At 44.5% G+C, this 140,392-nt stretch overlaps 8 protein-coding genes across 14 annotated transcripts; 5 read left to right on the top strand and 3 right to left on the bottom strand.

Moving 5' to 3' along the window:
* Positions 1-8,489: 8,489 nt before the first annotated feature.
* SNX5 (sorting nexin 5) lies at positions 8,490-26,247 on the bottom strand. 2 transcript variants are annotated; one of them, XM_065631387.1, is made up of 13 exons: positions 26,141-26,247; positions 16,897-17,001; positions 16,259-16,369; positions 15,552-15,673; positions 15,100-15,223; positions 14,369-14,464; positions 13,404-13,509; positions 13,249-13,324; positions 12,396-12,435; positions 12,220-12,306; positions 10,944-11,103; positions 10,109-10,194; positions 8,490-9,057 (listed from the first exon to the last, which is right to left on the bottom strand). In XM_065631387.1, the coding sequence occupies exons 1-13, from the start codon at positions 26,171-26,173 to the stop codon at positions 9,010-9,012; spliced, it is 1,194 nt and encodes a 397-aa protein (XP_065487459.1). In that variant the 5' UTR covers positions 26,174-26,247; the 3' UTR covers positions 8,490-9,009. The 2 variants fall into 2 exon arrangements, with proteins under 2 accessions (XP_065487459.1, XP_065487460.1); XM_065631388.1 differs by lacking the exon at positions 8,490-9,057 and adding an exon at positions 9,799-9,892.
* A 410-nt stretch (positions 26,248-26,657) lies between these two features.
* Positions 26,658-36,102, top strand: MGME1 (mitochondrial genome maintenance exonuclease 1). 3 transcript variants are annotated; one of them, XM_065632129.1, is made up of 7 exons: positions 26,658-26,696; positions 28,175-28,357; positions 31,166-31,250; positions 31,716-32,317; positions 33,482-33,704; positions 34,320-34,452; positions 35,678-36,102. In XM_065632129.1, exons 4-7 carry the CDS (start codon positions 31,780-31,782, stop codon positions 35,810-35,812), a joined length of 1,029 nt encoding a protein of 342 aa, XP_065488201.1. In that variant the 5' UTR covers positions 26,658-26,696; positions 28,175-28,357; positions 31,166-31,250; positions 31,716-31,779; the 3' UTR covers positions 35,813-36,102. The 3 variants fall into 3 exon arrangements, with proteins under 3 accessions (XP_065488201.1, XP_065488202.1, XP_065488203.1); XM_065632130.1 differs by lacking the exon at positions 31,166-31,250; XM_065632131.1 differs by lacking the exon at positions 26,658-26,696 and having other exon boundaries at positions 28,101-28,357.
* Positions 36,103-40,418: 4,316 nt separating this feature from the next.
* OVOL2 (ovo like zinc finger 2) lies at positions 40,419-50,059 on the bottom strand. Its single transcript, XM_065632424.1, has 4 exons — positions 49,945-50,059; positions 49,051-49,241; positions 46,636-46,825; positions 40,419-40,860 (listed from the first exon to the last, which is right to left on the bottom strand). The coding sequence occupies exons 1-4, from the start codon at positions 50,042-50,044 to the stop codon at positions 40,550-40,552; spliced, it is 792 nt and encodes a 263-aa protein (XP_065488496.1). The 5' UTR covers positions 50,045-50,059; the 3' UTR covers positions 40,419-40,549.
* Positions 50,060-64,018: 13,959 nt separating this feature from the next.
* LOC135987592 (protein PET117 homolog, mitochondrial) lies at positions 64,019-69,789 on the top strand. The gene is made up of 2 exons (XM_065632596.1): positions 64,019-64,152; positions 69,631-69,789. The coding sequence occupies exons 1-2, from the start codon at positions 64,057-64,059 to the stop codon at positions 69,778-69,780; spliced, it is 246 nt and encodes an 81-aa protein (XP_065488668.1). The 5' UTR covers positions 64,019-64,056; the 3' UTR covers positions 69,781-69,789.
* Positions 69,790-69,801: 12 nt separating this feature from the next.
* KAT14 (lysine acetyltransferase 14) lies at positions 69,802-87,861 on the top strand. Of its 4 annotated transcripts, none has more exons than XM_065632595.1 (10): positions 69,802-70,308; positions 72,375-72,493; positions 74,887-75,008; positions 77,545-77,726; positions 78,256-78,672; positions 79,609-80,180; positions 80,720-80,856; positions 81,368-81,543; positions 84,723-84,913; positions 87,515-87,861. In XM_065632595.1, the coding sequence occupies exons 1-10, from the start codon at positions 70,035-70,037 to the stop codon at positions 87,686-87,688; spliced, it is 2,364 nt and encodes a 787-aa protein (XP_065488667.1). In that variant the 5' UTR covers positions 69,802-70,034; the 3' UTR covers positions 87,689-87,861. The 4 variants fall into 4 exon arrangements, with proteins under 4 accessions (XP_065488667.1, XP_065488665.1, XP_065488664.1 ...); XM_065632593.1 differs by having other exon boundaries at positions 87,458-87,861; XM_065632592.1 differs by having other exon boundaries at positions 78,253-78,672; positions 87,458-87,861.
* Positions 87,862-92,486: 4,625 nt separating this feature from the next.
* On the top strand, positions 92,487-94,612 carry BIRC5 (baculoviral IAP repeat containing 5). The gene is made up of 4 exons (XM_065631223.1): positions 92,487-92,612; positions 92,714-92,823; positions 92,997-93,114; positions 93,341-94,612. Exons 1-4 carry the CDS (start codon positions 92,487-92,489, stop codon positions 93,422-93,424), a joined length of 438 nt encoding a protein of 145 aa, XP_065487295.1. The 3' UTR covers positions 93,425-94,612.
* Positions 94,290-123,520, bottom strand: DZANK1 (double zinc ribbon and ankyrin repeat domains 1). Its single transcript, XM_065631222.1, is given in 23 exon segments — positions 94,290-94,572; positions 94,575-94,585; positions 94,844-94,915; positions 96,557-96,570; positions 97,461-97,594; positions 98,158-98,230; positions 99,452-99,537; positions 100,737-100,833; positions 101,796-101,870; positions 104,497-104,600; positions 108,177-108,405; positions 109,047-109,211; positions 110,256-110,378; positions 112,269-112,361; positions 116,248-116,361; positions 117,328-117,445; positions 118,115-118,200; positions 118,748-118,872; positions 119,624-119,720; positions 120,088-120,205; positions 121,601-121,726; positions 122,417-122,536; positions 123,475-123,520. Coding segments are annotated over 22 exon segments (2,313 nt in total). The 5' UTR covers positions 122,521-122,536; positions 123,475-123,520; the 3' UTR covers positions 94,290-94,423.
* Positions 123,521-124,315: 795 nt separating this feature from the next.
* Positions 124,316-135,115, top strand: POLR3F (RNA polymerase III subunit F). Its single transcript, XM_065632239.1, has 9 exons — positions 124,316-124,411; positions 125,592-125,709; positions 127,755-127,822; positions 128,928-128,995; positions 129,784-129,896; positions 131,831-131,974; positions 132,748-132,855; positions 133,629-133,820; positions 134,437-135,115. Exons 1-9 carry the CDS (start codon positions 124,356-124,358, stop codon positions 134,512-134,514), a joined length of 945 nt encoding a protein of 314 aa, XP_065488311.1. The 5' UTR covers positions 124,316-124,355; the 3' UTR covers positions 134,515-135,115.
* Positions 135,116-140,392: the final 5,277 nt, after the last annotated feature.

Raw genomic sequence — 140,392 nt, 5'->3', positions numbered from 1 at the left:
GAGTAGCTTCAGGGAGGATCCAGTATAACCCCCACAACCAGAGCCCTGGGATTTTGATGCTGTTCCCATCACACTGGGTGCCAAAGGTGCCTCAAATCCACAGACACCATCCCTATGAGCAACTCCCAAGAGGTATCGCTGTTGATTTCGCAGCATACAGTATTATGAACAACACAGCTCAGTTAAACACAAAGGAAGTACCACACCATGTTAAAAGCAACAACAACTGCTGTACAATGAGAAGTTGAAGAGCACAGGTCCCTTTCCTCTCCAGCCAAGACACCTTCCATAACACCATGGTCTACAGGCAGGAGTATCCTCTGTAGCCTTGAAACAGCAAGTTCAGATTCATGAGCATCTGCACAAAAACTTGGCCCAGAAAACACTGCTAAGTAGAGGTTAAAGCTCAGAGTTGGACATGGCCATCTTGGTTTCAGTTCAGCACCTAACACAACTCAGGACTGCAACAGCATGAACAGACAGGACAGCAATGAGACAGAACAGGACAACAGAAAGAGCTTCTTCAAATACATGGCAGATAAAACTAACACCAGAGGCAATGTAGGCCCACTGATGAATGAAGTAGGTGCCCTGGTGACAGAAGGTACAGAGAAGGCAGAGTTACTGAATGCCTTCTTTGTCTCTGTCTACTCTGCCGGAGGCTGTCCTGAGGAGCCCCATACCCCTGAGGCCCCAGAGGAAGGCAGGGCAATGGAGGAGTTTGCCTCAGTTGATGAGGACTGGGTTAGGGAGCATTTAAGCAATCTGGACATCCATAAATCCATGGGTCCAGATGGGATGCACCCACAGGTGCTGAGGGAGCTGGCTGAAGTCATTGCTGGACCACTCTCCATCATCTTTGCCAAGTCATGGGAAACAGGAGAGGTGCCTGAGGACTGGAGGAAAGCAAATGTCACTGCAGTCTTCAAAAAGGGCAAGGAGGAGGACTCAGGCAATTATAGACCGGTCAGCCTCACCTCCATCCCTGGGAAAGTGATGGAACACTTTATCCTTGGTGCCATCTCAAGGCATATCAAGGATAAGAGGGTCATCAGGGGCAGTCAACATGGCTTCACCAAGGGGAAGTCATGCTTGACCAACCTCATAGCCTTTTATGAAGACATAACAAGGTGGATAGATGATGGCAGAGCGGTGGATGTGGTCTACCTTGACTTCAGTAAAGCATTTGACACAGTCTCCCACAGCGTCCTCACAGCTAAACTGAGGAAGTGTGGACTGGACAATTGGGTAGTGAGGTAGACAGCAAACTGGCTGAAGGAAAGAAGCCAGAGAGTCATGGTCAATGGGGTGGAGTCTGGGTAGAGGCCTGTATCTAGTGGAGTGCCTCAAGGGTCAGTACTGGAACCAGTATTATTCAATATATTCATCAATGACATGGATGAGGGAATTGAGTGTACTATCAGCAAGTTTGCTGATGACACCAAGCTGGGAGGAGTGGCTGACACGCCAGAAAGCTGTGCTGCCATCCAGCGAGATCTGGACAGGCTGGAGAGTTGGGCAGGGAAAAATGTAGAGTCTTACATCTGGGCAGGAACAACCCCAGGTTCCAGTATAGGTTGGGGAATGACATATTAGAGAGCAGTGTAGGGGAAAGGGAGCTGGGGGTCCTGGTGGACAGCAGGATGACCATGAGCCAGCACCGTGCCCTTGCGGCCAAGAAGGCCAATGGCATCCTGGGGTGTATTAGAAGGGGGGTGGTTAGTAGGTCGAGAGAGGTTCTCCTTCCCCTCTACTCCGCCCTGGTGAGACCTCATCTGGAATATTGTGTCCAGTTCTGGGCCTCTCAGTTCAAGAAGGACAGGGACCTGCTGGAGAGAGTCCAGCGCAGAGCCACAAAGATGATTAAGGGAGTGGAGCATCTCCCTTATGAGGAAGGGCTGAAGGAGCTGGGGCTCTTTAGCTTGGAGAAGAGGAGACTGAGGGGAGACCTCATTAATATTTATAAATATAAAAAGGGTGGGTGTCACGAGGATGGAGCCAGGCTCTTCTCAGTGACAACCAACAGTAAGACAAGGGGTAATGGGTTCAAGCTGGAACAACACAAGAGGTTCCACTTAAATTTGAGAAGAAACTTCTTCTCAGTGAGGGTGATGGAACACTGGAACAGGCTGCCCAGGGAGGTTGTGGAGTCTTCTTCTCTGGAGATATTCAAAACCCACCTGGATGCCTTCCTGTGTAACCTCATCTGGGTGTTCCTGCTCTGGCAGGTGGATTGGACTAGATGATCTTTTGAGGTCCCTTCCAATCCCCAACATTCTATGATTCTGTGAGAACCAGACTTTAAGTAGATAACTGACAAATGTATCTCTGAAGGAAGAGAAAGTCCTGATCCAGTGGTCCATCTACAGGTGATCAATAACCACTGGTGTGCATCAGCAGTAATCTGCTCTTCTAGCCTCTGAAGCAAATCATAGGCAAGAAGGACAAGTACTGATGACAGATTAGGTATTCATACCAGCAGCAGCCAAGCAGTTCAACTTTAATACAACTTGATGCTGTTAACAGTGATGGTTTGACAAAGCTGATTAACCCACCACAGGCTTGTCTGGTCTCAACTCCTGAGGGAACTGGGTCTGCTTGCAGATCCTGTAGTGGAAAGATGGCATCAACACATCCTGGAAGAGCTTCCTCAAATCTCATCCTTTTCCCATCTCATAAGGATAGTCTTGCTCTAAGCGTCTAGGTGTTTGCAGGAACAGCTAACCAGCTGCTAGAGCTGCACACATAGCCTGAGCTGCTGTTCCTACCTCCAGCAATAGCAGCCACAATACATCTCAGATTGCCAGGTACAGAACGCAGACCCACCACAGCAGATATGCGCCCTGCTCTAAGAGGTCCAAGGGAAGTAAATACAGAGACCTTCCTCTGCAAACAGGACAGGGAACAGGAATAAGAGGATCTGCAGAGTTAAAAGGAGAGGCAGATACTGTAAATTTGCTAAGTACCTTACTCCCAAGTGAAAATCTCTCCTGCTTCTCACATTAATCAGGGCACTTAAAACTAGTCTTAACCAGCTGCTCCCACTTCCTTTATCCAGCTCTTCTTAAAATGCACAAGCAGCCCACTAAGAAACAGAACAAATGTGTACAAAGATAGGCAGACAAAAATCGAGACCTTCGGAAATCCCTCCATAGAAGTAAGCACCCTTCTCCCAGCACAGACGCAGCTGTGCTTTACAGTAGGACAGTTTCCAGTGTTTTTCCTTCTCTGTGCAGACAAGGGATTTCCTGTCCTCCATGGCAACAACCTCACATTTACTGAAGGAGGCTGTGCCAATAATCTCCACAGCAGAATGAAAAATTTTAAAGTGGCACTGCCTGTTAGCTCAGAGTTTCAACTTGCTGATGTTTTCCACGACCATGATCCAAAACCACTTCGCTGCCCCCCTTAAAAGGTTTGTGAGTGAGGATAAATCTCCAGTGCTGCACTGCCCACACAAGGGGAGTTATTATTTTCTTAAACACTAAGTGATAGAAATCTTTCTGAAGAAGTCACCACCACCACTTCCCAGCAAGAGCTGTCTATGCACCTTCTGAAGGACAAACTTTTTATAAAAAGTAACGGTCTCCATTTCAAAGGTGGTCCCCATCATGCAGACAGCCCTGAATTTAGACAGCCCAGGTCTTCCCACTACAGGTTTAGAAGTAACGACTGCCACTCTCTCCTGGAAGGGAAGCACTTACTGGACCAGTGCTGGCCCAACAGTTTCAAAACACAATTGGGCTAAGCTAAGCCTCCCCAGCAAGGTCTCCCTTCTCCATCCCCTTTGATTCACCCTTGCACAGGCCTGCATGCTTCTCTGCTCCAGGAACACAGATTCAGTGCACTGACTTTGGCAAAAGCCTGTTTTTGTTTTGGCCTCTCTCTATTTTGGCCCATCTCATGCCATTTTAGTGAGTTACATCAGCTTGGCACGAAGCCACACAAACATAAGGACTGGGCCAAGGGATGCAATAGGAACAAACCAGGAAGGGAAGTGAGGCCATCCCCTTTCAGTGGCATCCAGCTCTATCTCAAATTTAACTAGACAAAGTGACTTTACTAGAACATCTCTGCTAACTTGCTCATTAACCTCTTAGACCTAGCAAGGTTTTGTTTAATGAGGTCTTCAAAACCAAGGAATTCAAGAAAGAGCTGGAAGCCCCTGACTAAATTATACCAAACCTGAGGTATACTTTTGGGCTGAGCTACAGATATGATCTAAACCTGTGCTATTTTATGGAGCCAGGCTTTTATCTTTCATTTTTTTTTTCCTTTTAAACTTCCCCAGAGAGCAAGCAGAACAAACTTGATCTAAACTAAACCAGACACAAAAAAGCAGCATGTCGTTTTCAAAGCAGGTAGTAGGCAAGCATTAAACAGGAACCTTAAAATTCTTTTAATCCTTGTTTTACACTAGTGAATCAGACTCTCAGGGGCATTTTCCCCACACAGAACAGGCTTGGGAAAGTTTTAAAGTGAGAGCAAAGCAACATTATACTCAAGAAACAGAAAGGCAATGAGAATCCCTTTAATCATGGAGAAGATTTTGACAGCCTTACCTATAATAGGTTAAGGTGCTGGAAGCAGTTGAGTACACACAACCCATACACTACACTCTACATCTGAGTGCTGACAAGAAGCTAAAGTACCAGTAGACACCACTCACAATACATTTCCACCTGCCTAGAACTCCACTACCCTCTCTTGCAGAAAGTGACCCTGCAATTCCACTGCCAAGTAAAACAGACCCACAGAAGAGAGCACTAAAAGTCATTTAAACCAACACATTTCACTGCATTGGAGCACAGGCAGAACACACACACTAGCAGTTACCACATCTGCACAGAAGAGCAGTCAACTGCAGCCAAACTAAAGTCACAAGCACTCATTTGACTGCTTCCAACAGCAGCGGATCAAGACAGCAGGAGCCACAGAGTGGAATTTCAGTTCCAAGTTAAATTTCTGGCTCTGACAAAAACTCCCTGTGGAACAACAGGCAAGTCACCTTTTCCCAAATTCCCTTCCCTGAAAAATAGGCACCATCCTCGCTTGCCTGTTCAAGTTACAAAGCAGTCCTAGCTGTGATTATTTTTAGCACACAAGCACAGAACCCAGCTGAGCTGGACTTAGGTCTCATCTGGGCCTTCTCATTGGCTTCACAATATAAAAAGTAAACAAAAAGCAAGGCTGAGCCCACACCAGAGCTTGACCACTGGACAGCATTTTGATAGCAGATGAACGACAGTTTTCAGAAAACAGTGAGCTGCAGGTCCAAATCTGGAGCCAGGCAACATCTGTTCTTCCTTATGAGCAGACTGCTCACATATGTTATCTATAGGAGAAAAGAGCTGCCTAAGTCCAACTGCCTATATGCTGTACACAAAGGCAACAATCTGATGGATTAAAATGGATCACCAGTGCCTGTATTCATTCATTGGTGACCAGTGAGCTACAAACAGATTTCAAATCCATTTCAGATATTCCACTGTCACCAAGTGATAATGCAGGTGTTTAAAAACACAAGTTGAAATAACTCATTACTGCCCTCTCAGACATAGCAGCAAGTGCTGGGACAGCAGGAAAGTACTGAAAGCTACATCCAAGAATGGGAACTCTGCAGAGCTCTTTGCTTCACAGCATAAACAAGCAGCTCCTCCCAATCTTTTGGGAGAGACTGCAAGTTCCAGAAACTATTAATATCTACTGAGAAGACCTTCCCAACTCCATGTTTTGAGAAATTCATGTATGCTGCTACTAGAAGTGCAGCACAAGGCTACAAAACTGAGGTCAGGGCCTCAGCTCAGAGCTCCCCAACAGTGTGCGGTCAAGAAGAAACAGGATGGAATGGAGAAGAGCTGAATAAATTAGGAGCATGTTAAAGAAAGTCATGAATCAATCTCTAATTAAAACATCAGTAATCATCCCAAGATCAGTCAGACTGCAGCTGAATTTCTGCCCCCAGTCAGGCCAGGGTGTTTAGTGGTGTTTCTCAGGCGTGTGAAGCCAGTCATAGCTGCAGAACCACTGTGGGAAGCACAGACCCAGCAACAATTAGCACAAAGAGTCCATGCTCACAGCTCTTCCAGGCTTTCTGTATCCCAAAAGCACAGGTACTGTCCTCTGCTTGCTTTACCAGCCTTCGCATCAGCAATGTGTCTTCCTAGAACCATGAGCAATTGCACAAAGCAGAGCTAAACCAACTCTTTCTTGAAGTACACTCAACTCTTAATCATTCCCTTCCTGCGGCTACAAAACCCTGCTTTATTGCACCACCTGGAATCACAATCTTGTACAACAGGACACATTTACAAGCCTCTTGTATTGAACCAGGTTGATTTCCACCTGCAGTTTTCCAATATCCAGATGCTGCCAACTCCTTAAGTATAACCACCACCTGTTTTACCCACCCCACAGATGCTGACATGTCAATATGCCTGACTCACTGCAAACACCATACCAAGACTGCAGCATTCTGCACACAGCTGTCTTGCTGCTAGTCTCTCCTGGGTTTGCACCATGATCTAGATTCACTGCTCTATGCCCATCTTAACTGTTAGCTCTGCTTCACTGGGAACAGCCAGCCAGACACCTGCAGCACCCAAGGACTCATTTCTAGCCCACCTTGCCTGCACCATCCCAAGAGTCATTATTGCTTCTCTGCAAGCAGAGCTGTGCTACTGTTGTCCAAGGACACAAATCACCTCCTTACTCTCTAATGCTGAGCACACAGCTGGATACCTCAAGATTCATGTTTCTATTGGGAGGACAAACAACATCTGCTCATCCCCAAGATGGAAGGAAAAAAAAATAGAATCCAAACTTACTATGCAGAGAAGGCAGCCCAGCAGCTGTATGGCACTAGAAGTATTCCCCTTTGGAGGCCAGTTTCTCTATGCTGTCTCCCATAACAAACCACAAGCACGGCACCAACACACAAGGGGATGCAGCTCTGCTACCAGCTGTGTTAAAAGAACATGTCCTTAGTTCCAGGCTGGAGATTTGTACCTGCCGAGCTACTACTGGGAGAACGCCTAGTCCATTTCAGGCAAAACAAGCTGGATTAGGAGAGACCTGCTATTTAAACTCTTGGGGGGAACATAGCTTGCAGGGGTTGTGTAGAACTAACATAAGTACTTTTGCTGCAGGCCAGTGACACACTTACCTCCAGGCAGTAGCAGTATCTGCCTTAATCAACAACACTAGAGATGGATGTTTAACAAACCTTAGTAAACTTGACCAAACATTAGTTTTCCCTCTGACCTCATTCAAATGGACAGAAATGAGCTGATGTGAAAAGCCACATGCCACAGTTACCATCTCAATAAGGCTTGTGCCTGTTCTCCAAAGCCAATTTGCAACCCGTAAATGGGAGCAACAAGTTGTACAGGTAAACTGCTTTAGAGACATGATCATGACACATACACTAGAATCAATCCTTGTTTGGAACATCTATGAAACTCTGCTCTAATTCCACCTCCCAAACAGTCTTTTAAATTATGTCAGCAATATTTCTAAAAACTTATTTTCACATTGATGATAACCTGCTTTATCACACTGACTTGCCTGTGGCAATCTTTGTTCTGCTAAGGTTTTATTCAAGGTCTTGCTACAAGGAAAGTCAACTCCAGTCATACCACATTCATTAAAGAAAGATTTCTGTTCTTCCTTATGAGCAGACTGCTCACATATGTTATCTATAGGAGAAAAGAGCTGCCTAAGTCCAACTGCCAGCTAAGAAACTATGGTATGCAGCAGAATTTCCTGTACTTCCTTACAGCACAGTCTAAGGGTAAATGTCATGCAATTAGTTACCAGCAGCTGTCCCAGTCTGCCACCCACTGGTGATAAGAAGTTTTAGTCACAAGAAATTAACCAAGACTTGGATACTCTTCTTACTCAGATGCTTTTAGAAGGGCATGGCTTGCTGACCTATATCCACATACGCAAAACAACAGCCAGCCTGTAGAAAGTTGACCCTGGGATTTATAGGCTGAGTTGCATCAGCTATGAAGGTGTACACCCAGTTGGCCAAAGTTTAAAAAGGTTTCTCTTACATAAGACTGGAAATGGCTATGCTCCCAGAAGCCCTGAAGTTTTAAACAGTTCCTTTTTGCTAACAGGAGGTGTAAAGATTGACAAAATACAAAGCACTCTAACACAGTCTGAAGGAGTTCAAGCCATCTATGAAGTCAGAGGAGTTCCATCTTGGAAGAGTTCAAGCATATCAATGCTTTATGAAAGGCTTTTATTTCCTATATGCTGTACACAAAGGAAACAAAGTTTGAGTGCTACTCAAGCAACAAGACCTGAAGTTCCCACATTCCATGTTAACACCCATTCCAAGAACAATCCTGTTGAGTCAAATATTTAACCCTAGTGCTCCAAATGAAGAGCTCCACATGATCAGTAATTTGTCATAGGTCTGTGCCTGAAACCCCAGTTTGTCCTTTTACATCCCACACAAAGTCTTGCCATACAAAACCAGCTTGTTCTATCAGACATCTTTATTTGCTGTATTGCTGAAGTGTACAAATACTGAATGTAGTTATATAAATGCAAAATATATTGTAGTAGAAATCTGTCCAGGAAGTGGAATGTTAGGATATTTACTTTATAAAATTACTATACTTTTATAAGTCACTGCCACTTGCAAGTTTTAAATATATCAGGGCTCTGAAGAGACAGATTTATGATCCTGCAAGAAAAGGAGTTCTTCTCAGAAAATATTTTCTGCTAGGTGAAGTCAGTCAACAGCAAATTGATTTCTTACATTTGACTCATTTTGAGTTATCAGCCAACAGGATGTTAGCTACATCCAGACAATTCATACACAATTTGGCTCTCATTTATACCAATAGAGTCATGTATCACTATCAACATACTTAAGTACTAGTCAAACAATCTCTGTGAAAATATTTATTTTAAGCTAATGAAATCAAGCCAATAAGTTGCCCCTGGCCATTGAGTGCAATTGATGCTTTTTTCACATTTTCAGAATAAGGCTCCTTAGTTCTTGAATAAGTCAATACAGCTTTGCAGAAGAGAAACATTGTTCTGGAAAGGAAGAGAATTAGTTTCAGATCAGTATGACTGATAATTTAAACCCTGCCTTCCACAATGAAGTAGCTTCCAAAATAACAGGTCCGTCCCAGAATTTTGTAGCCTGTGACAAATTTAAAGAGCTTATACTGCAAAGACAAGCATTCAAGCAATAAAGCATCAAAACCAGATCATATGGTCTGCAATCTGCCTCTTCCTGCAGGCCTGCAACCATGACTCTGTTTGTGGGAAAGAGGGGTATGAGACAGAGAAGTAAGTTTTTAAAGTGGACCAAATCAAACTGCATTGCCAAGCCCTTTATGTGTCACATCTGATATCGGCAGTGAAGTGGCTTCCTGTGACAAAGTCCAGAACTCTCAGGGAGTGGGAAGTTAAGCTTCTCTTCTTCAAAAGAAGCTGAGGATGCACAGTTACCTCTTCCTGAGGCTCCCTGCTTTGTTCTGTACACAAAATTAGCAGACTCTAACCTGTGTGCACCTTCCTGGATTAAGCTGGCAGTATATGGTGTGGTCTCCATAGCCTACTTCAAGCATACTCAGTAAAGCTTGGCAGAGGCTGCAACAAAGCCAGTGTCCCCCTTCACTGACAAGCCAACTGAGAAAGGATGACAGCTAGATCACAAGCTGCAGAATGTGCTCTAACAGCACTCAGGAACATCTGAAGCAGCAGCTGCCTCTTGATGCAAGAGAGGTTGAACCTCACAGATGAGGCTGCCTCACGAGAAGTTAGGCAAGCGGTTGTGTACTACCTGCAAAATTGAGGCTTCACTCTTGCAGCGCAATAGGCCAGTGTCCTAGGAGTGACAAGTTGAAAACAGGAAGTTTCTCTTCTGCATGGGACAGATAAGACTGTCAGCATTTGTTCTTTGTATGCACTACACCTACAGCTTTTCACTTCCTTTCCTTTGACTCTTCAGATCTCTGTTTAAGAGCACAGATGTTCTATTTCACACTTCCTAGTTTTAAAGGGAAACCAGCAAATCCTCCAAGTTACACAGAACTCACTTCTCTCAAGCTATGCCTGTTAAACTCCAAAAAGAACACACCTTTGCATGTTTTATTTCCAGTTCTGCCATTTCAATTAGGTTTTTGCGGAATGCTGCTATTCTCTTCTGCTTGAAGCTCATCAGTTCTGTAGGGAAGAAAGAACAAAGGTAAGACAGACAGAGTGTGACATTTCAGTAATGTCCCTTATGTTTCCAGAGTTCTGTTGTACAGCTCTAGTTACAGCATTTTACTACAAAAAGGTTTGAGGTAGTCTTGCTGTTTCTATGCCAGAAGGTGCATTCATCACATGACACTGACATCTTGGTGAGGAAAGAGACAGCTTGTCTAAGATAGAAAGGTTTTGTAGGAAGACAATTGGAATAAACCAGAAGTAAGCCACATAAGCTCTGTGAGAACCCAGAACATTTAAAAGACAAGAATGTTAAAGGAGTAGTGTATATACCATGAAAGCATGTTTCCTCTGGTTTATGTTGTCCAAAGACATCCACTAAGAACTAATATTTGAAACTCTGTATGAGGCACTCAGCTGTACTGGAACAGAGCAAAAGCCTGATTGCACAGTTTTAATTGAGATAATGAGAAGCCCAAGTAGTTGCCTTCAGCAGGAGGCTGAGATCAAGAGTACAGTCTTGAAAGCAAATACTAGGGGCTTATAATTAAGGTTGGTCTAATACTGACATTGCTCTGCTTCAGACAATCATTCTTAAAGATATTTGGCTGCATTTATTTTACAGGCATCTATACTGCCCTTGGGATGTCCAGACTATTTGCTTCAGTAGACTGTTCAAAAGCCTTCAGTAGCTGAAGGTCAAATGGAGACCTGAACTGCATTAAGATCTCCCTCGAGCATAAATACAGCAAATCTTGTTTTACCTTGTTTTGCAGATTCTGAAATCTTTTCAAACTTCTGACAACAATCCTGTTGATATGCCTCAGCCAGCCTGACATCCTTGCTCTTTAGTCTGGCTTTATCTAAAGCTTTGTTTGAGTTTTCATAGTCAACAAGAGCCCTTGTACGTCTGTACAGAAGATCCTGAAAGTAGACAGGAATAGTGCAAAGCCTTATGAGGACTGCATCCCAAACTGAGGTTACAACTACCTTAGCAGCAAGAGATTTCACTTCCTTCAGCACCAGATTCTGCTTCTTCCAACAAGCCATTATAACCTGCTAAGTTCTTCACATAGTGACAGAAGCCTTTTGCCAGTGCAGTATCAAGTAATCAGAACAGCCACTTGTCCCTTAGTTGAAGGAGTCTGAGAGCTACTGTAGGCATTGCTTCTTCCCTTAAAGTAACTTTATCCTTCTGTAAGGTGGGCCTTTCCACTAAGGAGTAATAGCACTTTCTGAATTCCCTCAGTCTACTTCCAGTAAGGGGATATACTATCATCTAACTTGTTAGAGATCTGACAGTTTGAGTGAAGCACTAACTTAAACATGTGAAGCAGTACAGGTCTTTGTGCTAATTCCTTTCTAATCTAGCAGCAGCATAGTCTTGATATCTAAACAGCAGTACACCACAAACAGGGAGTCTGTAGTCAGCATTCCAGGGTACATGACATTACAGGTGTGACACTAGACAAAGATGCCCATCTGGTTATACCTAGATACCATTTCTCAGTATAGTCACACCCTTGCCAAGTCAAGTATTGATTAGAAAAGAGTTGCTGGCAAGGCTTTTGCAGCCACATCAGTTTACCAAACTCCTCTTGAAAGTCAACTCCAATAGCCTTCACATATTACTACATATTAATGATGAAGTACTTTAGTAGTTGGGATTTACTTCAGGATTTTTAATTAGTCATCATTGCTTTTACGGACAAGTCATGAGTACTCAGGCAGGGGAAGGGTTAGAATGCGGCTGCAGGCTCAAACTCAGTTCGCTCTAACTTGCTTACAGACATCTAATGAGTTCTTCCTCTCTGCATACCAAAGAAAAAAGTTGTTGGAGATCTTAAACAGTCCTTCTGTAAGTGGACTGGACTGCAGATAGCCAATATATAGTTTCTATATTCTGCTGTGGTTTAGGAGTGTCAGTTTCTTAGGCAAAACAGGAGTCCACCTTCCCATCTTCTTAAAGCACAAAAAATACCATGGGTGAGTCATGATGCCCATAATAAAACTAAGCTTCAAATAGAAGACTGTTCTCACCTTAGCAGCTTCTATATTGAGCATGTAGTATCTCAACAGTTCAGAGAGCTTTAAGTCTTCATCAGATGAAACTCTACTCTCTACCTTCTGCAGAAAAGATCAGATAGTTGGTATATAACAGGAAACAGTAACATCCAGATTCAGATATTCTTTCCCTGCTCCAAAGCTTCTCTTACCCTGAGTTTCTCAAAGAGCTCAGCAACTTTCAACAAGTACCTAAGGGAAAAAAATTGCATAAATAAGTCTTAGATACTTCCTAGTCTGATAAGTTCCAGGATCAACTGACAGGAAACCAAAAAGCTGAAGACTGGAGTTTACTCCTCCATACAGATCCAGACAACAGCTTAAACTCAGGTCTAAGCAAAGACCTGGATAAAAGATGCCAATTCCACCCTAACAGACTAGTATAGTTGAGCAGTTAGACACCATTTAAAGTAACACTGATCTCTAGACCAGAAAGATCTTGTGGAGAATTTCCCCACTGCTAGTCTCCAAGTAGGATGAACCATCTTGTTTATTCAGCTACACACTTTTAACAAGGTCTTGGTAAACTGGTAGCAAAGCTTGGAAAGGTGGAAGAATTCACCTCAGAAAGGGTAACTAGGCTTCCACAGCTTAAACTCCTACTGTTCTGGAACTGCAAAGGTCCAGAAGATAATACAGGCCTAGTGTAAGCTGCAGTTGTATTTAACAGCACATTAGAACACAAATGTGTTCCCTTCCTCCCATAATCTCTGGGAGTTTGCAACCTGAAAAAAAATTGGAGACCTCTGTTTAGAAGGAGCTTTGAAGACCAGTACGATTCAGCTCTAGGGCGTACCTTGCAAAAGATCATCTAATTAAGAGTCAGATGCAATTGATAATTTTACATCTGTCACATCAGGAGTGTCAGAGGAAAGAAAGTTTAAATGTCACCTGCTTGAAATTCAAGAAACTCAAACCAGCTATGACGCAATGCCCTGGATTTTACAGAAGGAACTTCATATTCCTAGACTCAGAATACATTTACAAACAGTTAGAATTGCTCACTTTTTGATAACTGTAGGTTCTTCTAATGCCAGGCTGTTCAAGCAAGCTGAAGTATAAATATAGTCATCTGCAACATCTGCAAGAACAAGACAAGATTTTGAGGCTGAAATCAGCAAGACTGCAAGGTCTTTAGAAAGTTCTTTGAAAAGATTCACTTTTATGAGATCTTGTCATCTTATCTGCTTTTGCACATGCATCCTTGATTCTGTTGTAGTAGTTCACAAGAAAAGTCTTCTCTTGCTCAAAAAAGTCTTCTACTTCCTGAAAGAGAGCATGACTTAAGTCAGTTACATTACAGCAGAATACAAGCTCTTCTCAACTTCGGGAAGGGCCAAAGGAATAACCACAGCCACCTGAGCATTTTGCCCATCAGTCTCTACTGAACAGCAGAGTTCAACAAGACCCTAAGCCAAGGGTTTGACAAACTAAGCTGTTTGGACAGTTTCTTCATGACTAAGTGAAGATGGGCTTGACACTAGACTATTCAACACTGCGGATTATCTGAAGCAACCAGTAAGTTGGTATCAGAGGGCTACCAACTGTTGGAATTTTATTTCCTACGTCTACTACAACACAGTAGCTCAGCAGTAAGCAGTTTACAAGGTTGCCTTATATTCACAGACATATGTACTGAAATGTTCCATGACATTGTGTTTAGGACAGCAAGTCTAATAGAAAGAGCTACCATGGCAACATGATAGAAAAGCTGGACTAGTTACAGGAGTCTTTGGTATTTGATCTCATCGAGTGCAAGCAGAAACCCATAAATCATGTTTGTTCACAGCTCCAAAGTAGAAAAAAGCCACAAGCACATTTGCTGAAGGTGCAATACCTTCCTGTCCACCAGCATCAGGTGTTAAAGCAACTCTTGTGCATCCACCAGAAACTTTAAATATACACTTAAATTAACAGCCTATAGGTTCAATGTCTTGTTTCTATAGAAGTCAAAATTAGTATAGGCTACTCCACACAACTCAGGACAGCAATAACAAGGAAGGTTAGCATCAGTAACTGAGCCTCATGCACATCAAGCCTGAAACAGACATAACTAACATTCCTGGAGCAGGAAACAAGATACAATCAAGATTAGACTAAGTAAGAGGAAAACCAACTACCTTACCTTGACACCGGAGAAGAGGACTTCATCAGCACTCTTTACCACACTTTTTAAAAAGCCACCAAACATCTCTTTTGTGTTTTTCCTCCGAACACTCAGCTGCAAAAGAGCCCAGGAGAGCTTTGAAGTCATCCCAATGGGGAAAAGAGTGACTATTTTGACACTTGCAGTGCTGTAACATCATTTATATCTAGCAGATGACAAAGAAAGCCAGTTTCCAAGCTCTCTATAATAGCCCTATGAGCTGTACAAAGATGGCCCATGTAACAAATCATTTGACTTGAACTTGTTCAGCTATACTGTGCCTCGGATTTTTCCCATTCCCAGAAACAGCTCAGTTTCTCCTTACTTATCTTGGATCAGCATCCATCACTCATAATTAAGTGTAACAAAACAGATGCAGTACTAACTTTAATACACCTCCATTCTTCCTTTGTATGACTATGCACTACACAGCATAGGTACACCTGAACCATATTTGTTCCTAAGCCATCAAGACATACCAAGCTGGCTTCCTAAACAACTTGACTAGGATTAAAAAACACTGAGATTTATAGCAGAAAGAGGTCCAAAGGTCAGGCTTTCATCCTTTAATCATCTCACAGAAGTATTGGCAATACCTGCTTGTTGACACTGCACACAGATTTACATAACATTCTGACTGGGCCCAGAGAAGTGACAGTCCTACACCTTGCCTCACTTTGAAAGGAGGGAAAAAAAAAGAGATATCTTACATCCTGGTCATACTCCAGGAAAACATGAAAATTGCGATCTTTGCTGAGCACAGGATGAGAAGAAATCCGCTGAAGGAAGATTTCATGTGACGATACAGTCTTCTTGAAGACAGCCAGGTATTCACTGAAGGAAAGAATAGACTGAGATAGTCTCTTGTACTGTCTTCTTCAATATACAAAGAATTGCTTTAAGTTTATCCAGTGCAAATATTCAGCAGCATGCTTCTGAAATAGCTAGCTAGTGATCAAGAAGCTATTTTCACTCTTTAGCTAGGAAGTTTTCCAGTTTGAGAGAAACTTCCAGCAACACCCCAGCTCCAGGATTTTAAAGATTATGCAGCAGCAGACACCCTTCAGAAGAGTCACATTCAAGATTAATTACCACTAAATATGTTTCTCTCCCAGGAGGTTTCTCCAAGTATCGCTTAAGGCAGTATGCTCATTCTACTTACGCTTCTAGCTCTTGCTTCATTTTGGCAAACTCTTCTTTTGTCATAGACACTTCTCCTTCCCCTAGCTTCTGCATCTTCTCTCTGGGACCATCAAAGTCAGGCTTCGAAGGTGCTGGAGGTATCTAGCCAAGGAATTAGTCAGTGACAGATGCTAGCAAATAGTTTTCCAAAAATCACTTCTAGCCTTCTCTGGAAGGAGGCCCTTTTGCCTGGTCATGGCAAGTGAGCAAGGCTCTGCACCCAGGAATTCTAGGGGCATGTTGATGTCTAGGTCCCTGTTGGTCCCTCCCAGCTCTGTGCTGGCCCTGCCCCAGGAGGGAAATCAATTGAGGTGAACAGCCTCTATAATCCACCCTCTAGCCAGCCATGTTATGTGGCCCACAGGGCCTCCTACAGAATCATCATAGAAAATAAAGACTATTTAACAGAGTATTTTGCTGGGTTATCTTCAGACAGATACTAATACCACCATAGAGTCAGGAACTTTCAGAGCATAAAGGTTTTTTTTGCTGCTCCAAGCTATATGGAAAGCAAACTGAGCCATACCACTCAAGTTGTTTGGGAATTAAGGCAAAAGGAAGCATACAGAATACCTGAGTCATGAAACACTAGTATGATTGGTAAAGCAGACTTCACACTCTTACTAATATGCACTTTAAATCACCATAGTCTTTCATTTAGAATTGCATTATTTAGGAAGTACTTACAATGAGTCCTGCATACTCTTCAGTTTCAGTGAGCGTATCATGCAGCCACACAAAGTCTTCATGCTGCCTTGTAACTGAAAACTCAGAGCTTTGAAAAGCAGGCAATGTAGTCTGGAAGAGAAGATATAGAAGCCCTACTGTTTTGTAAATTAGTGCTTTTAGAAACAGTTCTGTCCATTTCCAAAGGAAGCTATTTTGCCTAGTTAGAGCCTCGCCTACTCCCTTTTAGCTGAGCTGGCATTCGTTTGAGAGCCTTACTACCAAGGATACTATTTAAAGAATAGGCACTGTTGTGGAATAGCAATAATGCAGCTTACTCAGTAAAGTTTTGCAGTAGCTGGTTTCCCCACCTCTGCCCCCCAGCCTTCTGGTGTCATGCTAGGATTCCTCAGCAAAGCCAATCTAGTGTATCAGCTACCTTGTCTCTATTTAGAGAGGATTCAAGTCTTCGGAAACCTGGTTTCTGCAGAGATATATACACACATACATACACACCCCCGCCTTCAGGCCACCTTTAAGTGAAAAAGCTCCATCTAGATTTCCTTCACTGCCAAGCCCATCTTTACAGGTATATTTATTGCAAACACAGATTACTTGCATAACGTTTATCAAGGCCACTTGCTACTCCATGATCTTACCTTAGTATGCACAGTGAACTTCACTCTGTCCTTTTCACTTAGGGCATCGGGTATATCAATTTGGAGAGAAGGATCAACATTCAGGTCTACAGATACAGACCTCAGCTGCAACAGAATTCACAGTATAAGCCTTAGTCAAGCATCAAGTAGGTTTAGTGAAGAACCACATTGCACTAAATCTCTTCCTCCAACAATGGCACATTATGGACAAGCATGACAGCCTTGACACTACCTGCACATCACTGCGACAAGCCTTCCCTTCCAAACACAGGAAAAGAAAAAGGCTTGTTAGCTTAAAGTCTGAAGAAACAATTGTTAGAGTTCACACTAGAGGTATTGGGAAGTCTTCTCTTGAGAGAAGCTTCCTCCTTCCAGTACTTCTCCAGCCTGTTTACTTGAAGCACATTAAGCCAAAGTCTACTATGCCATTTCAAAGATAACAACAACCCTAGTAGTTCTCTCTTCATGACCCTGTGCCTCCACAATATGTGGCAGAACAGTTGACGCTGGAGAGAAAAAAAAAAAAGCATGAAACCTCTTTCTTTAGGCTTCCATAAAGTTTAAGAGCCAACTATTTGCTAGAAACAGGACCAAAGCCCAAGAACACTGCAGCAGTAACACTGCAGCTGTTCAATCTTATTTTCAGGATACCTTGCATCCCATTATTCATTGCTGCTAGAATGCACATTTGCTGTTAACACATTTGTGTTAAAGAGAGCCCCATTAAGCTAGTACAAGAACTAGTCTCAAAGATATCTGAATTTTCCTTTACAAAAAGCTATTTATTGCTTGTAACTGTAAGCCTCTTCCTCTCATAAATCCAGGTCTTAGGCTTTCAAGACAGATCTTTGTATCTGTCAACATTTTAATGCTATTTGTTTCCATTTAGAGCAGTTCAGAAGAGGTTTCTGAGCATGGTATGTGAGGAAATCTTTATTGAACCTGGTATGCTCTGGGGTCTCCTGTAAAGACCAGACTTACCTTCCCAGTGCTTCAGACAGTCTACACCCAGAATAAAACTTCAACCATACTTAAACTTTTATAGAGCAGTTCTCAGTTGAAGATGCTCTAGGTTACACACCACTAACATCCTCAAGTTATAGTCCTACTGAAATTCCTTACAAGGACAGTGCTTTCTGACTCAGAGTAGACAAGGCCTTGATGCTGAGGATGCCACAATGTTTGGGGAAGCGGACAAGCTGCACTCATGAGCAATAAGAGCAAGCATAACCACCAGCCCATTTCTCCCTCTGGTTTACAATTTAAAATTCCTTAATCAGGTTGTACTTCACTGATCATACTCAACCACTGAAGACAAATGGCTTCAATTCCCTACAGGACCTCAGAAGCAAGCAAAAAAAAAAGTTTAAGTTTATCAAGCATATATTACCAAGATTAATGCATACATCCAGTTCTTATATTAAGTAGAATCATGTATTTAGATACCAAGGAATTGACCTCTACAAGCTATTAGTGATCACAAGCTTCAGTCATCTGCATCCCAGAAGCATGCAGGAACCTTAGTCTATCATAGTATGGTGGTTCCTGTGCTATGAAACCCATCTTCTAAGAGGCCCTTCAGTGTTGCAGCCTAACAAATCATTCTTATTTTCTGCATAAGGGAGAAACTGCCAGAGATCAAGGTCACAATGCAGGAAGTTGGCTGAAGACTGACCGTCAGAGACAGGCTGAATCCCAAGGTTATCCTTTATAGAGATAATTCTGAATGCCTTCCCAGGAAAGCAAGTGAGAGAACTGGGCCACAACTGATGTTGTTTCACCACCCTGCGGCATATTAGTGCTCAGATCCCACAAGCCTGAAGCTTGCCCCAACCACCTGATAAGAACAACAAGCTTCAGCAGCTAAGCCCACAAGCAAACAGTGCCAGACAGCATCTGAGCAATCCCGTTGTATCACAGACAGCTTGAATGCTGCCTTAAGCTGCTGTAAAGCTGCAGAAGAACTGTTGAGAGGTTGCCTTTTATAAGGTGAAGTTTTGTTTCCAAAAGCTTTTTGAAACTCCCTCCCTCAAGTCTGGGCATCTGTGTATTGCAGACTGGGTAGATGAGAAGTCTCCATGGCTGCCTGCAGAGGACACAGCTGTCAGGCTGATGTGCATCTGCCTCCATCCAGCCTGCCCTGCCTAGACTCCCACTACCACTGGTGGTCAATATCAGCATTCATGATCAGGCTCTCAAGCCTAAGTGAGGGATACCCCAGTCACTGTACCCTCATCCTCCTAGCCATGCTAAAAAGACTTAACTGCCACACACTAGCTGTTTGCTAGAGTTAAAAGAAGGTACTTCAGCTAAGAGATACGCCTTTTTAAGGCTTATGACTATGGAAAGACCTTGTATTTGGCACACTGAGCTTCCCATTCTGACTCATGTAGGACAGAAGGCTGTATATTGCCTTGGCAGCAAGCAAGGACACAGAGCTTACAGAATATGCCCTGGAACACACAGTTCTTAGTAGTCCCAGCACTGCTCACATGCAAATGGACATGGTGGGACTTAAAAGACCACAGAGAGTCCAACAGGATGGTTGCTTCTCTCCAGCTACCTTATGGGACAGATTATTATATCCCTCTACAGGCACACTACAGTCTACATGGGACTTCCTAAGAAGGCACAGACCAAACAGCACAAACATGCATGTTTTGGAGGTTACTGGCACTGGTTTAGGCAGAAGCTGCCCCACCCAAGCACTAGCAGAAGGATAGGTAAAGACCACCTCAGATATTAGTTTCACTATGAGCACAGCTCTGTTGCCAGCTGAAAGAAAGGCAAGTTGGTCAGTGTTTCCCACCCAGATAACACCAGCAGCCGAAGCAGCAAGATGCAGACCCCAGTGTTTTGCATCCTGCTTACTTATCTTTACTGTTCAAATAGGATCGGCAGTGCTAACAATATGAATTGCTGAACTTAGAAAGTACGATAAGCCAAAGGAAACTGCTTTCTCTCACATAAACTAAGGAAAAAGATTACACAAAGTTTGCAAATTCAGGACTGGCTGATTTAAGTGTTGTGGAGAAAGTAACCCGTGACTAGATGCTGTGTGTGTACCCCTCCATGCCTGCATGAAAGGTGGCCAAGCATGGACACAGGATGGTACTGCTCTGTCAGATTAAAGCAGTTCACATGTCACAGGTGTTTCTCCCCTGTACTTGTACCATAAACTGCAGAGGCAATGGGGCAAGAACACATAACCGAGAGCTTCAACAGTCCCCAGGAATGCTACTGCAGGAGGGCTTATTGCCCCAGCAGGGCCTTATTTACACAGAAACAACTGGGAGTCAGCAGCAGTGCTCAGCTGTGCACTCCGGAGTGGTGTGTACCATGCACAGGGCCCAAAGTGTGAGACCAGCCCAGAAACAGGACAAGAGTCAACAAGATGCCTATACACAGTGATAGAATCCTGCCCCTCAGGACTACATGAAGCCACTTGCTGATAAAATCTTGTACCTTTCCTAACTAAACACCTGCTGTAAATGTACATGATCCAGCCTATACATAAAGGCCACTCTGCATGGTCAAACAAGAAGCATATCACTGTTTGGAGACAGCACAGGATTATCATCTCTAACTTTCAGGATTCAGGTCTTCAGTGAAGAACCTGGAGCCATATGAAACAGAGGTTAATAAAACCACTGGTTTGTTCTAGTCCTGTGAAGGTCACTGTGGGCTCCTAACTCTAGGTCAGAGACACTTAGGATTATACAGTCACAGCAGCAAGGCTCAGACTACAAAGAGAGCATTCACACTGCCTGACTTGAGGAGGATGAAGTGCTTTGCTTCCCTACAGAAAGTGCTGGGGCAGCATTTATCTAATGAACTGGAAGCAAGAAGCCCCTCTCGTTATCCCAGTTATATAAGGCATTAATCACAGAATGGTTGGGGTTGGAAGGGACCTCTGTAGATCATCTAGTCCAACCCACCTGCTAAAGCAGGTTCACCTAGACTAGATCACAAAGGAATGCATCCAGGTGGGTTTTGAATGTCTCCAGAGAAGGAGACTCCACAACCTCTCTGGGCAGCCTGTACCAGTGCTCTGGCACCCTCGAAGTAGTTTCTCCTCATGTTTAGATGGAACCTCCTATGCTTCAGTCTGTGCCCGTTGCCCCTCATCCTATCATTGGGCACCACTGAAAAGAGTCTGGTCCCATCCTCTTGACATCCACTCTTGAGATACTTATAAGTATAAATAAGATCCCCTCTCAGCCTTCTCCAGGTTGAACCAACCCAGCTCTCTCAGTCTTTCTTCATAAGAACAGCACTCCAGACCCCTAATCATCTTTGTAGCCCTCCACTGGAATCTCCCCAGTAATTCCTTAACCCACCGCACATCAAGCAGATGTTCCACACCAACCCTTAATCAACACAAACACCTGCCCCTGCAGCATTAGCAGCTCATCATTCAGGACCTTTCATTCCACCATCCCTCCTACAAGCAGGAATGAGGACCAACTTGCTGATGGTCACATGAAGGCTGTGCAGACCAGAGCAACTAAAACTTTTACCTCCAGGCCCCAGTCTTGTTCCCTGATCACAGCAGGCACCCAGCCTTCCCAGGAAATTACTCTTAGCTCTCTGCCATGCCTGGCAGCTCCTTTGTATCAGGAAGTTTTTCTCTGCCAGGACATCATTGCTTCCTCCATGCACTCAAGGCAGTGGGCAAGAGAACTCAAGTTTCCCTATTCCAGTTACCAGAAACAAGTCTGTCCGCCAACACCCTCAGGGGAATATAATCCAAACTCAGCAGTTGGTGACAGATTATTCCTTGCTTGCAGCACATGCCCAAAGAGCTACAGAAGATGGTGACTCCTAGAGCAGCACCATGGGGAAACAGCTGGGTTGGGCCGCAAACTGAAACACTCGCACAAACCTAGCACAGTGCCCCCACTTTCACCTCTCACTTCCCTTTGTCAGAAACAGCTTGGAGGCTTCTGGTTTGCAATGACTACAACTGCTACAGCTACTCTGATGCCTTCCACTTCTAGGCTTATGCCTCTCTAGTGACTCATATTGGGATCCTCAGGGTTTCTTGAGGGTTCAATAAGAACTGCTCCCGGTTCAGTAAAAATAGCACCCACCACAACTGTCTGACTTAGAAATTAGAGCAAGACATCAAGCAGAGCTCTCCAGAATAACAGACATCATATTGATTAATGCTTCTGGGACCAAAGACTTAACATATAAGCTTTGGTACCAATTAGGACACTATGATAATCACTTTATCTCAAAATCCAAAGAGTCAGCAGAGAGCACTACTGTGACCAATCTAGGTAGAGTTTTACAGTACTTGCTTAAAGATGTTAAAAAACAAACAACAAACCAGAGAGCTGGATAATTTAAGTACAGCCCTGTGATGACCATCAGATACCCAGGCTTCAACTTGACAGACGCAAGTTTCTGCTTAGACCTCACACAATGCAAACACATGTCCATGCTTGGAAGCATCCAGTGGGAGGAAATGCCCTCAGCAGCTGAAGCTGCTCAGTTCTGCTGAGCAGCCTGAACTGCTGCTTTTACAATTATGCCCTTTGCAGTTTTAGCATCAGTTCTAGATGACTCAATGTTACTTCTGCATTCTAACAAAAGAATCTGCCAGTGCAAGCAACTGTGTACAACATCCAATCACTAGCAAAATAAGAACCCGTATTTGCTTTAAAAGTCAGATTAATCCAATGGTTTTCCACATAGCTGGGCTCCCAGAAGGAGCAAGGAGACCTTCCACAAGGGTTTACAGGCCAGAGCTTTCTTTTTGTTGTCAGCTACCTTATAAAAAACTTCTCCTCCTACTGATCACCTCTCTGCAAGAGAGCAACAGCCACAAACAGGACTTCAGTAGTAACTACATCTGCCACTACCCAGCACCCATTACTTTTGCAGAGTAGTCTTTCTAATTAAACTAGTTGAAGTGCTCTCCAGAGAGCGCTAGAAGATCATGATGTCTTCCGGCAGTTTATACAGAGCCCTCAGTTCCAGAGGACCTTGTTTTGATACTCAGGAGTTAACCAGCAGCCTCTCAGGGTATCTGGCCAGCAGATACTAGTGGCACTAGTTGCTGGAACTATGTTTCAGTCATATTTGGCACAAGTAGCTTAACTCTCCCCTTAATCAAGGTACAAAAAATATGTCTGAAAGTACACTGTGTGCATGCAGCAGTAAAGAGCCAGTACAGACTTGCTGTTAGCTCTCTGACATTCAGCTGAAACAGTCCCAAAGTAGTCCGAGTTACATAGAACCAGGAAAATAAACCAGTCTCTTCACACACAGTCTTCATGTTGTTACTTATGCTATAGAAAATGCTTTCCCAAATTTGTGACTTGGGACTGTAGAAGTTCCATGATGCAATGGTTTAATTATTTTGCTCAAAACAAAGAAAGAGGGAATAACAGCTCTGTTTAGTCACATAGAAATGGCATTCCTCACCAACTGCAGTGCTTGCCAAGTAAGCAGAAGGCAGCCTCTGTAGCCAGAGAACCTGTTGCCACTGGCTTTGCACTGAGCTGGCCTGATCTCTTAGCCCTCCTGTCAGAGTGACCTCTGCAGAAGCCAAGTGGTCATGCACCTCCTTACAGAGGGAAGGGGCTGTGGGAAGGATATTGTCAACATTCAAAGATTCCATATCCCAAGCAAAAGCCTCTCTAGCACACCTTGCTCCACCCAGCAGTGCACAGGACACCTCCACACAACCCACTGCTTCCTCAGCTCAGGGGGTCAAGCAACAGCTTTGGCAGTGCAGGTCAAATCCTACCTGCTGCAGCAGTCTGCCTGCAGAGCACAGCCCATGGCTAAGCACTTTGAGTCCATGTGCCATCTGTAACATGAAGCACACCCAGGTAAAATGGAAATTGTGCAACAGAAGCAAAGCTCTAAGCCACAGTCAGCATCTACAAGAATGTTTTGCTGGTCTCCTACAGCAATATAGCCTCACCATGCTCTCTTTACATCCCATAGATTTAAAATTGTGACATTAGCCCAAACCGCTGGGCCAGCTTCATGGAGGCTATAAAGTCCTTGACAGTACATTATCCCTACTCAGTACCTTTCACCTTCCTAGCAGTTCATCTCCCCACATGACTTTGTGCCCAGCAGCACACAGAAGCAGTTCTCACAAGGCATAAGCAAGATCTAGTAGACCCTCATTCTTTCCAGAACATGCAGGGGTGGTCTAGCAGCAAGAACCACTGCTCAAGAGTGATAACAGCAAGTCCCAGGCTATGACATACCATTTTGTCTTCTGACTGTTCTGAGAAAGAAGGGCTACGATACTCTCAGTATTTTCATCTAGAACAGTTTGACTGAAGCCTTTAAAATACTATCGCACCACTGACATTAAAAGAAGAAATAGCAGAGTATTTGCACAAGCTTAGCTTGGCAGTCCCACTACTTGCTTCACTTTCTGAAGTGCCTTTTCCTCCCCATGACAGATTACACCATCTTTCCCACTGTGCTTCCAATCACCCTTATCCTACCCTCCCTTCCTCTTCCTACATATCCTGAGCTTCTCCTGCTTTGCCACCTCAGGGTCAGTTTTTAGTTTATACTTCCCATTCAAGGTCAATATCTAATGAAGTTCCCTTTATAGGCACAGGCTTTATCTACTGGCCACACACCAGTTTCGTGTTGCTGCTTCCTTACCTAAACAGGAACAGACAAGATAGAAGTATTTCTATCCTCCTTCCTGCTGCTGGAATCCCAAGACAGCCCTGCTACCTGAAACAAGCTAGTTGATCTTTGGCTATTTAGCATTAGAGCTTTAAGCCACTACAGCCCTCACTATGGAAATATTTTCCCTTCCCCCAATGTTCCTCTCTGTTAAGTTGGAAAGGGCACATAAACACTCAAAGTTACCAATTCCTGCAAGACAGCTGATGTTTTACCTTCCCCTCCACACATCCAGGTCCTGCAAAGCCTATAAAGACTTCCACTCAGTATTCTCAAACGGTACATATTTTAATGGTTTTACATTCAGCAGAGCAAGGTTGAAGCAGCAGCTAGTTCACAACTCAAAGCAAATAACCAGAAAACACCTGTTCAAACTTTTGCCATGTCTACTAGATCAAGATTGTTTTAAAATATTCATAAGCAAGAGAAGTAGATGAAAGGAAATTTTCTAAAAAAAAAAGTTATTCAAGGTAGGTGTATTTCTTACCTTCACGTCATGCAATATACATCTTGCAAAAGGCTAGAGAAAACATGAACTGAGAAGAGTTAAACACCTTTAACAGCTTAAAACAAATCATCTTCCTGCGAGTTAAGCTTAGTCATAATGCAAAACTACATGCAGATGCAACAGTATGAAAATCAAATAGGCAGCTTGCAGACTGTTAAAAGGCTGTCTTACATTCTATTCAAGGTGTGTGTGAGGTAGTTATTAAACCAGGTACACTAGGTAGGTTACGCCAGGCAGCTTGTCCAGTATACAAAAATTCCAAACCCTGACTACATACACACACATTAATTCAAGAAGTTCCTGTTTTAGCATTTAATTTGCATTTGCTCTGAGAAGTTGGGTATCTTAACATTAGGTAACACCCCATACTCCCTCAAAGACAAAACATAAGCCTCCTTGCACTTAAAGCTTCAACACTGCTACAAAGAAAGGAAAATCAAGTCAGCTACTGATGTGACAACTAAAGCAAAGAGGCATCACAGCTGAAGTGACAGCTCACAATCTAATTAACACATGCCACACAAGCAGGAAGGCTGGTCACACAGAGCAAGGTTGAATGCCTCTAGCAAAAGAGCCGACAGCAGTTCCCCAGTAGCACTGAGCCACAGGTCCCGGCGAGCAGGTCCAGCTCCTGCAAGGCCTTGCCTGTCACTCTGCTCCCACCTCCGACCAGGTGCTCCGCTCACACCCTGCTCTGCCTTGTGGCAGCTGCAGAGCCCCTCCCTTCTCCTCCTTCCCACCCTGTTTTTTCGACCCTTTTTGCCCCTCTTTATCTCTCCCGAGGCGCCTCTTCCTTCGGGGCAGCTCCCTGTGCTCCCCCTGACCGCCCACCCTCAGAGGACCTTGCGTGCAGGGAGCGAGCAGCAGAGAGGCCAAGAAACCTAATAATCAAAATACAAACGCTAAAGGAACACAAATAAAAACCTGCCACAGTGCTGCCGGGGGGAGGGGAGCTCCAGCACACCCCGCGAGGCCAGCCTGGGACCGAGCGCGGCCCTCAGCCCGGCGGGGCACGGCCACACCCCCACCGCTCCTCAGCCAAACCTGGACCGCCGTCCTCACCTTGTTCTGCGTGTCCTCCCGGAGCAAATCCATGTCGCCCAAGCGCGGCCAACCGCTCACCACCCTCCCCGCCGCCACCGCCGCCTCATATAGCCCGGGGCGGAGACACCGCCCCACGCCGCCGGGACACACCCCCACCGTCCCGGCGGCCCCCGCGCGGGCCTGGCTCCTGGCGGAGGCCGAGGTGCCCGTCCCTGCTCGGGGCGGCGGCCATCTTGAGTAAGGGCAGAGTGCCGCTTGCCTTCATCCAAGATGGTGGCGTAATGGGGTTTTTTTCCCTTTTTTTTTTTCCTTACTTTTAAAGCTACGGGTTATTCTCGTTAGCGGTTTTCAAATAATATTCAAAAAATCCAAAGAAAGGAGCCGGCTTCTCTCACCACCGCTCTCGGGTGCTCCAGCGCAGGGGGACGGTCCAGGGCTGAGGGCGGCGGGAGAACTACAAATCCCAGGAGGCCGCGGGGCGCGCGCGTGCGCAGCGCGCTCGTCGGCGGCAGCTGGAGTGCGCCTGCGTACAAGGGGCAGTGGCCGTGGCGTTGGCGGGAAGCGCAGAGCTGAGGTAACGGCCGCTGCTCGTTAGGGGGCCGGGCTCGGGCTCGGGCTCGGGCGAGCCTCGTTGGGCACCTGCAGCGTTTCGCAGCGTGGGGAGGGGAGAGGAGGGGAGGGGAGAGGAGAGGAGGGGAGAGGAGAGGAGAGGAGAGGAGAGGAGAGGAGAGGAGAGGAGAGGAGGGGAGAGGAGGGGAGGGGAGAGGAGAGGAGAGGAGAGGAGGGCAAGGCAAGGCAAGGCAAGGCAAGGCAAGGCAAGGCAAGGCAAGGCAAGGCAAGGCAAGGCAAGGCAAGGTGGCCTGGGGCTGTGCGGCCGCCGTTAGCTGCGGTGGTGAAGCGGAAAGGCGCTCCCTCGACTCCGGTCTCTCCACCTGGCTCGGGTCAGCTGAACGAGAGCGCAGCTGCCCTGGGCCTGCAGTTCCCTCCTGCCCCTGCACCCCGACCCGCACGCCCGGTGAACGTGTGCCCGCTCCTGCCCCCGGTCTGTGATCCGGGGCTCACGGCGGGGCTGCCTGGGGCGGGCGGGCGTGTCCGCTGGGCAGCGGGGCTGGAGCCCGGCGCGACTTCTTGTCCGGAGCGACTTATTCCTGAGGGAGTGAGGGGGGAAACCCTGCACAAGCTTAGACTGCCCAGCGCTACCCGGGATTTTCAGGCACCTGGTGCCTCCGTCTGCTGGAGGGCGCTTGCCGGTCACCGAGATCAGGCCGGTACTTTCACCCATTACTTTGCCGGAAACGCTGACTTCGTGTTACAACCCTGTTTCCCACTAATTCCCTTCATAATGCTGAAGCTTGTGGGCTTGTGCTGTAAAGTGAGTTGCTGGTTTTTTTTTTAATCTCCTTTTTCTCCCCATGTTCTTAACTTCCCAAAAGAGGGAGGTGTGTGTTTAACCTGGCTAGGTTCAATGATTTAGCTTACAAACTGTAAGGAACCAAGGAAGAGAGGCTGGCAGCAGGGAATGGGCAACTGTGCTAAGTCCTAAAATTGATAAAGCTGTCAAAACCCTGCATTATTAAGCTGTAACCAGAAAAACAAGAGAAAGGGCTCACTCTGACCAAGAAAATAGGTTGCTGTTGCCTCTCCACATTAAATAGTAATACTTCTTCACAGATAAAAAAGCCTGTGATGTTAACTTAAAATCAGCAGACTTCATCAGCAGATTTACTCTCCTCAAATTAGGGACACAGGGTAAGAGATCTGTAACTATGTTTAGTAGTGCTATCTCTGAAGTCAACTAGTGTTTTTGTTTGCTTGATGGGTGACTGTGGAAAAAAAGCTGTACTGATTATTGTCTGAAAGTTTTTATGGATGTGAACAATTTGCTAAGTAACTCTTTCTTGTTCCTCTCACTTAGGCCATTCATCATTCCTATCCTGGAAAAAATTTCTCAGTTGTGTTAGTCCAGTTGTTGGAGCTGCAAAGTCAACTGGCTTGGGAAACTTAAGACAAGTACTCTTTTTTTTTTTTCTTTTTTTTTTTTTTTTTCTCCAGGTTATTTTGTTTGTGTTCAATTCTCCAGTCTGGCTCATCATGCAATACTTGAAGCAATTTTACTAGTCTTCAAATACAAACTGTTTCAGAGAGAAGAAAGACACTTCCCTTGAGAGAAATATCGATTAGATTCTTTATGTTTGAGAGTAGATCCAGACCACTCCAACTCTATTTCTTGTAAATGTAAGTTATTTGCACAGAAATGCCACTGTGATTTATTGAAAAACATGTGATTCTTTATTCCGCTAGATACAAGTGTTCTTTATGTCTTAGCAATCCTAGAGGCGCTTCATTTGTAGAACAGCACAGCAGCTGACAAACTCTCCCTTTCTCAGTGGTTCAGTTCACAGAGTACACAAACATTTCTACAGACATTACTCAAGAACAATATATACTGTTAATTAAAAATTCCTACTAGATGTTACTGAAACACTGCATCAGTGTTATATTAAATTAGATCCAGGCCTTGTAATGTTGCATATTTTAATAGCCCTGTGATTCAAAGCACTGATCTGGTATAAATTTGTTCTTTAACAAATGTTGAGGGGGCAGCTTACAAGGAGAGAACTTCATGCTGACTCAGGTATCATCTTGCTTCCTGCAGCTGACATAAGGCCAGAATAAACGTTTTCTTTTGTGCTCTGGTTCATGTAACAAATACACAGTAATTGACCCAGCGTTTATTTCTTGTTAATACACTTGGGTAAGCATATTAATGGTCATCAAACAATAGCCCGAGAAACTACAAGCTTGGATGCTATTACATTGGAATATGAGTATTTTTTTTCATGTTTTATTTTAAATCACAGCTTCAGCAGCTCTATTTAGAGGTAAACCCTAAGAAAGGAGAGATTAATTTTTCTGCACTGCTTTTTGTGATGAAAGAATACAATAGAGCATTTTGCTTGAGGTATTAGTCTGATATTTATGTATCCCTTTGCTGCTTTTACTGTTTTTTGTTACCTGCTGCAGCAAATTGACACCTGTTGTAATATGCTACCATTGTTCATTATTTCTTTTTCAGCAAGGGGCAGATTCTGTCAGGTAACTGATCCCATTCCAAAACTGAAAAAGTCTGTTTAAAAATGTGATTATCTTCTGAGAATAATTAGTTGCTGTAAATGCTGGCGTAACAGTTTTGCAGAAATGAACCGCTTTAGGATATTCAAAAGATAAAACAGGGGCAGCTTCTTAAAAATAAATTTATTAGAACAATTGGTAGTAATAGTGAAGACACATAAAATTCACTTGCTGAAAACCCAAGGGGAACTGAAAAATCGTAACATACTTCATAAAAAGTACCTTTTTATGCTGTTACAAATTTTTGGCAAGCTGTCAAAAGAGCTTCTTGGCATCAAATGAAAAATGAGAGGTAACATAAAATTTGGTTGTGTTTCATTTAAGTTTGTAAAAGTTCCTTAGATGTCCATGAAATGAAGCAGGGTGGAACTTAAATTACAGAATACAAACAGTCCAATTTCTTGCTGCTGTGTAACCTGTCTAAAGCAGGTTGTTCTGGTTTTTGGCAAAACTTGCACACTTTTGTGGAAATAAAATTATTGAAATTGTCTGGTTTGTCCCTTTGTAACTTACCTGACTGTGCTTTTCTCATCTTAGGCGGGAGGGTAATTTTGACAGGAATCTGCAGGTCAGAGTATGCTCAGAGGGTCATGTCCATTCTTGCTGTTGAACACTGGAAAATGACAAAACAGGTGCAACTCCACCTAGCCCAGTTCTGCTGGATAAGGAAAGCAGATTTAGATTTGGTTCAATATTAAATATAGTGTAATTATTTAAAAAAGGAAGTGGCACATTCAAAGTATCTTAAATGGTAAGGTTTCCTGTGTAATGTAGCTTACTTTATCAGACTGTAAAAAGGTAGCAGAAGTAACCAATTGGTACTTTCATTATATTCCTCTATTATGGACTATGAAGCAATTCTAAATTAACTATCTATTTTGATTTATATACATTGTAACTATAGGAAACCATAACTGAAGACTGAGACCATTATACAACAGTGTAGCAAATCTGGCTGTAGGGCACCTGATACTGGGTCAGAAATGCCACTGCTACATGACACAAAGTTCTGATCCAACCTCATTGTGTTTTCCTGCTTCAGATTGGCTTTTGACAGGTTTTGTATTGGGTTACATGCCATCTGTTTGTACCCTTGATGTTTTGTGTTAGCTTTTTGTTATATCAGTTATTTGCCCAAACCATATCAAGACAGCATGAGTGTATCTGCCTACTCCTGATTAAACTTCTACAGCTGGAGGGTTTTGTCCTTCACAGATGAAGAACAATATTTATGGAACCAGAGTCCAAGGTCTCACCCTCCTGTTCCATGATGCCTGGATCCCACCAGCTGCAGCCGATACAGCCCCATTTTTGTGAACTGCTTTGTGTGACAGATGCCTGCACCCACACGTTGGTGCCACTGCAGTTCTGCAGGAGTGCAGGATCTGTCCATACAAAATAACTCCTCCTACTATGTTTGTTTTGGTGGTGGTTTTTTTTTTCTGTGGTGCCTACAGTTGGAGCAGTGTATGAAGTGCTGTGTAAGAAGTGTGGGGAAAGAAAAGAGTAATGTTAAAGTATTTTCAGGAACAAAATGCTGATGTTAGTTGGCAACGTGTGGTGTCCATGTTCTTTGCAGTGGATGGAAGGGAACTTTGTAATGGTAAGCAGATAACTTTCAGTAGGATAATAAGGCCTCAATTCTTCAAGTTTTTAGTGTTGATTTAAATGCCACTATTCAAGTGTTTACATTTTATCCATGTGCATAAACTTTCCTAGGACTTAGCACTGCAGTTACAATGTAGTCTTGAAAGCTATGCGGTGAACTTTAAACTTTCTAAGTTTCTTAGAACACAACTATGTTGGCAACTCAGTTTAGAAAAGTACTTCTATATTTTACTCTGATTTTTAAATATTTAGTTGAATCTGAAGATACTTGCAGTACATCTGTTTTCTCTTTGGCTTTCCCAGTTTAGAGATTCCCAATTTCAGCATCCATATACTGCCACCGTCTGCTAGGAATACAAAAGAAAAACATGTTTCAATTCTCCAAAAGGTAGTTTGTCGCCACAATCCTCTTAAGTTTGGCATCCACTATAAACTTGCTTGTTTTTAATACCTCATAACAATGGATTTGCTTCATTCTCTTTCTGCATAGCATTTTTTTTTTTTAATTTCTCCCCTCCCTCTTTTGGGGGGGTGTTTGTTGTGAAACAGTTTTTTGTGTCTCCTTTCATGACAGTTCTGCTACTGTTGCACTAAGAGCATCCTCTGCTACAGTATTTGCTACTTGCAACATCTTTATGCCTTTGCCCTGTTTCAGATTTTGTGGATAGCACAGATTGTTTTCAGGATCATTTCTTTTTTTCATTGCTTATTGCTTCTTTCTCTTATTGTGTTATTTATCTAAAAGAATTTTGGTGGCATAAGGTGTATGAAGGCACTTTGTTTGGCAAAGGGCAAAAATAGGTTGATGGTAGAGTTTTATGACTCTGGAAATCACAAATTTATTTTTCCACAGGGGAAAAATATGGTGACCTACAGACTGTTCCTAACAGAAGAAAGAAAACTATAACTACTTACAAATGTTTCTTGTCAGAATGAAATTCCTACAGCTACTGTCCAGGAAACCTGGGAAACTGGAAATGCTTTTCCAAATACCTTTTCGCCAAAAGCAATTCCCATGTTTGTGTCTGGCTACCTCTACTTGTCTGTATAGTAAGAAGAAAAAAGTTAACAGTTATGAACAAGTTGACCAACAAAAATACAAGAACTTGGTCTACTCTGTTACATCTTACAAAACCAGTGCCCAGACACCAGAGACAATATTTGAAGAAGACAATTTGTTATATGGGCCACCAGATAAACAGAGACCTCCAGTTAAAACTGAAACAAAAACTCCCAAGAACTGGGTTCCTTTAATAAATCCTAACAAGAGAATTCCCCTTGTCAACAGTCATTCAAACCTCCCCATGAAAATCTCTTTACCAAGAACAAAAATGCCCAGTGTTACCCGTGTTCTCCAACAGACTATGTCTTCGCAGCAAACCTTTTATCTAGAAAGATGGAAGCAAAAAATGATACTGGAACTTGGAAAAGATGGGTTCAATGAGTATACTAAAAGTAAGTCTAACCACAGTGTGATTACAAAGTAGAAGCAGTAGTGTGGATAGCTGGCTGGGGTATGCTGGCATAGTTGCAGTGTCTGGCCCTACACCTCAAGTGTTTTGGAAATCCTTTGAGTTTTTTCCATTTTAGGGAAAGAGCATATTATGAGTGCACTTGTTATCAATGAATCTAAGCTCTGATCTTTGTTCTAAGACTACCAAAATGGATTCAGAAATGTGTGGGAAATGAGAATTAGACTGTAGACATTCTTTTTACTGTCTGCTTCTCCTTTATTTCTCTATTTGCTAGTAGCTATTTACAAATTGATATTTTCCAGCTGATGTTACTGAGCCTGTTTGCAGATACAAAGCTACGTTGTAACACAATGGAAATAAGCTTGAGTGTTTTAAAAAAAGGCTGTTCTTGTTGAAGTTCTTCAGTAACTAGTTTATCCAGTATATACAGCGTTTTCTATGAAATTGGCATGCATGTAGAGGTTTTCATTTTGTAAGACCTACAAAGGTGACTTCCCCCAAGCTGTAGGACTGAAGGGGATCTGGGAGGACCTGGGCAATGGTAGGTAGCCCCTTGTAGCAAGGTTGATAAATACCTGAGCACTCCTTACATGAATTATTATGCTTCTTAAAACTGGATATCCTTTGTTTATGCTTTTTGAGTTACTGAGCATTTCAGTGAATAAGGTGGCATAACAAACATTACACAGGTATTTTAAATGTATCTTTCTTGGAATAATTTCTGAGATAAGCAAGCCCTTACTCCTAGAGCTTTACCAGCCTCTTTCAAAAGGAGGCTAGTTCCATTCAAATGAACCAATACATCAGGAGAAGCAAATGCAGCAAAAGCAGCCTAGAATAATGTTTTAAATTCCATAGAAATTCATGAATTTATTTGAATAAACAAATCAAAAATAATATTTTGTTTCTGAATAATTAATGAGATTTTTAAAAGTAATGTAAGCATTAATATGAGAGATACTAATTTCACTGTTGACGCTTGATTTATGCTTCTGTCTCATTCCCTTCTCCTCCACCTGTCCTCAAGCTTTCAGTACTAAAACCAGGACTGGTTTAAGAGCTATGTTGTGTAATATCTAGAATACAAGTCCATCAGGTATTATAAGTAGTGTCTAAAATGTGGGATTTTTCACATTTTTCTTAGATCTTTTCCTCCAAGGAGAGCTATTTCATGCAGCTTTGGAATCTATATTCCTGTCTGAAGAGATTGCAACTAAGGAGCAGGGAAAAGACATTGTTATTTCTGGCTACTTGTCAAGTGTACAACATGTCTTAAAAGATATCAGCGAAGTGAAAGCTCTGGAAAGTGCTGTTCAGCATGAGACTCTCCAGTACCTGGGCCTGGTAGACTGCGTGGCTAAGTATCGGTGAGGTACCGGTTCTCTAAGATACCTGGTAATGCCAGTGTTGCGTGCTGCTCCATGACACATGGGAGGCTGTGTCCTGGGCTGGAGCAGGTGTGTTGGTGAGCTTTTGGGGGGAAGCTGAAAAGATCTTGCAAAGGAGGTGAAATGAATGAACTCCGCTGGATCAACATGATGACAGAAGTGCTATTGTTCTTTCTGAAGAGTTCCTCACTGGAGCAGGATATGAGAAACCGTTTTCCCAGAGAAGTGGTAGATGCCCCATCCCTGGAAACATTCAAGGCCAGGCTGGATGGGGCTCTGAGCAACCTGATCCCAGTTGAAGATGTCCCAGCTCATTGAGGGGAGTTGGACTAAATGACCTTTGAAGATCCCTTCCAACTCAAACTATTCTATGAGTGGGGAAGGGTTAAGTGCTCCTCAGCAGTTGCCAGGAACTGTAACAGATATTAGTAAGTCTTGATTTTTGAGATCTAAACTACCAGTGTGGAAGAGACTTGCTTACACTGAGCTTAAGAATGAGCAACAGGATGTCAGGTTGAAACAGATATGCCTTTGTTTGCCATGTTTCTCACTGTGACTAAAGTTTAAAACATTGTCCTATCTTTTCTTATGCAGAGGCCAGTTGTGTGTGATTGACTGGAAAACTTCAGAGAAACCAAAGCCATCTCTGAAGAATACATTTGACAACCCATTACAGGTTGCAGCGTATATTGGAGCCATAAATCATGATGCCAGTTATGACTTCCAGGTCAGTAGGCCTGCTACCTGCCAAGACAGGCAGCAGTGCCCACATTATTTTTATTTCTCCCCGCCTCCTGCCTTTAGCACCTGCTGTCAATCATGGAACTATTGGTAGGATTTGTAACAAAGCAGCCCAGTTTTAGATCAGGTTAAACTGACATACCATGAAATGACTCTGCTACTCTTGCTAATCCTGCTGCCTATGTCTGTCAGCAGTATATTTTCATTGGTTTTGAGGAACTGCTTAGTGGGACCCAGGGATGCTCAGCATCATCGGAGGTCAGATGAACTCCCAAAGACTTGGCATCTGGGCAACCCCCAGTGCTTTGTTCTGTGTGGTTTTCACTTGAGTCAAGAACAGGAGCGGGGAGGAGAGGAAGTCAAGCAAAAGAGCCTGCAAACAGGGAAATGTGGAGGGAGGGCATTGCTTGCATCATGTGTTGCTATATCCCACTAGCAAATGAGGGACTAAGTGATTGGGACTAAGTGATTTACTTAGAGTGTTTGGAAGTTCCTCAGAGGAAGGCAGTGTGTTGTCAATCACTTGATCACTGTGGAATAATGTTTTTAAAGACTCCAAACGCAATTCTGGCCAGGCCTGCTTGGCCTCAAGGATTGGTATTTCAATACAAAGCATTGAAGGGGGAAAATACAAAGCAGAAGAGAGCAGGGTAATTTGTAGGTTTTTCAAACAACTTTCTGGAATGTTACAGAGATCAGTAAACACAAGCACTTAACAGATAGGGTCCTTACAGAGTGAAATACAGGCAGTAATTCTAGAATTCTACTATTAGCCTTCTGTCCCCCAGCACTTTCTCTTCACCCCAGTAGCTGAGTGGGGTTTGGATTAGAGCTGTTTGTCAAGTATAAAAGTTATTGGAACACACCTAAATAACCATTTCTATTCATACTGATGTTATAGAATGACATCAGTCTGGTATATGACCCCAGGCAAAACCCGGGAATTTTACCAGCATCTGATAAAATCCAGATATTCAAAGTTTAAGTCCTCTAGTTTTCACCAAAGTCAGTCAGAGCTTTGAACTTTCAGCATTTGAATGTTAGTCTCGAAGTATTTTATGTTAAATTGTTGCTCTTTTGTTCCCAACGTCTTATTTAAGGCACTTATATGTTAAGGATGATGTTTTGCAGTGAGGTTTAGTGTTCAGAATTGCTGATTAAAGTTGCATGTTAACACTGAATTTCTGACAACCTTCTGGTTTTAACTGTAGGTCAGCTGTGGACTCATTGTGGTTGCCTATAAGAATGGCTCCCCTGCGCATCCGCATTTCATGGATCCTGACCTGTGCATGCAGTACTGGAATCAGTGGCTTTTGCGCCTTGAGGAGTACCTGGACAGAAACTGACCCAAACTAAGCTGTGCAGAAGCAAGTGGTCTGAGCACAGAGCCAAAGCAAGAATCCCTTGTTTAAATCTTTCATTGCAATACATATTCTTTTTTCAGTAACTTTGCCGATTTCCTAATATTGGAGGGTTTTCCACCCCTTTCAAAAAAAAAAAAAAAAAAAGAAAGAAAGAAAAATCGGAGTGGGGAATTTGTATTTGCTTACATTGTAGCTGACTTAAGTGGACCTGGCTGGACAAAGTTGTCTTAATTAATCTCTGCTTTTCCCTACAGAGTTTATGCAAACTGAGGTTGATAGGAAAGTTTCTGTTATCAAGTAAAACTGTTCAATAAATCATCCTCCTTTTGTCATTTTTGAGAAAAAAAACTGGTGCAGAACTGAGCCTTTGAAAATGAAGTTGATGGGCTGAAGCAAAATGACATCTACGTTGTCTGTGCTGAGAGAAATGCAAATGACAAACAAATGAATATAGTAGACTGGGTTTCAGTCAGCTTAGTTCTTGCTCATCTCAAAGGTAACTGGTAACTCAAGGTTACTTGAGTAACTGGTAACTCAAGGTTACTTACAAAGGTAAAAGGTAACTCAAAGGTAACACTGGTAACAGGATTGTTACTATTGTATTTTTTCTTGCAGCAACATTTGGAAAAACTGCGCTAAATTTCTAATGAGTGCTTATTTAAAATACTAACACAAAGCAATCATTTATCAGAAGTGACTTAGCAAAAAAGGAGCAAAATTGTAACTGATACACTTAGAAATTTCCAGCAAGCCTTCTGAGAAGTTAGAAGTTCAACTACTTATAGTGGCTCCTCCCGGAGGTTCTTTAACAGGCTGCACGCCTCACATGAAAGACCTGTGAGGGTGTAAGCAGGTGTTGTACCTCAGGTTGTGAGGCTCTGAGCAGGCTAAGTCTGCAACTGCCTTGAGCTCTCCTGGCTTTGCTGTGGGGCTGAGCCATCAGGGAGCCTCCCCATGTGGAACGATCTCTCCAGTGTTGGGTTGTCATGTTTGCCAGTGTGAGGAAGTTTCTTTATAAAAGCACACTTGTGACTCTGAAGCAGGGCCTTCTGAGGAATGAAGAGCTGCTGATTGGGTTTGAGGGGTGTGGTTTTTGTGGTTTGGTTTTGTTTTGTTTTTACCAAAAGTGTCTGTAAGACACACAATAAGCCTTGATGATGTCAGGCAGTGTTACTTTTTGTGTTGCACACCTGGAAAGCTTTTTTCCTCATCCTCTTTGTTTTCTCTAAATTGTATGTATGAGTTTTCATAATATCATTTCAGATTACAAATAAAAATACAACCAACCCATAAGCTTCAAAAAATCAGCCAGAACCATACCTAAAGATACCAATGGGCAGGCTTGCTGCTGAAGAATCTTTAACCTCTGTAGTGCTTAATCTCTCCTCCTGAGTTCTGAACTGTGGAAACCTGCGCAGTGAAACTCAGTTATAATGGTACTTGCTTATTCAGACCTGGTCTGGTGATGGTAAGATTATTCTGTGCTTAGATTTCTATCTAAAAAGACAAACCATGGAGACTGAGAAACCAGGTTCAGAGATGACTAACCACAACAAGGCTGTGTGATCGCTCAGTTCTACCTGTTTTACAAGTACCTTCCCACATCACAGAATTTTAGCAAGTGGGTGGTTCAATACCACTGAACATGGTCAATTTTCTGTGAAAGATAACTCTGTGGATACCAAGAGGGTGGGCATAAGCAAAAGGGAAGTCTGGAGCCTGGGCAGTGCAGGCACCTGTTGGCTTCCCCTGTGTTCGTGTGTTTAGCAAAAGCCGGGTGTCTGAGGAAGGCTGCAAGCATCACTGGCAACATCAGTTTGTAAACCTATTGTTAAGTCTTGGATGTGTCTGTACCACCAGAGAGCCAGGAGGAGGCCGGTAGCCCTCAGGCAGTACGCGTGGACATTGTTGGTCTGGCTGCCTCTGGCATCCCTGTTGGAGCTCTGGAACATTTCTTTAGAGGCACAACCTGGTGCCAGTTTTTTCCCATAACCGAACAGGCAGATGGCCGTCGCCAGTGTCACACAACCTCAAACCCACTTTGTGACCAGTTTAAACTGGCTTGCCAGACTGTTCAATAGACATGCCCAAGGCATCTGCTACAAGGCGTATCTGTCATCTGCATTAAAAACAGCCAGATAATCAGGGCAGTTGCTCCAGCTGTAGCATCCAGCTTGTCAGGGCTTTGCTCTCCATCCAGAGCTGTTTTTCTTCTGTGTGCTGTTACCTGCTTCTTTTCTCTGTTGCTGTGGATGCTTGCTTTGACCGAGATCACATGGATGGACCACCTTGATGTGTCTGTAGTTCTTTGGGCAGGGACATGCTTTGGCAGTAATACTGGAGGGAAAAGAAACCATGCACACACACACACATAAAATGTGTCTCCAGCTAGCTAGGGAGAGTTCCAGCCACACCTCCACTGCTCCAGAGCAAGGGCTGAGGTTTCAGCAGAGTAAAGCACATGAGTCCTCTGCAGTGAGGTGAACACTAGTCGTGTTGCTCAGATGGACTCTACTGACCAGTCCCACCTGGGAGCTGAACCCAAGTTTCATGACAGCCCTCACTGGTGAGTTATAGAGGAGTCTCACCAGCACAACTGGCTGAATCTGCTGTCAACACTTATCTTCTCACCTGGGAAATGTTGTCCATGTATTTGCAAGCATGCATGCTTGGCTCAGAGTGGGCAACCTTCCATTTCCATTATAATATAATAATAATATAATGGCATGTTCTCAGAAGAACTGGGGATCAGTGCATAAGCTTTAGCTCTTTCTGCAAAAGAAGGATATTCTAAGTTACCTCAGATGCTTTTCTTTCCCTGGGGACTTCCCACTTATTAAAGTATTCTGCAAATTTTCTTGTTACATAGGATGACAAGTGCGTTCTTTACACAGTAGCATCAGTTTATTATCCCTGTTTTCAAGGTCCCAAGCACCAACAGTTGTGCTGAATAAAGTATTAATATCATTACAACTCCTTTAAAACTCATAAAAGCTTTTACCCACAAAAACCCAAGCAGATGCCTGTAAAAAACTGAGGCAAATTGAGAAGCCTTTTTAATGATTCCTGCAGAGATGCTCAGAATCTCTCATTTTAGTAGTAATGATTATGAAGGTCCTGGCTAAAACTGTATTTTAGGTGAGTTACTTTTCAGCTGTTGTTTCAACATATATAGGATACAGTGTATTCTCCCCAAGTGTCCAGCTTTATTTTGAGCACGAAATGAAGTTTGGGAATTTACAAATGAAATCCATTAATTATTATGCATTTAAATTGATGAAAAAAAAAACTGTTTGGCAGCTGTGTCCATTAAGAGCCAGATGAATAACATGTGCTTGAACCAGAGCAGCTTGTGGTTGCTGAGGAAGCCACCACCCAGCCCTGTCACGCCCAGTATAAGACACCCAAGTGCCCAGTAAAGGCTGCAGCAGCTTCTGACAAGTCTTAAAGTGTCAGGGGGTTTCAGCAACATGAGTTATATGGGCATTCCTCTCCCTTTTCTTTAAATCCCAAAATTCACACTCAGTAGTCCCTACAGGCTACCCTCTTGGTTGTCCTGGGTCAACAAAGAGCTGCAGCAGGACTATAAGGTGAGTCCTCAACACACAGACACATAGTACCAGTCCCTCATCATCATCGCCACCTCCTTTCCGTCTCACCAGGAGCCTTCTAAACTGACAGCAGTTACAGATGAGAGGCCAGATTCCTGCCAGCAGGTTTGTGCTGATCCCATGAGGCAGAGACAGGCTAAGTCTCCCTCTTCACTGCCTTGCACTGCTCTGTTATATTAGTGAACTTAATCACTAAGAAGAAAAAAAATCCCTAAATGAACACACACATGCACATACGCACCATAAAATATAGAATTGCATTTCATCTTGACAGAAAAATACATATCTTCAAGTCATTAAACTATTTTCTTTGGGTTTCTGGATTGATAATGATGTATGTTAAAAGCATGTTGTAATAATCCCCAAAGTGAGCATGACAAGTCCAGGAGTGTTAAGGTTACACTTAAATCTAAATATAATAAAATAAGTTCACAGCTTAAGGTACCTAAAACATGACTGTAAGTCTGCCCTGGAATAATGCCATTTGCTAGCAGAGAAAGTTTGGAGGAAAAAGTTCTGTGTCCTTTAAAAAATGTCTCAGCTCATCTTGGATCACGTTTCCACAAATGATTATTTTACTGCATGGAGGCCAGAGTTAAAGTTATTTGCACATTTTGTCTTATTTACTGATACAATGGACTCCTATTCTTAAGACCATTTTAATTCATTTTGCATAGAACAATGTACTAGTAGCTGCTCTTACACGACACTTTTCACCCAAACCTCTCAAAGTAATTTGTACAGGAGGTAACGGCTATTATCTTTACAAAATACACTGGGGGAAGGTAACTTATTTGTCAGTGGCCACTCAGACATGTGGTAGAGCTGAAACAGAAAACAGGTTGCCTAAACAGCAATTCAGCAAATGCTCCATCCAAGAGGTGACCGCCTCTTCCAAGCTTTCCTTTTTTTTTGGCCAGGTAAAAAAGTGATGTTTGCATCAAATATAGGAGTATTTCTTTCAAGTTGAGGTTCTACCAACATCAAGAGAGTTCTGTTAACAAAAGTGTCCCTTTCATTTCAGGGATATTTTTCAAAATTGTTTTTAAAAAAATAATATATATATTTATGTAAACTTCATTCCTTTAGCACACTGTAATCCACTGTATTATTCATCTTTGTCATTGTTTTTGGAGTTCCTCTGCAGGACGGGGCTCAGTTTATTTTGCAAAACCGCTGCAAGTTTTTTTGAGGTTTTCTTCAAGAAAGCACTTCCGGGGTGAACATTACTAACATGCAGGTACAGGTCCTCCTGTGTGGGGCCTGTGTAGCCACAGTCTTCGCACACATACAGTTTGTCTCGCCTCTGTTTGTAGGCATATTGCTGCTGCACGCCGTGGATCTTCTTAAGGTGGGACTCCAGGGAGCAGCGCTGCGTGAAGGCTTTGTTGCAAATCTCGCATTTGTAAGGTCGAATTCCTGCAACATTAAAAGACAGCCATTACCATTCTGATTTACTAAGGACCTGGCTATGAGCAATGCTCTGGCATATTAGTTATTGAGCAAATACCTCGCAGCAGGGAGCTACTAGCCTGAGGAACTATCTGTCTAAACAAAACTTCTTCCTTTCAGGCTAAAATTTTCAGGAATGGGTTGATATATTTAGGAACAAAAAAACCTTTCTAGGTTTCAAGGGGACGTAGGCAGACACTGAGGATAACAGATGCCCATAGGTGGCTTTTGTCCTAAAGAAGAAGCCATTGTCAGCTCCTGCAAAACTGACTCCTTTAGAGCCCTGACTTTTGAAGTCCTGCAATTAGGTGAAACTATTGGTTTTGGGTAACTTTTCATTTTGGCTTTTATAATGAATTAAATCATGTATCTCAGTAAGATGTTAATTTTTTCCCTTTTAGTGAGCAAAGCTTAATGAGGCTTCAGTGAATGGCAGCCCAAAATGAAAGTACAGTGATCACAGCCCTTCAAACGAATGAGAGCATCTTTGTAGAATATAGACTTGATTGACTGAGATTACAAGCTCAAGTTCTAAAGGAGAAGTGCATTAAGATGAAAGAAATATGTACATGTGTCTTGGGAGGAGGGAGAAGAGGCTGGCTGGTGATTTGAATGCCTGAGCAGTTTCATTCAGTACAGGCAACAAACATTATCAAAATAGCAGTAAAGTGTAACAATTTTACCACCAAGCAACACCAATTTAACGACAACCCCCCGGTATCACAGAATCATAGAATGTCCTGAGTTGGAAGGGACCCACAAGGATCATCAAGTCCAGCTTCTGTCCCTGCACAGGACAACCCCACAGTTCACACCATGTGTCTGAGGGTGTTGTCCAGTCTCTTCTTGAACACTGTCAGGCTTGGGGCCATGACACCTCCCTGGGGAGCCTGTTCCAGTGCTCCAGCACCCTCTGGGTGAAGAACCTTTTCCTCATGTCCAACCTGAACCTCCCCTGACACATCTTCCTGCCATTCCCTTGGGGTTCTGTCATTGGTCACTAAAGAGAAGAGTTTGGTGCCTGCCCCTCCTCCTCCCCTTGTGAGGAAGCTGTGGCCGCCATGAGGTGTCCCCTCAGTCTCCTCTTCTAAAGGCTGAACAAACCAAGTGACTTTAGCTGCTCCTCATACGGCTTCCTCTCCAAACCCCTCACCAACTTCGTAGCCCTCTTCTGGACACTCTCCAGTAGCTTTATATCCTTTTTATCCTGTGTCGACCAGAACTGCACGCAGGGCTCCAGGTGAGGCCGCACCAGTGCAGAGCAGAGCGGGACAATCACCTCCCTGCCCGGCTGGCAATGCTGTGCTTGATGCACCCAGGACATGGTTGGCCCTCTTGGCTGCCAGGGACACTGTTGGCTCATGTTCAACTTGCCATGGACCAGAACCCCCAGATCCCTCTCCGCAGAGCTGCTTTCCAACATCTCGTCCCCCAGTCTGTATGTACAGCCAGGGTTGCCGTGTCCCAGGTGCAAAATCCAGCACTTGCCCGTGTTGAACTTCATGTGGATGGTGATTGCCCAGTTCTCCACTTTGTTCAGATCTCTCTGCAGGGCCTCTCTACCCTTGAGAGTGTCAACAGCTCCTCCCAATTTTGTGTCATCAGTGAACTTGCTTAGCGTTCCCTCAAGTCCTGAGTCTATGTCATATATGAAGATATTGAAGAGTGCTGGCTCTAGGATGGATCCCTGCAGAACCCCGCTAGTGACTGGTCACCAGCCCAACACAACCCCATTTACTAGAACCCTTTGAGCCTGGCCCGTCAGCCAATTGCTCACCCACTGCACTGTGTGTTTACCCAGCTGTGTGCTGGACATCTTATCCAGGAGGATGTTGTGAGAGATGGTATCAAAGGCTTTACTGAAATCCAAAAAGATCACGTCGACAGGCTTCCCTTGGTCAACTAGATGGGTAACCTTGTTGTAGAAAGAAATTAGTTTTTTTAAGCAGGACTTTCCCCTCATGAACCTGTGCTGGCTGGGACCAATGATTACATTGTCTTTCAGATGTTTTTCAGTAACTCCCAGAATAATCTTCTCCATGATTTTGCCAGGCACAAAAGTGAGGCTGACAGGCCTGTAGTTGCTGGGGTCATTCCTGTTGCCCCTCTTGTAGATTGGGACAATGTTTGCCCATACCTGAATGACAAATAGCTGAGGGTTTAGTGACACTTGAAAAAACCTAAACCCGTTTTGATTTTGCTTAATAGACTAGCTCAGTAAGTTTTCAAGCAAAGACCAGCATTAATACTGATGCAATGATTTACCTAAACCCCTGTTTTCCCAATGAAAGATGAAACTTGAGCGTATGGAAGATCAGTCCTATGGTGCCAGGCAAAAAAGAGCAAAGCACACATGCCCATACACATGGCTGTAAATTTGTAACTGGATTGTGTTAAATTCACCACTCAGTCATTGATCTTTCTACCAGAAATCCAAACTGATCAGAAGTTCCAATAAGCAGCATCCTGATTTCATTTTTACAAGTCTTGTAAAAGGAGGTTATGCCAGTGTACTGGCTCATGCAATCATAGAATCATAGAATAGTTTTGGTTGGAAGGGACCTTCAAAGGTCATCTAGTCCAACCCCCCTGCCATGAGCAGGGACATCTTCAACAGATCAGGTTGCTCAGAGCCCCGTCCAGCCTGGCCTTGAATGTCTCCAGGGATGGGGCATCTACCACTTCTCTGGGAAAACTGCCAGTGTTTCACCACCCTCATGTCTAGCCTGAATCTCCCCTCCTTTCTTTCAAAACCATTACCCCTTGTCCTATCACAACAGGCCCTGCTAAAAAGTCTGTCCCCATCTTTCTTATAGGCCCCTTTTAAGTACTGAAAGGCCACAATATGGTCTCCCTGGAGCCTTCTCTTCTCCAGGCTGAACAACCCCAACTCTCTCAGCCTGTCCTCATAGGAGAGCTGTTCCAGCCCTCTGATCATTTTTGTGGCCCTCCACAAGACTACCAAGACTAAAGTTTCCTAATGCCTACTGCTGTGAGACTGCTTCAGTTACATTCGGCTGCAAATGGAGAGTAACTCTACATCTTCATTAGAATTCACACACAAAAACGTATCTTTTACAAACAGAATTTTAGGTGCCACTTCATGCTCATCTGAAGGCTATTTAAACTCCCACCATCCTTGGTTCATGACACCAGCGGTGCTCCACAGGCAAGAGTGCAAGCACATGAGTGGTCATGCCAGGATGACACAGCCCATTGGGGCTCTGGCATCTTCTTCTTTCCTTGGGAAACATTTTTAAATTTGAGTTTACTATGTGTATTAGTTAGTTTTTAATGTGTAACTCTGCTTATGCCATGAAGCTAGACTGAGACATTTGGCTTTCACTCTCTCTGACACTACCCTGCTGTTGCACAGTCTGGTTACAAACACTGCACAACAATTTCCACTGGAAACACCAACATTCAGTAAAGCACATATAGATGAGCACCTATAGCTACAAAATATAAAACCCACACTACCACTTCCAGCCCGTTTGTCTTCTTTTTAACATTCAAATATAGTCCAGCTTTCCTGAACAGCAATCAACTTTGGCATAAAAAAGGCAACTGTTTTCAGAGATACACGCCAATACACAATACATATTAGTACTGCTGCTGCAGACAGCCTTCATGCCCCCATCATGAACCAAGGCATCAGGCAAATACAATATATGTGAGTGTTCATCCTGGCTTTACACTGGAGAGGAAACAAAGTGATGCCAGATTTCTTCTAGTAAATTTGGGGACAATCTAACCGTAAGATTCACATTTCCTGTACAGTGTGTTTTCACCCCTGTTTTCACCCTCCGTTCGCTTCCAGAGTTTCTCAAAATCAGCTCCACTCCTGCATAGTGAGTTCAACTCTAGCTGCCACAACATACGTGTATATTTAGCTTCTGAACAGAGACCGTCTTGGATTTAGTTTCTGAATCTCAAAAGATGACCAGACAGGTTGAAAAATCACTTCTTTCAGAAGCACCAACTCGGCACATCAGCCATACCCCAGTGGCAGCTCCCTGCTCACAGCCAGCAGCTTTCCTTTCCACATGAAAGCTTCGCAAACAAACCAAAACAGCACAAAACTTTGGCTCTGGCCAATGCTTTCCCATCTAAATGGGCAGCGTTGTTTTAGTGAGCTCTGCTGCTAAGAAACAACTCCTGCCCACCAACATACTTGCATCACCTCTAGCAGTTCACAGAATCACAGAATGGTTGGGGTTGGAAGGAACCTCTGTAGATCACCTAGTCCAACCCACCTGCTAAAGCAGGTTCACCTAGAGTAGATTACACAGGAATGTGTCCAGGTGGATCACCTGGGTAACAGTGCCTGAGCCAAAAAAGTGGCATTGCAGAGCAAGCCCAGAGCAGGTCCTGTAGCCAACCACAAATCTGGGAAGTTGGAACATGCCCAGGAGGTGTGGTGGATGCATCTTCTGGATGCTCTATAGTGCAAAGTCTAAGCTCCACAAGCACAGGCAGCTTGGCCTGCCAGAAAGTGCCTTGCTTGGGGACGGTGGGATTGATATGTATTTAAGCCATCACTTCTACTAAGAAACAGAAACATAAAGGTGGACTTCTCCCTGCTCCAAGTTAGGATAAGCATTTCTCTGAGCTGGATTTGAAGCAACTGATCAAAGAAACAAAACCACTGCTGTTTGGGGTGGGCTCGGGCACTGACCCCACTGCAGAGCAGCCACGGAAAGTGCATCCCTGGGGGAGTGATATGGGAGCAAGGGTGAGCAGAAAAGGGAAAGGGACAATTTTTCTTTCTTCCAGTGCCATCATGGGCTTAAATCACAGCATCCTCAGTTATGCCTGTACATCTAGTGTAGATGCAAGCAGAGAGGAGGGAACTAGATCAGGTTGAAGGTAACTTTTTTACCCACCCTCAATCCAGGGCAGGAACTGCTGTTGCGAGATTTTCAACCCACTGCTCCTGATTCTGAACCAACTGCTCTTGATTTTCAACCCATGCTGTGACCCACACAAGGAGTAGGGGATCAGTGGCCAAACTGATCTGGATCGCTGGATATGCAAAGGGAAACCTCTCCGAAAGGGGATTGAGGGAGCTGGTAGCCTGAAGCAGGTGGGGATGCAATGCACAGAGTTAGCAGAAGTCAGATGTGTTGTCTAGTTTCGCTAAAAAAACTGGAGGCATATCATGAACTGCACTCTGTTTTCTCCAGATGGTGCTAAAATCAAGCCATAACCCCACCTTGCAGGACAGCCAGCAGGCAAGGTTTGCCAAAAAAAACCCCAAGAAACTGCTGCTCGTTGCCTCTAGAGGGCAAAGCATTTTCATCCACCACCTGCCCGTGCTCACCAGTACATGCTGGACTTGCAATAACATGCAATGAGTTAGCCTAGGTGGGTTATCCCAGGTGAGTTATCACAGGTGGGTTCTCCCGAGTGGGTTATCCCAGTCTCACTGACCCAGGCACGGCAGCACACAGCAACATCTACACCAGACCTGGATGGAAGCTCATGCACCCACACCACTTCAAACAGACTTTATTAGTTCTCCTCAGATTTCTTTAGTCCTAGGACTTTCATCTGTCCATGCTCATGTCTTTCCCTTTCCTCCAGCACATCCCCGCTATTTTTTGCAAATGTTGTTTACCTGGGTTTTGTATTATTGTATTTCTGAGTTACCCTCAGCCCCCATCCTTGTCCCATCCCACCCGTTCTCCCACCTCCTGCTACTCAGAGGTGTTTGCAAGCCCCCAGGGAACATGTTCTCACCGGTATGCGTCCGGACATGTCTTTTCAGATCAAAGGTGTCATTGAAGCCTTTTCCACAGAAGGTGCACAAGTGTCTCTTCACCTGGCTGTGACACTTGATGTGACGGTTGAGCATCCGCTGCAAGCGAAAGCCTTTGCCACATAACTCGCAGCTATGCACGGTAGCATCGTTACAGGTGCCAGTGGTGAACTGAGGAATGGAAGAGAACTGGGTGAGCAGGCATTGACATGACAAAGATTAACAAAAACCAAACAAAATAAGGAGGGATGGCTCATTGTTGCATTTAAGAATACTTGGGATATATTCAAAATGAAAAGTGAAAGCATTCAAGAGATTCTTGCTGAGTGGAACCTTCACGCTTCCCTTGCAATCAGATGGGTGACTGTTAACGTGTGTGGTTTGGGACTACAACAGGCGTTGGACAGCTTGGCTCCAGGGGTTAAAGCAAAGCCTGTGTGCTGGATGCCTTCAAGAGGCAGGGACCCTCATTCAGCTACATCCATAAGCACATGCGCTTAGGCTACAAGCACGTCTCGCTGGGGCCGCATGTGTTTGCTCCTGCACTCTCCTAGTGGGAGACGGGAAGCCCTCCCTGATACAAGAAAGTCATACTCATGTGGTGCCTTTGCTAATCACGCTTCCAGCTGCTATAGGTCCCTCAAAAACCAGCCAGCAGTGAAAAAAAAGATAAGTTTGGTGAGATAAACCAATGCACACTGTGCTGACCCAGCAGAGAATGAAACAATGGCACTTACCTACTCCTGTTGGTCTCCCTGACTTGTTAATTAACAGCAGAGTGTCATTAGGGGTTAAACTCCTCATTCCCACTCCTAACACCAAAAATATTGCCCCAACACCATGACCTAACTTGACTAAGGGAGACACTGATGATTCAGCTCTTGGGAAGAGCATTCCTCAGAGGGAAGGCTTAACGTCTAGAAGATGCAAATACTTCGTTATTAGTTTAATTATTCATGGGGGAGCAGACTTGCTTGCCACCAGCCTCTTGGGCCAGGGGAAAGCCAGAACAGCAGGCAGCACCGCACGCACACGTCCATCGGCTCTCGTGGTGCTTTTGGCGAGTTTCTGTGGCATGCTGAGAAAACACAACTGCTGAAACGAGGTTTCGCTGTGACTGTGCTAATAGCCCAGGTTAAATTATATAAAGTAGGTTAAAGTCAAACAGCAGTGGGGAAAGCTCTTCATAAAGGAATACATTTGGAGCTTCTTTTTCCTGAAGAGCCACTTATTTTTCCCATCCTACTCCTTCACTTACTATGGAAAATTGTAAAGAAAGATTAAAAAAAAAGGCAGCTGCAAAACCACGAGGTGTGAAACTAGTCGGGAGGGGGCGGGCAGCTGGGAAGTATCTGTTGGGCAACAGGTAAGACTCATGCAGCTACATATAAGAAGGGTGAAAACCTAGTGTTAATCATGAGATTAATAACATGGTGGCCAAAAGGCTGTGATCTCAGCAGAGACAGTGGGGATTTTTACAGCTCCATCTGGCAAAGCAACAGCCAGGGTTTAATGAGGTGTTAACTAGCCATTGGTAAACACATCTCCTCCTTCCTAGCACTGGGGTGGCCTGGCCTCACCTCTGCTGAGGGGAACCCTGGATGTTCAGAGATAGACGTGGTCCTCCCACCCCATATGCATCACCACCATGCTTTGGTCTTGGGTTCTCCAGTACCATGAGAAGACCATTCTTCTTCTCAGCCTGGGGACTGAAATCACCACTCTGCTTTGCTAGTTCTGCCCAGGGGACACCCAGTCAACACAAGCTCCTGCCCTTGCAGCAGAGAGACTCTCCGATTAAGTTAATGGACAGATAATTGCTTCATTTCACCCAAGCCTATAAGTCCACCTCAAGGTGGCAATGGCCTTTCACAGCTTTGGAGAAGGACCTTTTCCTAGCTGCTATCTTGACAAGTGAAGAGGGTAGGGGGACATCGGGAAGATTCACGACAACCTCCCTTGGCGAAGAAGGCTTCACTACAACCTAGAACGCAGCCTTTTAAGGACGCCCCACATTAAGGAACGAGATCCACCCACGCACTATGGGGCATGACTCCTAGCTGCCAGGGCTGGTCTTTCCTGGCTGGGTTCAGAGCTCCTGTGGGACGCAAGCCAAGCAGGCCAGGGGCAGCATGTCCCAGGCGAGGATAAGGGAAAGCAAAGGGCACTGGAAGATTAAGGTACATCGCTTACAAGGCTTGCCCTACCACTGCCATCCTACAGCCAGCTGGTCTCACGGGCCTCCATCTCCTTGTGTGGGACAGGTGCTGTCGCCTCCAGCAGAGAGAGCCCAAGGGACTGTTGTCACCCGGTGTCCCAGCCAGCAGTTGGGCCCTGCCCTCCAAGTGGGGTCACCCTATCACCGGGGAAGAGAACGCAGGCGTGCGGGCAGTTACCTTGATTTTCGACCTGACCACGGGGCGCTTGACGGCCAGGTCCAGCAGCATCCCCCCGGCCGTGCCCAAGTCGCCGGGGGCGGGCTGGGGCGTCGGGGGATCGCTGGGCTCCGCGTCCCGGGTCCCGCTGCTCCCGCTGCTCTCCAGGCTGCAGCTGTCCTCGTAGCCCAGCAGCACGCAGCCGATCCCGCCTGCAGCGGGGGTGGGGGGGTGCGATGAAGAGGGGGATCGCGGAGCCGCGGCCAGGGGAGGGGGGCAGCGGTGGCAACGGGGGAAAGGCGCCGAGCCCCGGTGTTTAACCTGCGGGCGGGCCGCGGGCGGCGGGGGAGGATCCCCGGCTCACGCTGCAATCGGAAACTCAAACACGAACGGTCCCAAAGTTCAAACAAGCCAGCTCCGCCGCCTTCCCGTTATACCCCGGGCAAGGGCAGGAGGAGGAGAAGGAGGAGGAGGGGAGGGGTAGGCCAGGAAGACATCAGCCCCCTACACGGCTCGGGTCCTTTCTTCTCCTCCCCCCGCCACCTTTCTCATGCAAACGAGGTTTCCCACCTTCCCGGACACTCACACTGTCCCCCCCCCATGCCCGGGGGCTCGCCGGCGTGGGAGATGGTGCCAGGCATGGGAGCGGCATCGCCCGGCGGGGCCAGCACCCGGCACCCCCGCCGCTGGGCGGGGAGGGTTCCCCCGATCCCCTCCCGACGTTTAGCACAGCCCTCCCCGGTCCGCCGCCCACCCGCCCCTTCGGGGCTCTCCCGGCCCGGCAAAGCCCCTTTCCCAACCCGCCCCCTCCGCAGCCCGAGGGGATCGGGGCAAGGGCTGGGGTCCGGCGGGGACCCCCCTCCCTCCCTCCCGGCGGCGAGAGGTGCCGGGGGAGGGAGCCCGTCGGCGCCCTACCTGGGATGTAGGTGTCGGCTCTCTCCTCGTCGGGCAGCCCATCCCAGCTGCGCACCGCCGGCTGCGGGCTCCGGCGCTTCACCAGGAAGGCTCTGGGCATGGCGAGGGCAGGGGGCACGGCTGGGCACGGAGCGGAGCGGAGCGGAGAGGCAGCTCACCCGCCGCCCGCCCGCAGCCCGGCGGGGCGCGGGCGCTGCGCTGCCGTCCGCGGGGAGCGGGACCGCACACACCGGGCAGAGCCGCCGAGGAGCGGGGAGGGGAAGGGGAGGAGAGGGGAAGGGGGGTTGGGGGGGAGGAAAGTTTCATAAGGTGGAATAGAAAAATGCACCAGGAAACTTGGGAAGGAGCATGCGTGCTGCAAACATAACGGTGTCAACAAGTCTGCTTACCTGTCCGACCGGTTGGAGCAGCTGAGCTTTGTTCCAGCCCTTCCTAAGGCATGAATGTTTGCAAAAGAATTTAACGTCTGAAAATTAAAAAAAAAAAAAAAAAAAGAAAGAAAAGGGAGGGGAGCGCTGCCGCCGCCGCCGCCCGCCGCCCCGCTGGCGGCCACCCCGGTGGGGCCGGACCAGCTGCCCGCCCGCCGCCCAGGGGGGTGCCGGGGGTGCTTCCACCCGCCAGTGCGCGTCCCGCCGCCCACGGGGGGGCTGCGCTGAGGGCCCCCCCAGAGCAGGTCGCGGAGGGGAAGGCTCCTGAGGGAGCCGGGAAAGAAGAGGCTCAGCTGTCCTCGGGGCAGCGGCAGACGGAAAGTTGTTGTTATTATTTTTCTTAATGACAAGCCTTTCTTCTGGTTTTGTGTGTTGTGTTTTTGTTTGGTTGGTTTTTTGTTTGTTTTGTGTTTTTTTAAAGGTTTTATTCTGTTTCAGTCATTGATTTAAAATGAAAAACGTGTCACGGCCTCAGCCTTTTCTCTCCCTCCCCTCTTTTTTTATTTGCCTCTTGTCCTCTTCTCCTCTTCCCTAAGTGGAAATGAAACAAAATAGAAGAGGATGGGGTGGGGGGAAGGAAGCATAAGAAGCAGAAGAAAACCCACAAAACTGCACTGAAAAGTCTCCAAGCACAGTGAAGTCTGTGCATGGTGTGTCCTCAGGTATTTAACAGAATTCAAGGGTGCCTTCTCCCACCTCACACTTACTATTCAATCTCCTTTCTTATTAAATGCAGTGGAAATGCATTTGGTGCCTCCTCCCTGAGCACATCCTTGCAGAAGAGCCAGCACTAGGCTGGAGCAGTTGTGCAGGCTGGTGGGGCTGAGCACAGAAAGTCGTTTCCCTGTGTGAAGAGGCCTTTCAGATGGTATCGCTCTTCTCTATGGTTGCTGCTTTCCTCCCAAAGAGCAAAACACAGGCCAGGGTAAACAGATGGGAGTTTCAGCATTTCATTCATTGAGACAAAGATTTAACGGATCTGGAGCTTCTGGAAAGGATGCACCATCAAACATGGCCAAATGAAAGAGTTCTGCTTAATGCACATCCTCAGTAACTCTTTGGGGCAAGGACTAGTGCTTTGGGACCATTTGAGCCTTTATCCAGGGGCAAATTGGTGTGAGCTCTTGCCTGGAGGAGCGGGAGTGGCTGGAGTCCCAGGGAAGGTGCTGAGATGGAGGATCCCCAGCCCTAAGCCCCACACCTGGTGTCGCACTGCTGGAGAGGTCCTCCAGGCTGAGCATCCCAAAGAAATTGGTGTTTCCAGCAAGAAAATCCCAGCTGGGAGCTGCAGCAGCACTACCCACTGTACCGTATTTCAGCAGGGTCTACCAGACCGATGTTCAGGCGCAGATATCTCCATCCCACAGGCTGAAGCAGCAGAGGAGTTTCCCCACCACCCTGCACTTTGTCCTCCAGGAAGGTTTTTAAGCCCTGACCCTTCACCCATGGGACAATCCCTGGGAGTGATGGAGTGGGCTGGGGACAACTACTTGTTCCCCCTGCTCCTGCAGAGAGTCTACAGTCTCTGCAAGTACCAGGGGAGAAGCCACCTCAGCATGCCTTCAGGCAATACCTCAGCAATACCACACATAAAAATTTCTTTCTCTTTAAGGCTATGTAATTTCTGTGTTATGTCTGAGATTTTGCTTCAGGTCGAAATGAAGGTACATGGGTTTTAATTGATTTTTTTCAATGCTTTCAACTTGAGGTTTCTTTTATTTTAACCACTCCCTGTCTTTCAAGCTCAAAGAGGTAGCAAATGACATTAATCACAGCACTCCTGAACCAAGAGTTTGCTGTGACTGCTTTAATGCCTTCTTGTCTTTTTCAAATGTTGCTTTTGAGGTTCCCATTTAGCTAGGTCCTGGAGCACACATTTAATTGGGGTGCTCCAAATCAGACATGCACCTACATGCACAGCTCAATAAGGAACTAAATTATTATTATTATCAGCTCTGGAGCCCTGACACAAGTGGTCAGGGTTGTGGTGTGCCCACAGCCATCACAGGCACAGGGTGAAGAGAAGGTCTTGCAGCCTCCAGCAAGGCAAGAGGAGCGGGATGGAGAGGCACCACCTCCACAGAGTAGAGCATCTCAGCAGCAGTGGGCTACCTTCCCCTTGAGATAGCAGGTGGAAATACAGGCTGCTGACCAAACTTTGGTGTTGCATGGCCATAGCCCAGAAGAAAATGATGCTGCCTTTCCTAAAAATATCATTCCTTGTTATTTTTTAACCCAGAGGAGCCTGGGAAGCATGCTCATAGCATGCCCCCACCAACACCATTGCAAGGAGCCACACATGATGCCATGGACATGTCACTGGGTGGCCGGCATCCTTCTCCACACACCTGCTCGAGCAATGTTGCATGCACAGCTCGAGCACTGTAATTACTCAATAAATCACAATGATAACAAGATAGTGGCACACAAATCTTTCTGTAGGATCCTGTTTAATTTTCAGCATTAGTTGGGTGTGGGAGAAAAGCCAGTATGTTAAATTAACATTTTGGCTGTAAATCAAATCAAGTGTACAAAATGTCCTGTAGGGTCAAACCACAATGAGAGCCATCTTTACAGATTTGACTACTAAAATACACTTCATTTGACTCTCATCATTTGGGGGAGAGATTGGATCAAACAATGAATCAGCCATGTGTCGCTGTCTCAGTCGCACCCCCTTTCTTCCCCAGCCCACCCCACGTGGGGGGTGGATCAATGGCTGTATGCAAGAGGCATGGGGAACTCGTCCCTTCTGGAGGATTCCTCTCTCTGCCAGCCTCACCCCGGTCAGTACAGCATCTAGAAGGGAGTGGGGAAGGTGTACCTGAGGGTAGGGACCTGGGTGTAGAGTGGGGGAAGGAGCTGGGCTTGAGAAGAGCAGAGCAGAGGGAGAGATGCTTGGTAAAGGAGGTGTAAGCAAAGGCACATGTCTACTGCTCGGGGGATGGCAACTCAATTTTATCTGTGACTAGGGAATATTTTAGCTGCCCAGTGCCCCCAGAGAGCTGTGCCCTTTCTTCTTCTTGCCTGGGCTACATTTCAGCTTGATCAGTACCGCGCAGCTGCAGAAGCAGGCATGTGCCCACATGGCAGAGGGACATGGCCTGGGCAGGGATGGGGGTTTGATCATTCAGCCAGCCAGAGCAGAGCACTGCCAAAAGGCAGTACCATGGCGATGTCTTTGAGCTGGGCTTTTAGCTCAGAAACCAGCAAAAGGACCTTCATGCTTGGCCCCTGGTGGGATCTTGCCCCCAGCCATCACCCCTCCTGCAGGGACGTGAAGGGACACCAGCAGGTACACCTGCAGGGGATATGCAGGGATGCTTTGCCCATAAGGCTGAGAGCAGTCACACAGTGTCTCTTTTCCAGTGATCTCTCATAATTTTGAGCCAAACTGGGCTGGACAGAGATGAGACCCTGGCTGGTACAGGAGCCTGGCAATGCAACAGCACAGCTTTCGGTCTTTGGCTCCCAGCAAAGATGATAAATCTGAGTTTATTGACCTGACCATGCAAGAGAGGCCACAGCTTCACATCCTTGGGAAGATGAACCTTCATCCTCTGTGATCTGCAGTGTGCCTGAAACACCAGCTGACACCCTCCTGGCTGGCAAACCCCTACAGTGATCCCAGAGGTGTTTTGGGAGAGTTGAGGAGGAGGCTGGGTGCCAAAAGGTTGCCCAGTCTTCTGCCAGAGGCATCCCAGAGTGACACTCCTTCCATGAAAAGCTCCATGTTTCCCCACATGAGGCAGGGTGGTGAGCATGGAGCCCATGCTGGCACCCAGGAACAGGTGCCACAAGACCACCAGGAGCCCTGGGCTCACACCCCAGCCATATTACAGGGAGGGGGTTTGCAGAAGGAAGATGCTCCCATCGAAGTCTAGGCAAGCTGGGAACAAGGGAGGGTATCTCCTCCACAGCCTTTCCCAACCTGCTGCCTCCCTGAATTTTCTAGTGGAGGTCCAGCATGCTGTAGGTTCTTCCCAGAAGGATCGCAGGGACATCCGAGGACCACAGCTTTAAAGTCCAGAGCAGCACACAGAGGAAAGGTCCCCTGCTTTTAAAAAGAATCTCTCACCCAGGGCACATGTTGCTTCCAGCCCCAAACAGACCTCTGCCCTTCATCTCCCAGCTCAGCATCTGCCTGTGAAGAGCTGATGTACTCTCAGTGGCTGCTCCTCTCCACCCCACCCTGTGCCCCTTCGCACACCTGCAGCACCAGGTGTGACTCAGCCGGGTTTCGGCAGCCTCTTGCACGCACACACTGTGCGTTGCCAGAGGGGGTTGCTATTGCCTCTGAGGGCAGGTTCCCACCCTAAGCATGGCATCTCCAATGCCAACATTTGGAAGAATACTGGCCCACAGTCCCCCAGAGGTCAGGGGGATGTGAGCATTGCTCAAACATCTAAAGCAAAGCTACTGCCCTGGTCATGCCTGTACAACACCTCCCTGTGCTGCCAGCCATGGGGCCAAGCCCGGCCACTGGAAAGCTCTGCTTCCAAGCCAGGTTTTGGCATTTTGGCAGCTCTCCTGGTTAGATGAGGAACCGCTTCACTGCAGCAGATGAAGCCAGGGTGGCTCCATGCCAGTGTTATCTCAGAAGGAGAGAGCAGTGGCTCCACAAGCTGCCCTGGTTTGGAGGCAGTCTGCATTCCTTGGCTGAGCCGGGAAGGAGGGATGAAGAGGGTGCCAGCCGGGGGAAGATGGCTCCACAGGCTGTGGCAGAACCTGCCCTGCCTGTGCTTCCCTGCTGAATTTCAAAGCACTCCACCAGGCTGACTCACCAGGCTCATGTCTCCCTGCCTCCCACGGCCCCTGCCACTCCCAGCGTCTCCCTCTCTTTCTCCACCGATACCTCCGCTTCTTCCCACTCCCTCCCGCCTGCTCGGCGCTGTCTCTGCAGCCACCCACTCGCTGCGGCTCTGCTCCCTCAGGGCGCCCGGCGTCACCCCAAGTTGCCGGGCTGCTCCCCGCCAAGCCTCTGAGTCCTGCTCCCCTCCCCATGGAAATGGCACCCAAATGCTCCTGTGATGCCTGTGCTGCGTGTCAGACCCCAGTGGCACCACCTGAGCATCCTCCTTGGTGGCACCTATGGCTCTGAGGCTTGGGGAAAGGAGCTGCTGGAGGACTCGTGCCCCCCACACCCCCACACATGGTCCAGTACCACTCTGGGAGGATGAGGTGACCCCCTTGGAGAGATGTCCGCTCTCACAAGGTGGTCAGCAGAGCCCCGAGCTCACAGACTCTGCCATAGAAACACACCCACACAAGCATCTGTCTCTGGAGGCCCCTTTGAAGCCCCTTCCCCATCTTTTCTCACACTGCCTAACTTCTTTTTGTTGCCTGGTTTCCTGTGATCTCACTGCGTCCACTGTTCCTTGCTGGGACCTTTGGTGTGTTCCTACCGAGACTGATACAGCACCAGAGGTTGCAAAGGTAGTGAAATCCCAGGAGTTTCCTGCAAATTGGTAGATACATAGAGGACAGAAAGTTACTCTCTCTTACTGTTCTCACAATGCTTAAAAATATATCACACACACACAGCCTTTATTAGATACCAGTGAATCCACATGGGCTCTAACCTCCAAAAGCCACATCCATGCAAGTCAGAGCCAGTTGCTGGTGTTGGTGGTCCTCAGTTTCCATGATTTCTCTGATGTTTTCACCAGAGACATCTCTCTACGCTCCAAACCCATCAACTGCATGAACAATGAAGAAATGGAGTGGCAGCCACTTGTTTTTGACCTGTGTTTTGGATTTCACATGTCCAAAGAAGGGCAACTAAGTTGATGAAGGGAGCACAAGTCTTATGAGGAGCAGCTGAGGGAGCTGGGGCTGTTCAGCCTGGAGAAAAGGAGGCTGAGGGGAGACCTTATCGCTGTCTACAACTACCTGAAAGGAGGTTGTAGCATGGAGGGTGTTGGTCTCTTCTCTCAAGTAGCAAGTGGTATGATGAGAGGAAATGGCCTCAAGTTGCACCAGGAGAGGTTTAGATCAGATATAAGGAAAAATTTATTCACAGAAAGGGTTGTCAGGCATTGGAACAGGCTGCCCAGGCAAGTGGTGGAGTCACCATCCCTGGAAGTGTTTAAAAGACAAGTAGAGGAGGTTCCTAGGGACATGGTTGAGTGGTGGACTTCACAGTGTTAGGTTTATGGTTGGCCTCAATGATCTTAAAGTTCTTTTCCAACCTAAATGATTCTGATTCTCTCTGACAGGTCAGGGAAAGCTTTGCCCCTGTGGGTCCCTCCAGAGTGGGTGTCAATACCCACGAAGATGAGCAGCTTCCCTGTCTGTGGGCCCGATTCTGACTCCCAAGGGGGCCTCAGCTACTGCTGGACCACAAAGGGAAGGCTACAGTGGGTGGTCTACTGAAACCCCACATGCTGGTTTTATCCTTCAGAGATGTCATCATTCCTTGCATTATGTTCCACTCTTAGCACCACCACATCTCCATGGTCCCATTTTGCTGCCCAGATGGTGCCTGCTTCAGCAGGGTGACTTATGCAAACAGACGGCATTGCCCTGGCAAAGACACATTTTCCCTGCCAATGGGATGCACTGCTGTCAGGATGCACTACACGTCAGGATGAGCTGCTGTTGGGCTGTGTTGCTGTCAGGATATGCTGCATATTGGGATGTGCTGCTGTCAGAATGTCCTGCTGCTGGGATGCACTGCTAACATGATGCACTGCCCATGAGGGTGTGTTGCATGTGCTCACAGAGGCTGAGAGTTCAAGCAAGGAGCATGAAGCCCAGCTGCTGGGCAAGACCACCCTGTCCCATTAGATGACTGGGACCACAACCTTTTATCCAGGGGTAGGGAAAGCTCAACCCAAAAAGGTGGGTGTTGGCTGGTGCTAGTAGAAAAAAGGTGAATGAGCCACAACTGGGGTCTGACCCACCCAGTCTCTTCCCAGGTTCCTAAAAATAACAAGAGCACTTCCAAAACACCTTTAAAATCCTTGCTTCTCACAGTTGGCACAGGCTGATAAACTGCCATACTGCACAGGGGTCTGTGGGGGGCTGTGCTTCCCCATCCTGCAACTCCTGCCAGCTCTGCCACCCCTCTCCCAGCTCAGACCTTGGCGGTAGAAAATCCCCTGTCCCCTCCCCAAGGACAAATGGCACCTTTGGGGCCCCCAAGGCTTCCTCATTCCTGCCAGATGACTGCTGCCATAAACCTCATTGTATGCATATAGGGTTTATACATTTCTTTACCATTTTGAGGGGCTGGGCCAGCTGGGAAGTAGGTGCTGTCCCTGCCATCCCTCTCCTTTTGCAGGGAATGGGAAGATTAATAGCATGATGGAGCAGTGATAAGGACACAGAGAGTCAATGATGAGCTGGAGGAAGGAATAGCTGTTTCAGGTTGGGAGCTCAGGGACGGTCCCACTGCTGCCACCCCTGGCCAAGTGCCCTTGCATTGCAGCTCCCTGGGGGCTTTGGCAGTAGTAGGAAGAGAAGATGAAGTCCATCTGGACTCCTCTCAGCTCCTCTCCAACCAGGAGGACTGCCAGGACAGTCTTGGCCATTGGCACTGCTGACGCCAGCTCCAGCACAAATGTGCTCCCACCTAGGCCACAGGAGGGATTGGGATGTCCCGGCCCTTGTTCAAACACTGCCACGTTAGAGTTGGACCTTTTCCGCTCCCTGTCCTGGTGCCACAGGTGCACTCAGCAGGGACCCAGCACTGCTGCCAGGGTCCCTGCTCGTCCCCCTTTTGCTATAGCAGAGAATGTGCTCCAACATGCCTGGCATGAGTTACGCATGGGGATACATGCTCACTGCCTGCAAAATCACCCAGGGAGTGCAGCGGTGCCGCTTCCAGCCAGGCTCCTTTCCCTACAGCTGTGGTTTGACAGCTGGGGACGGGCTCGGTGCCAGCTGTAGCACCCATGGGTGCCTCTGTCTCCTCCTCACCCACCCAGCTGGGGCCAAACCCCAATGTTAGCCCTCCTCTCCCTGCTCCTCACATGGCTGCAGTGCCACAGCCCAAGAAGCCTCCTCCTCCTGGGAAAACCCAGGAGAGTGGGAGCCAGGGGGTGCAGCACCCTGCAGGGCTCCCCCCGCTTTGGGGGCCAGGGACCCACACACCTCTCTCTCTTGCAGCATCCCTGGCGCTGGGTCAGGGTTATCTTTGCTGTGTGAACTACAGGGCGATTGCTTGCAGAATTACTTCGCCAACATTTTTTTCTTTTGCACAAGGATTTTTATCTCCCGGTGCCTTTTACAATGTTTGCCAGGAAAAAAAAAACAAAACAAAACAAAACAAGAAACAACCCCATGCCCATAAGCGTCTCTGCTCTCAACTCCTGACAGCACTGCTGCAATACCTGCCTCCCGCCATCCACGGGCAAGGGTCTGTGCGATTGCCACCAATATAATTATAAAGTGCTGGGTTTACATCCTCCCTTCGCTGTTGTGCAGGTAGACTTTGGCCTCCGCTGCATAACCACCCGTCCCCACTCAGGGTAAGCATGTGAAGGATGGAGCCAGCGTGCAGCTCCCCAGGTCAGGTACCTGCTGCAGCACCCCTAAATGAAGGGTATGGACAAGCCGTGCCATGGGAAAAGCATGGTGAGATGGCAGGGGGCCAGCATCCAGACTTCCCCTGTCCTGGTGGTGCTGGGGAAGGAGCCTGGAGTGGCTGTGGACATGGAGGCCCCTTTGCACCCTCTGGTCAGGGTGAAATGAGGCCATGGCAGAGCGAGCAGCAGCAGCGGAGCCCACACCTTAGTTTATTTACCTGGAGGTGACCTGCTGGCGCACTCACCGCCGGGGCTGGCTGGCTAACGTGTAACCACACATCACCCGGCTACAAAACCCACAGGGCTCATGTAGCGGCTGCCCCAGGTTCCCGTCCTCCTAGCTGGAAGGAGGAAGCGCACAGGGAAATTCAAATCTAAAGCAACTGTTTTGCAGGCTGCAAAGGGAAGGAAAGCTTCAATGCTTCCTTGCTCACAAAAGGAGTAAAAGAAGGGTTTACCCCATCTGGTTTTCTCTTTTCTCCATCATTAAAATCTCAGGACGATCAGACCCGTTTACTTCCAGCTCCCTGGGAAGATCTTGTCTGGGCCCCGGGACTTGTCTACATGGGAGGAGCAAGAAAATTCATCCAGACTGCTGGGGAAAGCGGGCCAGAGGCTGATGGAGCCCCTGTACAAATGCTGAAGGGATGAGCTGGGGTGGCTTTCACTTCAATTGTGCCCATCAGAAAATAAAACTCGCTCAAACCAGGCATACCCCCACCTGCCTGGAGAGGAAGCTAACCTGGTCAAAACAAGGCATTTTTAATACATGCATTTCATTAATTTAAATTATTTTTTTAGTCTCTGCACAGAGAAGCCCTTAGCAGCCCTACCTCTTAATTACAGAGGGAGGACACAAAACCTTTAACGCATTTCCATTTTTCTTCGCCATGTTTCAAGTTTTTGAATATAGACAATATGACCTCCCCTCCAGCAAATCTGATAGAAACATTCACTGTCTGACTGCTCCTGGACAATGCCTACACTGCAGCAAACAGGTCTGTAGCTATTCGGGGGGGGATAATTACATTTCTCAAAGTGGAAAAGGCATCACGGTGAGAAAAAAAGCACCTATGACACAGCCATTCTCTTTAGCGCTGCCACAAGAAGAAAATCAATGCTAGTAGCAGCAGGCATGGAGCACAGCCCTCCTCGGGGGGCTCTCCTGTGCGCTCCTCTCCATACCTCTCCCGAGATGTCTGGCTGATGGCATGCAGGCACGCACACACACACCAGCCGCACGCCCAGACCCCCGGAAAGTGGCCAAAGTGCCAGAGAGAGCGGTCGGGTACCAGGACAGTCCCCTTGCAATGCCTGGGAGGGCTGGGCTGGCCCCGCTGGGATCTCCAGGCTGGATTCCCAATAGCAGCACAGGCAGCCGCCTCCAGCGGCTTCATGGAGCAGATGGGAACTTCGTTTAGGTTGAGTTTGGGCTTTTTTTTGGTATTCTTTCTGACAGGTAGCCGAGCCGTTGTGTCTTGGTGGAGTGCCCCAGGTGTGTGCAAACTTGCCGGTGTGAGCACACACGCCTGCACATGCACAAACCAGCTCTGCAAAGGGGAAAAGGCACCTAGCTCATCAAAACTCCTGCAAAAACACCCCAAAAGCTTTACGAAAACACATCTTACAGATTTATTATTATTATTATTTGTTTGTTTGCAGTTTGAGAAGAGAGATTGGTTCTACATGTTGCAGGGGACAAATGGAGCTGAGCAAGGGGCTGTGGTTCAGGCCATGAACCTGGAAACAAGCTCAGTTCAAACTTTATCTCCATCCTCTGCCATTTTTTGCAGGGTTTTTCTTTAGGCTTTAGTGCTACTGGTGACCTGCTAAGGCAAGCTGCAACTGAGCAGCCTGTTTTTTGGATTCTCTGGTGAGTAATACAGAGTTGAGCTAACATGGCCACCTCTTCCCTTCGCGGGATGCTCCCCTGCTTGGTGTAACCACTCATTACACAAAGCTTAGCCAGAACTCCTCCACATCTGTCAAAATGGTTGGAATGGGCAAATAAACATGGAAGCCTTACTGAGACAGGACTGCAATGCAACGTCACCAAGGGAGCTGGTGAATGCCTGTGTGTGTGAAGGGGAGGGAGGGGGTGGATGAGGCACAGAGGTTGCACAAGCTTCATTTGCTTTGGAAACCAGGATAAAAATGCCCCCTAAGCATTGATTTCAGACTTGTTATCCAAGATCACTGTAAAGACCTGAGCTGTTTGCCCGGGGGAAAAATGGCCTTCAGCTTTTTGGTGTCTTCTTCACACGTGAGTCAACCCTTCCCTGACTGGTGCTCAGCCCTGTCTCCATGAGACACGCATCCTGCTACAGCCAGGCCAGCAAAGGAGAAGCCAAGGCACAGGAAAGAGCACATCAAAGAAAGGTATGGGCATAACACACCAGGAACCAGCTATTAGCAGCCACAACGTTTGTTTGAGGAAACCTCACGTGGAGAGCAACCATCAGAGCCAGCAAAGAAAACGGTCCTCCTGAGCCACACTTCCCTCAGCACAACCTCATCCTCTGGCTCACCCTCTGTTTGAGAGCATCAGCAGCACAGCTTGTCTCCCTGCAAGGAGCTACCATCGCTTTGCCAGTCATACACACCCCATTGGCCCCATGAGACATCTCTGCAACAGGCCTGGGGTGGTCAACATTGTGTTTGTTGGAGGAATGCTGAAATCTCCTTCTCTCTTGTCCTTCAGCTGTCAGCTGAAAAGGCTTTCCCCAGCAGCATCACCACTGGGCGCTCCTGCTTCCCTCCTCTATCACTCCCCACTCCCTGCCTCTGCAGTGTGCCTCTGGCTCGGCTTACCCAACCCAGCCAGAAAAGTGGCCAGAACATTGAGAATTGGCTTTTCTACGTTGTTGCTGCTGCAGGGTATTAAGCCAGACTCAGCTGTTAATCTGGTCCATGGCTGGGCGAGCACTTCAGCAAGCCCTGGCCCTTGGGAGGGAAGAGAGGAGAGCAGGAACACCTGAAGAACACCATGGAAGAAACTCAGGCTATGAAAGAACGGCCTGAACATTACCCACCAGGGGTTTTAGCCTCTCAAGTGATTAATGCCAGGGTTGGGTAGAGGCTCTCGGCTTCCCGCTGGGCTGAGCTGTGCCCTTCCACAGTGCCATGGGCACTGCCCTGCCTCACATTCTCCACACATCTGGCTCAACCCTGTTCTTGGCACTCCAGAGGCCTTGGATGCATTATAAGCACTTATGCACAAGTCTTAATAACAGTAAACACACTGATGTGAGCAAAACTATTAGACTCAATTGAAATATTATCATTCCCACTAATTTCACCTTTAATTTTAATCACATTCGTTCAGCAAAGAGATGAAAAAGATTATAACAAGGAGGGATCAGCTTCACACATTTGGTTTTCCTCTCCCGCTCCGGATTGGGCTGGGGATGTGACATGGCCATCCCCTCACAGCAACCGCTCTGTAACTCATCTAAACTCTACCCGGAGATATCCAGGTCCAGTTTTGAGATAGGGACTGCAGTACCTGCTGAGTTTGAAATTCTGTGTGCCCCTCCATTCTGCCTGGCAGCAAGCTGTGGCTGATCCTTGCAGAAAAAAGAACAGGAAGAAGTTGGGAATAAGCCTACACCTTTCACAATAAACCTCCCACCTTCCCATGCATTTGTGGTTTACAGAGTTCATGAGCCAAAAGCAACATCCAGACATCAAGGGCACTCCAGAAATTTGTCCAGTTCCTTTCTGAATCTGTAGATAAGTTCAGCTTCTGTACTGCCAGGGGCAATGACTTCTACAACTTGCTCGCACATGGTGTGAACTTCTTTTTACTTGGCTTAAGCTTGCTACCCGCACACCCACTGGTTGCCCCTGGACTGTGGGAACTGGCAAACGATTGCTCCCTGCCCTCTTTCAGGTTTTTAGAGACCTTGTGGTATATCCCACCTCCCCACTAGACACCCTTTTGTTTGATACATCCGCACGAGTCACTCTTCTGCACCTCTGTGTGCTCATCTGGGTGATAAAGCAGCAGAATGACTGCAGACAAGTTCCCTGAGTGTGACCTGAGCCTGTGAATGCTCTGTATGAGCCAGGGGGAGCTTTGCTTTAAAGTGTTACACTGTGAAAATGTCCTGAAAGGCTGAAGTCCTCCATCTGAAGCCTGAAGTGCATCTCAACATGGTGGATCAGAGTCATTTATGACAGTGATCTGTTGCCTTCACACGGGAACACCGGGAACAAATTTTTCTGTGTCTTCAAAGCACTCAGATACTCAAGTGAGGAAGTGCCAGGGAAAAGCCCCCAGGAGGATGAATAATGCTGTCCTCAGAGCACAAAAACCTGCAAAATACGAGGCCTAAGGCCACACTCTGAACAATGAGAAGAAACCAAACAACTGAAGAGCTGCTTTCTCCAGCTGCTTGTCCTTTGCTATTTGGGTTTTCTGGGCAAGGAAAGCGCAGAACAGGAGGTCTTAATGCAATAAAAGCAAAACATCTTTCTTGAACTCCGAATATCTTTTGTTTGCTTTTCAGAGCTGCAATCGCACTGGAAACGCAAGTGCACGCCGGCAGGAAGCTCCAGAAAACAGCCCCTCGGGAAAGGCAGCGGGGCAGCTGCCCGTGTTCCCCATTTCAGGGACGCTCCCCCAGCAGCGGCGCCGAGGGGGCAAAGGCCCTTTCGCAGCCGCCCGTGTTGGCGCTTCCGACCAGAAGGCCCGGCCGCGGCAGGGCAGGGCAGGGCAGGGCCGCTCAGCGGGCTGCCGGAGCGCTGCCTGCGGGATCCCGCTCCCGCTGCGGCCCCACGAGCAGGCCCGGCTGCCGCACCCCAGCCCCCGGGCGCACGGCCCAAGGCCGCGGCCACCGCGCTGCCGCAGGGCCGGGGCTGGCCCTGGCCCGGGAGGAGCGAGGGTCCCCCAGACCTCGGCAGGAGAGCCGGGCAACCCCGGCGGCCGCTCCCCGTGCGGGCCGGGCGGCCGGACCGCCCCGTCTCCCGCCCGGGGGGACGGGACGTCGCTCGACCCCACCCCGCCTCGGCGATCCGTTGCTCTGGTCTGGGTCGATGCAATCGGCTGTGGGCGGGGCGTGCCTGCTCCCCCCGCACGCTCCTGCCGCCCGGCCCTTCCCCCCGCGGCGAGCGGACGGCTCCGGCGCGCGGCGCCCGTCCCGCCGGCGGCGATGTCGCGGCGGGCCCGGGCGGTGCTGGCTGTCTCCGCGCTGCTCTCCGCCGCCACCGTGGTGGCCGTGCACGTCCAGCAGCGGCGGGAGCGGGAGGTGAGTGGCCCGCCAATCGGGGCGGGGGGGGAGAGGGCGAGCGGGGCACCGCCCGCGCCCACCGGCAGGACAGGCCCCGCCCCCTCACCTGGAGGCCTGGCCAGAGGTGTCTGCTAGAGCCCCGCCCCCTCCCCGGAGCCCCGCCCCTCACCTGGCAGCTTGGGGTCTCAGGGCGGAGCCCCGCCCTCTCCTGGCGCCCCGCCCCTGCGTGCGCCCCGCCCCTTGCCCCTTCCCCCTCCGGACCCCGCAGCCACTCCACGTGTCTTTGGCTTCTGCTCCTCGCTCGCCCTGCCCGCCCCTGAGCACAGCGAGCCGGAGCCACGGCGTCCTGGCACCTTTCGTGCCCCTGCCTGAAACTGGGGGCTGCGGGAGCTCGGGTGTGCCCATCCCGGAGGCCATCGCTGTGCCTGCAGAGCAGCACCCAGCCAGTGAGCTGCCGCCCCTGCTCTGCTGCTGGTGTTTCTCTCTCCACGAACTACCCCTTCTGCACCTTCTCCTGCCTTGGCACCCACCCTTTCCATGCTCATGTAGCTGCACCCGCTCCCTTATGCCTTATCCCATGCATTTGCCTTCAGGAGCAAGAGGCTGCTAGAGGAGCTCAGGGTGAGGCAGGACAGGCTCAGTGGATGCGGTTTCCTCATCCTCTCCGGCCGCTGGGGGTGTCAGGGTGCAGGAGGGATATAGCCTTGCACCCTCTAGGCCAAAGAGCACCACCCTGGCAGCATTCCCCTGTCCTGCCTGCCATCCTGCTGGTGCTTGTCCCTCTGGCAATGCATGTGCTCTGCTTTTCCTGGGCTCCAGAAATACCTCCTGTGAAAGGGCAAACAGTGCTGTTCTGTGCGATGCAGCCTGCCCTGGTGCCCTTCTTGATCTGACAGGGCGGGCAGAGTGCAAGCTAACAGAAATACCATGTGCTAATTAAAGAGGGAAGTTTTCTGTGCTACATTCACAAAAATCAGGTAATTTCTGGCAGGCACCCTGTGCAAGAGAGCCCCACCACCAAAAGTGTCAGGTCAGATGGTAGTGGGTCCCTGTACAAAGAAATCCTGCCCGGGACTGAAAGTCCCATGATTGCAGAATGGATAAATTGCACATGACAGAAATTTGGGCAATAAGTGTGCAGGTTTAGACCCTGTAAATGAGCCAAAGGGGTATTGATATGAGGACATACATCTGATTTCACCCCCCCTTATTTACAAAAAAAAAATCCAGAAAATGCATACAAAAAGAACTTATGTTAAATGACTGTTGTTAAAGATCTGAAGCAGTCAGAAGTCACAAACCATCAGAGGTCAAGTTGCTAGTCCATCAGCTCAGTTGCCTGTTGCATGGGCTTCACAATGCAGGCCATAATTACGGGATTTTTTTTTTTTTTCCCTCAAGAGATTGTCTCTGCCAGTGCTTGAGAATGATGGATCTTGGAGGATTAGGCTGATGTGGGTAAGGAAAGAGGCAGGTTGGAAAATTGCTGTTGGAAAATTGATTGAATGGCACAGGCAGCAGCTGGAAGAGGAAAGCTGGTCTCTTGGAGTGGGGATGGGTAATGGTTCTGCACCTGCCGGAGCTGACATAGGTGCTGGGTAGATCACTTAAGCTCAGCTTTTTGCAGGTAATTGCTAGCTAATTCAGTGTATCTGCCTTGAGCCACCAGAGTGGCAGGAATATGTGCTAAATGCTCCTAAACTACAGCTGAAATAAATGGGACCTGTAATTTGAGCATGTGATGCAGAACAACACATGCTCTGAAAAAAATCACACTTGGGTGTTTCAGTGAGACACCTAAACTTAATGGATGTGTTTGACCCTAATCTTTGGCTAATATCTCTCCCTCATCTCATACAGAGACTGTGAAAATAAATCAATGTTTACAAAATGTTCATATTCTGTAAGGGTTGCAGGCATAAACCAGTCTATGGGTAAATGAATAATGCCACTGTCAGAATGGGATCTGTGTGTCATGAAGTAACACCTTGGGCAACAGGCTGGAGAAGGAATGTGAAACTGAAGCCTGGGTACTTGTTCAGGATCCAGTCTCAGCAATGAACAAGACAGTGGTCCCCTGGTATGTAGAGGCGATGCTGTAAGTCACGTGCAGAACACAGGTAAATTAAGGGCACAACAGCAAGTTTACAGGATGCATTCTTCCGGTGTATGAAATATGTCTCTAGTAAAAGAAGTGATGGATCAGCAAATGAGTTGATCTGGTTAATGCTCTCTGGTTGCTTCATATATTTCTAATGATACCAGGAAGAAAACAGGGACTTGTTGCCCTTTGCCTGTTCCTGTTGCTCTATGCTTTAGCTATTGCTTGGTTTGCAAAATAACATCAAATTGCTTTAAAGGATTAAATTTGCTGCTGTGAGCTTCTGCCTGTGGAGATTCTAGGTTTCCCAAATGAGACAACGGCGAGCCGCTTTCTCCCCATGGGTCTAACATATTTTTCCATTGCTGTAGAGGGTATTTGTGTCACTGCTGTTCATTTCCATCAGATAGTTTTGCTGAGTGTCCTTAGAGGTGGACGGGTCAAAGGATCTAGCTGGTCAGTGACAAAACCTTTATGGTGTTTTGGGGGACAGATGCAGTGCCTGTTCTTTGCTATCCATCCTAACACCCAGGCATAGGCACAGCCTGTGAACTCTGTGTAGGTAGCTTGTGACTTTAGAGGTGCCTGACCTGTACGTATGGGGATGGGTTTGCAAACCAGTCCTCTAGAATTAGAAGTTATCTCCCCAAAAGCTGAATTTGATGCTAATGTGTGTATGTTTGCAGGGATATTAGCGTTCCTCAAGATGCTGCCGCTGCAGAAGCAAAGCCAAAATTCTCAACTCTTTTTTTCCAGCAGTTTAACATAATTTTAAATCAATTTTAAATTTTAAATAAATTTAAATTTTAAGTTTAAATTCAGAAGTGCTAAGTCTCAAAGTTTATCTTTTATAAATGAAATCTGAGATTTTCTCTCTGTAGTTCTTCATCTTCAAGTCAGAGAATAATGGCTTCATGTTTAAGGAACCCAGTTATTTAGAGAATGTAATGGAAATAAGTAACATGGACATTATGCAGTCCTGGTGTATGGATTATTTCAGGTTTATCTTTATGCAGATTAATAAAGTTTTGATTTTTATAAATTGAGTTGCCAGGCACAAATTGAATTGAGCTTGCGCACATTTATCTAAGCTGATGCAGAAGACAAGCAGGCCTAACTTCTGAGAATAGAGGATAGTGAGAAGATTAACTTTTTCGTAGCGCTTTGTCACTCATGATACTCAAATTATAAAGGTGTATTTTGCAAACTGTGCATTTTCAAAGTAAATGCATTCACTATCTGAAAGATTGCAAAATAGCTGTGTTTTCTGAAGGAAAAATAATTACATTCTTGATGTAATTGTTCAATTACATTGTAGCTCCTCACATCCTTTATTGTTAACTAATAGTAATGAAATTTTAAGTTTGTGAACTTTAGTGATTACTAATTTGTAAACTGAGTTCAGTTGACTGAAGCTGGTTTTATTAGATTTTATTAGTTTAATTTCCGGAGAGAGTTTTGATTATTGGGGGATATATGTGTCTGTGCATTTTCTTAACAAGATAAAACATTTCTTAAACAAACAAAACCTTTCTACTTTAATCTTGACAAGAGAAATAAGTGCCTTTGAAATGTGCAGTTATTTGCATTCTAGATGAAGAATAAACCCCTGTAAGAACTTGTCAAATAATAATCAAACATCTTCTAAAATGACTTTAGGGTCAGCTTTCAAATAAATTTTTTGCAGGTGCATTTTTGCATTATTCAAACAGGTCAAATAAATTATTCATCCATTTTTTTCCCATTGGGCTTAGTAATTATTCATATCTCCAGTAGCTAGTGGCTAACCTTAGTACCTGTGAAACTTTCTCATTCCTAAATCCAAGCTGAGCATGAGTCAGTAAGTTAGGCAGGTAGATAGTACTTTAACCAAACTAAGGTTCTCATCTTTAGTTGGGTTAAAATGCAATCACATGGTTTGATTTAGATGTGAGCCAGGATTGGCTCTCAAAAATAATTTCAGTTTTTTCTACTCATGTATAACGTTTCTGTCCTCATGTGCCATATTATCTGATAAGCTTCTGACTATTGCTTTGAAATCTGGTCTGAATATCTAAAAGCATATCGCCTGCCCAAGGAGTTCAAGCCAAACCACCAAAGTGGACTGGGCATCCCGTGTTCTCATTTGCACTGACACTTGTCTTTGGTTAGCCAGCTCAGGGAGTTAAATCAGCAGAGTATGACTTGCTTTGCAAAGAAAAAAATGGAGGGAGAGTTGTTTTCTCCTGGCTGAGCTGTCTGGCCCTGGGGAGTATGGAGCTGGAGGATGGTGGCAGCACATGCTTTGGTTGGCCGATTTTGCCAGGGAACTGTATCTCAGCCGTACGTCATGTGCACAACCGAAGACACGCTTCACATGGTCCCTGTTTCCTTTCAGAGTTAGTGTTAGCCTTGCCAACTCCTCCATCCCGTGTCTGATCTCATCACCCTGCCACTCATATCCCTCTGCTGCCTCACCTCCCCCAGATGTGCACATCTGGAGTAGAGCAGCTGGTTCACAGCTTGTCCCTCCCCTCCTTTTCCCCACCCAAATCCACGTCACCGGTTTTGGTTTCACTTATTTTGCATTCCTCTGGTGAAAAGTAAAGGTTAAACATTTCAGCTAATTATCAGAGTGAAAAAACCCTTCCAGGTAGCAGAGAGAGAAAAGTGTATGGAGGAAACAAATAGTAGCTGGGATTTTCTTAGGGCTTTTTATACCTGTTGAAGGCTTACCCAGCAGTTTGAAAACTGCTGATGTATGTTGCACATGTTATCTCCTTTACCTAAAATGTTTATTATAAATATTTTTTGAATGAAGTGCTTGTTCCAGAGCTTGGCAAAAGCAGGCTGTGGGACTTCGATCAGCTTTGCAACAAGAGTTTACAAGGTTATTTTTTAAGAGTAAGACATGAGCAGAAAGAAACAGAAGAAGACACCTGGCAGTTTTTCTTAAAATCATTTCCAATTTGCCACCAAATTCTCTCCAGGCAGAGAAGTTTTGAGGAGATTAGTTCAATTTGGTAAAGATTTAGGGCAGAGGTAATGGAATTTTATAGATCGCGTCCCTCTTGCACAGCATAGGAACTATGCACAGCATAGGAACTATGGGTGCGTAGCATTTATTTGCTCAATAGCTTTACCACTTAGTAAACACACCCATCTGAAGTGAGTGCAAACAAAGCGCTTTTTGGTGAAGTACCTTCAGCTTATTGATACTGAGTATCAGCTCCTGTAGTTTTAGATTCAAACCACATTAAGTGGCTGTGGCTACAGGTGGTGGCAGAGGACTGAGGACTTGCAAAGCCAGCCTGGTGAACAGCCCTGCAGGAGGGATTAAAGCTGGGTGGGGGTTAATCACATTCAGCATCCAAGAGGCTGTGACCAACCCTGTTGCTTGTTGCTTGTGTTTTCAGAGGCTGCACAGTGGAGTTCTCCGAGATCTTGAGCGTCAAAATCAGAAAAAGGAGAATATTCGCCTGCTAGAAGAGCAGATTGCTTTGACAAAGCAGCTTATGGAAGAAAGAGACAAGGCACTAATGGAAAAAGGGTCCCACCAGTCCTAGGCACAATCCTAAGTTGTCAGAGGTTTGGCTAAAGACATTTGGAGAATATTGGTGTCTAACCACTTGCAAGTGTTTAAGCAAGCAAGAGGTAATCTGTGAAAGACTGTTGTTTTGTATAGGTTATAATCCAGTCCCAAAAGCTATAGAGTGGACACAAAACATTTTGTCTGCCATTGGTACTTTGACTGTGGAGACTTGGCTGACACATCCAGCGTGGATGGACTTGTCAATGTGGGGAGGCATAGCTCCTTGTTATGCAAACACCATCTAGGATGGCTAGTAATGTTCACATGAGTGGGCTGCTGAGCCGCCACGATGATGAAGCCACCAGAACCTCCACCTCAGAGGGCCTGGAGGAGGGTGAGGTGGAAGGGGAGACCCTCCTGATTGTTGAGTCTGAGGACCAGGCTTCAGTGGATTTATCACACGACCAGAGTGGGGACTCTCTGAACAGCGATGAAGGTGATGCGTCCTGGATGGAAGAGATGTCCTATTACTGCGAGAAGTGCCAGAAGTGGATTCCAGCAAGTAAGCCTGCCGGTTGTATTGTGTCTTGGTTGCATCACTGGGGTTGTTGTTTGCAAGGTGGTTATAGAATCACAGGATAGTTTGGGTTGGGAGAGACCTTCAAAGGTCATCTAGTACAACCCCCTGCAATGAGCAGGAACATCTTCAACCAGATCAGATTGCTCAGAGCCCCGTCCAGCCTGGCCTGGAATGTTTCCAGGGATGGGGCATCTACCACCTCTCTGGGCAACCTGTGCCAGTGTTTCGCCACCCTCATTGTAAAAAATGTCTTGCTTATCTCTAACCTAAATCTCCCCTCTTTTCTTTTGAAACCATTATCCCTTGTCCTATCACAACAGACCCTGCTAAAAAGCCTGTCCCCATCTTTCACCGCATAGGAGAGCTGTTCCAGCCCTCTGATCATTTTTGTGGCTGCCTCTGGCCCCTCTCCAACAGGTCCATGTCTTTCCTGTACTGAGGGCTCCAGAGCTGGACACAGAACTCCAGGTGGGGTCTCACCAGAGCAGAGCAGAGGGGCAGAATCGCCTCCCTCAACCTGCTGACCACGCTCCTTTTGATGCAGCCCAAGGTAGGATTTGCCTTCTGGGCTGCAAGCGCACATTGCCGGCTCATGTTCAACCTTTCATCCACCAGTACCCCCAAGTCCTTCTCCACAGGGCTGCTCTAAATCCTTTTATCCCTTACGCTGTCCTGCATACCTGCAGCCCTTGTTCAGCTGTATCCCATCCTACGCTGGAGGAGAAAGGCTGTCACAGCATTGCGTGGAGCCCAGCAGCCTGATGCCAGCAGTATGCATTAGGCACTTTTATCCATGAACTGCGTGGGTGTTCAAAGCTGGCATTCCCTGTAAAGAAATAGGAGTTTCTTTGTTAATTAGTAAAGAGTAAGGATGTGATTTGAGAAACATGGACACCCTTCCAGGTCTTGCTGGTGTGTTTAGGAGACTTTGGCTGAGCAACTCAGCTTCTCTACTCACTCAGATGAAGATAATGACCCTTGCTGTAAAGCTCTGCCTGTGGAGAAAAAGGGCTTTGGGATAGTTTTACTTTTTCTCCTTTTTTTTTTTTTTCCTGGTAATTTTGTCACATCTGTGGAGCATATGCTAAAACTCAACCCTAATGGTTTCCCAATAATATGAATTTAATTTAGCTTTCACAGAAGCATGTCCAGCCTGTAGCAGCTAGCTCTGGGAGGCGTTTGGAGAAAGCTGCAGAACTTGATCCCTCTGCTACTGCTGCTTGACGTAAGATAGATACTGTTAGCAACAGACTAGAGTTTACTTTCTAAATTCTGGATTATCAGGCTTTGGATGCATGGGGTTTTACAGGTGGTTGTATCCCAGCAGATCGCTTTTGTTCAGACAAACTTTTATGCAGGGTTAGCTTTACACAGCAAAGCATATACTGAAGTGCGTTGCTGATTTGTGATCTAATGCATCAATCGCAGTAAAGAAAAAGTGTTTCCTGATAATTTTGGGCTGTTCTTTTATCTCTCAGTTTCAAGGAAAGAAGAAATAAATACCTTAAAGCTTCACATTATATCTGCTGCAAGTGCATCCTGGAGGCTGCTGTAAACGAGGACTGGTAGCATTTTGAGGACAGGGAAAGAGGGAGCTGTAAAGAAATGTAGCAGTGAGTGGAAAGATGGCACGGAAGAGACAGCTTGTATATTCTGATAGCCTTTGCAGCAGCATACCATTCTTTAACACATCAGAGTAGGAAAACAATTATTTATTGAAGTAGATACATTATCCTGGGGAAACAAGAAGGAATGAGAAATGCAACGGAAACAAGGAAATCCTTGGCTTTGTACCTGCAGTCACATGTGAAGTAGAACACCCCTTTTCTATACCTTTGCTTTTCACTTGGTCACTGCTGGCTGCTGCAACTGTGAAATGAATCTGTGCAGAGAGTTCTGGCGCTGGCTGGGAACTGCCTAGGTCTCTGGACTCTGAAAAAAAGGCAAAAAGTACTTTTCTGCCTGATGTTGTAGGGAATCCAAATCTCCTTTGCAGCATTTTTTCCTATAAAGGGATCAAGAAGTTGTTTTTTGCCTATTCATTTCAGGTCAACTGAGAGAACAGCTCAGCTACCTCAAAGGAGATAACTTTTTCAGATTTACTTGCTCTGATTGCTCGGAAGATGGGAAGGAGCAATTTGAACGGCTGAGATTAACATGGCAACAAGTAAGTACCAGCAGAACAACCACAGGACTTTCTAAAATTGTTGTCTGTTGTGTATGTGCTATGTAGAAAAGGGGGATCAGGTATAGGTAACAAAGAAACATATGCATGAACTTCAGAAATTAATTAGCTAAGGACTGTCTGCATAATAGAACTTGGGCATTTGGCAGGTAAATTGAAAGATAATCATAGAAACCACATTCTTTTTTTTTTCCCCCTTTTTCTTCCCCTTATGTTGTTCATGAATTCATGGCTTCAGGCAGGTGTGGAAAAGCAAATTTAATGCAATTTGGCTGCTAGGCATGAACAGTTTTTTGTGTATATGAGCAAATGTAAAACTAGTAAGGTGGCAACATACAAGCAGAAAGCTTGCCAGCTGCCTGAACACAAAGCTTCAACCCAGCTGCTTCCTTGCTTGCAACAGTCCTTGCTAGAATTTGCTCTTTCAGTCACTTGCACACCTGAGCAATCAAAATAATTTGCATTATATAGCAACCACCATATGGGTAGACCGATGCATGTCCTTTTGCTCTAAGCAGGGTGCTGGAGGGGCAGGCAGTGCTGTCTGCCTCTGCTAAAGCAAATTTGATCGAGCAATAGCTGCTGCTCAGCATGTGCTGAGCATTGTGCAGTATGTGCAAGACATCTGTTTTATAGAACCATAGAATGTCCTGAGTTGGAAGGGACGCACAAGGATCATCAAGTCCAACTCCTGTCCCTGCACAGGACAACCCCACAGTTCACACCATGGGTCTGAGGGCGTTGTCCAATCGCTTCCTGAACACTGACAGGCTTGGGGCTGTCACTACCTCCTTGGGGAGCCTGTCCCAGTGCTCCACCACCCTCTGGATGAATCCTAATATCCAACCTATTGGCGTCCTTTGGTACAGTAGTGGTGTGCTCTCTCATAGCAGATCATTTAAAACATCAGCTGTAACTCCTACAGAGCTTTCTCGTGGTGCCTGGTGCGGGGCTGTGCAGGGGAAGTGGTTGGCACAGCAGCCTGTGGCCAGCAGGCTGGCAGAGTTTCAGCAGGTTACAGATTTGGAGAGCAAAGGCTGCCATGGCATTACACCCAGGTCTCCCCAGAGTGGCAAAGGGAAAGAAAAAATCAAAACAGGCAAGGAAGAAAGTCAACTAGTGAAGAGACTATCTCCCCAGGATTATCTGAAGTAGAAAAGATAGGGACAGTGATTTCTGGTATTTTTTTTTTTCAGAGTGTGTGGCCTCAACAGATCCTTATCTTTAGTTAGCTGAAAAGGGAATTGTTTCTGAAGTCCTGAAATGGTGTCCCACCTGACTTAAAAAAAAAAAAAAAAAAAAACAAAACCAAAACCACCACCACCAACAAAAAAACCACACACACAAAAAGAAACAAACACAAAAAAAACCAAAGCAGAACAAAAAACCACAACCCCACAACTACAAAATCCTAGATGAATGGTTATCAAACTAAGAGGAGTTGTGAAGCAGGAATAGGGTACAGGGGACATTAAGGCTGTCTGTATTTAATCATTGTGGTACCTTCAGCAATGCATTCCAGAAGGTTACAGCCCACTGCAAGGAGACCCATCTGCCTATTAAAAATACATTTCAAACTTCTCTGACAGTGAAGACTAAGTCCCTGTTGGAAGTGGTATCCAGCTGAGGCTGTGTGATTGTTGAGAGATGTTCCCAGCCCAGCTGTATGACTTTTGTATTCAAATGAAGTGGGTAAATGTAATTAACAGTTGGTCACCTAGGATTTACTTACAAAGAGGTGTGATATTTTGCAAACCTTCCCTTTAGTTTAGGTGTATAATAGGTCAGACTGAATTTGGTTGTGAAGCATGTGAATGAATGAGCTGTAAAAGGATTGTCTTTAATGATTATCACCTGGAGTCAAACTTAATTCTTGCATACCCAGAACGATTAGTAGATATCATGTAATTTTACAGAAAGTTTACAGTCTCTTCAGTTTGAAATGTAACAGTAAGTATCTCGAAAGATGATTGTCACTACATTTCTGACGGATTAGATAGTGGGATTACTTGTGGCCGTTTCTTTGAAAGACTTTTTCCCTACCTCCATGCTGCATTCAGATTCCAGTTGTGATATAATTAATTTATGCAACCACTGTGAAATCTTGTATCTCAGCATAAACCTGCATAACTAGGCAGCTTGTTATTTCCCTGGGATGGAGAACTCTCTGGGAGACTGTGCATCTAACAACAGAAAGATAAGAATGGGCAGCGTGCAATTAGGAAGAAGATGGATTGCAGAAGTTGCCTGTGAGATGTTGCAAAACCAAGACACTTATGAGGGAGCAAAGATTTGTGTGTGTGTGGTGGCTGTGGGGGACAGTTCAGCAGATGAAACAGAAAAGATTCACTTGTATCCAATGTTTTCTGTTCCAGGTTGTCATGCTGGCAATGTACAATTTGTCGCTGGAAGGAACAGGCCGTCAGGGGTACTTCAGATGGAAAGAAGATATTTGTGCTTTTATTGAGAAACACTGGACTTTCTTATTAGGGAACAGGTAAAGATGTGATGTTTCCCTGAATGTCTGATTGATGAGCCAAAGGACTTAAAACCTGTTATGCAGGTGGACAAGAATCCTGGTTGATTGGTGATGTCTCTATTGAGCCTCAGTAGTGAGAAAATGGGAGGATTTAATATTGAGAACCTGAATGTAGGCATGAGGGGTACTCTTTTCTTAGTGGGCAAAAACAACCCCATGAGTGTCACACAAAAGCAATATAAATGCATATATTTTAAGTTACTTCTTGTTGTCCTGTAGGTAGCATATGAACCTACAAAGCCTTTGAGTATTTCTAAATAGACACAATGGACAGGCTGGTCCTGATGTCACTAGGCTTTAAAGTAAAAAAAAAAACAAACAGGTTTAGCAAAGTACCATGTTACTTGGCTATAAAGATTGTATGGATCCAGTTCTCCATAAAGGAAAATTGTGCCTTGTCTGTTAGCCTGTGTTGGATCTTAATAAAATAGCTTTTACATAGCAGGCATTACAAACCACTGGAATGTTTTTCAGTGTGTGTAAAGAAAGAAGCTGTCAGGGTACGAACCTTTCTCATAAAGGGCAGCCTTCATAGTTTGATGATTTGCGTGCTGTATAGGTGAACGGCACATTTTTTCTGAGGGCACTGCAGCTGTCAAATGCAAATCTCATTGTTAATGCACGTGCTCTGAAGGCAGGAGAGGAACTGAGCAAGCCTTTGAAGTTATAGACTTGATTGACTTCACAGCTTCTTTTCTTCCCCAGGGATTTCTCTGTTGCAAGATCTGGCCTTTCTTCCTAACTGGATTTGCTTTTTGGGTTTGCTTTCATTGCTTGTCTGTGCCTCCTTGCTCTGTTCTCAGAAATGTTAGTGTTTGTTCCCTCTGGACACCACAGGGACCCTGACACAAAGGTAGCTGAAGGCCCATCGTCCCTTGCTCAGGGAGCCATCACCTCCCAGGGTTTGCTGTTGCCTTTTGAGACCTGCCCTGGAAACGGGGCACTCCTTGTTCTGATTATATTCAGATGAAGTGATTACTGGCCTCAAACATAGCCTCCCCACTTGCCTGGACAAGCCACTGATGGAGCAAGGACAGCTGAATGATGTGTGTAGCGGTTCAGGGCGTGCAATACTTTACTTCCTTGGCATATTAACGTACAGCTTATCCAGACTTACTATAATGCTCCAGACTCTGGTATGGGGCAATTGAGTTTAATCCTTCTCATTTGAGGGTCAGTAGCCCAAGGTTTGTAACTGCAACACTCAGCAGTGAATACCTGCTTGGCCAAGCCTAGCCCAAGTGCTGAAGTTTTTGCCAGTGGAGGTGTGCAAAGGCAAATAGGGATCCTGAGATCCTGTGCAAATAAGGGTTTTAGACTTTGCACCATGAACCCAGTTCTCCAGTAGCCAAGGGAGTACCTCAGTTAATGGCTACAGGGGCAATTTTAAAATATTTCTTCTCACTTCTTCCCTAAACAACATTTTAGTTAGCCCTGTGACCAGTTCTTAGAGGAAAAAAAGGCACTCAGATGCCCAATAGATGACACTGCCCTGCAGAGTGAAAGGCTGAAATGCAGCTCCCTGTTTCCAAGTGGCCAAGGTGCTTCAGAAATAGTTCAGTGAGTGTGGCTGACAAGTATGTTGACTAGTAGGGATGCTCTTCCCCATGCTGCAGGAGAGGTGGTATAAAAGAAAACCCCAAGCTAAAATAGGACTCCAGTATATAGCACATGCATGTGTCTGTAGGACAAGGATATGTACTCTGTTACCTTGCCGCTTCTGCAGCTCACTTGTCCTCAGTGATTTACTTTTCAGACTCCTAACTCTGCTTCTCTGGAGTGCCTGACAAGGCTGCAGCTGTGGAGGGCAGAGTGGTTGGATCGCAACCAGCTTTGTGAATTCAGCTTCAGGGATCCTGTCCTACAGCTCTGGGAGTGTGCTTTGCTAAATGAAATCTCGAAGTAGTCAAGGCAGGCATTCAAATTAAGTTTGTCTTTCCGTCTGCTTTATCACTACCTTTCCTTTGCCTCTCCCATCCTGTACACCCAGAGACCTGTTCGCTGTCTTCAGTAATGGAATATGGCTCTGCAAAGTCAGGTCAACACAGGTAGCACTAGGATCCTGTTTCTGTTCTTGTAATGTCAAATTGTTAATGAAGGTGGCAAGGTCAGCACTTGAATGCTGAGGGTTCCAGTGACAGGATAGACCTCTCCTCTGTATGCTCGGTGTATGTCAGCTCATTGACAAAAGAAAAATTGCCATCTTGCTATGCTGTATTTGCATGGCATTTATGAGCATGTGTATGCAGCGCTTCACACATCAGAGCCCACCAGTACATTTTAGCTTGCCTTTCAGGGTGTTTCTCTGAGAAAAAACTAATTAATCTTTCTCCTTTTTGAGGATGAGGTCATAGGAAGTACATCTTCCCTCTGCATCAGTGCCAGTGGCAGAAGCACTCTACCCTTCCCATTTTGGCAGAGGGAGGAGGGTTTAGGGTGGAAGCACAGCTGGCATGTGGGCACTTAACACTTGTTTTTCCCTCTCCCACTGTAGGAAAAAGACCTCGACATGGTGGAGCACAGTCGCTGGCTGTCTCTCTGTGGGGAGCCCCTTGTTTTTCCGCTCAGGGGCACAGGAATTTGGAGAACCAGGATGGTGGAAACTGGTTCATAATAAACCCCCAACAATGAAACCTGAAGGAGAGAAACTGTCTGCATCTGCACTAAAGGCAAAAGGTAACTGTTTCCCCGATGGTGTGTAGGTTCCTAGCTGGGCCAGAGCTGACAGAGCTGGAAGTTTACTTAAAACCATGTGTCTGTGTGCACAGACAGCTTCTTAGTTTTGCTCTGCTGTAATGGTTGACTTAAGAGGACTATGGTGCATATACTGTAGTATGAGAAGCTTGTTGTATTTTATTACCTTTTTGCATTGTGCTAACTGATTTAAAGGCTTTTGAGATTTGTGCGGGGGGTTTTTTTAGCTGAAATCTGTAGCTTCTCTGCTCCTCTTTACCATGGGGAAGGTTTTTTGATCTTTCGTCACTGGGTGCAAATTCCATTCTGTGCAGAAGAGCAAGAGTGGGGCTTTAACGAGGCTTTAGTTGTGCGTTGGCTTTATGCTACATCTTGGAGTGCATTTCTTGTATATTTTGAAAATACATCTTCCAAAATTTGTAGTCAAGATGTTCTTCTGACCATATAGTATGTATGCAGTGACTGCAGGTGCTCAGTGGCTGTTAGAATAAGCAAACTACTTCTTCAGCAGCTTCAAAGCCACCTCTGGATCCCATCATTACTGTGGAAGGACTCAGGAAGCGGGTAAGCCGCAATCCAGTCGAATCGGCCATGGAGCTGAAGGAGAAGAGATCTCGTACTCAGGAAGCCAAGGATATTCGGAGAGCCCAGAAGGAGGCAGCCGGCTTCCTGGACCGGAGTACTTCCTCCACTCCAGTTAAATTCACCAGTCGAGGCCGTCGTCCTGATATTGTCCTTGAGAAAGGAGAGGTGATTGACTTCTCCTCCTTGAGCTCTTCAGATCGTACTCCTCTGACAAGCCCTTCTCCTTCCCCATCTCTGGACTTCTCTGCTCCTGGCACTCCAGCCTCGCATTCAGCTACTCCCAGCCTTCTCTCAGAAGCTGATCTCATTCCAGATGTCATGCCACCACAGGCTCTGTTTCATGGTAAGAGATGCCATGATTATAAGACATACATAGTTATCAATTAAGATGTTAAAAAATAAAACTTCTAATGAGCTGTAGGATCTTTTCAAGAAGAGATGGAAAGTAACTGGTAAAATTCCACTTGTCTTAGTTGCATGTAAATCTAGATTAGTTTTCCGTAGTTGTATTGCCAGCTTCTAAGGCCAGAAGGAATGACCGTCTTCTGAGGGATACTGGATAAACAGTGGATAGAAGATTTCAGCTAACAACTGTTGCACCACTCCACATAAGCATTTCACTGCAACACAGGTTACAGTTAGATAGCAACTCTAATTTTGTCTCGAATGCTTTTAAGTGGGAGAAATTTTGTTCTTATGGTAATGTTCCACTAGTTTTTTAAGCTTGAACATCCCAATTAACAGATGCAAAATTTCAGTCAGGTTGCAAAGCAGTGATGCAAGCTGAATTCCGTTAGTTCCTTAAGGAGACAGACCTCAATCTAATCAGGAAAGAAGAGAATAAAGCACTTATTGATGGAAGGATAGTCAGCTCCTGTAGAGGGACAAATCCTGTGCTTCTGTAACTCCTACTTGTTCCCTCAGATTAAACAGAACTTCTCCAGGGTAAGCTAGCTGAAGATATAGCTTACCAGCTTGACCATTTGATCCCCAGTCTTCAGGAATTTTCAACACTTCAACATTTGTCAAAGAGCATGAGCTTGCAGCTCAGGCGTGCTATGGTTTTGGATGCCAAACTGCAGGAGGATTGATTCTGTCTTATGCTCCTTATGCTGTCTCCTGTCGAAAATCAGGAGGTCCGGAAGTATATAGAAAATGGAGTGTGTTGGGTAAAGCTGCGTTATTTTTCCTTAGCAGAAATGTCCTGTGACAACCCTTTTTGAAATGGGGCTTTGATGTTTACATTTTTTTTCCTGGATTATTTTGATCTGTTGAACAGATGATGAGGAGATGGAAGGGGATGGAGTCATAGACCCAGGAATAGAGTATGTGCCCCCTCCCAGTGGGACAGTCAGTGCTGGCACTGTGATAGCAAGTAGAAAAAAAGTGAAGACAGCTGAGCAGATCAAGCAAGAAGTGGAGAGTGAAGAAGAAAAAACAGAAAGGATGGAAGGTGATAGTGAAGATCCTGAAGAGTCAAACACATCTCTGCAGGTGAGGGGACGAGACAAGAGGAAGCCACAGCTGGAGAAGGATGCTAAACTCAGAGCTCCCAAGCATACACCTGTTAGCATCTATGAGGAAAAGCTGCTGCTGAAGAGACTGGAAGCCTGTCCCAATGCCACGAGCATGACCCCAGAGGCCCGGAGACTGAGGCGCAAGCTGATAGTCAGGCAGGCCAAGAGGGAAAGAGGACTGCCACTCTTTGACTTGGACCAAGTTGTGAACGCTGCACTGCTCTTGGTTGATGGGATTTACGGAGCCAAAGAAGGAGGTGTTTCCAGGTCCCCGGTAGGACAAGCAACATACAGAACTACTAGCCAGGACTTCAGGATCTTGGACAGGTACCAGGTGAGTGTTTCCAAATCTAACTGAGCTTTTGGCACTGGTTATTTTAGAACTTTTGCTGCAGACGGCAGTGTCACCTTAAGGATATTTGCCTCCCAAAGTGAAAAGGATTACATGAATAAGACTCATTTTGACTTGGGGCTGTGTCCCACCAATGCTCTCACAAGCCCCTTTCTTCTTGGGACATGCTCGTACAGAATAGCTGTCTATCAGTGTCAGCACCACAAATGTCTCTGTATTTGTACTCCAGCCCTGCCCAAACATTGGTGGAGTCCTGAAGTAACCAAATAGGCGTTTGCTCTTTCATGCTATGTAGGAGAGAGATCACTTGCAGCACTTTTCTGAGTCGTGTGCAGCTCATAGATTTGGATGCTAAATCTGAGAGTGCACAGCAAAGTCCTCTGAGGTGGGACCATCATGCCACGGGTCCAGTTCATCCTGTCACATTGGAAGGCCTTTATTCTCCCTCTGTTGATATGATTCCCCTGTTTTAAGTCATTGACTAATGTTCCTGAAATGTTCTGCATTTTTTGTGCATATAGACAATGCTGCCAGCCATGAAGGGATATCGACAGCAGACGACAAAGTTTCTGTATCGACTGGTGGGCTCAGAAGACCTACTGACAGACCACAGTATTGTCAGTCCTTACACATCCCGTGTCCTGAAACCTTACATCAGGTACAGCTGGCCAGAGGGTGAATTTGCTCTTGGCTTGTGAACCGACAGCCCATGGAGAGGACACTTTTCTTGGGCAGTGCTCCTCACTCATCCTTGAAGTACAACCCAGTATACTATGGTAACCCTGAAAGGATAGTGTCTTGTTTAGCTGAGTAGTTAAACTGGCTCTGCACTGGGAAGGGGAATCTCCGAGAGAGGGCAAGGCAGAGAGGGAATCACCATAGTCATTCAGTGCAAGTTGCACCTGCTTTTGGGTCAGTACGGTGATTTCCTTGCTCCTGTGGTAAGGAGAGGCTGGCTTTGCATGCTACAGATCCAGGGAGCATCATGGCCTCTGACACAAGGGTGTTTTTGCTGAGCTGGGTGCTGCTTTCCTATACGAATACAAGACTGTTGTTTTGTTCCAAGTTGAGCATGTCAGAAAATATTTCATGGGCAGTACCCATTCAGCTGCAGTGGCAGTTATTGTTGCTCACTCGCCTTTTGTGTTTGCTTTTCATGTTATTGGCAGGCGTGACTATGAGACAAAGCCCCCAAAACTCAGGCTGCTGGCAGAAATCCGGGCATATCCACACAGGAATGATCTCAACTGGAAGGCTGAGCGAGAAGCACCCATTGATTACTGCTATGTTCGTCCTAATCACATCCCCACTATAAACTCCATGTGCCACGAATTCTTCTGGCCTGGTAAGATTCCTTCAGTGCTTGGTTTTCTAAGATGGAAGTGCTTTTGTTCAGAAAAAAAATATTCACAGGCCAAATTTTTGTTCAGTTGGTGTCTTGCCTGATTCTTAGAAAACGATTATCTGATGTCATAGGAATGCAGTTCAGATGGAGACATGGGTTTGGTGTCTTTGTCTTCTGAGATCATTTAGAACTGGACAATTAGGCCCTAATTAGCACAGCACTTGAAGAAAGAGGTTGTTTTGGATAACACCATTGATGCCAATAGGAGTAGTCAGTTACTAAAATTGAGCATCTAGTGAAACGTTTTGCAGAATCTGGGGCGAAGTAAACAGTTTTATACCAGAGATCTACTGCTCATTAGCTTCATAAGGAAGTTTCTTCCCAGCAGCCATAAGCTGGATATGTTGGAGTGAGGTTTGCGAATTGCACTTACAACTGCAGCCTCTGCTGTGGTGTCCTTTATTTCTTCAAGCCTCAGTATTTGCAAGGTATGGGAAAGCCTGGATATTGATTTTTATGTGTCATTTCTGGAACTATAGGCTCTTTGGGACCGTGGCTGCCCTTTATGGGGGCAGTTATGAGGCTGTAGCCTCTAGTTTTTCTGAAATAATAATAGTGATGTTCATCCACTGCATGGATCAGCTTCTGATCAGCAAACAACGTGGCAGACTAATTTAGTCAACAGACAGTACACACCTTTATTCCTTCCAAGTAACTGCTTTACATTTTGATTTCCAGATAGTGATTCAACAGGGTTTGTAGTTCAGCAGTGCTCATATGCTGCAGTCAGGATCCAAGCTCTTTGTGCTACTCATTGTCCAAATTGTACAATTCAGAGGAGATAACATGGCATATCTTCCCTTTCACAAGCTGTTTTGGAGCTCATGAGAGACACTTGCAATTCCAACAGAAGCGCAACACCTTTGTCATAGTCTCTCCTCTTCTGATAACGCATTTGAAGTTCTGGCCAAGTTGGGTCGCACCTTCATTAAGTTCTTCAGGACTCACCCTGTTTTATTTAATGTAAGGAGCGTGGGCGTGTTCCACCCGACTATGGACTGTTCATCATTAAATCAGAAAGCTGACACTCCCATCAGTCTCCAAACAGGAATTAAAATCTCTTCTATGGTGTAAATTTTCTGAGGCTGAGATTCTGTGATATATTGTACCTTGGTTCTGTTTTAGCAGGCGAGATAAGTGAGGTGATGATACTTCAGGAGATAAAGCACAGTGTATTTGTGGATGCAAAGGCTTTAGCTTCACAACAGGCTAGTAGAGTTGTGAGAGGCTGTGGGATATGGACCTGGAAGGGCATAATTAAGCTGGCAGTGTTGTTCAGAGAAACAGCTGAAATTCCACCAAAGTCTAGGCATCTGAAGCAAGTGTGCCTGGAGATGCTATCATCAGTAAATGACATCTTAGGTGCACTCAGTTGTCTTCTAATAGCGATGCTCTCATTGACTGAGTCCTTAAGTTTTAGGCACTTGACCAGGTGGGGCAAGCCCAGACCTTAGTTCTTCCACCTCTCCATATCCTTCCTGTCAGAGTTCTTGTTTCTCACAAGGCAGAAGCAAGTTTACCGGTAGTTACCGCAAATGAGCTGATGTGAAGCAAGATTCCCCCTTGTTGTTTCTCACAGTATCTTGTGCCTTCATGTTCTAACGGGAAACATCTCCTGAGTGGTAAACCCTACTGAGCTAAGCATCTTCCTACAGGAATAACTGTGTGCGGAGGGGACAGCATTGTTTTGTAGATGTCAGTGTGCTCAGGGCAATGTAGCATTCCTGTACAGACATGCTGTAAGGCACTTCCCAGTCAATTGCAGCCTTGAGATAATTAATGTGGCTCCCTATTGCCAATTGATTCCTCCCACATCTTACTCCACCCAGCTTACTTTCGAGCAAGAGAATAATTCAGCCGCTTATTTGTGCCTAGTGCTTTATGAAGTCTTGCATCCCATTAATACAGATAAACATTACTGGAAGACACACTGCTATTTTGTTATCTCACATTCCAAATATATCCATGATTGCCAGTTCGAGGCTGAAACTAACATTTATGACACAGCTCCACTATCTTGCACTTCATTTAGGGCCTGTCCACACAAATTACCAGTCTTCTGTGCTGTGAACTGCACTGCCCGACCCTAACGTGGTGTGTGGATCCTCTTAGGCTGCTGCAGCAACATACTTAGGTGAGGTAACAAATTCCACTCAGAAGTCACCAGCTTCAGGCGTTTCTGTCCAGCCTCTGACTCACAGAAGCACCACTGCCCGAGAGGCTGCTTCATGCCCCAGCTTAGAGAATTTGCACGCTAAAAGAAAATGTTCTGTTAGTGTTGAAGGCTGTGGTCAGGTCCACAGTGCAGGTCCACAAACAGCTGAGTATGCACAACAAAGGAAGCAGCAGGAGCTCAAGACCAGGTGGAGAAAAGAGATGGGAACCTTAGGCAGGTAATGCTATCAAAGCTGAAGCCCAGTTTCCTGTCTGCTGTGTCTGGAGAGAGTTTGCAGGAAGAATGGGATGGTTCACCCGGTCTGTCAGGCTGATCCACTCTAAACTGTTCCCCCTTTCTTTGTCTTCAGGCAGGTCCTCAGCATTTGCTGACTGGAATAGGAATAGTGTACATCAGCCTGGTGCTGGCCCAGCCCAGGTGAAATGGAGAAGCAAACCCTTATCCATTAACTTTACTGCAGCCCTTAGCAAACTCGGGCAAAGGGCACAAACTTAATAGGACACAATACAGCAAACATCTGCACATGCAAGTATCTTCATCCACATCCATACTTAGAATGGGGTTCTTAGCAGAGTCTGCTGGTATGGCTCAGAATACAAACGAAGGATAGATTAGTTTGGTGCTGAGATCATGTGATTTTTAAAAAAATCATTCTGTTTTAGAGAACATGCTTTTTGAGTTTTAGTTTCACCCTCGAGTCATTTAGGAAGAAATCAGCTGTGTTAATTTCTCCATACAAGAATTGCCACTAGTGAGCACATCTCATTTTGTCTGTGTTTTTGGTTAAAGCACCTCTCAATCTCAGAGCTTTGAAACAAAGGAAAAAGGTAGGGGTCAAGTGAGTGTTTTTAAAAGGCCTTAAAACCCTGGATTTCTGTGCAAGTGTGACACATGTCTTTTGGTTTGCAATGCTTTCAACTGCCCTTTCTCCCTTTCTCCAAAGGAATTGATTTGTCAGAATGTCTGCAATATCCAGACTTCAGCGTTGTCGTCCTTTACAAGAAAGTTATCATTGCCTTTGGCTTTATGGTGCCAGATGTGAAATACAATGAAGCTTACATCTCTTTTCTGTTAGTTCATCCTGAGTGGAGAAGAGCTGGGATTGCAACCTTCATGATTTACCATCTTATCCAGGTAATGGAAAAAATCCTATTGTCTCCTAAAGAACTACCTCTCCCTTCTTCCTTGTGGGCACACATGCAAATATTAGAAAGTAAGAAGTGTTGTGTTCCTCCTTTCTGTCTCTTTCCCCTTGCTGGTTCTTTGCTTACACACCTGCACAGATTGTCCACTGTCAGCAGCTTGTGTGAACATTTATGGTGGGAAATCACTTCAAAAGCAGAAACTAGAATGTATTTAGAAGAATAATCATACTGGACAGGTCCTTGGAATTAGTGAGGTGCTGTGGACTTATGACTGTCTAGGGATTAACCTTGTGTTCCTCAGTGGTCAATAGTTCACATAACAGTAATACCATAAGTTTGGGCATTAAGGAGGGAATGAGATAATAGTGGATAGGTTCAGTTAGAATCTATTGCAGCTTTCTTGGCTACACCTGGGAGTTTATTCTGTGACAAGGGCTGTTGCATTAAATCACTTGCTGATCTTAATCATTCTCTTTCACTTTTAATACTCTGGTTCCAATCCAGCAGAGTTGAAGATAAAAAACATTCAAATTTGTTCAGACTAGCTTGCACTGGGCTTTGTTCCACAGGGACACTTGGGAAAATTAATCTGAGCTAACTAAACGGGTGGTATTAAAGTAGTTAAACTTCATTAAATCTCTGAAGAATACTGTTATTCAGGTGGCCTTAATTCCCTTCACTTTCTTGAATTAAATTGCATGAAAGCCAGCTTAATTTTGAGTGAGGATGCAGACAGATGGCATTTTCAGAGCTCAGCTGTGCCTCTTCAGGGCACAGTTTTACCACTCCCTGAACTCTCTTGGCAGACCTGCTGATGTGAAACATTCCTTAACTTGTTTTAGTCAAGATGAGCTGCACTAGCAAAAGCTCACCCTTGAAACTCTTTTTCCTCATACTCGTTTAGCTGAAGAAAAGTAGGGAGTGCTGGCAGAGCCTTGGGAACAGTAATCTGTAGCCTGGAAAAGCATATTCCACTGAGGGTATCTCTTCTGGGCCACTCGAGGGTAACTCTTGTACCTACACAGCTCTCTGCAGTGTCCACCTCTCTGTTGCTCTGCATATTGACACAGGCCACTAACCAACCTACTTTAAATTCACCCCTTACATTTCCTGAGTGTCTCTGTGTAAAGCATTTAAGTAAATTGCCCTCAACTGTAGTCTGTTGATGGGAGATGTCAACACCCAGTGAAAACAGGCGTGAGCGATGTGCCAAGGTTTGCAGGGATCCATCAGCTGGAGTCCTGTCTCTCCAGCAGAGCTGAGATGTGTTGGCAAGTCAGCTGTATAAAATCATCACAGCTTTTTGTAGGGTGTATCACAGCCAATTAACCTAATTCTGCTTGCAGGGAGACTAGCATAAAGTTATCACATTGAGGAAAGCCAGGCAGGTTTGAGGCTGATTAGGCTTGCTAGCATTGTGAGATCACTAGTGGACTGTCGGCTCACATTAGATTTATTTTTCCATTGCTAAGTATCTGTCAGTGTTAGAAGGTATCTAGTCATGGAAGAGAAGAAATGATGGTTGTGACCTTCTGTTCCTCAATTGCCAGATTGTATGTGCTGCTTTGCAGCCTGCTTGGGCTGACACCAGGTCTGTAGCTAGAGCCACTTTCATAGCCTGTTTGGATTAAGGGTAATTCTGTCTCTTGGATCAGCGTGCTGAGTTTGGGGATGGATTCTTGGAAACAGCATAATCTGACAGAAAGTGTGTTGATGCAAATGATGCCTTTCTGATGGGTTTGTTTTCAGAAGTTACCCTCTCATGCATCTGGCCCAAAGGACTAAACTGCATCTTCTTACCATCTCATTCCAACTTCCTTTTCCCAAAAATGAATCCAGATTTTTTTCTTAAGTCCCTGTGAGAGCTTTCCCTTCGAATAATCTACCATGAAAATTTCCTAATGGGTGTTAACTGTTCCCACTTAGAGTTACAATACATTCAATATAAATAGAACGCTATTAAAACACTACATGAAAGCAGGAAAAAAAATATTATATCAGCATGTTTATCAGAAAGCTGCTGGTTAGAATAATCAGCCGCGCCATTTGCCATCTGAGCTGAATTCCCTGCCTTCTCAGGAGGTGAGTGCTGTGCCCTGAAGGATGGGAACGGAGCTGGGTGGGATAGACAGGAATTCCAGTGTGACAGCCCAGAGGTGCGCTTCCCAGAGAGCTCAGCTCTGTTTGCTGACAGGGAGGAGCGCGGCGCCTGATCCTCTGGCATGTTTTGTCTTTTCTTCAGGCCATTGTTAAAATGTATTTGAGATCAGCGCCATACACCAAGATTATTTTTAATTAACAATTACTTAGCAATTGACAATGGAAAGCTGACAAATTATAGTCCAAAACTTGTTTTCCTTGTCAGAGAGTCCACGTTTCCCAGAGACAAAGGCTTGGAGGAACAGCAGTGTTCCCTTCGCCTTTCAGCTGCTATTTGTAATAACTTCTATGTTGAGGCCTGCGATTTTCTCGTATTACTTCAGTAACTTGACTACCCGAACTGATAAATCTCTTCACCTCCGCATTCCCCCAGGGGCCATCTCATTCTCTTGCTGTGATACTTTTCTTTCCCCCCTCCCTCCCTTGGCAGACCTGCATGGGCAAAGATGTAACCCTTCACGTCTCTGCAAGCAACCCTGCTATGCTGCTCTACCAAAAGTTTGGATTTAAGTCTGAAGAATACATTTTGGATTTTTATGACAAATATTATCCCTTGGACAGCAAGGAGTGCAAGCATGCGTTCTTTCTCAGGCTGCGGCGCTGATCTACGGAGCTGTCTGGGGGTCTGTAAAAACCCCAGTCTGTCAAGTGCAGAACTACCACTGCTTTCAGCGGAGAACGTTGGCTGCCATGTGAGACCTGGAACACACCAATGCCTTTCAATGGGACTAAGACTTTCAATGTCAACAGTGCTATGTTGTGTGCTGAAACTGCAGTCCAAGAGGACTGATTCCTACACTCCAAGGGGAAAGGCCTGGAAATGCCAACTGGGACATGCTGAAACCACTGGAAGACTGAAATTCTCTATAGGGAGTTTTCCTGCCACTGTTACTTTGGAGAGCCTCATTGACAAACAGACAAACAAAACAAACACACGAACAAAATTACTTGTCACTTCAGAGGGGTCCATGGATTTCTGATTTTGAAACCTAGTCGTGAGTGGTTTGTTTCTGTTTTTGTTTATGGGAAATGAACACCTAAACTTAAATCATCCACAGTATTTCTGTGATTTGATCGCTTTGTTAGGAACCACTTATTGAATCTATGAAGAGAAATAAGATATTGGGACATCTAGCTGGATGCAAACTTCAGGAAAGCTCTACACATGCCAGAACAGCAATACTGGAATGATGTTTTAGGAATAATGATGAGTGTGTGAACTCATGTGATCCCAAATGCAAGGCTCAGAGGAGATGTCTGTCTTCTGCTCCTTCCCTGCTGCCTTCCTTTCCCCTCGTCGACCCTGTGCTCAGTGTGAAGTTCTTGTAGTGCGCAGTGTTTTGTGTTCAGGAACAAGATGTCAAGCAGGTTTGTAGTTAGGCAAAGTAGGACACAACAGCTGCCAAATCAGCTCTTTGAAATCTTACAACCTTTCTGACGGTTGTTGATGGTGCAGATCAGCCCTTTGGGCACACCTCTAGCTGCAGAGCCAGCCTCACAGGCTACATACAGCATCCACCTTCTCCTGCTACAGACACTCTGACTAGAAGAAACCCAGAACAAAAGTTAGTGGTGACGTTTGAAATTCAGGCTCTGGTTTGTAGAAGCAATCTGTTTGCAGCTTGGGGGGAGGAGAGGGTAAAGGTGGGCCAGTTCCAGTTCTTGGAAGCATTTAGGCTGTGATTTCATGACTCTAGGTATAAGTAAAGAGGAAAGTAAAGAATAAATAGAAATAACCAAGAATTTAAAAAATACAAACCCCAAACCGTTTCTCTGGTAGTGGGGTCTAGTCCTTTGACACAGTTTAGCAGCTTCTCTCTCTCCCTGACTTTTATTGCAGATGAACGTTAAGCTGGCAGTTTGCTCTGCTGCCTGACCAAAGGTCAGTCTGTGCATTTTAAATATGAATCACATCCACTGTGCTGTTCCTTTCACATCAGGCCCCACAGACAGCTACACAACAAATGTGACTCCTTTGTTCTTAATCCATGGCGTATACCCATTGGGTACTTGGCTAATAGTAGTAGTTGCCTTAATGGAGTATTCGTTGTGGTAACAGCAGAGAGATGGACACAGTATGTTTTTGTGTAGCCAATGTACATCCTCACCAAAACAAAAACAGTGTTAGTGGGAGGGAAAAAGAATGCATCCAAGCACATTTCTGCCTGCTTTACAACTATGTGAAACTTTTCAGTGTTACTGATGTTATGAGTTAGCTGTACTTGGAAAGAAAAAAATATGTCTTTATGAATGGAATTAAAGCCCTTCCCTTGGAAAAGCCTACGTGTAGTCATACTGTTTGTTAAGCTGTCTGTCCATCTTCTTATTTCATTGAAATCTAGCACTCAGGTACGGCTGACAGAGGATGCTAAACGTGTTTGTAGGCAGTGGAGCAAGGCAAGAAACTTGTCATATCTCTACTGGGCATCTGCACAGAAGCCGCACACATGCAGGCCCTAGCAGGGTGTTTCTATGTCAGCCAGAATTAAGAGATAAAAATAGTCTGAAAAAGATGGCCAGTTCTGTATCATATCCAAGGTGACCGTGAAGATTTTGAGAAGCTTCTTGTTCTGTGCTTATGCTTCCATGGCTTCATCCCTCACAGGGAGGATGCCAAGTGAACAAAGTGTTACAACAGCCCTGGGATTCCTGCTGTTCTGCGGACCGCTCATTTTATCCAGGTGGTTCATTTACCCCCAGATCCTCAAACGCAATTAAGTGCCTTTGAGCCTTTGCACCTCAGCTATTTTGGATCTGTCTGTCACCTGGAAAAGTAGAAATACTGGCATTTACCTTCTTCAGGGAAACTGGTAAAAATGAACTCTTTAAAGGTTACAGGGGACAGAGATCAATATTGCTGTTCTGGAGGCTACCGAAACATGAAATAGCTTCACAACTTCATGGGTCCACCAGCATTTATGTTACTTGCTGATTTGACCATATTTCTTGGAAGATCAGCCAGTTAACTGCTATACCTATTATACTGCACGCTCCTGGGACTGTAGGCCTGTTTTGATCTCTTGGTGTTATCTTAATGTGGAAGACATTCTGTAACCTGTTCCTTGGTGCTGTCTGTGAAAATCTGGCACGGCTTTGAACTGCTTTCTGTGACATCCTTCCCTGTTGATCAGAACTTTGGTAGCTTTGATCAGAACAGAGTACAAGCATGGCTGGCTCGAGAATCACTTTGTTAATAGTCTGGGCAAAAATGAATAGCCGTGACTCAAGAAAACCTTCCTGATTTGCAAAGGGATCCCAGCACACCAGATCTGAAGGACACTGGTGAAGTCTGTTGTATCTGCATTATTTTATTTTGGCAACACAAGCTGTCTATAAGAGGTTTTTTTTACTCTGCTGGCTATATGGGTGAGCACAGAGCATGGAGGCTCTGTTTGGTGAGCAGGAATTCACCCCCCACTTTCAGCAAGTCTTCTGAGGACAGGAGGTTGAGGCCAGCCTCATAACAAGCACTATGTGAAATCAGGTGTGCAATCTGATAGGGGCTGGTGGCCCAAGGGAAATGCATCAGGGTTGCCAGGGAGCTCTACCTGCCCTCACTAAGTGAGCACCAGAATTAGGCAGCCTTTGAAGTAGCTATAAAACAGCTGCTGCAGCTCAATCTCTCTTTTTGTGGCTGCACAGGAACCACTTCTAGCCTCCTCTCAAGAGAATGTTTCCTCCCCGAAATGTTGAATAATGAGAAACCCAAATGGCTTGTAGCAGCTTAAGGCCGCTGCTTGAATGGTCATGCACAGCTGGCTTTCTCTGCAACAAATGAGGCTCCTCCAAGGCACACAATGGAACAAACCATGTGCTTTTAGCCCTCTGCTTGCCTCTTTGTGCCTCAGAGACCAGTGTGATGAGTTATGTTAGCTGCGATTAAAAAGCCAACATCCACTCTGCTTAATGACACAATTACGCCACGCTTCCCTGAGCTGCACAGTGACTGTACCAGTGACTGTGATTGCCAAATGCAGCCTGGTTTAACAGCATAAAGTTTCCTGGGAGAATAAAGGTGGAACCTCACCCTTTTCATTAGAGCAGCAAGGCCAGAACGTTTCCGTGTGCTTGTCTGAGCTTTGATACTTCACAACCAGGAAGCTGCCCACTGTGGTCAGCTTATCACACCCGTTGATCTACAGTGGCTGAGCTGGGTAAATACTAGGATTATTCTGCATAGTGGTCAGTAATTTTGTAAAGTAATACTTTGCAATTTACTTTGGGAAGTCTCTTTCCTGAGAGTCCTGATGTTGTAGATGTATGTGCTGAATGCTGCTTTTCAGGTTTCAGATTCAGTCTGAGGGAAGAAGGAAGAAGTCTGCTTGGTCTGTTTGTTGCCACCTATGGTGTGAGGATGCGCCTCTTTGCAGACCCACCTGCTTGTGATGATAAGATCGTAGCAAGTGGTTGAGCTAAGCCATCTTTATCCCTCGTCTCTGACTACTTTGCTTGCATCAGCTTGCTCTAGGAGGTAACCTGGTCCATGGGGCTGCTTCCCTCTAGCCCTTGTGTTTTTTCTGGAGGAGACTCCCTGAGCAAGCACTGCCTGCCGCTTCAGACAGTGCCAAAACCCAAGCTCCTGCTGCTGTAATGGATGAGTAGGCGGTTCACCCTGCAAAACCAGCTGCCTCCTGCCCCAGTGGCAACGAGCCAGGTTGCCGGTCCCGCTTCCTTCTCCAGGCAGGCAGTGTTAGGCAGAGCCTGAGTTCAGCACTTGTGCTGCCCGTGGCAAGAACAGGCGGGCATTGCCACAGAGCAGCGGGAGCATCTCTGAATGGGTCCTGCCTCGACAGGACCCTTCCTGCTGTGCTTCTCTGCCAGCTCTGTCAACGTAGAAACCCATGGCACCTTCTTATGGGTGTAATTTCTTTTAAAAAAGGTCAAACTGGCAAACATGTCCTCCTTCCCCTTGGATTTGCGCTGGGGGTTTAAAAAGCGCATCTTTTCTCTTGCTAGCTCCTTCCAAAACTCATGCTCCTCATGCGGTTCTTGCCTGCCAGCCCTCCCGGCACCGCTGCGAGGGCTGCGCGGCTTTGTGCGGGGTGGGGTGGCGGTGGGGCAGGGAAGGAGGGGGAGCCCCGGGATGCCGAGAGCACGGCCCGCACCTCAGAGCCAGGCCTGGGGGAGGCGCAAGGCGCAGAGGGAGGTTTGGGCCGGTGCGGTTTGTCTCCCGAGGCTCGGGGAGCCGCTGCGGGGCAGGCGGTGGCTGTCGCTGCGCCGGGCGCGGGCCTTGCTGGCGGGTCCTGCCCCCACGCGGCCACGGCACCGCCCGCGCCGCCACCGCCCGCCACGGAGCTGCCGGGGGGACAGAGGCGGCCTCGGCAGCAGCACCACAGCTCCCGGCGGCCCGCGCGGCTCCCGCCCTGCCCCGCGCGCCCAACCGCCGCCGTTTGAACGGAGCCATGGCGCCCGGCGCGGAGGCGGCAGCGGCGCTGCCCGAGGAATGGCGGATTTACTTCGCTCCCACCCGCGCCGCCACCTTCCGCAACTGGCCCTTCACCGAGGGCTGCGCCTGCACGCCCGAGCGGGTGAGTCTGGCGGGGGAGCGGGAGCCAGGGGAGCGGGGCCGGGCGGCGGCGGCGGCGGCGGCCGGCGCTAACGGGCCCTCCCGTTCTCCCTGTGGCCGCAGATGGCGGCGGCGGGTTTCGTGCACCGCCCCAGCGAGAACGGCCCCGACGTGGCGCAGTGCTTCTTCTGCTTCAAGGAGCTGGAGGGCTGGGAGCCCGACGACGACCCGCTGTGAGTAGTGGGTGGCTCCCCCCGGCCCCTTCCCAAGGCCGGGAACCGCGGCCGGGGGGCGGCGGCAGAGGCGAAACCGCTGCTGGCGGCCGAGGTGCTTGGCGGGGGAGAATGGCAGCGTGTGCCATCTTGTGGATTGGTTTGGTGGTTTTTGTTTGTCTTTCCTCTTTCAGGGAGGAACACAAAAAACACTCTGCAGGTTGTGCTTTTCTCTCCCTTCGGAAAGAACCTACTGACCTGACGCTGCGAGAGTTCCTGAAGCTGGACAGAGAACGAATGAGAAACGCAGTGGTACGTACACGTTGGCACCACAATATTCTTCTATAGCCCTGAGACTCTGGAAGAGTTATTTAGTTGCTAGTCTTGGGATTGTTTAGCTGGCCTCTTGGTTTCTTACCACAGTGTTGCCAAAGTGGTTCGTTGCTTCCTTACTCCTGGTTCTCCCCACTTTCCCCTTGAAGCTGAACGATGCTCAGTTCATTGGTAGACAGTAACGTATTAATTTTATTCTTTGCAGAAAAAAGACATTTCTCAGAAGGCAACTGAGGTTGAAGACGAAGCCAAGGCTGCGCGTCGTTACATAGAGAACGTGGGCTCCTAAGCTACTGTAGCTTCTCACGTGCTGATGACATCTGTCTTGTATCCGTGCTCTGGCACTGCCACTTCGACTGAATGACTGTTTCCTGAGACTGCTTTCAGAATGGCCGTCTCTGTGAGAAGCTGGCTGAATTCTCCTTCGCTCACCTGAGTCTATTTGGGAAGTACCTGAGGTCTGATGCGCTGCATACATAATCTTTTTCTGCAGGGATTCTCCTGTTCTTCCTGTTGGTTTGATTAAGAATTACTGCTTGTTGTTGTATTTTTTTTTTTAAACGTAGCTGTTTCCAGTTTGGAGATGCTGGTAGCTCTGGTGCAAAAACTTGTGTTTCTTGCAAGAGCTGGCAGGTGCTTCCATTTTTACATTGCATATACCAATGCTTTTGGATACTTTTGGAAATAGAAAGGAGGAGTTTTAAAATTCCTTCAGGGATTTAGGATTGTGGCTAATAATGTCTAATTATACCAAATCTTAGTGTGCCTGGTATCCTTGTAAATTTCTATTAGTAGCTGGCTGCTGCCTGATGTTGATGCATTTATAAATAAAAGTCGAAGGCAAAACGGCAAAGTAATTTTATTCAGTTTTCTGGAGGGAAAGAATCTGACCTTTAATGCAGTGAGCTGTACTGAATGCAGTTTTAACTTCCAAAATGGAAAATAAGCTAATCAAAGTACAGCTTACAGTGCTATTGCTCAAGTGTCAAACCATCTTAAGCAGTGTTCATCAGGTCTCCTTAAAATGTCCTTGTGCCTTGGAAAGTTTTGTTGGTCCCTCTCCTTGCACAGGTTTGGAAAGGAAAAGAAATATTGCAGAATCGAGCACAGACAGTGAAGAATTGTGCTCTGAACTGCTATGAAGGAATGGGGGAATCTTGTACAGAATAGCTGGGTGTTACAGGGCCTAAGTTGGTTGTACAAGGTTGTGAAGTCTGCAGACAGAGCTGGAAGTGTGTGCTTAGGTGCTTCTAAGCTCAACCTCCATCTTGGGAAAAGGTAGTTGCAATCACGCACTATTGAGACCACCATTCCTGGGTTTCTTAAGTTTGTACAATGTTCCCTATCCAAGCTGACTTGTGAAAAATGAAATAATTTCATTATTTCCAGTTGCAACAGCCAAATCATATGCTGATTGTCCTTTTGCATTCTTTTTATGCTTGCATTGCAGCTGTAAATAAAGAACAGATTGTTTTAACTACTTACATTCATTCCAAGTTATTGGAATTAGTGAAGTGGCTTGTAGGTAAATGTTGATGCAGAGTAACTTGAGAATTTCTCTGGATGCTGCTTCCTGCTGGGACATTGCTGTGAAATAAGAGCACTGAGCCTCAGGCAGGCTCTGGCCATTCAGTATTGCCAACTACATCTGTGCAAGCAGACTGTGGGTAGCCTGTAGCTGAGCTAGAGGCCCAGCTGAAGTACTTACACTAACAGGACTCGGATACACTCCTCTCCCTCCAGTCCAAGCAGCACTGCCTCATAGAGAGCAGTGTTGTGCCTGAGAAGGAGGAATAAGCAATATACTTATTACCTAAGAAAGTAATACGTAAGGAGGGCAGTCAGCAGTACTGCTACTTTGGACTTCCAAAAGGCAGACTTTGATCTGTTTAGGAGGCCAGTTGGCAGAGTTCCTTGAGAGACAGTCCTGAAGGGCAAAGGAGTTCAGGAAGGCTGGTCACTATTCAAGAAGGTAATCTTACAGGTCCAGGAGCAGGCTGTCCTCATGTGCTGGAAGGTGAGCTGGCAGGGAAGAAGATTGGCCCGGCTACTCAAGAGGACTACAAGGATGCTGTGAGGTTATGCAGGGAGAAAATAAGGTCCAAACCTCAAATAGAGCTGAGCCTGGCTACTGCTGTAAAAGGGAACAAAAAATGCTTCTATAAATACATCAGCAACAAAAGGAGGGCTAAAGAGAATTTCCATGGTCTGGTGGATGTGGGGGGAAACATAGGGACAGAGGATGAGGGAAACGCTGAGGTACTAAACGCCTTCTTTGCCTCAGTCTCTCATACTAAGACAAATTGTTCTCCAGGTACCCAGCCCCCTGAGCCACAGGACAGGGGTTGGAAGCAGAATGAAGCCCCAATAATCCAAGGGGGAATGGTTAGCAACCTGTTACACCGCTTAGACACACACAAGTCTACAGGACCAGATGGGGTCCATCTGAGGGTGCTGAGGGACCTGGCTGAGGTGATCACTAAGGCACTTTCCATTATCTATCAGCAATCTTGGCTAACTGAGGAGGTCCCAGTTGACTGGAATTTGGCAAATGTGATGCCCATCTACAAGAAGGGCCAGAAGGAGGATCCGGGGAATTATAGGCCTGTCAGTCTGACCTTGGAGCTGGAGAAGGTCGTGGAACAGATCATCTTGAGTGTCATCATGCGGCACATACAAGACAATGAAGAGGTCAGGCCCAGTCAGCATGGGTTTATGAACGGCAGGTCCTGTTTGACCAACCTGATCTCCTTCTATGACAAGGTGACCTGCTTAGTGGATGAAGGAAAGGCTGTGGATGTTGTGTATTTAGACTTCAGTAAGGCCTTTGACACCATAGCCCACAGCATTCTCCTGGAGAAGCTGGCAGCTCGTGGCCTGGATGGGTGTACTCTGAGATGGATAAAGAACTGGCTGGAGGGCTGGGCCCAAAGAGTTGTGGTGAATGGAGCCAAATCCAGTTGGTGGCTGGTCAAGAGTGGTGTTCCCCAGGACCCAGTATTGAAGCCAGTTCTGTTTAATCTCTATACAATGATGTGGATGAGGGGATTGAGTGCACCCTTAGTAAATTTGCAGATGACACCAAATTGGGTGGGAGTGTTGATCTGCTGGAGGGTAGGAAGGCCATACAGAGGGATCTGGACCAACTGGATCATTGGGCTGAGGCCGATTGTATGAGGTTTAACGAGGCCAAGTGCTGAGTCCTGCACTTGGGTCACAACAACCCCAGGCAGCGCTACAGGCTCGGGGAAGAGTGGCTGGAAAGCTGACTGGCAGAGAGGGATCTGGGGGTGTTGATTGACAGCGTCTGAACATGAGCGAGCAGTGTGCCCAGGTGGCCAAAAAGGCCAACAGCATCCTGGCATGCATATAAGAATAGTGTGGCCAGTAGTACTAGGGAAGTGATTGTCCCCTTGTACACTGGTGAGGCCCCACCTTGAATACTGTGTTCAGTTTTGGGCCCCTCACTGCAGGAAAGACGTTGAGGTGGTGGAGAGAGTTCAGGGAAGGGCAATGAAGCTGGTGAGGGGCCTGGAGCACAAGTCTGATGAGGAACAGCTGAGGGAACTGGGGCTGTTTAGCCTGGAGAAAAGGAAGCTGAGGGGAGAACTCATTGCTGTCTACAACTACCTGAAAGGAGGTTGTAGCATGGAGGGTGTTGGTCTCTTCTCCCAAGGAGCAAGTGGTAAGATGACAGAAAATGGCCTCAAGTTGCACCAGGAGAGGTTCAGATTGAACGTTAGGAAAAAATTGTTCCTGGAAAGGTTTGTAAGGCATTGGAACAGGCTGCCCAGGGAAGTGGTGGAGTCACCATCCCTCGAGGTGTTTAAAAGACATATAGATGAGGCTCTTAGGGACATGGTTTAGTGCTAGATTTAGGTTATGATTGGACTTGATGATATTGAGGGTCTCTTCCAACCAAAATGATTTATTGTTTCTATTATTCTAAAACTGTTCTGGCACATGGAGAAGTGGTCTAGCAAATTAAAACTAAGGAAAATGAATAGGAGGATATAGAATACACTAGGAGTTATGGTGATTTTTTTTTTCTGGTAGGCTTTACTGTGTATCGTATTCAGTTGAAGTGGTGGGGGAAGGAGTTGAATAGAACAGCAGCTTTCCTAACAGAAATTATGAGAAAGCTGGCAACTGGAAGGACTTCTGAATACCATTATCTTTGCTCAGTTGTGGGTTGTTTTTTGAAAGGAGCTCCTTGACTACAGATTCGTGGAGGAGGGGTGGGAACTTATTCCTCTCTAAAACTGGAGCACAAGTGCTTTTTTGGTAAAACTTCAGAAGTTTGGAGACAGAGAATCAGTGTTCACTTATAGTTCTGATTGCTGGTCAACGTCAGCACCTTTCTGCATGAGAAGGGGGATTGCTTTCACGTGGTCGTTAAGGACAGCAACTGTGAGAGCAGGTCATTCCTCATCGCTGATGCAGTTTAGGTCAGCTCCCTAGAATGCATAGGAGAGGAAAGGTGAGCTGTTAAAAGCCATAAAGATTCTGCAGCTTCCACCTTGCTTTAATATTATGCTAGTTTAAGTTGGCAAATGGACTTTATGCTCGAGACAGAGAACTGTTCAAACTGTGTGGTATTTTTTCTTCAGAAAACATTTGTCATCTCCTAGCTCAAAGCCAGAGTAACAAGAGCAGTCAAATGTAGATCCCACAGTCAGGATGCACCTTACCACACAGCAAAAAGGTAGAGGTTATGCTTGCTTTTGCTATACAGAGGACTTGACCCTAAACTATAAAATTAACATATTTTTCTTTCTGCATGGCCTTGACAAATTGAGAGGAGAATGCTTTATGCACCAGCCAAACAGAAATTTGCAGAGAACTTATATAAATGTAAAATAGGCTGTTTCTTCTCTAAAATGCTCTTTCCATCTTAAGACAGTTACATTGCAATGATAGTGCCTCCCAAGCATAAAGTTGAAGTCTCATACCAGGCTAACGTTCATGCAGTAAATCATGGAAGAGCTGGAAAAGGAAACTTCAGCAAGCAATAGCTTATTTTACTGAGCAATTGTTCTACCAAAATGATTCTTCCTTTCCCATTTGGACCCAGTTCATCCACCAAAAATAGCCACTGACATTCCACATAGTGAAAATACAAGTAGGTGGGCCATATTCTGCCTTTGAGTAAAGGTGTAAAATGCACACAGTGGCATGAGTACAGTGTAGTGCCTTAGTATTACTATCCACAACCCTTCTGTAGGAGTGTCTTTCTGAATTTGAGCAAGTGTTGGATAACCCAGGATAATACCTCACTATTGAGGGCTTGATTCGGCAAACGTATCTGCAACTTATTAGCTTTACATCATTGCAGGTCTCCAGGGCTGTACAAAGATTTGCTCACCACAGTAAAATTAAACATGGGCACAACTACTTTGCTCTAGAATTAAAGTTTGAAGCTTCCAGAACTTGTAGAAATATTTTATTTTAAAAATGAATGTTTTGCCTCACAGAAGTTAGTTTACTAAATGTTAAAACAACAAAGAATCAACAAAACCTAAAACCTTTTCCTTTTATTTCTTCCCAGGTTTCCACCTCCTTCCTCTTTCCTTTTGGAAGTCCAGTCACTTGACCAAGCATTTTTATCTCTGGACTCATCACAAAGCTCCGTATCTTCTTCCACCTGTTGAGTCAGCTCACTGTTCCAAGCATAGATTAATGTACCTTTCCCTTTTGGAAATTCCTATGCCATTATTGACAATCCATTTAGTAGGAAGTGCTTCCAGGATATTTGGGCTCTAGTGGAAATAAAGTCTTGCTTCTTGCATGAAGTGAGCCCTCAGTTGTGCTGACATCTCAGCTGGATGGGAAAACTGGGTTGACTAAAAATGTGTAGATCGTCTACTCCTGTCTACTTCACAGTCTGACTGTGCAAACAGTAGTTCTAGCACAGCCGAGAGTATGTCCTGTGGAGTCAAACCAACCAGTAAGGGTCAAGGGAAGAGGATAATGCCAACATCTGATCTTGCTTATGAGAAACTGTATGAGAACTGTAACAAAATCCATCTGCAACAGTCTTTAGGCCTAATGCTGTGTCAGTAAGACAGAATGGGCCCAAAAATGTGAGCAACAATCTAATTAAGCTTTCAGTACTAACAATGATTGGTTATTTCCAGCTCTGTAATAAATGTCAGCTGCCAATTTTCAGGTTTTATATTAAGCTGAACTTTTGTCCCCTTTCCTCCTCCTCACTCCAGTCAGTGTTAAAAGCTTTCTATTTTTACCCTTTGGTGTCCTTCTTCATGTTAGTGCTGCTCTATCAGTAGTTTTTGCTTTATTGGCAGAAGATACGTACGGGGAGCTTATCTTTTTCTGTAAGTGTTCTTGACTTTGTTCTCTTTATTTTACCTCTTGAATTGAAAAGATTATGATCATCTTTGCCTACCAGAAATGAAAAAAAAGTGTTAATTCAAAGCAGTCAGTATTCTAAAAAGAACTTGGGGGAGAGATCTGGAAATAATTTATCCACAAAAGTATTTTATGTTGAAATGAAAGCAATATTTATCAATTTTCTACAAGAGAAAGTGATGAAATATTTGTTGCAGATCAGACTGGTTTTAACAAAAGGTTTACACTCAGGCAGACTTAAAAACTTGCTATTTTGAAATGAAGATTCAATGAAATGTGGACTATGGCGGGGGTTGAGTCTTTTTTTTTTAACTAGCTGCAGCTGTTCAACAGGCTTGACTCAGATCCGTTTATTGTTTCGTCCAAAAACCTTACAATTTTTCAATGCAGTTTAGCCTTCAAATACATAAGAACAAGACTGGAGGACCTTGAGTAGATATGTATGTCCATTATTTTTAAGAGATATAATCTATCAATGTGCAGGAGAGTTCATAAGTAAATTATGCAGCATGTGGGGACCCTTGACCTGGAGTGCCTGGAATCATGGTCACATTATTGACACTCCAGAAAACCAGCTCCTAGTGCTGCAGCTGCCACTTGCCCAGTCTCAGATTAGAAGCACAAACTGGCCAGAATTTATATATGAATTGAAGTATGTCAAATTATACTGTAGGAATTTCTGAATTCTAATGTCAACTTTACAACTAGTTGATTTAATGAAAACCTAAGTCCAATATGAGATGTCTATAATGTTGAGCTGTTACTGACACCAATGAGAGATACAAGTTAAGCATCTCTGAAAACCAGGCCTAGAATTTCATGTATTTCATAATTTCTTTGCCAAATGTGTCGAGGCTGAAGTCCCTGGCACAGCTCAAAAGTGGAGATAATACTGACATTTATAGTTCCTATTGTAAAAGAATATGCAAAGCATTTAAAATTTTATCCCTATAATAAAGACACTGCTAGGAGCTGCCGCTGCAGTTTACTAGCTTCTCCAGCTATCCTCTAGGGATGAAGCACTCCCATGAGTTTTTGACAGAGTCTGTACATTGCTTAAATCTCAACTCAGCCACATTTTGAGACTTAAAGATCAACTTAAAGAGGTGCAGGATGTACCAGTATATTAATTTGCCTGTCTCGGTGTCAAATCTTCCAAGCACTACTTCTGTATTCTTGACTACTACATTTAAGGTCTATCCTAAAGGCAGAGGGGGAAAAAAAAATCTCACCAAAACTAGTCTGACTGCCATCTTGTCCACCTCCAACTTCTGTTACAGGATTCAGGTAACGACTGCTGAACTTCATTGATCTATTAGTATGAATATCCTGTAGAATCATCAAATGCAAGCAGTAAATCAGATTATCATGTAATGCTGTTATAATTTTAATGGCACAAATAGTGGTGAAAAAATGAAAATGTTCAGCATATGAAAAAATACATAGGCTTTTAAATATTGGTCTCAAATTAGCAGAAGACTAATTATTATATGTGATTGAACTCTGTTTTGAGGTAAGACAATGTAGAATTTTTTTCTAAACATTGTGTTAGGTATTTATTTTTATTTAAAAAAAAAAAAAAGAAAAAAAAAGTGACACAACCTCACTCAACAAAATGAAGATTCCCATCCAAATTAAAGTGTGTCTACCACTTGAGAGATCTGATTAACTCCTCACTTGTGAAATTACATGATACACCTTTTCAGGCACCACTTGGCAAGGTAAGCTTTTAAAGATTCTACACGAGAGATACAGTCTGAATTTTGGATCTTAGAAATGGTAGATTTTCATATTTGAAAAGCTGGAAATGAATATGTGGGTGGTTTTTGGAACATGGTCATTCTGGAGGTAGAGATTTCGAGTGTTTGAATACAGTTAACAGAAGCTCTGGCAAACGTTCCCTCCAAACTACTGAAAATTATTAAGCTTATTTCTTAAGAGCACAATATGCACACTGAAGAAAAGGAGGCTCTAAGATCAAGAGCTAAGGGGTGTTAGAATGATCAAACAGCAACAGCTGAAAGAAGAATGTTAATAATTAATAGCAAGCTAATTAAATGCAAGATGTTAACAACATAACCATGAAGCCTGGCTTAATCAGATAAAGATACCTGTTCAGCCAGCTCCGATACAAAAAGATATTATTTTCTCTGAAGTGATGAGTTAACACCCTCTGAACAAAACTATCTCTTGTTTAGACCTGAATTTAAAATATATCAGCATTATGCTGACTGCTCTAGCGACAGCTTTAGACCAGCTGCCTAACAACGGGCCTCATCCCCCGAACTGACCTTATTAGTAGCAAGAGAGTAATTCAATGTAATAGTGACTTCGTAGTCATCCTCATGGATGGTAGCAGAATTAATCTAGAGGGAAAGAGCAACTATTAGTATTTCTTACAAAAAGTACACAGAAATAGTTTTAGGAATAAGTATTGCTGATGATGTTTATTATGAAGCCACTACACAAGAAGATCACACGTGGCCTTTGCCTACTTGTGATATTGTACCAACACCTCCCATCTAATTCAGCAAGGGGCAGGTGGTATTTTGAGTAACCGAAATATCAGAATGACTGAAATGCCAAATGAATCCAAAAGATGTAATAATGCTATGTTCCATGAAAGTTCAGTCATTCTCCACCCAGATTTTGCAGCTGCATAAAAGGCTGTGCTGTCCTTAGGACTCCCTACTCCAGGATAACTGTTTTCTGCTTGAGTTGTACCAGTCTGTAGAAGCACAACCTGTAGTAAAACATGGGCACCTTTCTATATCAATTCATTGAGACAGTAGTATTGGCAAGAAGGCTGTTGAAGTTGTACATAAATAAGTGCACAGGGGTTTACAAAGAAGTGGAATGAAGCTGACAAGATTATATTGCAGCAGGTTGAGAAATTTAAGATAAGATTAATTATATTTCTAATTTACAGGAAAACTGAGAAAGTAGCATTGAACTCAGTTGGCATCTACTTTGAATCACATCTGTTACTTCTGCCAAAAGGCAGCAGGAATAGCCTTCTCTAGGCAATCTAATATTTTTTAGGCATATCTTTTTTAATCCTCCAGCAAAGGAAACAAGTTGCACTGGACCTATACTTCATTTCCATCAAGCAGATATCTTTTATATTTATACTTGTACTTCTGATTGGAAGAGACCCTCAGGATCATCGAGTCTAACCATAACCTAAATCTAGCACTAAACCATGTCCCTAGGAACCTCATCTAAATGCCTTTTAAACACCTCCAGGGATGGTGACTCAACCACTTCCCTGGGCAGTCTGTTCAGATCAGGTTGATCAAGCAGGACCTGGCTTTCAGAAACCCATGCTGACTGGGCCTGATTGTTTGTTTGTCTTGTATGTGCCACATGATGAAACTCAAGATGATCTGTTCCATGACCTTCTCCAGCTCCAAGGTCAGACCGACAGGCCTGTAATTCCCTGGATCCTCCTTCTGGCCCTTCTTGTAGATGGGCATCACATTTGCCAAATTCCAGTCAACTGGGACCTCCTCGGTTAGCCAGGATTGCTGATAGATAATGGAAAGTGGCTCAGTGATCACCTCAGCCAGGTCCCTCAGCACCCTCGGGTGTATCCCATCTGGCCCCATAGACCTGTGTCCAAGTGGTGTAGCAGGTTGCTAACCATTTCCTCTTGGATTATTTGGGTTTCATTCTGCTTCCAATCCCTGTGCTGCGGCTCAGGGGGCTGGGTACCTGGAGCACAACTGGTCTTGGACCCAACAGGTCTCAGTAGGTATAGAATTCAGATGCAAAGTATCTCATGGTGTTTCATATCTCCCAAAAGTGTAATCTGCCAAATGATAACTAGATTTCTGATCTCCAATATTGATGTAGTTGTTTCTGTGTGCTAAAACTGTTTGTTTGTTTGGGTTTTTTTTTTTGACTGGTGTGTCACATCAGTCAGGACAGGCTAAGTAGTGAGCTTGAACTGTAACAATGGAGACTTAGGTCAAACACTGGGGAAAAGCTTCCCCAACCCTACTCTGCCTGCACCCCACTTCGAGCTGCTCACTGCCAAGCCTACTTTCGTACCAGCTCTGATGCGCTTTTTTTACTTCTAGAACTATTTTTAGCCTGGGTCAGTCACTGATCCAGTCCACAGGACATTGCCACAAGCAGTTGTGCTGACAGCACACGGGAAGCAGTGTGGGGGGATGTAACAACTTATCTCAGCAGGGCTGCCAAAGAAAGCAATGCAGAACTGCAGCTGAACAGCAAGGATAATCAAGTGCAGAAATGGACTGCCTGGGGCAACTGTGAAATCTCCATTGTTGGTAAGACTCAAAAGCTTCAAGGCTTCTGTCAGGAACAGTTTAGGCAGACTTGATCCCCCACTCAGGACAGAGACAAAATGACCTCTCTGTCATACCAGCCCTATCTTCTAGTACCCTTTAGGAAGAATCTCCAGTTTCTACCTTCTTGCTATCATCCCTTTAATCATTTTAATGCAGTTCAGTGACAAACTGAAGACAACATCTCCAGAAAAAAAAGCAATACCCTCTTCCTATGATACTGGTATAATTTATACTAGAAGCAGATCATATAACCAAAGAGAATTGCTGCTATCTGCTGGTATAATCCAACCTGGAACAGAGGCAAGCACATCATTACATCCCATTTTTAGCAGGGCTTATTTAACTGACCAACTACACAGATGTCAGTGGTCCTTCTTTTTCTTGATTGCCTGCTGTGAGATACTGTAAAAGCAGCTGAGCAAGGGTTTTCTGGCTTCTATCACTTCTGTTCTAGCTGTGAGGTGAAAGAAGAATAGAAACTGCCATAGGAAAGAAAGCAGAAAAAAAATCTTCAGTAAAAGACTAAGCAAAAAATGGAACAACAAAACAAAAATTACACACAAACAGGTCAAGATCTAAAGAAAAGGGAGACATTTATTTTTGCAGTTTCTGTCTAGCAGCCACAATATTTTCATGATGCTCCATAACAAGATATTACTTACAAACTCCTTCCTACCTTTCCCATTCGAGGTTCCCCAATCAGTGCCCTGAATTCAAGGTTGTTCTGCGCATAGCTTCTCAGGTGAGTGCAGACATGATCCAGCTGTTTTCTCCAGTAACCTGATCAGAGAGAGTTAAGCAGGAGAAAAATCCATGAAATTGTCATGGATTTCATCTACTCATGTGATGGATGATTTAAAAGATAGCATATTTTCATTGAGACAAAAAAATCGGAATTTTTCTTTAGAAAATCAATCTGATCTAGAAAATGAGAAGCCAGTTACATTGTCTTATCCATAGGTTATATTTCATTCTTAGGCCACCTCTATTCACAACAAAACTATGTCTTGAAATTGTCCTTTAGAATCAAAACTGGCCCTGTATGAAGGAGTATCTCACACTATTCTAGATAATTTTTGAAAAGTACAATATTACAGCTAAGCACTTGTTCATTATTGAACTGATTTTCAGTTGATTTCAGATCACTCACAGGTAACAATAAGCCAAATCTGAGAACTGCAGACATAGTAACTCAAGCTATACAGCATTCTGGTCTGTATAAATTATTCCCTAACTAAATTCCTTTCAGTTATATGTGGGACAGCATTTTAAGAGCTTAAGCATTCCTCCTTTTTTGCTTGTCAGAATCTGTGGGAGAAAGTCAGCATTCCTTTATGCTAGTATAGGGCATGAAACATGAGGGGCTGAATGCACCTGGATTCAAATTCATCTTAAGCCATTTAGAGTTCTTGCAGCTCCTGTCCAAGTATTTCCAAAGCAACCTTCTGTTTTCATCAGAGAAAGAAAAAAAAATACTTGTTCTCATTCTTAAGTAATTGATATCTGGATCTGGCTAATTTGATTTTTGAGCATACTTATGAGTACAGAGTGTGATTTATTTTGTTGTAAATAAATTGTGTAGGCTTGGTAACCTCACTTAAATAACGAAGTTGCTCTGACCTTATCTTTCCCTTCAGGTTAGGTGAAGCTCAAAACAGCCAAAAGAAGCCAAGTCATAAGAAAAGTGCTGCTCTCTGACTTTTACAAGGGAAAACAAGTGCACAAGGATTTGTGTTTGGAGGAATCTTCCAAGATCAAACTGGTAGAAACTATGATAAACTGAAACAGGAAGTCTTATTTGTTAGGCGGTTTTAAAGGAATAACAAAGAAGGACCCACAGAGCAACAGAAATTGTTCCTTGCCATGGTCTCACATGCAAAAATTAACAGAAGTTGAAAATAGTAATTAAAAAAAAATCTAAGCTAGACAGCTACTTGGTGAGTGATCCCTCCAGAGAAGTCAGTACTTTTTTGCAATAAACTAGCTCATAACTAGATCCCCAGATTTTATTTCAAAAAATCCAGAGGGTCAGGAACATATTATTGCATGTTTGGGGTTTTAATACATGTGGAAGGATTTTTCGCAGCACTGATGGAATACTTGAATTCATGCTGATCACACTGATTTGCTGTTGTTACAGTTGAAAAGGGGAGGCTTCTTTGTAAAGTTTACCTGGTAAATGACTTGGCTCCTGTTCAAAACAGGCTGAAAATACAGGAAAAAAAAAAAAAAAAAGAAATACAGTACAAATCAGACCATTAGTGTTTTGGTACTGCTGTTGTTTCCTCCTGTCCTAACTTTTTTTTTTTTTTAATCTTCACAAAGAAAAGAAGGTTAGTGAATGTCCAGTATGGTCAAGAAATAATAATTTTTAAATAACTTATTTAATCACTTGTATTTAAAAACTTTAGTATCAAACATCTGATACTCTTTGACTTGAAGAAATAATGGAGGTATTCGGCATATATAAACAAGATTTTCCTGGGTGATAGTGTATGGTCTTGTTGGCACACGTAGTTTCAAGACATATATACAGCTCAGCATCAAGAAAAGGGAACAGCATGAAAAACTTGATTCTAACAGACATTTATTGATTTATAGAATGAAATATGTTCCTCAGTCCTTGGCAGGGTCTAAAGAAGAACACGTTACACAGTGCAACTTAAATGTTACCTCTGCTAAATGGATAAAATTAACACAGTTCAAAAGCAGTTCAGAATTTCTTCCCAACCTTTTCCACTGAAAGGAATTCTCACTCACAAGTCAAGAGCTGTACTTCTGATAGAGATACATAACTGTTCAGTGCTACCTTTTTTTTTTTCCCTCGGCACTATTATGGGCCAATCTTTTATTATCTCTGACTAAATTAAGCTCCCTGACATGTTGAGTCAAGTGTTGTATTGTGTGATGTCTAAGAGAACACGCCATGTTTCAGAGTACGGGAGCAAGAAAACAGATTTCCCTAGTGATAATTTTTAAAATAAGAGTGCATCATCTAGATATTTATATACAGACTCAAAACAGGAATTTTTAACATTCTTTAGCAACTTTTTCTTCCCAACAAGTAATTCTGATGATGGCCTGTGGGGCTGACCCTCTGATTGTAGAAAAGATCTAGAGATGGCAAAGCAGATCAAAAAAAGTAACTGCTCCTCCAAACCATGGTTTGATGCTGTAGTGATATAAATTATTCTCTGGACTGCACAGCTGGACTGCACAGCTGGACTGCCCTGGGAGATTAAAGACAATTTTCCAAATTGGGCCATTTAATAGGTGCCTAATTAATACTGATGGACTTTCTTCAAGGGTTTGGCATCCTGAAAGGGAAAGTTTTCCCAGGACAATAAAACTGAAATCTCTAAAAATTGCAAACTTTTCAATGGCAGCAAACAGTTAAGTGCTTTCACAAAGAACTAACTGACCAAACCACGGACTGTGAAACAAAGTTATCTGCAGTACTGATATAGGAGTCTGTGCGTGGATGGTCTCTGCAATGAGCAATGTAGATGCACTGATACCTTTGGGGGGCTGGAAGATGGGTCCTGCAAGAGCTCTCAAGATTTCTAGCAATCCTAGTTTTTGTAATCCTGTTAAGAATCCCTTTCTCTAGTTTCCTTTGCTTCTGAAACGTCTATAATTTATTCCACAACAGCACCCCAAACAAGCTCTTCACATAGACAAGCGCCATCATATTTTTCAAGAGCTATGATCCCCTGCGTCTCAGAGTTCTGTTGAACAATACGAGCAGGCAGTATAGCAGTTCTACCTGAACTTCATGTTGCAAGGGGTGGGGAGGGTGCTGAGAGGTGAGGTGGTTGTTCAGTGGTTTCCAATTCAAATATAGGACACCTGACCTGATCTTGTAGGATCTGAGGAAATCAAACTACTAGCAAATTAGTAAGGCTGCACGGGGGTCAGTAACCATAATTTTGATATTGCTATTAGGCTTTGTTTTAGCTATTGGTGAACATCAGTGATAGCAAAGGTTTCGACTGGATATTAGGAAAAAATTCTTCATGGAAAGGGTTGTCAGGCATTGGAACAGGCCGCCTGGGGAAGTGGTTGTGTCACCATTCTGGAGGTGTTTAAAAGGTTCTTAGGGACATGGTTTAGTGCCAGTATTAGGTTAATGGTTGGACTTAATGATCTTGAAGGTCTCTTCCAACCAGAATGATTCTATGATTCTGTGAATTCTAAGGCACTGCATTTACAAGTGACTGGTGGGAAGACAGACTTGTAAAGATGTAAATGTGTCCTACTGATGGCATATTCCAGAGACTATAATCTTTTTTTTTGAGAAAAAGCAAGGTCATACATTGCAGCTTGTTTAGAAAACATAAAATCGAAACTCCTGACCTTTTCCAGGACTAATGGCTGTCAGGAGAGGGTTATGGTCACTCATTTTTTCGAGCCTTTTTTTTTGTGAAATCAGCTCAAGCTCCTTCTTTTCCAACAGTTTGCTAGATGGGTAAAAGAGTCCAATGGTTTGGGTTCCTTTATCTTCTCTTTCTTTTAGTTCTGCCCCTGATTTGGGCAAGGAGATAGGAAGAGGCTGCCAGGCAACTTGAGTTTGAAATCGTTTAGCCTGTGGAGATAGAGGGGAAGGAAAAGTGTAAGTAATATAAATAGACAGAATTAAATGCCTTACAAGCAGAAATTAACTCGAACAGTATGCAAAATCGTAAAGGAATGAAAAAGCTAGCAGGAAGAATCATTAACAATTCTTGATTTTAATTTCCAGCCTGTAACAATGATGCAACTTATCACAAATATTCAAGGAAAAGCAAAACTCTTCACGATGGCCAGTAGAATGACAGGTATGCTTTTGCAAGACAAAAGCTGGCCTTGCTAAGTATTACAGTCTTTCTTAAAACAGAGTTTTAAAAACACTGTTACATATGCATGAAATAATACCTTGTATCAGCAGGACACAAATAATTAACAAGTAGTAAGATAAAAGTACTTAAAGAGATAAGGCTTCTGAAAAGCCGATTGTTTTTTACTTTGCTATTTAGAATAAGGCAGGATTAAGGCCTTCGGCTAAGACTACTTTTTGGCAGAAAGCAGTTCTCAGAATAAATACATCCTGAGTTTTGCTGTCAGCATGCTCACAGACCACAGCATTGTCTCAAACAGGAAATTAATGGAGTTGTGTGGATCTACACCCACAGTGGATGAGCCTTTTAGCTGTGTTCAAACCTGGTTTTGTAATACCATGTGTCTTACCTCAGAAAACCCCAGCGAGTCCCCAGCATCGACGACACTGTTGTTCTGAGAACCCGTCCTTGACGGAGGCTCTATGTAAACGCCACAGGACCCACAAAAGCGAGCATATGGACGGTTGTTTGTGCCACACTTGAAACAGGTAAAGTAGGATGGGGGAGGTCCAGGCTGGAAAGTTCAATGAAACACTTCTTACTACAGAAACATACGATGCATCATTTAGGAATGATAAAAGTGGTGGCATAAATAAAAAAGAAAGTAAAGTAGTGCTACCCAAAGCTGTTAAGTTTAGAAATATTAACGAGGCTATCAGACTGTTAACACATTGGCAGATGCAAGACAGTAAATCTTCAGATATCTCAACACTATGCTACAGAGGCAAACATTTTTTCCAGATAACTCTAGCATTATGGTATGGTGTTTTTTTAACACATACTTTCAAAAATAATTATTTTCTTTGGCAAAGCCCTGTAGTTACTAGCCTGGTGCTCTGATACTGAATATTGACAGCAGTTGTTTACAGTTCAGTTCTAACACCACCACTCCTCCCATCCCTCAGTCCCCTGGTACAGTACAGGACCAATGGTTATGTATGCATATAGGGGAATGTTTCAAATTTTATGTAGATTCAGCTCACAGAAAACAAAAATATTCTCCTTGAGAGTGATCTTAGATTGAAAACTGTACCTATAAAACATATGCTAGGGGAAAATGTTTACATTGATTGTACCAAGCAAAGCTCTACTGAACAGCAGTTAAGTACTTGTCTTTACTGAAGTTAGTGAAATTTTCAGCCAAAAAAAATTGCATGCATCATCTCATCTCTGGTAATTGCCTGGATAGGTGACCATAGCCCAGTGTAGATATGGAGAAACTTGCATTAGGTTAGCCTGTACTTTAACCTTTGATGGATAAGTTACTTTGGCAGACTACATAGCTATTGCATCTCAACTGATGCAATGAGCTGATGCTCATTGACTCACGGTAATTTGTTTCATCTCTAAACCCTTAAGTCGCTGACTGCTGAGGCGTGAGGATGCCATCTAAGCCTTTCATTTTTCTTTACATAATCCTGTGTGCTCTAAGCAAGTATTTTGATACTAATAAGCTGTGTACTAACTGATGGGAGATTTGCAAAGAGAAGATTGAAATCGCTATAGGTCATAGATAAGTAAAAGCAAATTTGTCAACACAAACACCGAGAGCACATGCCTTGGCTCCACACCAGTCACAGAAACGGGCATCACATTGGTTGACACGATTGCATTTTGAGCACAAAACTGTCTTCCTTTGCTGGCTGTAGTAGGGTGAGGGAGTATCTCCTCCAAACATGGGCTAATAAAACAAAACAAGGATTAGGGAGAAAATACTTCTTTTAAAGAAAAGCTCACAAGCCAAATAAGGGAAAAGAGGAAAGCAAGTTACTTTGATAACATAAAGTAATATTTAGCCTAAAAGAATTATTTCAACTTAGAATAAGCAACAAACTCACTTGGATCGGAGCTATATTTTTTTTCTTTACAAAACCACAGTAAAATGTGGCATTAATTTTTAAATATTTGTAGCAGAACTGAGTGAAAAAAAAATCCTTATCAATTATGTCCTTTTACACTGAGTACTTATTAATATGGCCCACGTGCAAGTACACTTGAAGTTAAGAGGGAGGTTTCTCTGCTGATAAACTTATATTTTCAAATCCAAAACACAAGAGCTATTTTTCCCTTGTACCTTTTCTTGTAGCAGTATGGCAGAGTGTGTTCAGACTATGAGTTTTCTCTCAGTTTGGTATTTGCCTTTTTTTTTTTTTGCATTATTTTACTGTATACAAGTTATATACTACCTAGCTTTCCTACTACAATTAACTTACATGGGTATTCAAAATAAAATTGATTATTCAGCTGAAACTTCTACAGGTTGGGTATAGATCCTAGTTAGGACAAGTAAGTCTTAAAATATTCTGCTAGGTTTTGCCTCAGGGCTTCTGCAGTTTATTTTCTCTGCAAGTCAGGAATATGGATAAGGAACAGAACCCAAGGAAAATTATTTTGATTGCATACACCACAACGGCAAGTAAGCAAACATGAAATAGCCCCACTTTCCTCTGTGGCCTGCATTGCAATTTGAATCATGTAATTTGGGGGTTTGTTTGGAAGATAAAATTTACAAGAGCACGAGTCTAAATAGGTTCTAAATTATTTAATAACCATTAATAGTAACATAATAATTATTAATTATTCAGGAATTACTATTGGTTATCACTAATTAATCACTATTATTAGTAAAAATTCTGATTACTATTAATAATTGTTAGTAAGCGTTTAGCTTTCTCTCTTAGCTACTACAGATCTCACCATTCAAGTCATATGCAGCTATGTATTAACATCTACATCCAGTGAAGCACCTAAACACATGGTTATCTTAGGTAAGTATAGATTCCTACTGAAATTCACTTTGAAATGACACCTCGGCGGCTATACAAGAGGTCTTTGCCTCTAGCTACTGACAGTTTTAGAACTCAGGATGTTTCCATTATAATCAGAAGATTTAAACTCACAAATCATTATTCTTCTCTCATTTCTGTATTTAACATAACCTGAAGAAATTAAATGTACCGTAAGGTTTTAATGCAAGACTCTTCAGAAGTGAAAGTAAAATTATTCTAAGGGAACAAATGAACAATCTAAATGGGGAGTTGAAACAAACAGCCATTTTAGGGAGAACACTTATCATTGCTTTTCTCACCTTTGTGCAGAGTCACAGCCAAACACAAGCATAGCAGCTGCATGCACGTAGGGAAAGCAGCAAATAGAGATAAAATAACGTAAAAGAAGCTTTTATTTTCACAAAATAATTGAAATCAACAAGAGTGATCATCCTGATGTGTATACTCGAGTTTTCTGTTGCAATTGAAAATAACCTGAACACAAACAAGACTGCCTTGGAGTCAAGACTACTCATTTTCTACGAGCCTTCCGAGCTTTTACAATGGCATTTGCAGTCCTGACTTCCACAGGAAAAACCTGAAAGTATATGATACACTTCTGTTTAGCTGGACATTTGTGATGGAGCATCCATGGGAGTGCTGAGCTTGCACAGGGCATGAGGGAGGGAATCTCTGCTTTTGTAACGTAGGCACACAGTGATATGACATGAGTTTTCAAAAAAAAAAAGGATGTTATGCTTTGATTTGATTAACCCCACTGTGATTGATGCAAGAAGCCTTACCATCTGTATTTCAGGCAGTTTGCTTTCACAAGTCACACAGTGTTTATGGCGGAGAGGATTTCCTGTGCCACATGCCTGACAAATTACTTTGCCCTTTTAAACAGAGAAAAAATACATTTCACATAGTATTTGAAAACTATGAACAACATTTTTTTTTTTTAAACTATGGTACAGTTCCCTCAGGAGATCCAGTATCAATACCTCCAGATCTTTGTATATATTATATGTATATATTAATGTATGTATTATATGTATATATCAATGTCAGTTTGCCTAGTCACTGCACTCACACTCTTGAGGGCAGAGAGGCCCTGCAGAGGCATCTGAACGAACAGGAGAACTGGGCAATCACCAACCACATGAAGTTCAACAAGGGCAAGTGCTGGATTTTGCACCTGGCACATGGCAACCCTGGCTGTACATACAGACTGGGGAACGAGACGCTGGAGAGCAGCTCTGTGGAAAGGGATCTGGGGGTTCTGGTCCATGGCAAGTTGAACATGAGCCAACAGTGTGTCCTGGCAGCCAAGAAGACCAACCATGTCCTGGGTGCATCCAGCACAGCATTGCCAGCCGGGCAGGGAGGTGATTGTCCCGCTCTGCTCTGCACTGGTGCGGCCTCACCTGGAGCCCTGCGTGCAGTTCTGGGCGACACAGGATAAAAAGGATATAAAGCTACTGGAGAGTGTCCAGAAGAGGGCTACGAAGTTGGAGAAGGGTTTGGAGAGGAAGCCATATGAGGAGCAGCTAAAGTCACTTGCTTTGTTCAGCCTGGAGGAGACTAAGAGGAGACCTCATGGCGGCCACAGCTTCCTCACAAGGGGAGGAGGAGGGGCAGGCACCAAACTCTTCTCTTTAGTGACCAATGACAGAACCCCAAGGGAATGGCAGGAAGATGTGTCAGGGGAGGTTTAGGTTGGACATTAGGAAAAGGTTCTTCACCCAGAGGGTGCTGGACACTGGAACAGGCTCCCCAGGGAGGTGTCATGGCCCCAAGCCTGACAGTGTTCAAGAAGAGACTGGACAACACCCTCAGACACATGGTGTGAACTGTGGGGTTGTCCTGTGCAGGGACAGGAGTTGGACTTGATGATCCTTGTGGGTCCCTTCCAACTCAGGACATTCTATGATTCTATGAAAACAGATAGTCTGGTATCTGCAACGAATAACAATAATAATAACATACCATGAGGGTGCCCTAAAAGATCTTAGGACATTACTATTAACATGTGAGTTTCCACCAAAGCCAAGTATAGTGAGTCTAATATTTTGAATGTTGCCACCAAATAGTTCAGGTCTGCCTTTGTACCTACATCAGGGCTACCATAAAACATTAAATTTGGACCAATTTCTATTATCTACTTTGACATCAAGCTGATAACTGTCTCAGATTATGAATGTCCTTTCTTATCTGTCTTCAGCCAGTACTTTCCTTTCAGCATCCTGCTTCCAAAAATGTTCCTTTGCAATTATCACAAGATCACACAGAATGGTTAAGGTTGGAAGGTACCTCTGGAAGTCATCTGGTCCAATCCCCCTGCTCAAGCAAGGTCACATAAAGCAGGCTTCCCAGGACCATGTCCAGACAGTTTTTGAATATGTCTAAGGATGGAAAATCTACAATCTCTCTGGGCAACCTGTGCAGGTGCTCAGTCACCCTCACAGTAAAAAAGTGTTTCCTGATGTTCACATGGAACCTCCTGTGTGTGAGTTCATGCCTGTTGCCTCTCCTCCTGTCTCTGGGCACCACTGAAAAGAGCCTGACTTTGTCCTCTTTGCACCCTCCCTTCAGGTATTTATAGACATTGATGACCTCTGAGCCTTCTTTTATCTAGACTAAGCAGTCCTAGCTCTCTCAGTCTTTCATCCACTCCAATTCCTTAATCATCTCTGTGGCCCTTGATTGGACTCTCTCCAGTATGTCCATGTTTCTCTTGTACTGGGAAGCCCAGAACTGGATACTGTACTCCAGATACAGCCTCCTCAGTACTGACTAGAGGGGAAGGACCACCTCCCTTGAGCTGCTGGCAACACACTTCCTAAATGCAGCCCAGGATACCATACACTTCTTTGCCCCAAGGGCACATTGCTGAGTCATGGTCAACTTGGTATTCACCAGATCATCAGGCCCTTTTCTGCAAAGCTGCTTTCCAGGTGGGTGCCCCTCAGCATATATGGGTGCAGGGGGTTGCTCCTTTCCAGGTGCAGGACTTCACACTTTTCCTTGTAGAACTCCATCAGGTTCCTGTCAGTCCATTTCTCCAGAAGGTCCCTCTGGATGGCAGCATGAACTTCTGGTGTATCAGTCACTCCTCTCAGTTTCATATCACCAGCAAACTTGCTGAGGATCCAGTCTGCCCCATCACCCACATCACTAAGGAAGATGTTGAATAGGATCAGACCCAGTCTTGATCCTTGGAGTACACTACTAGTTGATAGCCTACAGTCAGACCTTGTGCTACTGATCATCACTCCCAGGGTCCAGCTGTTCAGCCCATTTTAAATCCATTCACTATCTGCTCATCTAGCCCGTACTTCAGCAGCTTCTCTGTGAGGGTCTGAGACACTGAAGTTCAGGTAGACAATATCCACTGCTCTCCTTTCATCTACCAAGCCAGTCATTTCATCCTAAAAGGGTATCAGGTTGGTTAACCATGGCTTCACTTTTGTGAATCCACACTGACTATGCCCAACGATTTTCTCGTCCTTCACGTGCCTGGAAATGGTTTCCAGGATTACTTGCCCCTTCCCAGGGATTGAGGTGAGGCTGATCAGCCTGTAAGTCCCTGGGTCCTCCTTCCTGTGCTTTTTGAAGATAGGAATGAGACTTTGTTTCCTCCATTCCTCAGGAACCTCTCCCAGTTGCCATGATCGTGCAAAGATTATTGAACAATCCCATCACCCAACTCCCTCAGCACTCATAAGTACATCCCCCATCAGGGCCCCATGAGCTTATGTATATCCACTTTGTTTAATTATTCTCTAACCTGATCCTCCTCCATCAAAATTTAAGTCTTCCTTCCTCCAGACTTTCTCCTCTGGTCTCCAGGGCCTTGGATTTCTAAAGGCTGACCTTACTAGTAAAGGCTGAAGTGAAGAGTGCAGTCAGTACCTCAGCCTTTTCCATGTCTTGTGTCACCAGGTCCCTCAATACATTCAGCTGTGGGCCCACATTTTCCCTAGTTTTCCTTCTGGTATTCATATACTTATAGAAGCCCTTCTTGTTGCTTTTGACATCCCTCACCAGATTCAGCTCCATCAGGGCTTTGGCTTTCCTAACAACATCTCTGCATATTCCTCCCAGGTTACCTATCCCTGCTTCCACCTTCTGTATACTTCCTTTTTATATTTGAGTTTTGACAGGAACTCCTTGTTTACCCATGCAAGGCTCCCCCATGCCCCAGTCCTGCCCCGCTGCCCCAGTCCTGCCAGCCCATCTGTGCTAAGCAGTTACAATCAAATGAGGTAAGCAGAGTCATGAAGACATATTTAATAAACTTAGGATGGTTAGTAATACTAAGGCCATAAATCATAGAATACCTCTCTACCGAACACAAGTGCATGCATTCCTGTCGTTCAGACTGCTGCATCGTGCTCTTTAGCATGCCTTCCTCAGTGTATGTGGTTTACCTTTAATGATTCTTTCTATTCAAGGTGGTTTTCATCCTAGCAACTCAGGAGGGTCAAACTCATTTTCAGCAGAGGCCACATCAGCCTCGCACATGCCTTCAAAGGGCCAAATGTAATTTTAGGACTGTATAAATGTAACTATTCCTACATTTGGCCCTTTGAAAGCAACCGTGAGGCTGATGTGGCCCCTGCTGAAAATGAGCTTGACACCCCTGTACTAACTCTTAAATCTGTCATAATTTAATTACACAAACCCAAGCTGGATCAAAATATTTGTAATGAAGTAATCCCTTAGAAAAATGCGTGCCAGGAGGTAAATTGCTATTTTGTTTTATTTATTCTCAATTACCTTTACGCAGATGTTGGTTTGGGGCTGCAGCTGTGGAGCTATTGGCGACTCACATACAATGCAGGTGGGCGTATTCATTGGCACAAGATGTCTGCATTCAAGACATGGTGCCATCTGAAGAAAAAGCCACATCACAGCATGTTAAGGATCATAATGAGATCATTAAGATAATACTGAGATTTTCAGTATTTTCCTGGTTAGAGTCTACATCAGCAGCAAACTCACTGGAAACACAGAAACTGACAGCAACAAATGCTTCTATTGATCCTTAAAGATAAAAGGCTATTAAGAAAATAAAAAGAAAACTAGGAAGAGAATGTTTTACGGATTACTAAAAATATGCCAGAAAGGTACTAAGTTAATTTTCAGTAAATTTCAAATGTTACTATAAAATGTGTGCAGGTAGTTCAAATCCTCCTAATTATGAACCTAATCTAAAGAGGTGCTGAATATTCTCTGTCATCACTTGAAACTACAGCATTGCCCCAGATAAGACAACTTTTTGATGATACAGGGGAAAAAAAATACACTATTGACTTGTTAGATCAGGTTATTATCTCTTGGGAAAAGCTTAGAGAAGATAGTTACAAGTATCACTGTAAAAATTCGGTGCCCTTACATATGCCCACACATGCTACCGTTTAAGGTTTCAGGCATATTAGACGGATCTTCTACAGCTATTATATAAGCACTAGTCAATAATTAACTAACCGCACTAGTTAGCACTGGAATAAGATGCATATGCAGGTCCTGAAGATGTGGTCATTGTTGCAGGATGAGGAGGAATCTGAATTTGGTGATGCTTCCTGGCACAAGTGAATAAAACACTATTTACTTTTTCGTCGTTATCCTTATTAATATATATGGCACTTGAAGCAAACTATGGTTAATTTTCCCCATAATTTAAGAATTACATCAGGTCCACTGTTAAAGGTATTGAATCAAATAAAACAACCAGAACAGGGCTTCACAAATGAAAGCATGACTAAATAATGGTTTTGCCAGCATTGAATGTGTAATTTGCTGAGGAATTTGTTTTCTTCAAAGAAGATTTGTTGATTGTTCTGATGTTCTGCTGACCTGTGCTCCTTCAGGGGGTGGGAAGCGATGTACTGGCACAGGTGGGATAGGAGATCCACATTCCTGACAGAAGTGAGACAAGGGGTCAGACAAGCGAGGTGCAGAACAGTGTGCACATCTGAAAATAAAAGCAAACTGTCTGAGCTTGTTTTGATATTGTACTGCTGCATAATAATGATTAATGTGGAAGCTGTTGTGACAGGACTTAGGCCACTGATTTCTCAGTTGTGGTTTCCAAGCTATGGTGGTACACCAGACCATGCCCCAGCATCCATTATATGAGGTTCTGAACTCTAAGCAGCTTTACAAGGTAGAAAGCTCTCTGGCTGCCACGGAGTTTCATACTTTCTTCCTCACTCAATGAGGTGAACAATCTCCTGACAAACAATCTGTATCAGGCCTCATTGCTGCAACATGGGGAACCACTGATGTAGATCACATAACACTTTCAATTTTGATAAGTCCGTGAGACTACTCCAGTGAGCAGTTTTCACCTACAGCAGGGAGGGCTATACACTAATTTAAAAAAACAGCTTTTCCTCTGATCCTACAGGTATTAGGATTTTTTTTATAAGGATGAGATATTTGCGTATGATGAGATGTAAGTAAAACCACATGTAAGAGAGTTTTCAAAGCCCTGCCTAGATCACATTCTCCAGTTATGAGCCAGTGTGTGTCTTTGCTTTTCTCATTTTTACAGAGCCCCACAATATTATCAGTTTGGTTCCAAAGGCAATTACTCAGTTACTTTCCAAGAACAAACATATTAAAAAGAGAACTCACTTACTTGAGGAAATCTGTTTCCCTCTGGATCCTTGCCACCTGTGTGCTTGCTAAGCTTTTCCGGCTTGTTACTGCAGAAGAACTAGCAAACTGAAATAAAGGTAATTCTATAACCTTAATAAGCGACTATTTGAAAAATGCCTGTAAGAGTAGCTATTTGAGACAAACTGCACTGAAATGCATTGCTTTAATTAATATCTACTACACTTGATTTCCCTATTAGCTGCATTAAGGACCCACAACTTCTTCCAATAAAAATAAATTAATGTCTTGCTACTTACTTCCAAGACAGAGTTACTAAATATTAAGTTTTAAATATCAACTTGCCAACTTATAGCAATAATTATTTGCTAATTGCAGATTCAGTAATGTATTAAAAGAGAATTGGTAGAAATGCAGGTATTGTTAGGTTGCTTTGCCTGGTTTTGTCCTTACTGATAACTGTGTACTGCTTTGGGCATTTCTATTCTAGTCTGCCATTACCAGTAAATTTAAATGAGTAGCGTATAATACAGCCAAAGGCATTAATTGCTGAGATATTATACGAGAATGATCACAAATCTTCACCTCTTTATTTTTTTAGAGCTTAATTCTGATGACAGCCTTTAAGAGTTTTCCTCAACACCCCTTTGCTTACCTGTAATGAATCTATTGGTGGCGCTGAGACGGGTTCCTCTCTGTACTCTGTTGTTTCCAAATGACTGGCAGGGAGCTGTGGTCCTTGCAGGGACATGTGAGCAGTCTTTTTTTCTGTTTCCAAGTCTAAAATTACAATCCTGTTACTCCACTGTCATTCACTTCATGCAGTTAACATGAATATTACATACTACCATTTTAAATTCCCATAGCTAAGCATATTTTAAAATGTATCTGACATCCAGATTTTGGGTTCATATAAACTGCATGGAATTACAGGAAATTAAAGTAGAAGAAACCTCATTCTTCTCTGAAAGAGCTTACTTTTTTATTTTTCTCAATTTATGGTTTTCTTCCTTCCTGCATGTTCAAAATAACCTCAGCTCCTAAGAGTAAATTAATGAGTAAACATTAATATGATTCCCTGAACTTAAACAGACCTATGGCCATTACCGTGGAATAACAAGTTTAATCTACAGAGAAAATCTAGGTCAAGTTTTCATTTCTGCTTGGTGTACTTATTTTAGAATATTACTGCAAGCAAACATTGGTAAAGAACTCCATAAAGGATTTGCAGTCCCATCAATTTAACAGCATTTTCTGGTACAAAGGGAAATATAGACTGGGGTTTGTTATGTTGCTCAGAAATGAATGAATTTTTAATATGTTTTAAGAGGTAATGCGATATGTATGGAAGTTAATTTTTGTTCTCTATTTGCAGTGTTGAGCAATAGAAATAGAATTCCCAGAGGGTGTTCTGTCTTCTGAGATGGTTTTGAAATTACATATTTTACCAATGATATAAGAGGAAAACCTTATATTGCATATTTTAAGTTAAGACGGAAGTCTATTTCAGTCTTATGAAGTAATACTATACCTTGAAAATCTTGGGGTGCTTCACCCCAGGCAGACTTGATTTCCACATTCACTCCATTCTTCTTTGGTTTTGTAGCAAACATCCCACCTCTCCTCTCCTAAAAAGTAATTCCATTTAACTTCCAAATGAAATGTTTGGTTTGCACTAATCTTCTCTTGCTATAGTTGTTTGTTATGATTTTTAAAGTATGTGCTCATTTTCAATGCAAGCATTTGAAAATCTTAAATAATAAATGTATTTTTTAAATATTTGACCTGGACTGCTAATGAGAGGTGAGTGAAGAAGATAAAAAAAATTGTCCACTTGAAATTTTAGTATTACAAAAAGGACAAAGGCAGCAAAGATGGGCAAACAGAGGTAATAAAGTTTATAAAAACTATAGGCAATGAAGTTTTCATCTCTATGTAATGCCATACATACAACATTTTATATTCAGATATGGAGATAAATTTGCTAAAACTTGCCTGTGTGGTAATATCTTTCAGGAAATTCTTGTCATTGTCTTCAACAGAGAAGAGGATGTTCGGTTGCTTGTACTCTACCAGAAATACCTTTGTTACAACTGTACTCTCTCTGCAGTCCCTGAAAATCAATGTTCATAAAGCTATATATATGCCACAAACCTATGTGCAGCAAAAAGTAAATCACTGATGAACACGGCTCATTTGCTGGTACAACTCTTCCAAGCTTGCGAATCATTATTTCAGTTAGTAAATATAATCCTGAGCAATACTCTCAAGTAACTACTGCCTTGTTTTGTTCTTTTTAAATTTTTTTTTTCAGTTTAAAATGTGCACACTAAGAAGTTATCAATAAAATGTATTAACATTTTAATCCCTCAACATCTTTTACATGTAAAACTCTTGATACTCCTGTATTTGCTTTCTGGGGTAACTACTGTTTGCCAGCATCACAGAAAATAGAGGAGAGCAAGACTTTTATTCCATTCATAATACCATACTAATTTTCCCAGTCAAGCAGCAGGTAGCATTATATTAATTTGATATAACAGCTGTCATGTTATATCATTTATTAAATTACAGCAATAACACTGAAATGGCTGTAAATTACTAAACAATTCATTTAGGATTTATTGTGATTCTAGAGCATGTATTTAGCCCACCTGAAAATGTCTTAATAAAAACATGCTGTAAACAAGTGTTAATCCAGGTAATGATATCAGAAAATACAGGTAGGCCCAGGTTTGTATTGATACATTCTGGTGCAGACACAAGCAAAGGATACTTGTGGGTGCTAACAGTGGGGGAACAGCAAGCACAAATCCCCAACTGCAGTGGAAGTTTCTTTTTCCTTGGAAATAAAAGATAATAAAACAGGGTACAGGCAGAGAATGCGTTTCCTCTCCCTGTCCCTAAGCCTGAAGTTAGTTTGGAGAAAGTCAATGGCCGTGCAGCAAAATCAATTTTTTTTTCTATGTATTGTATTTTTACTTTACTCTTGTACTATCATTGTACTTAAGCTGTGAGGTTTAGCATTCTATGCTCCCTCAGGAGAAACTAAGCAGATTCCTGGGTAGACCAACTTCTATAAATCTGCTGAATCACTGGATGACCTGAGAAACAACTGTACTAGTTCCTCTGGCATTTTCGATGACCACCCTCAAAAGGATGTACTCTATTTCATTAGTTTCTCAGCCACAGCCTCTGCGGATCATTGGCCTACATCCACAGCCTGGGATATATTCTCACCCACAGCCTCTACAGATCATTGGCCTACATTCACAGCCTGGGAGATAAACATCTAAGAGATAATCCAACTGGACATTAATGGATAAAAAGTATTATAAGAAAGTGAAGTCAATGCAACCTGTGAAGATCACTTAGATTGCAAACTGGCTGGAGAAAGGGGCGTCTCGCATTTGCAAGGTCTGGAGTGCTTTACACAACACGGCTCTAAGTCATGACCAGAATGTCTGTCCCTTGCCAAAATACAACTGAAATAAAACAGGATACTTACTTTGTAACTGCCAGTGCCTTGACCATTATTTTCCCAACTGGTAATACGATAGGACCCTTATACTTAAAAGTGTTGTGCTCTCCATAGCCAGGTTTCCTAAGGAGTTCAGGTTTACTTCCATCCAATGTGTAATAAATTGAGACGTCAGGTGTATCTGAAAGACAGAGAGAAAGTAATCAGCCAAACAGCATTCAGCCATTGAAAAACAAGCTCTGTGCTTCAAAGTACTCACTACTGTGCTTGATTTTTCTTACATAAAAAGCAGTTCCATAAATGACTGAACATTTGGGACCAAAACTGTTCCCCCCATGAAAAATTAGTCACTCAACAAATACAGTTTCATTGTAAGTAATATTTCCCTTCATAAAGTAGCTGTGCAATTCTTTAAAAATTAAAACATTGTAAAAGCTTATCCATTCTAATGACAGAAAAGATATTTCCTCTCATGGTGCAAGATGGCATTTCAAATATTGTAAGGAAAACCTTTGGGGTGAGCCTGGCAAATGATACTTTCAAGCACTGGTTTTGCAGTCAAAGTGAGATGCAGCAGGTTAAGACCTTGATCTTGGAAGCAATTAAGACTGCTAACATATACGAAATAATTAATATGTCAATAATATTGTTTGAATGCACAAAATTAAGTGCAAGTATATTTGCTGTATCAAAACCTGTTGGTTAATTGTATAAGTTACTTAATGAAGTCAGCACTCATGAGAATCATAATTAAATGCAAACAAAAGCATAGAGGCTAAAAGTTTCAAATGAACACACAGGAAAAGGCTTTACATACAGTCAAAACTCTTACTCGTACCTGATTTTATTTCAACAAGAGTATTTGTGTCTATTTCATGCTTAGCCTTCCCTGGAAAAGGGATTTGAAGGGGTATGACCTGAGGAACTGAGACAGAGCCAGCTGTCATTTTTCTCAGCAGTGATCTTTAAAAAACAAAAAGGCAGACAATATTTTTTCTAAACAGAAGAATGCATTGAGAAATACAGTCTTTCAATGTGATTCCTTGTCTTCATTTATCTTTAACAGAGAGAACACCAGGTTACTTAAACTGTTAGCTCTCATTAATCTTTGCGTGATTTTGACATTGAAAAGAAGCAAGATCCTATCAACCATCACACTTCCAACTTATTCTCCCATTGCAGAACTGTGATCAAAGCTTGAGATGGGCACCGCTGCTTTCATTTCACTTTGGCCTTCCTTGCTCAAGTCTGATTTCCGTGTATTCAAGTGAGATGCTTTAGCATCATACATCAGCAATACATGGTATGTGGACCCTAACCATGGCAGATTTGGTGTCATTTTCTCTGCAGGAAGAACCAGCCTCTTGTTTCATTGTGGCCACCTGAATATGTACAAGATGTCCTGAAAAGGACTAAAGCAAGATAGCTATTACTTAAAGCTTAACTCAGCTGTTGTACGTACTAAGAATATACCTATAAAACAGGTGCCAAATAGGATTTATCATAATTTACCTAGTCATTACCATGTCACAGAATTCAAGAGTGAAAAATTGCATTTGGATACGGTAACTTCTTACAGTACAACAAGATACACTCCAGATCTTGGAAACTGATACTCAGGGCCAGGAAATATGTCTACACTAGCAGGATTTGGTCTCATAAACAACCCTTCAATCCTCCAGAAACATCTCTCACATTACTCATCAATGCAGACAGTAATGATTCAGCATGGGAGGTGTTTGTTAGTCCACACTCTCACTGGGGCTACGTAAGGTTATGCCACAGCGCTGCCTGCAGCTGCCTCTCTGCTCAGCTGGCCTGCCCAAAACAGCAGCCAAGGCGTGCAGCCAAACTCTCCTGGGGTGCAGGGAGACACAACGAAGGGTGGATCAGATGTTTACCTGAAGCAAGGAGGCAGAGAGTATTTTTCCTCAAGGACCCACCTACTCTTCGCACACCTGGACCAAACACACAGTATCCTGTTTCAGCTTTCTGGGAGCCCAACAGCGGTGGGACAGAACCAGTCCTGCCGCTCCCCCCAAGCATGCCCGGCCCCTGCCCCCGCATGGGCTCTGTCCCTGCCTGCATTTGCCCTGCCAGGTCAGGCCTCGCTTCCCATCCTCTCACGGCACAGCTCACCCCACGGCAGCCCGCTCCATCCCTGCCGTGCAGCCCCTGACACCCGCTCGGTCCCGCTGCGCCGGCCTGACCACCCCACTCGATCCTGTCCCACAGCCCTGCCCACCCACGCGGTCCCGTGGCAGACCCTTGCCCACCCCCAGCCCTGCCCACCCCACTCGATCCCCGCTGTAGAGCTCTGCTCATCCCACTCGATTCCACCCCACAGCCGCGCCCATCCCGCTCCACCCCTGCTACCGAACCCCTGCCCACCCTGCACGATTCCAGCCGCAGCCCTGCCCACCCCACTGGACCCCGCTTCACTCCACAGCCCTCCTCACCCCGCTCGATCCCCGGTAAAAGCCCAGCCCAGCCCGCCCCCCTCGAACCTCGCTCGATCCGATCCCACCCCGACCCCGACCCCGACCCCGACCCCGACCCCAGCCCCTCCGGCCCGCCCGTTACCACAGACGCCGCGCGCCCGGCCGCTCCCCCGCCCCTCCCGCCCTTGGCACGGCCAGCGCGGCCACCCATTGGTCCGCGTCTCGCTGCTTAGCAACCGACCTCGTCCTCCGCCGCCGCGCGGCTCTGACGTCATCTCGCTGCGGCGCTCCAACGTCAGGGCTGAGCTGCCGGCGCGGCTGCCGGTGTGTTGCCGCTCGCCATGGCGGAGGTGAAGGTGAAGCCGGAGGTCCCCGACCCCATGGATATAGAGAGCAGGTGCGGGGCTGGTAGTGCCGGGGAGGGGCAAGCCGGTGAGAGGCGGGGCGGCAGCGTGTGTGTGTGGGGGAAGAGGGCCGTGAAGGGACAGGGTGCGCTGGGAATCTGTGGGGACTGGCAGGAAGTGTCCTGGGGGGAGGTGGCAGTGATGTGAGGGGAGTAGTTAGGGCACCGGACGTGCTGGAGCCTCGGGAGGTGATGGTCCGGGAGGAAAGGCTTGCTGGTGCTGGAGGGCACTGTGAGCCTGGAGCACAAGTCTGACGAGGAGCGGCTGAGGGAGCTGGGGCTGTTCAGCCTGGAGAAAAGGAGGCTGAGGGGAGACCTGATCGCTGTCTACACCTACCTGAAAGGAGGTTGTAGCATGGAGGGGGTTGGTCTCTTCTCCCAAGTAGCAAGTGATAGGACAAGAGGAAATGGCCTCAAGTTGTGCCAGGAGAGGTTTAGATTGCATATTAGGAAACATTTATTTACAGAAAGGGTTGTCAGGCATTGGAACAGGCTGCCTGGAGAAGTGGTGGAGTCATCATCTCTGGAGGTGTTTAAAAGGCATTTAGATGAGGTTCTTAGGGACATGGTTTAGTGCTAGAGTTAGGTTAGGTTATGGTTGGACTTGATGATCTTGAGGGTCTCTTCCAACTGAAATGATTCTATGATTCTATGTGTTTTGTGCTGGGGCTGGGAGGTGCTGAGGTGACAGTGAGGGATGTGGTCTGGTTACCTTCTGCTGTCCTGGTGTCTTTCTCTTCTTGGAAAATTTTACAAAGGGGAATTGCAACTTTTCTGCATTAAATTAGTGGATTCTAAACAGGATTTCATCAGTATTTGCAATTGCTGACTCGCTAGCAATTCCTTCCCATCAGAAGCTTTTGTATAATGAAGCTGCAGGGAGCTCTAAATCCATGTACTTATTAATGAGAGCAACATAAAAGTAAAATGGAGCACCATGCTCAGTGTTGTCACAAAGAGTAAAGGTAGTTTGTCCAGCAGTTGCAGAGGTGTGTTTGTCAGCACAGGGAGTAGATGCTAAGTTCCTTCGATAGATATGACTGAGAAACAGTTCATTGGTACTTTTTCCCTGAATCATTCTTTTCCCTCTCTTCCATTCTGACTCTAATACTGTTTGGATTTGGGTTTGGATGCAACAGAACATGATTTTAACCTTGTTTTGATCTTCCTCCAGGATTATTGAGCTGTGTCATCAGTTCCCCCATGGTATCACAGACCAGGTGATTCAAAATGATATGCCTCACATGGAAGCCCAGCAGCGAGCCATGGCGATCAACAGGCTGCTCTCAATGGTAGGGTAATCTCGCCTTCCTCGTGTTACTTCAGCCAACCCAGAGCATTCTTCGTACACACAGTTGGGCAGGGCTAGCAAATTAATCCCTTTGGATTTAGTGGTATTTGCTATAATGTACAGTTATTAATACCATAACTTACTTTTGCTTACCATAAGCACTTACGATTACCAAAGCCACTTAAAACATACCTCAACTTAGTCTTTCCATGCAGTTATACAAACTTACCATGAAACTATATATCCCTAGGTGAGGAAGCTACCACAGAGAAGTACATTTGGTTTTTTATGTCTAAAGTTCTTTGATCATCTTTTCCCTGTGCATTTCATTGTAAAGCAGCATGTGATACAATAGTCTAATGTAACTGTCAGATGCAAGTGTAGTTGCAGTGGTTCACCAGTTGGTGAGACAGCCACAGGTGATAACCACAAGGTCGATTAATGATGGGTATAAATAAGCTAGAGGATGTTATTAGAATGGATGTTATTCCTTGCTCTCATAGGTGGTCTTCTCTGAACCCCTCACAAAATCCCAAATTGTAGATTATTCTGATAATAAGCAGTTGAAACACCTCAAGGCATTTTTTGCATCTCCTACAAATGTCCCACCTCTTGCTGGGCATTTGCCTTTAGTGTATCAGGAATGAGCCTAAGGTAGGAGCAGGGATCACTGTCAAGTTCTGCCATATGTTCAGGAACAGATAGGAGCTCTTTAGCCATGTTAGTTCAGTGTGGCATAAACTTGAGTATCAGCTAAATGTTCAGGGTCTTTAAGGATCAAGGTTCCTTTCAGTTCCTTAGCTAGCTGCTTCAGGGGCATGTGAAGTCAGGAGACTGAGTGGTGCAGTGGGGAGAGCATTGTTGAAAAGCGGGGCTTTCTCAGAAAGAGCAGTGTTGGAAAGTATCCAAACTGAGTGAAGTGCAGTGTTTTTGTTTTGTTTAATAGCAGAAACTTCTTAGCTTGGACTCATACTAGGTGGCAGTGGAAGGAGTTTAAATCTCTCTCTTTGTAGTCTTTCTATTATAGTTATGAGATTTATCAGCATATTGGATATGAGCTTGTGTGTTCAGTACTTTTTGAACTGGCTGCATTACACAATGAAGAATTCTCTAGAATTTTTTTAAAATAGATGCCTTGGGGCATGGGGTGTGTGTGGGGAGATGTAGTAGGTACCTCAAACATGGGGAAAAACTGCAGAGAGCGCTCAGACTTTATAAGCATCAGGTACTTCACCTGAGATCAGCTGCAAGTACTTCAGCTGTAGAAAAGCATTGAAGGCGATGGTCTTGAGGTATGAGCTTTGATCAACCACATAATGCAAATCTATAAGAAACAAGGCTGTAACTATGGGGAAAAGATGAGCTGGCAACGAAAGAGTGAGTGTTAGTTAATGCTGTTATGCACAACTGTGTTCTTGGGCTTGTCTAATTTCTTGCCTCTTCTGAATAGGAACTAAAAATTTGCCTGGCCTAGGCACAAGTTTCAAGGGCAGAACAAATGTTTTGTGTGTAAGAAGTGCTGGTAATTTGCCTCTGAGAGGCACTATCAATCCTGGCTGGCAATTTTCCAGTGGTTTCTAGTTAGTAAAAAATAGAACTTTGCTACTGGGACTCAGAATTGTTCAAAATTTGTGCAGTAGAGCTCCAACGTGATTTCTGGGTAGCCATGCAAATTAGCGTTTTGTTGGAAAGCAAGAGCAAAGTATACAAGAATGTGATGTCCCTTGTACAATGGTGAAAGTTAGGAGAAATAGTAGGAAGTGCATGGATGTTGTGGGAGGGGACAGAAACTGCATTTGTTATTTCTGACAGCTGATGATAGATACTTGTAGGCGGAATAAAATATCCTCAAGGGTATTACTATACTTGTAGGGAAAAAAATATCCGCACAGGTATTATTGTTTCTAGTGGTTAGAAATGTTAGTTTTTCACTTTTTTCAGTTGACATGCAATAAGGTTTTTAATTTGGAATATTAGAAAATTCTTGCCATGTTCTGAAACAAGTTATTTGAAGGAAAGTAAATGCATTGTGCCCATCTCTTCTAGGGGCAACTGGACCTTCTCAGGAGCAATGCAGGTCTCCTATATAGAATCAAAGAGTCTCAAAATGCAAGGTAAGCCTTGTATTTGCTAGATGAATATATTTGGAACACAATTCTGCAACTCACGTGCAGTATTGCTGAGAATACACTAAGTAATGTAATATGGATTCTGTAACATGGGTGGGTGTTACAGAACATAACTGCTTGTTTCTGGAGGGTAGACTTAACTCCTCTGAGCTGATCCTGAAAACTGTTTCAGGTATAGTGGTTTCTACTGAACAGAGGGTCCCGTGAGACTACAGTTCTAACTTGCTAGCAAAGTTCCTGGTCCAGATGACAGCAAAGTCATCTGTGCAAACATATGTATATGCTCAGGTGAAATCCAGCTGAAGCCTGTCCATACCCTTTGCAAACTGTGATTCTGTGGTCTTCCTCACTGCTCATGTTACTGGATCAGCACTCATATTTACAGCTGTTCCAGGAGGCCGCTTGAACTACTGCTCATGCTCTTTGATTTATTAAAATGTATCTTCAAATCGTGTCTTGTATTGCCTATGTAAATCTGAGCAGAAGATGCCTAGACATACTCTGGAAAGGAATATCCTTCAAAATTACTTTCGATGCAGGTGTGTCACCCTCTCTTTCAAATGCATTAGAAAAAGATTGCTGAGTTCAGGCTTCCTCAGACTAGTGGAAAGGCACGTCTTAGAGTTGGGAGCACACTACTGTTCCTTTGTAGACATTCTGTCTAGAGACAGATCATCCTGAAATATGCTCTGTGCTGTGTTTAACCTTCCACAGTTGTGTTAATATGTGACTCTGAGTTCCCAACCGTTATGACAAGTTGAGCGACTCCTGCTTAGCCGCTTTTATTTCATGCTGTACTCTTTTTTTTTTTTTTTTTTTTTTTCCTCTCTTTACTATGGCTTCTTGCCGGCAAGTTTGGCTTGATCCAGAGAGGTTTAGTGTCATGTATTGTATTTGCCAATGGCTAGCTATTGTGTAGTTGTTTTTTGTTGTTGTTTTTGTTTGGTTTTGGTTTTTTGTTTGTTTGTTTTGGTTTTGTTTCTTTTTTCCTTTGTGCATTATTTTTTCCATAGTACTTAGTTTAAAACAAATCCAATTTCTTTCAAATTTTGGACCTCACAAAAATCCTGATGTCTGTCTTATTTTACAGTAAAATGAAAGGCTCTGACAATCAAGAGAAACTGGTTTACCAAATCATAGAAGATGCAGGCAACAAAGGTAGTTTAAATAAATTATAACTGTGTATGGTACTAACTCTGTTTACTTAAGGAAGTGTTGCTGTCCAGACTTTTAAATGCTTGTCCAGACAATACAAATACAAAATCTAGAGTCCCTATACCAGATCTGTAGGTAGTGTTTCATGTGTCCACTTTCTAAAAACAAAGGAGAAGATGACACATTTCTCTATTAAAATAACAGCCTGTCCTGGTTGACTTTTGAGGGGGGCTCTTTCAGAATATTTGGAATATGAACTACCAGTTATCTATGGGACTGTCAAGCTGAGGAATCTGCAAACACAAACTACTTAAAATAAAATGTGATATCTGTATTGGATTTAACATCTAGTAACTAAGCTTTCTCAGCAGTTGTTGCACACTATGGTTGAGAGATGGCAGGTAGTAGATGGCTGTCATATTTCTGCTGAAGCAAACACAAGTTACCTAAAAATGCAAGAACGTTTCTCTGATGTATTCATGTTGGCAGTGAAATGGGTCCCACTTGTAAGAGCTCTCAGAGGAGAGGCAGAGGGCAGGACAGTGTGGTGGTTGTGGTATGCATTTCTTGGTTTTGTCAGGGTTGTTGGTGGTTTTTGTTTGTTTATTTGTTTGTTCCATTCCCTTCTGTCCCTTCCCTCCCTTCTGCTTTGCCAGGAGTGGTAGGATTGAGGATACATCCTGTGGTTGGCAAGCGAGTCAAGCAATGCTGTGATATGACTTTTGGTTTGTATGTACAGAAATACATGGTTTCTTCTATTAATTTCTGTTCACTTCTCTGTTTTTAAACAGGTATTTGGAGCAGGGACATTAGATACAAAAGTAATTTGCCTTTAACAGAGATCAACAAGATTCTGAAAAACTTGGAAAGCAAGAAACTAATTAAAGCAGTTAAATCTGTGGCAGTGAGTATTTTGTGACTTTTTGCTTTTTAACCATTTCAGACGTTTGCTGCATGCTGTGTATGTTTGAACAGGAGACTGGGAGCAGAGAAACCTCATTCTCCCTACAGCTTTCTCACTGACTATGCACCGGTATTTGACTCTTTGCCTTTAGTATGCAGGTTTGAGGTGCAACAGATACAAGAGGCTATTATGTTTGTTTAATAATCAACATACTTCTAACAACCTGATTAAAAATCTAATTAATAAACAAATCACTATTAATATACAGTTTTATCACTCTTCATACCACTACTAATTAACACCATTACTATCAAATTGTGATTTTAGTTCTTTTAATTCTTTATCGCTGTTGTTATTTCTGTTAACAGAACTTTATCACAAACCTCTCGTGGCGCTTACTACTAATCTGCAGTTCTATCACCATTTTCTCTGCTCTTCCATACCTGAGCTTTAGGACATAAAACTAGGGCAGAATCTGGTGAGTTTCCCTCCAGCATCCCAATGGGCTTAATTCCTGCAAGTCTGCAGATCCTGACTTCTCTTGTTATTTGATTTTTATACCTTACTCTCCTTTCTTGTTTCTTAATTCTCTTTTCTGCCACCTGTTATTCCTTTCTCCACTAGTCTCCACCCAGATAAGCAATATGCAATAATTACTTCTTCTCCATTGGTCCCAATGTTGCTGTACCACAATTTGGTATTTCTGAATTTTCTGAAGCAACCTCAGCATTTTACATGGGACTAGTGATATGGTTACCTAGCTACAAGTGGTCTTGCAAGGTTCCTCTTACCTGCAGATCCTGAAACTCCCTTCAGTTATCTCGTTCATGCTGGATTTGTATTGTTTACTTCAAACAATTTCTAAAACATTTGATTCTGTTTTAGTCTTGGTTCCTCTGTTTTGTTCCAGTTATTCAAGTACTTTCTTATGTGCCAACAGTCCATCTACTAGAGTAGGGCTTATCCTTTTCGTGCTTGTTTCTCATTCATGCAGCATCCTGCTATCCCTTACCTGATTAATTACAAGTCATTGGTATTAGCATGTTCTTTGGACATTCTGCTGGCTTCCAGCTGAGATTTTGTCTTTTGCAGGGCCTGGTACGCCAGGAAGATCACTTGTTTGTAAACTTTTGGAAGTTTTATGTTGTGTGCCTCTTCTATGTGCCAGTCTCCTCTGCACTGTAGAGGCAATACATTGGCATGTGTAGGTGTGCATTTTTTGGAGGGGGCAGAGGGGAGTGAGAGGTGAGGGTAACTTTCTAAATAAAAATAAAATGGAGATAGAGAAGTTGAACATAGCAGTAGCTTTTTAATGTTCTTGTGACAGATGCTGGCTTTATCTAGGGGATGTAACGCTGCTAACATTGCTTCAGTGGTTGCTGAGTAGTCCTCTGGACAACAATTGTCCTTTAACTGACTACCTAGATCAGGACCCAAGCAGCATTCCCATTCACCCTGTCTAGGTGTGGCAGTAAGGACTGGGCTCACAAGAGTTAACTTTAGCTGCAGGGTTTAATTATGTAAGAGGTCTTCTATCATCAGTGCACAGGTTGAATCCTGCAGAAATAGCTGAAAGCTTCTCCATTAAGTTTGTCTTTGGCATCTAAGCACACCTTTCTGCCCTTCTTTGACTGTGGAGGGGGATTAGAGTCAATAGGCTAAAATAAACCTCATTGAAGAAGATCTCAGAGTTTAGTATTGTGTGTACATTGTTAGGAGGATTCTGTCTTAAAACACCATGTTATAAAATGATCAGGAATCTAAAGGTATTGATCTTCTCTTTATCTCCACGTTAAGGATAGCTCGAGTCAGCTGGATTGCTGTGCCCTAGATTTTAGGAGTAGTGAACTAAATCTCATTTGCGGAAATCTTCTTAAATCTTCCTTTCAAATGGAACTTTCAGCTGTTAAGAGCTGTGTGCTTTTCTCCAACAGGCATCCAAGAAGAAGGTGTATATGCTCTATAACCTGCAGCCGGACCGATCAGTGACTGGTGGGGCTTGGTACAGTGACCAAGACTTTGAGTCTGAATTTGTGGAGGTGTTAAATCAACAGTGTTTTAAATTTCTACAAAGTAAGGTGAGTGCCACTACTAAAGTCACCTTCCACTTGTTTTGTGCAAGTAATTATTTTCTTCATAAAACCAGTGACAGGCAAGGCTTAAGTTTTCCATAGTGTTTTCCATAAGTGTGGCCATTGTTATAACTGGATTGGCAAATCTGTACTGGACTATTGTTTTTGTCGCAGCAGATGTGATGGTGTTGCATTTTAATAATGAATATTTTCACACCCTGTACACGGAGCGAAGCGTTCCGTCTCCAAGGTCCAATGACAAGCTAGGCAGCAAAGAACACAGGACCAAAAAATCTAGCAAAAGTCACTGCGTTCCCTGCAGAGCTCCTCGTTTCTGAGAGGGTACAAGGCAGTAGTCAGCTCTGCGTAGAAGACAATTTTCTCTAGTTTAACTGCCGGATAAGCCTGCTTGCCATTAAATAAATCCTATGCAGATTGCAGCATTTCTCTATTCTATTAAAATGTATTTTAACTGGTGCTAGGTACAGCAGAAGCTTTTTTTGTCAACAGAATTCCAAATGCTAGTATTCCTTCATATCAGTCTAAATCACTGTTTACATTTTGTGGCATATCTAGTGTAAAATTATGCTTAGTTGTGCACTGCTCTGTCTTGCCTATATCAGTTTTAAGGACATAGGTTTAAATGCTAAATAAAAAAAACATGTCTGAGGAATGGTTTCAAAGTCAACTTTTATATTTGAGTCTGCCTGAAACTGAACCATGAAGGAGGCTCTTGGCTGTGAGTACTGACTGTAACACATCTTTGCTTTTTTTCTCAGGCAGAGGCAGCTCGAGAGAGCAAACAGAACCCTATGATACAGAGAAATAGCTCATTTGCCTCATCCCATGAGGTGTGGAAATACATCTGTGAACTGGGTATCAGTAAGGTCCGAATAGATTAATCTTGCTACGGTCAAAACTGTCAGTGTATAACTAGCTGCAGGAGTTGGGTCCTGCAAATTTGGTCAGGGTCCAATAACTGCTTTAGTACCCTACAGATACTGTAATGGAGGTGGGCTTTGCTACTTTATTGCTTTTTGAGGAGGGTGAGTGGTGATGCATGGGATTCTGTGGTAGTTTGTACATGTGGGTTTGTAAAGATGTATAGAAGAATTTGCATTCACATGCTTGCTGATGGAAACTGGAATAAGTATTCCTATAACAGTCCCAACTGGGATATATTTAATGGTTTCTCTAAAGTCTGCCTATGCACTCCAAGCAGTTTTAGGGGAGGGAAAAAAAAAAAAAAAAAAAGAAAAAAGATTAAAAACACCCTGCAATTATTGGTCACTATCAACAGGCCTGTCTTCAATAGTCTGGGGTTTGTTTGTTTGTTTTTCTTCTTTCACAATAATTTTCTTGTAAAACTGGAAATGTATTGTGTTAGGATGATGTAGACACCTGAGGTGCATAGGGAAATTCTTTTCGGTAAGCCAAGGCTAATGTAATCCAAAAGTGCTTGGGAGGTAGGAGGTACTGGTGTTTGCTTTACTTCTTGTATCTGCACAACCCCATAGAGTGCCCCAGCGAGAGCGGTGCCTTTTTCTGGGCTAGGTTAGAACACGAAGGGTTTGTTACGCATGGTGTTTGCTCGTTTCCTCCTTTCAAGACTAATTGGCATGTGTCTTTCCTAATACTTATTTTGCAAATTATTTCATAGGTAGAGTTGTCAATGGAAGACATTGAAACCATTTTAAATACGCTAATATACGATGGAAAAGTGGAGATGACTATTATTGCTGCAAAGGAAGGGACAGTAGGCAGCGTGGATGGACAGATGAAGTTGTACAGAGCTGTTAGTCCTCTCATACAACCCACTGGATTAGTCAGGACACCCTGTGGACTCTGTCCTGTAAGTAACTAATTCTATATATAAATATGTGGGTGCCTGCAAATTTTGAATACAATCCTGTGAATGGCTAGCCAGCACAATGCAAGGTTATGCCCATGAGTAATCCTCGTGGCTTTCTAAGCCAGCTGTGCTTATGAGTGGTATCTGTGATGCCTTAGCTGTGGTGTAAGAGGCAGGGTCTTTGGTTTAGACCAGGATGTTTCCCACTTACATGTTGTCACTTTACCCTATTGTATGTGAAAGGGCGCTGTCAAGTGTAGCCCATTCCAAATTACGTTGTTATATTTTCCCATCCCAAGTTTGCCTATTTATATTTTTTAACAAGGTAACTTATTTCTTTCTAGCTTTTGGCCTCTCCTGCTTGGATTGTAAACTGATATGTGGGTAAAACTTGCCACTGTGCCTGTTCGCGTCATTTACTACAGCAGGGTCTGTTTTGCTTTGTTGTGCTCACATTATTCTTCCTCAGAGCTGGCACTGGACTTTCTAGATTTTGGTCTCTGTTAGACTACTGCTTTTCTACTGGGGAAGGAGCAGAAAACATGCAAGCATGTTACCTACAGTTAGATCATGCTATATATATATATAATTACTGACACAGGGCTTTCTTTTGTAGGTTTTTGATGATTGCCATGAAGGTGGTGAGATTTCTCCATCAAACTGTATTTATATGACAGAGTGGCTGGAGTTCTAAAGTGAAAGAAAACTGTGAACTCAAATTTGTGCTTCACAGCCAAGGTGACAAAGCAACTTGTTTTTTTAAAAGTGGACTTATAAATTTGTGAGCAGCTTCAGGACACGGAGTGACTTTGTTTTCAATGAAACATAAAGCAGCAGCCTATCTGTGTGAGCAGTCCTGTGAGTGGACTGGAAATCGAGTCAGCACTGAAGATCAAAGCTGAAGTGGAAAAGTAGATCCATTCTTGTACTAAAAATTGGTTGTGTGACTTGAAAACAGCCATACAACAGCTGGGTGGTGATGCATTGCTTCCAAGTACTGTGTTGAGCACTGCAGGAACACTTATTCTGAATGAGAGAGAAGAAGTCATTAGCAGATCAGAAAAACTTGCTAATGAGCGTTACCAAGAATGAGATCTCAAACTTTGCTTTCAGACTAATGCTACTGATGAGTGCTTAAGTCTTAAAGCTGACAGTTTTCTCCCATGATAGCTGCCATCTAATGGAAGACTAAGAATCTGACATGGGAAAGATCCTAAATATGTCAAACAGAACTCAGTGATTCTTTATTATCTTTCTTACCTGCCAATTTAGCATTAAAATCCTGATTTTTCTCATGTACGTCTGTGCTTCATTTCCTCCATTGTTGCCATTGCCTGGTGATGCATCTATTGTATTTATTCCTTCATCAGACAGCTACAAGATCACCATCAAATCTGTATTGGTATGTTCTGGCAGATGCATCATGTACATGTGTTGGCTGAAATTTTAAATAGAAGTATTCTGGGAAGATGTGTTTTTCGGAAGAGAAAAGTAGTTCTTCTGGCCTTATGGAACAGAAAAAAATTTTATAGATTATCCGAATAGCCTGAGGGTTGTAAAATATGCCAATGACAGTTGTGTGTATATAAATATGGCCTCTGGCCTTTGTTTGTAGTCTGAGAAGTGCATTATACTGGCATATCATCAAAAAGCACAATCTTCCTGTGATGTGGAGCCAGTTTGTGTTTCTCTGAAGTGTGACCTCTCCTTCTCTGTGTGACTCTGGACTGATGAATTAGCAATAGCATGCAGACTGTGGTGGTGGTTGTAAGCCTCATGCCCAGGGCATGCTGGGCCATGGATCTCTTGAGACAGCTGTGTCTAATTTCCCCTGCCTATCTACATCCATCTGGCAGTATGAGAGGGGTGATACTGCCTTTGGAAAATGTAAGTTCAAATCCCACTTGGGAAGTAAACAGATTTTTGTACCAACAATGTTATGCTAATTAGTTACTGCACCTCTTCCTTAACCTATAATCAAGCAACCTCTAGGGGAAAAAAGGTTCCTTTTTCATAAATGAGAACATTGTGCATATATGGTACAGCCAGCTCTCCACCATCCAGAACACCAGAGGGCTGGTTGAAGTACTAGGAGGCAGAGCAGTGTAGGCGTGAGCTGTGCAGAGACAGTCTGGTCCCAGTACAACCTGCTACGTGTGGCTTAATCTTGCTGGATCTCTACACAACCACGCAGTATCTTCATGATAGCCTCCCAGCACTGGGAAACAATTAGTGGGCCAAGCACAACACTGGACCTGTTGCATCTAGCTATTTTCAACATTCTCTATCTGAAAATAAGCCCTCCTGGACACTGTTGGGAGGGCAATGGTCAAGGAATTACCAGCATGCCAGGTGAATGGTGGGCTAGCATAGCTGTTTCAATACTGTCCAGGAGTTTGCACCTTCTAAAAGCAGTCTGGATCCCATATAAGTTCAAATCTTGCTCAATTCCTGTTTTTCTACTTATAGTGTGGGTTGTGAACAGAAGGCTAATGGTGCTAAGTGCTGTACTCATAATAAAAAAAAAAATGGTTCCTGTCCCATACAGGGACGGTATAGATACAGAAGCAAAGGTTCCTTGTTTGTGAGTAGGCTGCTGTCTCCAGCTGGAGCAAACAACTGATAGTGATAAGCTGCCCATGAGAGGAATGTGATTGTATTAGCTAGAGTGAGCACCCACAGCTGGCTCGCTCTTTTGTTGCAGCTTTGTCTCTAGCTGACAGAGATGCGTATCTCTCCAGAAGCAGATCAGTTCTTACAAAAGTGATGTGGGGGTGAAACGATCAGATGTTTGTTCTTTTTCTGCCCCTTTAACCACTCAGCACACTGAAGCCTGAGGAAAATGCTGCTCACTTCACTGGAGGGAGCCTTAACCTGAGTTTCAGACAGCCATTATGTGGCCAAAGGTAATTTCACTGAGGTGTGTGGATGGGGTTGCCTTTGTCTTCCTGCCTTCAAAGAGGACCTGACACAATGGAGTCCTGAACCCTGCTGCTGCAGAGATAACACATTGTTTGTGCTCTGCTGCAACTAGAAGATAGCTTTCAGGGAAACAACATGTCTTTATCATGTAGGTATGTCACTTTAAGCAGTGTAACCAAATTCATTGGTAATAAGAAAAAGGACGAAGAGCTTGCTGTCTGTGAACAGCTTTAGGAAGTAGAGAGCTGGTTTATTAAGCTCTTGAAATTCTGGCACATTTGTATTGGATTTGACATTAATAGTGTATTTTTTTTTTCCTACTTGAGTTCCTTCAAGTCTTCCCTTCTACCTGGCAAAACCATCCCCTTTACAAACTGGTATGAAATGTAATGTTTTGAGGAAGCTACTATATTAGCTCCAGTACTGGAAAACACATACGTGTAGAAAGCTGAGAGCTAAAGGTAATGGGTGACCACTTGGAAGCATGATCTGCTCATTTCTTTATGCAAGTCTCATACAAGAGGTTGCAGTTCAGCTGCTGCAGGGCCACAAGTTACCTTCTGGGTGGGTGAGCTCAGCCCCATTATTGTGAGCCCTAGCGTGTGCAGAGTCTGCTGTGAACCTACTGGGCTGATCTCAGCAGTTTCCTCCCCGGTGGTAACTGACTGTACAAAAGCAAGTTGCTGGCTGATCACACCCAAATGCCACTTTCACGTGGAATCAAGTACAAGATTGCTTTTTATTTCCAAGAGAAACATTAACTACAGTACCAGGCTTTATTGTGAACAGAGGGGGAGTACAACAGTGGGTACTGTTTAACATGTCTAGCCTTTACAGTCCAAAGTTTAAAACATTAACAATTATGGCAAGCTTGAAGCTTTGATAGGGAAAACATTTACTGTGTGGCTGAGTGGCTGTGGTTTTCCTGTGGTGTGGTGGTTGGTTGGTTATTTTTGTTTTTGTTTTTTTTTTCAACTCTCGCCCATGTTGGAAGTGTGGAGCATGACGGTTGTTCATCTGGTGCTGTTTGAGTGCCATCTTTTGCCCCATTCTGGTATGGCTCCCTTACAGCTCAAGAAAGAAAAGGGGAACTCTTAAACCCTGCTCTGGTTTCCTGTTTTGCCTCCTCATGCAGTGAAGTTTTTGGGAAGAAACAACGGTGAGTGGGGACAGCTGGGTCACCTGTTGCTGCCAAACTCTTCATGCTTTGAAGCAGAGTATAGACACCTCAAACGGGGCTGTTCTCCACTACGCACAGGCAGCCTTCCCCTCTGGCTTTACGTAGATTGGACTTTTTACCATTTTATCTGAGAAATGGGTAGCCAGGTGCTTGGCCACACTGAGCCCAGCTTAGCTGGCAACCTGGAGAGGACAGAAAGGTGCTGTGTGAGAAGCTCCACAGGTGGTGTCCAAGTTTTTGTTGAAAATGTTCACTTCCTACCTGAGAAAGTTAATTTTTGCACTTCACGCACTCTTCAGGAGATCCTGGGAGGGAGTGGGGAGGAGGGGAAGTGGAGCTCAAAGCATTCTTCTCTTCCAGTTGTTAAAACACAAAAGAAGTTGAGGCTTAGGTAAGCAGTCTGTGTTTTTCTCCCTCTCTCTTGCTTTTTGAGCAAGCTTGCCATTGTTTCAGGAAAACAGAAGAATGGGAAAGGTTTTACTTCAGTTATTTGGTCTAGAGTCACAGGGCTTTAGGATTTTGCTCCTCTTGCAAACTCAAAACGGTTGCTCAATGTTTTAACTAATCTAATATTAGTAGAGTGGGCACAGCATAGCTTTGAAGCCTTGGTGCCCAGTAAGGCTCTGTGCTTTGCTTTTGAGACATGGCTATATGAGGAAGATGTAAAATGAGGATAAACAAGCAACTCCAGAGGAGCAGATTTGCTTTGCCTCTTACCGGTATTGCTTGAAGAGCAACTTCTGGGTCTGTGGATGCTAACGATAGTAGTAATTTTAATTTTATACTCTTTAGCATGAAAGCATAGGTAGCATTCTTTTGCTTTTTTATTCCCACTGAATTTGTGATGTTTCTGCTCGTGTTCAGATTTTACATGAGCAAATTTAACCCCTGCAGAGCACACAACTTGCGTTATGTTAGGAAGCTGGGAAGGCAATATTAATGTTCTGCTCAGACAGCATGTTGTTTTGCTTTGTTTTGGACCTGGAACGTTCCTCTCCACTGTTAGATGCTTCAGTGGAAAATATACCTTTTCTGCCCTGGGAAGAAGGAATGAATGGCTCTTGGTTAGAGCAGTTTCCTCAAGCATTCTCTGGATAATGCAAATCTCCCTGTGGAATTCAGTGTTCTGAAAATAGCCCCTATCCGTGTACTTAGGCAGTTATGTCCCATATCTGTCAGCCAATTCCTTCTGTCCTTTCCAGGGCAGGGAAGAAGGACTGCTGATGAATCCAAACTCTGCAGCAGCTCAATGGAAGTTTCATTGGATCTTCTTCCACTGCCAGGGTCTGTTGAAGTATCTTGAGGGGCACAGAGAACACAGCTGAAAACCTTGTCCTTTTCTCCTCAATGGTTTGTTTAACTTCTTTGCTATTTCTAGTGTAATCAAACCCTTAGCACAGCCTGGGAACCTGGAGGAGTCACTGATTTTTACAGGTGCTTAAACAGTGAGAAGAGATTGCCTATTTCTTTTTTCAGCCAAGCATTCAATCATAGACTGTGCAGTCATGTGTAAAACATATTTATATTCCTAATTGCTTATTATATGTCAAAGTTGGCCACATTGCCTATACATGGTTTTATCAAAACCTCCATATAGCTAAGAAAAGTGTAAGATGTGTCCCACATAGCTCACAGAGTAGAAGGAAAGAACACTCTGCAGTTGATCACAACAAAGAGCATCTACAGGTACTCTAAGCTCCACAGTTTGGCCAGATTTTATTTTTCTTCTGCTAGTTAACTTGTAGGAGGCAGTGCTACTTGGATCAGTAGATGTCTATATATATTTTTTTTTTTTTTTAATATGCTATATCAGAGGTGTAGGCAGACAACAACGTGATAACTGGGTGAGTTCTGACATACCTAAGAAAACGGGAGCCTGGTGATCAAACCTGCGCAGAGGACCACACTGCTGCACGGCACTTCAGTCATGTTGCTCCTATTGTTTTAAGCTGTCATCAAGCAACTTCAGAATTAACTTTAGGCTTTCTTCTAATAAATGACTTTAAGAAAAATGCAAAATATTCAAAACATAGATTTCTGCTGCATTTAGAAGAGAGAAAACAGAAAAAACCTGAAGCTTGACAGTACGTGGGTGAGAAAACTTGATCACAGGGCATTAATTTCCTTTAAGCAAAGGCTGAGTGATGTTCACACAGAAGCCTGGGGAATATTTATAGGCAGACCACTGCATGAATGTCAGGCAAGCAGCCAAACTATCAGAAGCGGGTCAAGATGTTTCACTACACTGCCTTTGCCCCTAGAAGTATGTGTGAAAGTTTGCAGCGTTTGGCAATGGATTTATGTGCATACATGCAGACAAGACAAATCTCACGTGGCATTACATGAGGCTGCAGTGGAGGACTCATGTCATCAGCCTCACTAGGAATAGGCTTTTCCTCTTCGGCTTCAGAAGAGACTGAGGGAAGCAAAAAGAGCAGAAAACAGTGAAAGAGGGAACATATTTGCCTGG

Source organism: Caloenas nicobarica, chromosome 3 (genome assembly GCF_036013445.1).
Source record: "Caloenas nicobarica isolate bCalNic1 chromosome 3, bCalNic1.hap1, whole genome shotgun sequence".
Classification (NCBI taxonomy): Eukaryota; Metazoa; Chordata; class Aves; order Columbiformes; family Columbidae; genus Caloenas; species Caloenas nicobarica.
This window is presented reverse-complemented; position numbering and strand designations above follow the sequence as displayed.

Excerpts from the sequence above, each read along its gene's own strand:
- SNX5 (XM_065631387.1), bottom strand. The coding sequence starts at position 26,173 with ATGGATTTGCTCCGGGAGGACACGCAGAACAAG. Across the intron at positions 16,370-16,896 it reads AGTTCACTGTGCATACTAAG|ACTACATTGCCTGCTTTTCA; the intron begins GTAAGATCATGG and ends CTTCTCTTCCAG. Across the intron at positions 13,510-14,368 it reads TCCTCTTCTCCGGTGTCAAG|GAAGTAGAAGACTTTTTTGA; the intron begins GTAAGGTAGTTG and ends GCTCTCTTTCAG.
- MGME1 (XM_065632130.1), top strand. The coding sequence starts at position 31,780 with ATGTTTCTTGTCAGAATGAAATTCCTACAGCTACTGTCCAGGAAACCT. Across the intron at positions 32,318-33,481 it reads GTTCAATGAGTATACTAAAA|ATCTTTTCCTCCAAGGAGAG; the intron begins GTAAGTCTAACC and ends CATTTTTCTTAG. Across the intron at positions 33,705-34,319 it reads GACTGCGTGGCTAAGTATCG|AGGCCAGTTGTGTGTGATTG; the intron begins GTGAGGTACCGG and ends TTTCTTATGCAG.
- OVOL2 (XM_065632424.1), bottom strand. The coding sequence starts at position 50,044 with ATGCCCAGAGCCTTCCTGGTGAAGCGCCGGAGCCCGCAGCCGGCGGTG. Across the intron at positions 46,826-49,050 it reads TGGTCAGGTCGAAAATCAAG|TTCACCACTGGCACCTGTAA; the intron begins GTAACTGCCCGC and ends TCCATTCCTCAG. Across the intron at positions 40,861-46,635 it reads ACATGTCCGGACGCATACCG|GAATTCGACCTTACAAATGC; the intron begins GTGAGAACATGT and ends TTAATGTTGCAG.
- LOC135987592 (XM_065632596.1), top strand. The coding sequence starts at position 64,057 with ATGTCGCGGCGGGCCCGGGCGGTGCTGGCTGTCTCCGCGCTGCTCTCC. Across the intron at positions 64,153-69,630 it reads AGCAGCGGCGGGAGCGGGAG|AGGCTGCACAGTGGAGTTCT; the intron begins GTGAGTGGCCCG and ends TTGTGTTTTCAG.
- KAT14 (XM_065632592.1), top strand. The coding sequence starts at position 70,035 with ATGCAAACACCATCTAGGATGGCTAGTAATGTTCACATGAGTGGGCTG. Across the intron at positions 72,494-74,886 it reads TGAGATTAACATGGCAACAA|GTTGTCATGCTGGCAATGTA; the intron begins GTAAGTACCAGC and ends TTTCTGTTCCAG. Across the intron at positions 80,181-80,719 it reads GGATCTTGGACAGGTACCAG|ACAATGCTGCCAGCCATGAA; the intron begins GTGAGTGTTTCC and ends TTGTGCATATAG.
- BIRC5 (XM_065631223.1), top strand. The coding sequence starts at position 92,487 with ATGGCGCCCGGCGCGGAGGCGGCAGCGGCGCTGCCCGAGGAATGGCGG. Across the intron at positions 92,613-92,713 it reads GCGCCTGCACGCCCGAGCGG|ATGGCGGCGGCGGGTTTCGT; the intron begins GTGAGTCTGGCG and ends CTGTGGCCGCAG. Across the intron at positions 93,115-93,340 it reads AACGAATGAGAAACGCAGTG|AAAAAAGACATTTCTCAGAA; the intron begins GTACGTACACGT and ends TATTCTTTGCAG.
- POLR3F (XM_065632239.1), top strand. The coding sequence starts at position 124,356 with ATGGCGGAGGTGAAGGTGAAGCCGGAGGTCCCCGACCCCATGGATATA. Across the intron at positions 127,823-128,927 it reads AAAGAGTCTCAAAATGCAAG|TAAAATGAAAGGCTCTGACA; the intron begins GTAAGCCTTGTA and ends CTTATTTTACAG. Across the intron at positions 133,821-134,436 it reads CACCCTGTGGACTCTGTCCT|GTTTTTGATGATTGCCATGA; the intron begins GTAAGTAACTAA and ends TTTCTTTTGTAG.